The sequence below is a fragment of the Pristis pectinata genome, chromosome 6 (genome assembly GCF_009764475.1).
Source record: "Pristis pectinata isolate sPriPec2 chromosome 6, sPriPec2.1.pri, whole genome shotgun sequence".
NCBI lineage: Eukaryota > Metazoa > Chordata > Chondrichthyes > Rhinopristiformes > Pristidae > Pristis > Pristis pectinata.
In genome coordinates, this window is record NC_067410.1 from 115,151,003 (window position 1) to 115,295,181 (window position 144,179).

A 144,179-nucleotide genomic window follows, 5' to 3' on the forward strand; every position below is an offset into this window, starting at 1 on the left:
AAGTGCTGAGAGTATGATCCATCTCGGCCGCCTCCAGTGGTCCCAGCATGATAGATGCCAGTCTTCAGCCAATTCGATTCACTCCACGTGAGAACAAGTAATGGCTAAAGGAATTGGACACAGCAAAGGCTATGAGCTCGGGCAATATTCAGACAATAGTACTGAAGACTTGTGCTCCAGAACTTGCCGCATCCTTGGCCAAACTGTTCCAGTACAGGAACAGCACTGGCATCCACCCAACATTGTTGAAAATTGCCCAGGTATGACCTGGCCACAAGGAGCAGGATAAACCCCAACCCCGGCCAATTACTGCTCCATTAGTCTACTCTCCATCATCAGCAAAGTGACGGAAGGGAGCATTGATGGTGCTATCAAACGCACTTGCTTAGCAAAAACCTGCTCACAGTGGCTCAGTTTGGGTTCTGCCAAAGTCTCTCAGCTCCTGACCTCATTACAGCCTTAGTCCAAACATGGACAAAGGAACTGAACTCCAGAGGTGAAGTGAGGAGTAACTGCCTTTGACATCAAGGCAACATTTGATTGAGTATGGCATCAAGGAGCCATGGATAAACTGGAGTAAATGGGAATTAGGGGGAAACCCTCTGCTAGTTGGATTCATACCTAGATAAAGGGAGATGGTTGTAGTGGTTGGATGTCAATTATCTCAGCCACAGGACATCTCAGCAGGGCTTCCTCAGGGTAGTGTCCTCGGTCCAATCTGTTTCAGCTGTTTCATCACTGAAATCAGAAGTAGGGATGTTCACTGATGATCGCACAATGTTCAGCGCCATTTGTGACTCCTCAGATATGAAGCAGTCCATCTCCAAATGGTATTGGTATTGGTTTATTATTGTCACTTGTACTGAGGTACAGTGAAAAACCTGTCTTGCATACCATTCGTACAGATCAATTCATTACACAGTGCATTGAGGTAGTACAGGGTAAAAACAATAACAAAATACAGAGTAAAGTGTCACAGCTACAGAGGAAGTGCAGTGCAGGTGGCAGGTCATAACAACATAGACTGTGAGGTCAAGAGTCCATTTCATCGTATAAGGGAACTGTTCAATAGTCTTATCACAGTGGAATAGAAGCTGTCCTTGAGTCTGGTGGTATGTACCCTCAGGCTCCTATATCTTCTGCCTGATTGGCAAGGGGAGAAGAGAGAATGACCTGGGTGGGTGAGGTCTTTGATTATGTTGGCTGCTTCATCAAGGCAGAGAGAGATAAAGACAGTCTGGTTTCCGTAATGTGCTGGGCTGTGTCCATAACTCTCTGCTGTTTCTTGCGGTCCCAGGCAGAGCAGTTGCCATACCAAGCCATGATAGGATGCTTTCTATGGTGCATCGATAAAAGTTGGTGAGTGTCAAAGGGGACATGCCAAATTTTTTTGGCCTCCTGAGGAGTTGAGGCACTGGTGAGCTTTCTTGGCCATGGCATCTACATGGCTGGACCAAGATGGGCTATTGGTGATGTTCACTCCTAGGAATTTGAAGCTCTCAACTCTCTCGATCAGCACCACTGATATAGACAGGTGCATGAACACCACCCCCCTTCCTGAAGTCAATGACCAGCTCTTTTGTTTTGTTGACGTTGAGGGAAAGGTTGTTGTCATGACACCATGTCACTAAGCTTTCTACTGTATCTCCTTCCTGTACTCCGACTCATCGCTGTTTGAGATACGGCCCACTGCAATGGCATCATCTGCAAATATGTAGATGGAGTTAGAGCAGAAACTGGCCACACAGTCATAAGGAGTAGAGTAGGGGGCTGAGGACACAGACATGTGTTGAGAATAATCGTGCTGGAGGTGTGCTGCCTGGAGGAAGACAATATCCAGGCCGGGGCTGATAGATGGCAAGTAACATCCACCCTGCACAAATGCCAGGCAATAATGATATCCAACAAGAGAAAATCCAGCCATCACCCCTGATATTCAGTGACATTGCCTTCACTGAATCCCCCACTATTAATATCCTGGGGGTACCATTGACCAGAAACTGAACTGGAGTAGACACAATGTGGCTACAAGAGCAGGTCAGGGGTTGGGAATCCTGTGGTGATAACTCATCTCCTAACTCCCCAAAGCCTGTCAACAATCTACAAGGCTCATGCCAGGAGTGTGATGGAACACCCTCCACTTGCCTGGATGAGTGCAGCTTCAACAACACACAAGAACCTTGACACAATACAAGACATAGCAACCCGCTCGATAGGCACCCCATCCACAACTGTTCACTTCCTCCACCACCGATGCACAGTAGCAGCAGTTTGTACCATCTACAGGATGCACTGCAGCAACTCACTAAGACTCCTTAAACAGCACCTTCCAAAATCACCAGCTCTACCAGTTAGAAGGACAAGGGCAGCAAAAGAACATTGTTGTTCTTTTACTGTCACTGAGTCAAAATCTACCTAACAGCATTGTGGGTACACCCACACCTCAAGTACTGTGGTGGTTCAAGAAAGGCAGCTCACCACCACCTCTCAGGGGCAACTAGGGACCATTAAATGCTGGCTCAGCCTGCGAAGCTCACATCCCTTGAATGAATATCACAGAATTGCTGGTAAGCTGCAGTGCAAGCATTAGCCGAAGTTAACTGGCTAAACAATTCCCAGTGTGCAATCATGCAGGGAATAACCTGTGAGTGTTATGAAGACCAGTTATTTTCTTGGTAACTAATGGCAGAGAATATTGCTGTGCTTTGTGATATCACGAGGCTTCACTGTGATCTCACAGCAGATGCAAATTACAGATTCTGCCCCAACTGCCTAAGTTGGTGAACACCAAACCTCTTGCCTCGAAATGACTGATGAAGCTTGCATGAATGTGCAACCAGCTATTAGAATGCCCTTTGAAAAATGATTTCTAATATCAGATTCTGTCGTCATGAGGTAGGAGAACCCTGGGAACAAGACCAATGATATTGGGTGCTGGGTTAGGGATGAATGGGATGGGCTGGAGAAATGATTCAGCTGTGAGATCCATTCCGTCTGTCAATCCACTTACTCCAGAGGCAAGAAGGGCAGTGGTGGTGCGGTGCGTGTGTAGTAGTATTGTATTTCCATCTGCCCTTCCCATTGCCCTTTCCTCTTCCTCACTCCTTATCCCATCTCCCTCTTCTACCTCTCACTTTCCTCTTCCTCCATGCAACTTCCATCCCCACCCTATCTTGCCACTCTTCCCTACCCCTCCTCCTTATCTACAGAACAACAGAATGTTCACTATAGGGAAGGTGGACCTTTGGCCCATTTGGTCTGTACTAGCTCTATGTAAACCAGGTAGCCCCACTGCTCTGTGTTCTCCCCATACCCCTACATTCTTTCAGACACTTATCCACTCCCTTTGAACGTTACAAATGGAATCTGCTGCCACCACTCCTCCTGCAGTGCACCCTAGACCCTAACCCTAACCCCACTCTGGACTAAAAAATACTTCTTCATGTCACTTTTGGTTCTTTTGCCAATCACTTTCACTTGAAGCGTTATTTGTTTCTCTTTCTCTCTGTTTACAGATGATGCCCGATGAATATTTCCAGAATGTTGTGTTTCTCATTCATTGCTACTCTGTGTTTCCAGTTCCTTTATTGATCCACATATGCAACTGACGCTAATTCTGTTCTGGAGCTTTCCCCACCACAGATTCAAACGGAATGCCCTGTAGTTACTGAGTTTACTGTTGCACCCTTTTTTTGGCAAGGGTGTAAAATTTGCAATTTTTCAGTCCTCAGATACCACATCCTCTGGAATTTCCTCTGCCAGTGCCCTTAGAAACCTCATATGCATACATCTGGACCAGGTGACTTATCCATTTCAAGTGCTGCTCAGCTCTCTAGTACCTCATCTCTAACGATTTTAACCACACCAAGAATCTCAATTTATTTTTTTCTTTGCTGAGACTCCAGCAGCCTCTTCTTCCTTGGTAAAGACCGATATAAAGCACAGATCTAGAGTCATAGAGAGGGACAGCATGGAACAGGCCTTCAGAAATCATAGAACACAGAATATAGAACAATACACACAGGAACAGGCCCTTTGGCCCACGATGTTGTGCCAAAGTAATTAAACGAGTAATTAAACACCTAACTAAACTAATCCCTTCTGCCTACACAATGTCCATATCCCTCCGTTCCCTGAACATTCACAGGCACAACCTCTTAAACACCACTATTGTATCTGCCTCCACCACCACCCCTGCAGAACATTCCAGTCACACACCACTCTCTGTGTAAAAAACTTGCCCCACACATCTCCTTTGAACTTATCCCTTGAAGAGTTGAGTTCTCCATTGTCCCTGATCTATAGCTGTTGCACATCTCTATAATTTCCCTGCAAGTATCCTCACACTCATTGGTGGTCAGTGATAAGAGACCCAGCAGTGTAATCACACATCATCACTTCATAATTTTAAACAGATAGATCCTTCAAGGAGGTTTTCTCCCTCCCTCCCTCCGCATCAGTGGCACCACCTCTCTCTCATTTCTTACCTTCCCTATGTTTTCTGCACTCCTTGTATCCAGGGACACCTAGAGCCCATTCCTTCCGGGTCTAATTAATCACCATGGCATTAGAGTCCCTTCAGCTCACCTGCCTTATTTAACAAATGTTTACAAAGATGCACAATGCACCCGCCTTAAACCATCTAAAAACTTCCTACTGCTTGTTCTGCTTGTATTTATCTCTCCCAATCTTTTTTGGACCATTTTTTCCTCCTTCAGTACCCCCTTCCTGTGCCCTCTCCTGCCAATTAGTCTAAACACAGCACCAGGGATCATCCCGAGAATATTGACCCCAGTCCTGTTGTTCCAGCCTTGTTGATCCTACCTCTCCCAATTGGTCCCAATGCTCCAAGGAATCTAAATCCCTTCATTTCTCCAGCCACACATCTATCTGTGCTGCTTCTTATTTGTATACTCTCTGGTACATGGCATGGGGAGGAATCTGGAGAGCACTGCTTGAGATCCTGCTTTTTAATCTCCTCCTTACCTCCTTAAAACCTACCTGCAGGACTTCATCTTTTTTCTCTTTATATCAATGTGATTAGTTGATGCACGAGGAGAGGTTGATGCATGGGGGGTGGTTGATGCATTGGGAAGGTTGATGCATGGGGAGAGATTGATGCATTGGGGAGAGGTTGATGAATGGGGCGGGTTGATGCATGGGGGGTGGTTGATGCATTGGGAAGGTTGATGCATGGGGAGAGGTTGATGCATTGGGGAGGTTGATGAATGGGGCGGGTTGATGCATGGGGAGAGGTTGATGCATTGGGGAGAGGTTGATGCATTGGGGAGGTTGATGCATGGGGGTAGGTTGATGCATGGGGGTAGGTTGATGTATGGGGAGAGGTTGATGCAGTGGGGGAAGGTTGATGCATGGGGGTAGGTTGATTCGTGGGGAGAGGTTGATGCATTGGGGTGGCTGATGCATGGGGAGAGGTTGATGCATTGGGGAGAGATTGATGCATTGGGGAGAGGTTGATTCATGGGGAGAGGTTGATGCATTGGGGTGGTTGATGCATGGGGAGGTTGGTGCATTGGAAGAGGTTGATGCTTTGGGGTGGCTGATGCGTGGGGAGAGGTTGATGCATTGGGGAGAGGTTGATGCATGGGGGCGGTTGATGCATGGGGAGAGGTTGATGCATGGGGAGAAGTTGATGCATGGGGGAGGTTGATGCATGGGGAGAGGTTGATGCAGTGGGGGAAGGTTGATGCATGGGGAGAGGTTGATGCATTGGGGTGGTTGATTCGTGGGGAGGGGTTGATGCATTGGGGTGGTTGATGCATGGGGGAGGTTGGTACATTGGGAGAGGTTGATGCATTGGGGTGGCTGATGCATTGGGGAGAGGTTGATGCTTGGGGTGGTTGATGCATGGGGGAGGTTGGTGCATTGGGAGAGGTTGATGCATTGGGGTGGCTGATGCATGGGGAGAGGTTGATGCATTGGGCAGGTTGATGCATGGGGAGAGGTTGATGCATTGGGGTGGTTGATTCGTGGGGAGAGGTTGATGCATTGGGGTGGCTGATGCATGGGGAGAGGTTGATGCATTGGGGAGAGATTGATGCATTGGGGAGAGGTTGATGCATTGGGGTGGTTGATGCATGGGGGAGGTTGGTGCATTGGAAGAGGTTGATGCATTGGGGTGGCTGATGCGTGGGGAGAGGTTGATGCATTGGGGAGAGGTTGATGCATGGGGGAGGTTGATGCATGGGGAGAGGTTGATGCATGGGGAGAGGTTAATGCATTGGGGTGGTTGATTCGTGGGGAGAGGTTGATGCATTGGGGTGGCTGATGCATGGGGAGAGGTTGATGCATTGGGGAGAGATTGATGCATTGGGGAGAGGTTGATTCATGGGGAGAGGTTGATGCATTGGGGTGGTTGATGCATGGGGAGGTTGGTGCATTGGAAGAGGTTGATGCTTTGGGGTGGCTGATGCGTGGGGAGAGGTTGATGCATTGGGGAGAGGTTGATGCATGGGGGCGGTTGATGCATGGGGAGAGGTTGATGCATGGGGAGAAGTTGATGCATGGGGGAGGTTGATGCATGGGGAGAGGTTGATGCAGTGGGGGAAGGTTGATGCATGGGGAGAGGTTGATGCATTGGGGTGGTTGATTCGTGGGGAGAGGTTGATGCATTGGGGTGGCTGATGCATGGGGAGAGGTTGATGCATGGGGGAGGTTGATTCATGGGGAGGGGTTGATGCATTGGGGTGGTTGATGCATGGGGGAGGTTGGTGCATTGGGAGAGGTTGATGCATTGGGGTGGCTGATGCATTGGGGAGAGGTTGATGCTTGGGGTGGTTGATGCATGGGGGAGGTTGGTGCATTGGGAGAGGTTGATGCATTGGGGTGGCTGATGCATGGGGAGAGGTTGATGCATTGGGCAGGTTGATGCATGGGGAGAGGTTGATGCATTGGGGTGGTTGATTCGTGGGGAGAGGTTGATGCATTGGGGTGGCTGATGCATGGGGAGAGGTTGATGCATTGGGGAGAGATTGATGCATTGGGGAGAGGTTGATGCATTGGGGTGGTTGATGCATGGGGGAGGTTGGTGCATTGGAAGAGGTTGATGCATTGGGGTGGCTGATGCGTGGGGAGAGGTTGATGCATTGGGGAGAGGTTGATGCATGGGGGAGGTTGATGCATGGGGAGAGGTTGATGCATGGGGAGAGGTTGATGCATTGGGGTGGCTGATGCATGGGGAGAGGTTGATGCATGGGGGAGGTTGATTCATGGGGAGGGGTTGATGCATTGGGGTGGTTGATGCATGGGGGAGGTTGGTGCATTGGGAGAGGTTGATGCATTGGGGTGGCTGATGCATTGGGGAGAGGTTGATGCTTGGGGTGGTTGATGCATGGGGGAGGTTGGTGCATTGGGAGAGGTTGATGCATTGGGGTGGCTGATGCATGGGGAGAGGTTGATGCATTGGGGAGAGGTTGATGCATTGGGCAGGTTGATGCATGGGGAGAGGTTGATGCATGGGGAGAGGTTGATGCATGGGGAGAGGTTGAGCAGGTTGGAGTTTGGAAGAATGAGAGGCAAGTTTACCGGAACATGTAAGACAGTTTGACAGGTTGAATGTTGAGAGGGTACTTCCTGTAATTGGGATATATAGAACTACAGGACATAGTTTCAGAATGAGGGCTCATTTGTTTAAGACAGAGATAAAGAGAAATTTTTCACTCAGTTGTGAGAGGTGTGAGAGCCATGGCTTCTGCCCTCTTTCTTTCCAGTCCTGATGGTCTCGGTCTGAAATGTTGGATGTTCTTTTCCCTCCAAGATGCTGCCGGACCTGCTGAGTTCCTCCAGCATTTTGTGTGTTGCTTGAGGCAATTATTGATTATGTTTAAGGCAGAGATCTACAAATATTGGAACCACAAGGGAGTCTGGGGTCATGGAAAGAGCGTTGAGGCCAAGATTGAAACAGCAATGATCTTACTGGACAGCAGAGCAGGCTTGCGAGGCTGGGTGGCCTCCTCCTACTCCTTGTTGTTTATCTTCTAACAACATGGAGCATGACCTCAGGCTATTTGCCCTCCCCTTCCAGATTGTTCTGCAGTTGCTGGCACTGGGGAGGCTACATATCATCTTGAAATCATGTTTGCAACCACAGAAATATGTGTGTGTTCCTCTAACTATAAAATGTTGTATAATTATTGTTCTCTCAACATTTCTGCTCCCTCCCTGTACAACAGTGCAATGGCCTTGCCTCTGGCTGCACTCCTGAGGGAAACCCCCTCCCTGTCTGAAGACTGGTTAGAGCACAGGATGTCCTCAGGGGTCTCCTGATCTAGTGGTGTGTCTGGCAGTGACCCCGTCCCTCTATGCCTGCCCTGTCTTGAGCTGCAGGCTCACCCCCACTTGAATCGTACTGTCCACAAACACTCAGCCTCGTGGATGGATTGCAGTAATATCAGTTGTCGCTCAAGCTCCAAACTCCGGGGCTGGACTCTTCCTATACCTGCAGTGGCCCAGGGCATAAGAGGCGACCTGGAGATCCCACACGGCACAGGGCTGACACTCTACGGGTCTGACGTTCTGCCCTATATGTTTGTTTATTTGATTAACTCAACAAATAGAAAGAACATTTCTAAAATGTCACTACTGCAAGATTGCTTACTATCTTACCAACCCTGACACACTTCTTAAAAACTCCAACTCTTTGTTTAAATTAATTGCTTGTTTAAACCCACTGTCTCTCTGTTTCTCACAATGCTCTCGTCCCATTCACAGACTCCCTCCAGCCACTCTCCTCACTTCCCTCTTTCCTTCCCAGATTCCACTCCATTCCCACATTCCATCTCCCCTCTGATTCCCTGACCCTCTCTCCCTCAATCAGCTCTCCTCCCTCCCACCCACCTCCCTTCCCCTTCCCATCCCCACCCCTTCACCCTCCCCTACCCACACATTTCCCCCCTCCACTGAAGTCTCCATCTTACCCCTCACCCATTCCCCTACCTTCTTTCCCACACATTGCAATATCTATTTCTTCATCTCCACTCCCTCCACCCACCTTGCCCCTCTCTTCGCCACTTCCCCTCTTCCATTGCACTCAAATTCCTCTCTCCCCTCCATACCTTCCCAATATCTCACCTCACTCTTGCCCACTCTTTTTCATTGGTCTTCTGGATGGAGAGATCAGTAAGTTTGCAGATGACACCAAAACTGGTGGTATAGTGGACAGTGAAGAAAGTTATCTAAGGTTACGACAGGATCGAGATCAACGGGGAAAGTGGGCCAAGGAATGGCAGATGGAATTTAGCTCAGCCGAATGTGAAGTGATGAATTTTGGGAAGTTAAACCAGGTCAGGACTTACACAGTAAAAGACTGTTGTTGAACAGAGAGACCTGGGTGTACGACCCAGGGTGGCACAGTAGCGTAACACTATTACAATACCAGCGATTGGGGTTCGATTCCCATCACTGTCTGTAAGGAGTTTGTACATTCTCCCCATGTCTGTGTGGGTTTCCCCGGGTGCTCTGGTTTCCTCCTACATTCCAAAGACGTATGGGTAGGTTAACAATGGGTTTAAAAAAAATGGGTGGCGTGGACTCATTGGGCTGGGAAGACGTGTTACTGTGCTGTATAAATAAAGTTTTTTTTAAACTACATGGTTCCCTGAAAGTGGCAGCACAAGTGGAAGGCGTGATGTGGAAGGCGTGATGAGGAAGGCGTGATGAGGAAGGCGTGATGAGGAAGGCGTATAGTATACTTGCCTTCACGGGCTGAAGCACTGAGTATAAGAGCTGGAAAGTCATGTTACAGTTGTAGAAAACATTTGTTAGGCTGCACTTGGAGCATTGTGTGCAGTTCTGGTCACCATACTTCAGGAAGGATGTGACTAAGATGGAGAGGGAGCAGAAAAGGTTGACAAGGATGTTGGAGTTCCAAGGAGAGATTGAACAGGCTGAGTTTGTTTTCCCTGGAGCGAAGGAAGTGTGGAGGTGACATGTTAGAGCTATATAAAATTATGAAAGGCATAGACAGGACAGATAGCCAAGTTTGTTCCCCAAGGTGGGATTGTCCAGAACTAGAGGGTAAAGCTGTAAGGTGGGAGGGGGGGGGGGTGGGGAAGGATTAAAGAAGATCTAAGCAGTAAACTTTTCACACAGCGTTGTTGGTATCTGGAAGCAGGTGGAGGCAGGAACAGTAACATCTTTTAAGACGCAGCTGGAGATATACTTGAATAGAGTCATAGAGTTCTACAGCATGGAACCAGGCCCATTGGCCCAACTCATGCATGCCATCCAAAATTTCCATTTGCCTGCGTTTGGCCCATATCCCTCTAAACTTTTTCTATCCAAGTACTTGTCTACATGTCTTTTAAACGTTGTAATTGTACCCACCTCTACCACTTCCTCTGGCAGCTCGTTCCATAGGGTGGGGTCCAGGATTCAGCAGTGGATCCTGTGACTCAGGGTTGGGGTGTGTGCTCAGGTTGGAGCATTGGCCTTGGGGTTGGTGGGACAGTTGTAAAGGTACAAGACAGGAACAGGAGACTCATCGGCAACTCATAGAACATAGAACATTACAGCAACATACAGGCCCTTTGGCCCACGATATGGTGCTGACATTTTATCCTGCTCTAATATTTATCTAACCCTTCCCTCCCATATAGCCTTCCATTTCTCTATCATGCATGTGTCTATCTAAGAGTCTCTTAAATGTCCCTAATGTATCTGCCCCCAAAGCCTCTGCTGGCAGTGCGTCCCATGCACCCACCACTCTGTGTAAAAAAACTTACCCTGACATCCCCCTTATATATTCCTCCAATCACCTTAAAATTATGTCCTCTTGTGTTAGCCATTTTTGCCCTGGGAAAAAGTCTCTGACTGTCCACTCGATCTATGCCTCTTATCATCTTGTACAGCTCTATCAAGTCACCTCTCATCCCCCTTCTCTCCAAAGAGAAAAGCCCCAGCTCGCTCAACCTATCCTCATAAGACATGCTCTCTGATCCAGGCAGAATCCTGGTAAATCTCCTCTGCATCCTCTCCAAAGCTTTCAAGAGCTTCTTATAATGAGGTGACTAGAAATGAACACAATATTCCAAGTGTGGTCTAACCAGAGTTCTATAGAGCTGCAACATTACCTCGCGGATCTTGAACTCAATACCCCAACTAATGAAAGCCAACACATCATACGCCTTCTTAACAACCCTATCGATCTGCGCGGCAACCTTGAGGGATCTATGGATGTGGACCCCAAAGTCCCCGTTCCTCCACACTGCTAAGAGTCCTGCCCATTAACCTTGTATTCTGCCTTCAAATTTGATCTTCCAAGGTGTATCACTTCATACTTTCCCGGGTTGAACTCCATCTGCCATTTCTCAGCCCAGCTCTGCATCCTATCAATATCCTGTTGTAACTGTGATAAGATGATTGTATGGTTCCTTTATATGATGAGATGGACTCTTGACCTCACACTCTACCTTGTTGTAATCTTGCACCTTATTGTCTATCTGCACTGCACTTCCTCTGTAGCTGTGACACTTTGTACTGTCATTGTTTTTACCCGTACTACATCAATGCACTCTGTACTAACTCAATGTAACTGCAGTGTAATGAACTGATCTGTACGATCGGTATGCAAGACAAGTTTTTTACTGTACGTCAGTACAAATGACAATAATAAACCAATACCAGTTTGCCACCTTCCAATCATCTGGCACTACTCCTGTGGCCAGTGAGGTCGCAAAGATCGTCGCCAAAGGTGCAGCAATCTTGTCCCTCGTTTCCCGTAATAACTGGAGCCTGCTCACCATTCACTAAGGTCATGGCTGATCCAATTGTGGCCTCAACACCATTCTCTCACCCTCTCCCCATACCTATTGATTCCTTGGTGTTTAAAGCTTGGGAGGGTGGGCTCTGAAGATGTCAGGCCTAGATCTGGATTTCAGGTGAAAGTATCTGGGGTTCGGTGGGCAGGGGCTAGGACTCTCTCGACGGGATGTTGGTTGATAGAGGGCAGGGTCGGTGTGTTGCTGATGGGTGTGGGTGGTTTGGGGACAGTTCCAGGTTAGGTCTGGTGCAGGTTTGGGAGTTCAGGCAGGGTATGGGGATTGGGGTTCGGGATGGAGTCTGGGAGTTACTGGGGCAGGGCTCAGAGGCCGGGCGCTGTGGGAGATGGGGCTGGAACACCCGCACTGGTCAGGTGAGGGGGCTAGGGGGCTGGGGGGCTTGGGGGCTGGGGGCTTGGGGGCTTGGGGGCTGGGGGGCTGGGGGGCTGGGGGGCTGGGGGGCTGGGGGGCTGGGGGGCTGCGGGCTTGGGGGCTGATGGCCGGGTGGAGCGTGGGGTCGCGGGTAGCGAGGGTTAAGACGGGGAGGGGGCGGGCCTACGGCGGCGGGGGCGGGGATTGGCGGATCGCGGGGAGGGGGCGGGGCCTGGCGCACGGCTGGGGTGGTGATTGGGGGATCGCGGGAGGGGGCGGGGCCTGGAGCACGGCTGGGGTGGTGATTGGGGGATCGCGGGAGGGGGCGGGGCCTGGAGCACGGCTGGGGTGGTGATTGGGGGATCCCGGGAGGGGGCGGGGCCTGGAGCACGGCTGGGGTGGTGATTGGGGGATCGCGGGAGGGGGCGGGGCCTGGAGCACGGCTGGGGTGGTGATTGGGGGATCGCGGGAGGGGGCGGGGCCTGGCGCTCGGCGGGGAGCCTCAGACGCGACCGAATTTTATTTTCTGAGGAGCCGCCGAGCGAGGCCGAGGATGGGGTGAGAGCGGGTGGTGGGGGATCGTGCTGGCCTCGGGCCCCCTAGCCCCACACCGTCGCCGGGGCCGCAGGCGGAGGCCCGGGCCGGTGACAGAAAAAGTGCAGGGTTCAGTACATCGAATGTTGAGGCCGGAGGGGCGGTGCTGAGGGAGCGCCGCGCCGTGGGGGGGGGCGCGCTGAGGGAGCGCCTCACCGTGGTGGGGGGGCGGTGCTGAGGGAGCGCCGCGCCGTGGGGGGGGGCGGTGCTGAGGGAGCGCCGCGCCGTGGGGGGGGGCGGTGCTGAGGGAGCGCCGCGCCGTGGGGGGGGGCGGCTGAGGGAGCGCCTCACCGTGGTGGGGGGGCGGTGCTGAGGGAGCGCCTCACCGTGGGGGGGGCGGTGCTGAGGGAGCGCCTCACCGTGGGGGGCGGTGCTGAGGGAGCGCCGCGCCGTGGGGGGGGGCGGTGCTGAGGGAGCGCCGCGCCGTGGGAGGGTGGTGCTGAGGGAGCGCCGCGCCGTGGGTGGGGGGGGGCCGGTGCTGAGGGAGCGCCGCGCCGTGGGGGGGGCGGTGCTGAGGGAGCGCCGCGCCGTGGGGGGGTGGTGCTGAGGGAGCGCCGCGCCGTGAGGGGGGTGGTGCTGAGGGAGCATTGCACTGGGAGGGGCAGTACTGAGGAAGCACAGCACTGTGGGGCGGTGGTGCTGAGCGAGGGTCACACTGTGGGAGTGTGGTACTGAGGGAGCACTGCACTGGGAAGGGTGGTGAGGGGTAGTTTAACTGTGGGGGGGGCAGTGATGGTATTGAGGAAGCGTTGCACTGTCGGGCTTTTTCACATGAGAATTTTAAGGCTTTGTCTTTTGTGGGTTTACCTTTTGGAGAAGACCATGGAGATTTGGGTCATTACATTTCTCAATTGACAGTTCCAAAGTTACCTGGTAGTTTTGCAGTTTTTGGGAGTTTGCTGTATGTGTGCATTGGCTGCCCTGTTTCATGTACAGCAGTGATTACAGTTGTTTATTGGCTTTGAGATGTTCTCTGGTTATGAGAGTAATGCAAGCCACTCGAAATAATTTTTGACAGAGTATCTGAGGGGTGTGTGATAATTTGTGGTTCGGGTTCTGTGTCCAGTCTTCCTTGGAGTATGCACTTACCAGAACTAATTCTGAATTAATCTGTGGTTTATTTCTGGGTCAGGGTTTTGGGGAAATGTAGTTAAAGTTAGGAAATGAAGAATCTGTACCCTTTCTTCTCAAGCATGTGATCTTGTTGACTGGTGGAACAGGCTCAGTATGTGATTGGCCTCCTCTTGATCTATATCATGCTCTTATATAAATGTCATCGAGGAGTGTGCCTGTGACTTCTTGCGTACATTCGTGCTTTTGTTAAAATTTGATTGCTGCCAGGTGTGTTTTGATTTTCAAAAGTGGTGTTTGACTTCTTTCTAATCCTTACTCTACTTTGGCAGCTGCTTCTGGTTGTTTGTGCTGTGCCTCTTGCCTCCAAGTGGAGCAAATGTTACTGAGCTGGTTGGGATGTTTGGACAGATTCAGTCTCCCAATTATCCGGAGGGTTATCCGAGTGATACAGACATGACCTGGAACATCACGGTGCCCATCGGATTCAGAATCAAACTCTACTTCATGCATTTTGACCTTGAGCCCTCCTACCTCTGTGAATACGACTACGTGAAGGTAAGTTGGAAGCAGAATTATCTTGCCTTAGCCATTGGTTATGTTACATTCTTGATCCTAATGTCCAAGTGAACTGGGGAGCACAAACGGAGCTAAGATCTTTCATCCTTGGCAACATTTAAAAGCCATCTAGATAAGTACATGGATAGGAGAGATTTAGAGGGCAGATGGGACTAGCTCACTGGGCAACACAGTCGGCATGGATGATTTGGGCCGAAGGGCCTGTTTCTATGCTGTATGACTCTGTGACTCTATCCTGAAATAAAACAGAAGATGCTCAACAGGTCAGATAGCATCTGCAGAGAATTGAATGGTAATCGACCTGAACCGTTAGCTCTTTCTCTCACCACAGATGCTGCCTGACCTAGAACGTAGAACACTACAGCAAGGTACAGGCCCTTCTGCCCACAATGTTGTGCCGACATTTTATCCTGCTCTAAGATCTATCTAACCCTTCCCTCCCACATAGCCCCCTATTTTTCTATCATTCATGTGTCTATCTAAGAGTCTCTTAAATGTCCCTAATCTGTCTGCCCCCACAACCTCTGCCAACAGTGCATTCCACGCACCCACCACTCCCGTGTAAAAATTTACCTCTGACACCCCCCCATACCTTCCACCAATCACCTTAAAATTATGCCCCCTCGTGTTAGCCATTTTCACCTTGGGGGAAAAAGTATCTGACTGTTCACTCGATCTATGCCTCATCATCTTGTACACCTCTATCAGGTTACCTCTCATCCTTCTCTCCAAAGAGAAAAGCCCTAGCTCACTCAACCTATCCTGATAAGACATGCTCTCCAATCCAGACAACATCCTGGTAAATCTCCTCTGCACCCTCTATGAACCTTCCACGCCCTTCCTATAATGAGGCGACCAGAAATGAACACAATACTCCAACTGTGGTCTAACCAGAGCTCTATAGAGCTGCAACATCACCTTGCAGCTCTTGAAGTCAATACCCTGACTAATGAAGGCCAACACTCCATACGCCTTCTTAACAACCCTATCGACCTGCATGGCAACCTTGAGGGATCTATGGATGTGGACCCCAAGATCCCTCTGTTCCTCCACACTGCTAAGAGTCCTGCCATTAACCTTGTATTCTGCCTTCAAATTTGATCTCCCGAAGTGTATCACTTCACACTTATCTGGGTCAAACACCATCTGCCACTTCTCAGCCCAGCTCTGCATTCTATCAATATCCTGTTGTAATCTACAGCAACCTTCTACACTATCCACAACACCACCAACCTTTGTATCAGCGGCAAACTTACTAACCCACCCTTCCACATTACACAGCCCAGAAAATTATAGACCAGTGAGTCTTACCTCAGTAGTTGGTAAGCTGATGGAGAAGATCCTGAGAGTCAGGATTTATGAACGTTTGGAGAGGTATAATATGATTAGGAATAGTCAGCATGGCTTTGTCAAGGGCAGGTCCTGTCTTACGACCCTGATTGAATTTTTTGAGAATGTGACTAAGCACATCGATGAAGGGAGAGTAGTAGATGCAGTGTATATGGATTTCAGCAAGGCGTTTGATAAGGTACCCCATGCGAGGCTTATGGAGAAGGTGAGGAGACATGGGATCCAAAGGGACATTTCAATGTGGATCCAGAACTGGCTGGCCCATCGAAGGCAAAGAGTGGTTGTTGAAGGGTTGTATTCTGTGTGGAGGTCGGTGACCAGTGGTGTACCTCAGGGATCTGTACTGGGACCCTTACTCTTTGTGATTTTTATAAACGACCTGGATGAGGAAGTGGAGGGGTGGGTTAGTAAGTTTGCAGATGACATGAAGGTTGGGGGTGTTGTGGATAGTTTGGAGGGCTGTCAGAGGTTACAGAGGGACATAGATAGGATGCAGAGTTGGGCTGAGAAGTGGCAGATGCAGTTCAACCCAGATAAGTGTGAAGTGGTTCATTTTGGTAGGTCAAATGCGTTGGCAGAATATAGTATTAATGGTAGGACTCTAGGCAGGATGGAGGATCAGAGGGATCTTGGGGTCCAAGTCCATAGGACGCTTAAAGCGACTGTGCAGGTTGACTCTGTGGTTAAGAAGGCATATGGTGTATTGCCCTTCATCAATTGGGGAATTGAATTTAGGAGTTGAGAGGTATTGTTGCAGCTATATAGGTCCCTGGTCAGACCCCACTTGGAGTGTTGTGCTCAGTTCTGGTCGCCTCACTACAGGAAGGATGTGGAAGCCATAGAGAGGGTGCAGAGGAGATTTACAAGGATGCTGCCTAGAATGCGGAGCATGCCTTATGCAAGCAGGTTGAGGGAACTCGACCTTTTTTCCTTGGAGCGACGGAGGATAGAGGGGACCTGATAGAGGTGTATAAGATGATGAGAGGTATTATTCGGGTAGATAGAGGCTTTTCCCCAGGGCTGAATTGGTGGCCACAAGAGGACATAGGTTTAAGGTGCTGGGGAGTAGATATAGAGGAGATGTCAGGGGTAAGTTTTTTACTCAGAGTGGTGAGTGCGTGGAATGGGCTGCTGGCAACGGTGGTAGAGGTGGATACGATAGGGTCTTTCAAGAGACTGTTAGATAGGTACATGGAGCTGAGTAAAATAGAGGGCTATGGGTAAGCCTAGTAATATCTAGGGTAGGGACATGTTCGGCACAGCTTTGTGGGCTGAAGGGCCTAAATTGTGCTGTAGTTTTTCTATGTTCTAAGTCATTTATAAAAATCATAAAGAGCAGGGGTTCCAGAACAGATCCCTGTGGAACACCACTGGTTACCGACCTCCAGGCAGAATATGCTCCATCTACCACCACCCTCTGTCTTCTATGGGCCAGCCAATTCTGAATCCACTCAGCCAATTTTCCATGGATTCCATGCCTCCTGACTTTCTGAATGAGCCTTCCATGAGGAACCTTATCAAACACCTTACTAAAATCCATGTACACCACATCCATTGCTCTACCTTCATCAATGTGCTTTGTCACATCCTCAAAGATTTCAATCAGGGTCGTGAGGCACAGCCTGCCCCTCACAAAGCCATGCTGACTGTCCCTAATCAGCCTATACTTCTCTAAATGCCCATAAATCCTGTCTCTAAGAATCTTCTGCAGTAATTTGCCCACCACCGAAGTAAGACTGACTGGTCTGTAATGTCCCTACTCCCTTTCTTAAACAAAGGAACAACATTTGCCACTCTCCAATCATCTGGCACTACTCCTGTGGCCAGTGAGGACACAAAGATAATCGCCAAAAGCGCAGCAATCTCTTCCCTAGCTTCCTGTAACAACCTTGGATATATCCTGTCCGGCCCTGGTGACTTATCTATCCTAATGTTTTTCAATAGTTCTAGCACATCCTCTTTCCTCACGTCGACATGCCCTAGCTTATCAGTCTGTCGTACACCATCCTCACAAACATCGAGGTCTCTCTCACTAATGAATACTGAAGCAAAGTATTCATTAAGGATCTCCCCTACCTCTTCCAACTCCAGGCACATGTTTCCTCTCCTATCCCTAATTGGTCCTACACTCACTCTAGTCAACCTCTTATACCTTACATATGTGTAGAATGCCTTGGGGTTTTCCTTGATCCTACTGGCCAAAGAATTCTCATGCCCCCTTCTAGTTCTCCTCAGGCCATTCTTAAGCTCCCTCCTGGCTACCTTGTAACTCTCCAGAGCCCTGTCTGATCCATGCTTTCTAAACCTTAGGTAAGCTGCTTGCCTGTGGACAAGATATTCTAAATCTCGCACTCTACCATCCTTACCATGCCTCAATGGGACAAACCTATCCAGAGCCCCATGCAAGTATTCCTTAAGCAACCTCCACATTTCCGTAGTGCACTTCCCCAAGAACATCTGTTCCCAATTTACACTCCCAAGTTTGCCTAATAGCATCATAATTCCCTCTCCCCCAGTTAAATACTTTCCCATATCGTCTGCTCCTATCCCTCTCCAAGGCTATGGTAAAGGTCAAGGAGTTATGGTCGCTATCTGCAAAATGCTCTCCCATCGAGAGATCTGAAACCTGATCAGACTCATTGCCTAGTACCAGGTCTAGTATGACCTCTCCTCTGGTCGGCCTGTCCACATTGCTGTGTCAGGAATCCTTCCTGGACACACTGAACAAACTCTGCTCCATCTATCCCCTTTACACTAAGGAGGTGCCAATCAATATTAGGGAAGTTGAAATCACCCATGAAAACAACCCTGTTATTTTTGCACCTCTCCAAAATCTGCCTCCTGATCTGCTCCTCAGCGTCTCTGCAGCTATTGGGGAGGGGCCGGGGTGGAGTCTGTAGAATACTCCCAATAGAGTGATCACTCCCTTCCTGTTTCAGACTTCCACCCACACTGACTCAGTGGACGATTCCTCCAGGACGTCCTTTCTGCAACCATGATACTGTCCCTGATCAGCAAAGCCGCTCCCCCACCTCTTTTACCTCTGTCCTGGTCCCTTTTGAAACATCTAAAGCCTGGAATATCCAGCAGCCATTCCTGCCCTTGTGACAGCCAAGTCTCTGTAATAGCCACCGCGTCATAGAGCATGGGTCAGTACGTGGAACTATGTTCACCACCGTTGTTCCTGATACTTCTCGCATTAAAGTAGACATAGTTCAGCCCATCCAACTGACTGCAATTTTGCCCTTTTAACTGCCTATCCTTCCTCACAGTCTTTCTACACTCTGCATCTACTTGTACACTAAATAAACCAAGCTCTGACCTATCACTCTGGTTCCCATCCCCTGCCAAACTAGTTTAAACCCTCCCCAACAGTTTTAGCAAACCTGCCCGCAAGAATATTGGTCCCCCTCCAGTTCGGGTGTAACCTGTCCCTTTTGTACAGGTCATACCTTCCCCAGAAGAGATTCCAATGATCAACAAATCTGAAACCCTGCCCTCTGCACCAATTTCTCAGCCATGCATTCATCTGCCAAATCATCCCATTCTTACCCTCACAGGCACGTGGCACAGGCAGCAATCCAGAGATTACTACCCTTGAGGTCCTGCTTTTCAGCTTCCTACCTAGCTCCCTCTTTTCCCTCTTCAGGACCTCATCTCTTTTTCTACCTATGTAAGTGGTACCAATATGTACCACAACCTCTGGCTGTTCACCACCCCCCCCCCCTCAGAATGCTGTGGACCTGATCTGAGACATACCTGACCCTGGCACCAGGGAGGCAACATACCATCCGGGAGTCTCTTTCATGTCCACAGAATCTCCTGTCTACCACCCCCCTACCTCCCCACAATGGAATCCCCTATCACTACCACTCTCCTCTTCTGCCCCCTTCCCTTCTGCACCACACGACCAGGCTCAGTGCCAGAGACCTGGTCACTGCAGCTTTCCCCTGGTAGGTCCCCCCCCCCCCCAACAGTATCCAAAGTGGTATTCCTGATTTTTTTGAGTAATTCAAGCATTTGCTTTTTTTCTCAGATTTTCAGTAGCTAGAGTTTATTTGAAGCAAATACTGTTGGTGAGATCGTGGGGCTCAGCTGTGCAAAAGTGAGAGGAAGGCTATGGTGTTACGGTTCCATCAGTTATGGAGCAGATTGCTGTTTCTGTCCAGGATGAGCCATTGTCTACCTGGGTCATGAAAAAGTAACTGTGTTGTGGATAAAGGGGAATTGGTGGATGGACTATACAGTACTTCGATTTCCAGAAGTTCGTTGATCAGGTGCTGCATCAAAGGTTATTGCAGAAAGTAATTGGCATGGACAGAAGATTAACTGGTAAAATGACAGTGGGCATAATGGGTCTTTCTCTGGTTGGCAGGATGTAACAAGGTGTGGCACAGTGATCAGTGCTGGGGCCTTAACGTTTCACGTTTTGTATAAAGGACCTCTACCCTCTTCCCACCCATGTGATTTGCAAATTATTTCTGGCTACTCATCCTCCTGCACCACCTCACAGTAGCGTATGGACATGTAAATATATGAATTGGGAGTAGGAATAGGTCACTGGTCCCCTTGAACCTGTTCCACCATTTAATAGGATCATTGCTGATCTGATTAATCTAAACTGCCCATTTCCCTCTACTTTTTTTGCTTGTCAAGAATCCATCTATCTCCACCTTAAAAGTGTTCCAAGACTCTGGTCCTCCTACCTTTTTGAGGAAGAGTGTTCCAAAGATTTGCAACTGTGTGAGAGAAAAATAATTCCATTCATCTTGCCTTAAGTGGACTATCCCTTATTATTAGGTGACCCCTGATTCTAGATTCTCCATCAAAAGAAATCATCTTTTCCACATCCACCCTGCCAAGACCCCTCAGGATTCTGTATGTTTTTTGGCTTTGAGATGTTCTCTGGTTGTGAAAGTAATGCAAGCCACTCAAAATAATTTTTGAAAGAGTATCTGAGGGGTGTGGGATCATTTGTGATCTCTTCCTGTCGATGTCATGCTATCTTTGATTAATTGCTGCCATTCCAAATGTAGATTAACCATGTCCCTCAAAACTTTTTAAAGTAACTTCCTACCACTGTTCTGAAACTCACTGGCCTGTAACTATGTGACTTAACGCTGCTGCCCTTCTTTAATAAAGGTACTCACATTATTGTAATGTGCTTGACTTTGTACTGCTCAAGAGTTGAGAAGTGGGATTAATTGAAATTGCTCTTTTTTGGTGGAAGTGCACATTGTGGGCTAACTCACCTCTTGTCTGAAGTGTAGGTGAGCATTTTGGGTCCAGTGACCATAATGTCATTAGTTTCAAGTTGATTATGGATAAGGACAGGTCTGGTCCTCGGGTTAAGGTTCTAATTGGAGAAAGGCGAGTTTTGTGGAAATGAGAAAGGATCTAGGAAGAGTGGATTGGGATAAATTGTTTTCTGGCAAGGATATGCTCAGTAAGTGGAAGGCTATCAAGGGTGAAATTTTGAGAGTGCAGAGCTTAGGTGTTCCTGCCAGGATTAAAGGCAAAGTTAGGGAACCTTGGTTTTCAGGGGATATTGGCGATCTGGTTAAGAAAAAGAGAGAGGCGTATAGCAGGTATAGGCAACTAGGAACAAATGAGGTACTTGAAGAGTATAGAAAATGTAAGAAAATACTAAAAAAGGAAATCAGGAAGGCAAAAAGAAGACATGAGGTTGCTTTGGCAGATAATGTGAAGGTAAACCCGAAGGGTTTCTACAAGTATGTGAAGAGTAAAAGGATAGTAAGGGACAAAATTGGTCCCCTAGAAGATCAGAGTGGTTGTCTATGTGTGGAGCCTCAGGAGATGGGGGTGATCTTAAACAGTTTTTTTGCATCAGTATTTACTCAGGACTCTGGCATAGTAGATATGGAAGGAAGGGAAACAGGCAATAGTGTCATGGAACATATAGAGATTAAAAAGGAAGAGGTGCTTGCTGCTTTACAGTGAATAAAGGTAGATAAATCCCCCGGGCCTGATAAGATATTTCCTCGGACATTGAGAGAGACTAGTGTAGAAATTGCAGGGGCCCTGGCAGATAAATTTAAAACGTCCTTAGCCATGGGTGCGGTGCCGGAGGACTGGAGGGTAGCTCATGTAGTTCAGTTGTTTAAAAAAGGATCTAAAAGTAAACCAGGTAATTACAGGCCAGTGAGCCTGACATCAGTAGCAGGTAAATTATTGGAAGGTGTTCTGAGAGATCGGATATACAAGTATTTGGATAGCCAAGGGCTGATTAGGGATAGTCAGCATGGCTTTGTGCGTGGTAGATCGTGTTTAACGAATCTTGTAGAGTTTTTCGAGGAGGTTACCAAGAAAGTAGATGAAGGAAAGGCTGTGGGTGTTGTCTACATGGACTTTAGTAAGGCCTTTAACAAGGTCCCACATGGGAGGTTAGTTCAGAAGGTTCAGACACTAGGTATCCATGGAGAGGTTGTAAACTGGATTTGAAGTTGACTGTGTGGGAGAAGACAGAGAGTGGTAGTGGATGATTGTTTCTCAGACTGGAGGCCTATGACTAGTGGTGTGCTTCAGGGATTTGTGCTATGACCATTGTTGTTTGTTGTCTATATCAATGATCTAGATGATGTAGTAAATTGGATCAGCAAGTTTGCTGATGACACTAAGATTGGAGGCGTAGTGGACAGCGAGGAAGGCTTTCAAGGCTTGCAGAGGGATCTGAACCAACTGGAAGAATGGGCTGGAAAATGGCAGATGGAATTTAATGCAGACAAGTGTGGGGTGTTGCATTTTGGAAGGACAAATCAAGGTAGGACATACACAGTAAAAGGTAGGGCACTGAGGAGTGCAGAGGAACAAAGGAATCTGGGAGTTCAGATACATAATTCCCTGAAAGTGGTGTCGCAGGTAGACAGGGTTGTAAAGAAGGCATCTGGCATCCTGGCATTCTTAAATCAAAGTATTGAGTATAGGATTTGGGATGTTATGGTGAGGTTGTATAAGACATTGGTGAGGCCAAATTTGGAGTATTGTGTGCAGTTCTGGTCACCTAACTATAGGAAGGATATTTGTAAGTTTGAAAGAGTGCAGAGGAGATTTACTAGAATGTTGTCGGGTCTTCAGGAGTTGAGTTACAAGGAAAGACTGAACAGGTTAGGACTTTATTCCTTGGAGCGTAGAAGAATGAGGGGAGATTTGATAGAGGTTTACAAAATTGAGGGGTATAGACAGTTAATGCAAGTAGGCTCTTTCTGCCTAGATTAGGAGAGATAAGTACAAGAGGACATGGCTTTAGGGTGAAAGGGGAAAGGTTTAGGGGGAACATTAGGGGGAACTTCTTAACTCAGAGTGGTGGGAGTGTGGAACGAGCTGCCATCTGATGTAGTAAATGTGTGCTCACTCTTGAGTTTTAAGAATGAATTGGATAGATACATGGACGGGAGAGATCTGGAGGGTTATGGACTGGGTGCAGGTAAATGGGACTAGTGGAATAACGTTTCGGCACAGACTAGAAGGGCCAAATGGCCTATTTTCTGTGCTGTAGTGTTCTATGGTTCTAAAGTGTCACTAGGGTTAGCGCTAAGGTGTTTTTTAACAAATTCATCTGTGCTTTTCAATAAAATTGATGGCCTCATTAGTACCATCGACCTTAATGGGATTCTGTTTATTTTTCATAACAACATACAGATTAGGTGAAGTGCTAAGAGGAATGATCTTGCTCTCAGGTTGTGCGTTTCAGGACATCTTAAAACAGCTTACAACCTGCTATGTAAATACAGCTCCACCTAATACTGTCAGTGCAGGGCTAGCATGTCTGCCAGGAGCTAATTGTATAAATCATCCAGAACCACTCTGACTCTGCCCTGGAGGCTTAATATCCTGAATGTATTTATCAGAAAGTTACATATGTGATTGTGTAATTAGAAAGTCCTCCCAAGTATTGAGCTACCATAAATATTAGCGGTTGCAGATCTTGCTGTTTATCTTACTGTGGAATTCAGCTCTGTTCCCAGCTATTGAATAATGTGTACAAAAGCTCACAGTGGCAGCTGGAGTGGTCCATTTTCCAGCCACTGGTTTCAGTTGCAGCATGGTCAGACATGGTCTTCATTCCATCGTCTCACTGAACCAGAAGTGAGTCCACAGTCACTGGCTAACAATAAATCCCAATTGCACCCCACTGCCAGTCAAATGAAGGGTCACGACCCAAAATGTCAACTATCCATTTCCCTCCATAGATGCTGCTTGACCTGCTGAATTCCTCCAGCACTTTGTGTTGCTCCACCGCTTGTAGTGCACCTCCAGGCTCTCATTTCCCAGCTCCCTGTATCTAGAATGGGGACTGACATCAAACCTGGATCCTGTCTCCATCCAGCCTCCCCATTTACCAAACCTTCCTGCCACACATTCTCCCACCACTTTTTACCCACTGCTGGTCAAGACCCTCTGGGTGCCAACCCCCGTGTCCCATTGAGCTGTGATGTCTCCTTGGTGCCAGGATTGGGGCACTACTGCAGATGTGATGGGACATTGTGAGTTGGGTGTGAGGATTGCTCAGCATTGTGCAGTAGGTGTTTCGAGCATGGGAAGCAGATTGAGGAACTGAAGCTCGAGGGCCTGCTATAGATTTCTCTGTGCTGGTCACCTGGTGTAGTGTTGGATAAGAGGATTAAGGGCCCCTCAGGGGATCACATATGTCGTGGACGACACCAATACGATTTTGATATGAAGTATTGAGTGTTATGGTAGCGCACGTAATGACATATGTGTGTTTTCGAGGGTGTTAGTTTACGGTAATCTCTGAAGTTCTGTAGTTGGCTAGCTGATCCTTTCTGTATTGGATGTATATATTTGATATTTGTAGTCTTCTGTAGTGCTTTTAGCTAATAAACGTTTTATACAAAAATAATAAGGATTAAGCAGCAGTTTAAGAAGGTTCATGGGGAACCAAGCGAGGAAGATGCAAGTGAACTGAAGAACAGAATTTGGGAAGTAGATTGGTTTAATGAGAAATGGGCAACTGAAATATTTGAGAAAATAGAGTTTGAGTAAATGTTGAGGATAGTTTCTGTGAAAATGATAGCATCGTGGAGAGTAAATTTGAAAGTACAAAACACCTAACTTACTGGAGTAAGGAGAGGAGGAACAGCTTTAAATGGAAACCCAGATAAGCAATGGTGATTGTAATATTCAGTGTGGAAAATAAACCAGTGATGTCACAGGGACATCTTGATTTAATAACAGAAACTTGGCAGCAAACTGTGCAGGAATAGAAAATAAACATGTAGTGCCTCAGTAACACTTGCAGCGCCAACACAGAGGGACCCATCGTTGGAGTGGAGGATAGGGAGGGAGGGGCTCCATTATCGGAGGGGAGGGTAATAAAGGAGGGTTACACTGTTGGAAGGGAGGGTAATGAGGGAGGGAAGGTCACATTATTGGGGAGAAGGGTAATGAGGGGGCCCCACTGTCAGATGGGAGGGAATGAGGGAGGATGGGAGGGCGAGCCCCACTGTTGGGAGGGAGGGTAATGAGGGAGGGCATCTTTATTATCTCCACTTATTTCTGATCCCTTGTCCACTTCAACACTAATGGTATATATTTCTGCCTTGACATGACATCCCCTGCAAAAGGCCATGCTGACTGTCCTGAATAAATCCATGCTTTTCCAGAAGTGAGTAGATCCTATCCTTAAGAATCTCCTCCAATACCTTCCCTACCACTGCTGTAAGGTCCACCAGCATTTAATTTCATGGTTTGTGTCTATTGCCCTTCTTGAACAAAGGAACAACATTGACTATTCTCCAGTCCTCTGGGACCTTGCCTGTGGCTAAAGATGATACAAAGATCTCTATCAAGGTCCAGCAATCTCCTCTCTTGTCTCTCTCAATATCCTGGGATAGATTCCATCAGGCCCTGGGGATTTATCCACCTTAATGTTCTTCGAAAGACCTAACACCACCCCTCTTGATATCAGCATGCCCTAGAATATCAGCATACCTTCCTGATCTGGTCCTCATGTCAATCTCCTTGGTGAATACTAATGTGAAGTGCTTATTTAATACCTTGCCCACGCCCACCCCCCCCCCCCCCCCCCCCCCCCCCCCGCCCTTTCCTCTGGTGCCAGGCATAAATTCCCTTCTTTGTCCTTGATTTGGCCAACCCTCTCTTTCATTACCTGAAATGCCTTGGGAATTTCATGGCCCATTTCATGGCCCATTTCATCAGCCTTCCTGATTCCCTATTTAAATTTTCTTTTGCTTGCTTTGTATTCTTCAAGGGCCCTGTCCAATTTCAGCTTCCTAAATCTTGCATCTGCTTCCTTTTCCTTTTTGACTAAATTTGCAACATCTCTCATTGTCGAAGGTTCCCAGACCTTGCCATCCACATCCTCCTTCACAGGAACATGCTGGTCCTGAATTCTGACAATCTGGTCTTTAAATGACTTCCATATGTCAGATGTGGACTTGCCAAATAACAGCTGGTCCCAATCTATTCTCCCCAGCTCCTGCCTAATATTGTTGTAATTAACCTTTTCCACAATTTAGCACTTATTTCCCCCGCTAAACCCCCACCTCCCTGATGTCCAGTCTTATCCTGGACTTCCCTGGACTATCAAAAGACTTCCGGAGTTATGATTAATGTTGCCAAAATGCTCTCCCACTGAAACTCTGATCACCTGGCCATGCTCATTTCCCAATACAAGGACTATTATGGCCCCTTCCTTGGTTGGACTAACTACATACTGTGTCAAAAAACCCTTGGATGTACCTAACAAATTCTGCCCCAACTAAATCTCTGGTATTAAGGGAGTTCCAGTCAAAATTGGAGAAATTAAAGTCACCCAATATAACTACCCTGATCTTTCCACAATCTACCCACATATCTGTTTCTCTGTCTCCTGCTGGCTATTGTGAGGCCTATAACGTAATCCCATCATAGTGAGTGCCTTTCTTATTCCCGAACTCTTCTCCTATTGCCTCACTGGATGAGCCCTCCAGGACATCCTCTCGGTGCCACTGTGACATTCTCCTGATCAGTCGTGTAACTATTCTACCTCTTTTACACCTCTGTTGTGTCTGAAGCACTTGAATCCTGGAACGTTGAGCTATCAGTTCTGCCCTTCTTTCAACCATGTCTCTGTAATGGCTACAACATTGTAGTTCCATGTACTAATTCAGGCCCTAAGTTCATCTACCTAACCTGTAATACACTTCAGCCCATCAGTTGGGCTGATGGAACTCATTGGGCAAAGGGAAAGCATTTCATCACACTCCTGAATTGTACCTTGTAGAGTCAGGACGTTAGTTATTTGTTACAGGATACATTACCTCTGACTTGTCCTTGTAGCCACAGTATTTGTCTGGATGTTCTTGTTGAGTTTCTGGTTAAGGGTGACCCCAGGATGTTGTCAGTGGAGGACTCAGCATTGGTAATTTCGAATGGTTGTTTCTTTGATGGAAGTGGACATTGCCTGGTACCTTTGTGGGACAAACATTACATGCCAATTACTGGTCCATGCCTGAATATTGTCTAGGTCCTATTGCAAGCAGGCACAAGCTGCTTCATTTGCTGAATAGTTTTGAATGTAATTGAACTTTGCACAATCATTAGTGAACATTTCTACTTCTGACTTTATGATGGAAGAAAGGAAGGTCATTGATGAAGCAGCTGAAGGTGGTTGGGCCTAAGGTACTGCTCTGAGGAACTCCTGCTGTGATGTCCTGTGGTTGGGTATGTCTTTATCCAGTGGAGTGTTTTCCCCTTGATGTTTTTGCACAACATCTCATTCAAATCTCTGCTTCGATTTCCTCTGAGCTCACTGACCTAAACTGGCATCTGATTAAATTATGTCCAGATCTTAGAATTCTCACTGGTTTACCAGTCCCTCCTAATCTGGACCTTTTATCTCTGCAGTCATCTTAAACCCTAAAACCCTCATCACTGCAGTCTCTTTAATTCTAATCCTGAATGTAATTGCTTCATTCCTGGTGGTTGGGCCTTCACCTACTGACATCCAAAGCTGTGGATCTCCTTTGTTAAACTTCACTGCCTCTCTTTAAGATGCTTCTCTAACCATCTCTTTCACTGTTTTTTGGTAATATGTTGTAATTTCTTTTTTATTCCAGTATCATATTTTGTCTGTTAACACACCTTGGAACATTTTGATGTGTTATAATTGGTACGTAAATGTTTGATTATTCACTCAACTGGAATTCCCACCGCCATTCCTACAGCAGTGTTATGAAGTCTGAGAAATACTTCTGCAATTCCATCTTTTAGGAAAGCTGATCTACTGACAGTGGAACCATAAAAACATTGCAACACAGGAGGTTTATGCCACTTATTAAAGAGTTACGCAAACTACCGCACATTCCAGCACTTGTGAGTAACACCTGGAGGCAGTGCTTAGTATGATAGGGGTTTCTGCCTTCACCACCCTTTCAGACAGTGAGTTCCAGACGCCTACCAGCCTCTGCATGAAAATACTTCTAATCATCTTTCCTCCAATCCTTACTAATTTACAGCATTTTGACCCCCGTACTCAGGGAGACATTAACCTTCCTGCTAGTGTTTCGATGCCTGTCATAATTTCTCGCACCCCATAATATGGGTAAATGAGATTTATATAGATAGGTACAATGGACAGCATGGACATGGTGGATTGAAGGGCCTATAACTGTGCTGTACAACCATATGACTCTATGACAGTTGTGATGGAACACTGTCCAATTGCTTGGGTGAGCAGCTCCAATCACACTTGAAGTTCAACCATCCCAGACAAAGCAGTGCACTTGATTGTGATCCCATCCACAACCTAAACATTCATATCCTCCAGTGGCTGCAGTGTATAAAATGTCCTGCAGGTACTTGCCCAGACTACGTCAACAGCTCCTCCCAAGCCTACACCCTCTTCCCATCATGAAGAACAGAGCAGCAGGTGCATGGGAACACCACAGACTGCAAATTCCCCTCCAAGTCTCACACCGTCCTGATTTGGGAACTTCTCACCAGATCTCCCTCCCTGACAGCACTGTGGAATACCTTCTCCAAGAGGCCTGCTGTTCAATGTGCTGGTTCACCACCAACTTCTCAAGGGCAGTTGGAGATGGGCAATAAATGCTGACCTTACCCAGTGACATCCAGATCTCAAAAATGAATTAATACCAGATTCAAGGATTAGAGGACACAGATACAAAGTGGTGGATAAAAGATATGGGGGTGTGAAGAAAATCTTTTTGATGTGGAGAGTGAAATTCAGTGTGGAAAAACAGTATCATTAAGGGCTTTTGAAAGGAACTTGGATGGGGACTTTTTATGGAAAAGAATTGGCAGGGCTGGTGGGAAAGGTCAGGGGAATGAGCCTATGGAAATATTTTGCAGGAGCGGCTGTGGTCCCATATGTCCCCCTGCAGTGCAACAATGGCTCTAGGGTCTGCAGTGGGTTTTTATTTTCCTTAAGAGTTATAAAGTTACAGCTTGATGATAAGCAATGTGTTTTGCTTTCAGGTCACGTCTGGTGATATGCTGGAGACGTTCTGTGGCCGAGAGAGTACAGACACTGAAAAAATCCCAGGCCGAGACTCTGTCCTCTCCTCTGACAATACCATGACTGTCTTATTCAAGACAGATTTTTCCAATGAGGAGCGGTTCACTGGCTTTGAAGCTCACTATGCTGCCATTGGTTAGTGGTCTTAGTTTCCTTATCTGCACTCAAAACAAAGACTGAAAACCTTGTCAGTTTTGACACCATGTAGTGACTGTTGCACCAGAGTGATCAGCGTGATCTAAGGGAAAGGAAAAAGATGACAGGGACAAAAGCGATAAAGATTCCATATACGTTACCTGGGTATTCTGTTACTCAGGAACAAATTATCTCAGGCAATGACAAGTGATCGAGACAGCAAGGTTAGTGTACAATACTGGGGTACAGAGCTAGTGGGGACGTGTTTGTCCCTGTTTTACACTGGGGTACAGAACTAGTGCAAACATTTTCGTCTCGTACAACACTGGGGTACAGAACTAGTGGGAGCATGTTCAGCCCTGTATAGCACTGAGGTATGGTGCTGGTGGGTACATATCTTTCACATTATTAATAAGCTTGAGGATGACAAATGTTGGTGGTGGTGTGGATAGTGGTGTGGCTACATTAGGATGTAGATCAGATTGGGTGGAGTGTTGGCAGATGGAATTTAAGCCTAACAAATGCAAGTTGATATATTTTTGGGAAGTCAGATAGGGGTAGGATGTATACAGTAAATGGTAGGTGCAAAGGAATTCTGGGGCATCTTGATTTCTTGTCCATAATTCCCTGAAAGTGGCGACACAGGGTGGTGGAGACATGTGGCTGCATGCCTTCATATGTTGGGATAGAATGTTACAACTTTGCAAAACGTTGGTTAGACCACACTTGGATGATTGAGTGACTGGAGTGGAAGACTTTAGGTACCGGGAGAGAGTGAATAGATTGGGTTTGTTTTCCCTTGAGCTAAAGAGGCTGATGGGTGACCTGATAGAAGCTTATAAAATTATAAGGGACATTGATGAAGTAGATAGTCGGAATCTTTTGCATGGGAGGACTATCAAAGACAAGAAGGCATAGGTAAGGTGAAAGGAAAGAGTTTTAAAGGGAATTTGAGGAGTATGTTTTTGAGAGCGATTGGAATGTACTGCTAGAGGAGGTGATATCAGGTACAATCACTATTTAGGCAGGCAGTTAAATAGAGATGGTCTATAAGGATAGGCCAATGGGATTAGTGTAGATGGGCAAATAACACAGTCACACTCAGCCCTGCTTCTGTATAATTAAGGTATACCTGGAATGGTTTATTGGGAATGACCTGAAGATCCAGGAGGTAATTAAATGCAAGCAGAGTGTTTATCAATTGGCAACTCCACCATGTATCAAGGGAAAACAACAGCTCTACAGATGTAGATACAAGAGACTGCAGATGCTGGAATCTGGAGCAACACACAAAGCACTGGAGGAGCTCAGCAGGTCAGGCAGTGTCTGTGGAGGGAAATGGACAATCGACTTTTCCAGTCAAGACCCCTCATCTGGACTGAAAGGGTGGAGATAGGCAGTATAAAAAGGTGGTGGGAAGGGTGGAGCAAGAGCCGGCATGTCACCTTCTCTTCACCTTTTTATATCGGCTATCTCCCTTCTATTTTTCAGTCCAGATGAAGGGCTTCGACTCAAAAGATTGACTGTCAAATTCCCTCCACAGATGCTGCCTGACCTGCTGAGTTCCTCCAGTGCTTTGTGTGTAGCTCTACAGATGTGCCCAGTCCAGAGGAGAACTCTTCAAGGATAGAGAAACGGTCACTACCTGCTGGAAGAAGCTACCTACCTGTTGTGCAGCTGTGTGCCTCCTGCCCCACCTACAGAAGAGACGGTGGGTCCCTCACTGGCCTGTCCTAAGATAAGATATCTTTGTTAGTCACATGTACATCGAAACACAAAGTGAAATGCATCTTTTGCGTAGAGTGTTCTGGGGGTAGCCCGCAAGTGTCGCCACGCTTCCAGCGCCAACATAACATGCCACAACTTCCTAACCCGTACGTCTTTGGAATGTGGGAGGAAACTGGAACACCTGGAGGAAACTCATGCAGACACGGGGAGGAAGTACAAAGTCCTTACAGACAGCGGCCAGAATTGAACCCGGGTCGCTGGCACTGTAAAACTTTACACTAGCCACTACACTACCATGTCTGCCCTGTGAGGGACACAATATTGGAGTGGAAACAACTCTAAGGGACTGCCAGGTGGATACAGGTCTGTCTCTGCAAAACACTTGAGTATAATATCGATGTGTACAGGTGGGGTAAGGTCTGTTTGTGACTGGTCTGTCACTGTATAACTGGGTACTTGACTAGTGGGTACTAGTATAGGATTGTATAGAGTAACAGGTTTGTCATAGTATAATGCCAAAATAATACTGGTGGGCATAGGTCTGTGACAAGAACAAAAGGGAAAAGGAGCAGGAATAGGCTACTCTGCCCCTTAAAGCTTTTCCAACCATTCAATATGACTTGTGGAATAGTTTCATCAATTGTTGGGTATCCTACAGGTTGGCACGTCTGCTCTTTTGTTATTGTGGTGTAAATGTGAAGGAACCTGTCCCTCTGCAGCACTGTGGAACAGTATTGGTTGGAACAGATCTGTCACAATATAAAGGAAAACCAGGATGTGGATTACTTGGAGGAACAAACGTGCCTTGCATGGCAAGTAGAACTTTATTTTAAGCTGGGTACTGGTCCTTCACAACCTAACTATAGTGCAGTACTTGTGAGAACAGTTCTTTAAGTGTGTAAGACCTGAGTCAGTATTGATGAGTAAAGTCTTGTTTCTGTTTGGCACCTGGAATATGGGAGTGGTAGGGACAGGTCAGTCACGTGTGCCACTGGGATAATGAACTGGTGTTGTACAAGGCTTTTTTTTTAAACTTATTTGCTCTCACTGTGTGAGTGTTGCTGGCTACACGAGGACTTATTGTCCAAACCTAATTTCCACTGAACTGAGGAGGCAGTTAAGAATCAGTAATGTTGGTGGGTCTAGAATCACACACAGGCCAGGTTGGGTAAGGACGATAGACTTCCTCTCCCAAAGGATATTAGGGAATCAGATAGCCTTTTACAAAGATCCAGTAGTTGATGGTTGCATTGGTTTATTATTATTATTGTCACTTGTACCAAGGTACAGTGAAAAACTTGTCTTACAAACTGATCTTACAGGTCAATTCATTACACAGTGCAGTTACATCAAGTTAGTACAGAGTGCATTGATGTAGTACAGGTAAAATAAAACACAATAACAGTACAGAGTAACGTGTTACAGCTACAGAGAAAGTGCAGTGCAATAAGGTGCAAGGTCACAACAAGGTAGGTCATGAGGTCAGAGTCCATCTCATTGTATAAGGGAACTGCTCAATAGCCTTATCACTGTGGGGTAGAAGCTGTCCTTAAGTCTGGTGGTGTGTGCCCTCAGGCTCCTGTATCTTCTACCCGATGGAAGAGTAGAGAAGAGAGAATGTCCTGGGTAGGTGAAGTCTTTGATTATGCTGGCTGCTACACCAAGGCAACGAGAGGTAAAGAGTCCAAGGAGGGGAGACTGGTGTCCGTAATGCGCTGGGCTGTGTCCACAACTCTCTGCAGCTTCTTGCGGTCTTGGGCAGGGCAGTTGCCATACCAAGCCGTGATACATCCTGGTAGGATGCTTTCTATGGTGCATCGGTAAAAGTTGGTGAGAGTCAAAGGGGACAAACCAAATTTCTTTAGCCTCCTGAGGAAGTAGAGGCGCTGGTGAGATTTCTTGGCCATGGCATCCACGTGGTTTGTCCATTACTGAAGCTCAGGTTAATTCCAGATTTATTTAATGACTTGAGTTTAAATTCTCCAGCAGTCTTGATGGAATTTGAATCCATATTTTGGAACAGTTGTCCAGAATAAAGCTGTTGGTCCAATGATGAACTTTGACACTACTGTACCCATGACAGACTACTTTACTTCAACTTTTGATGATATAAAAACTGGCGGAGTTGTGGATAATAGCCTATTCCTGTTCCTATTTCTTATGTTTCTTATCTGGAAAGGCTGGTTATCTGAAATTATTTAATTCAGCATTGAGGTTGGAGATCTGAACATGCCTGGTTGCAAGTTGAGATCCTGCTCCTTAGGCTTACTTTGGGCTTCACTGGAACACTGTAGAAGGTCAGAGTGGGGTGCAGATTTAAGTAGCAAACAACAGGAAGCTCAGGTTACTCTTGCAAACTGAATGGAGTTGTTCTGCAAAGCAGTCACCCATTCTGCATTGGTTTCTCTTATATAAAGGAGACCAGATCAGGAGCACTGAATGCAGTACACTAGACTAGAAGTTGTACAAGAGAATCTCAGCCTCACCTGGAAGGAGTGATTGAACCTCCTGGATAGTGAGAAAGGGAAGTGGAAAAGGACAAGTGCTTCTTCATCTGGACTTCCATGGGAAGGTACCGCAGGAAGTTGAGTGGTGTTGGTGAAGATAGAAGAGTGAACAGACTCTTGGGAATGCTGAAAGTGGATGGGTAGTGAAGAATCCAAAATACTTGGGAGGTGGGTGAGGAAACTGTTTTCACTCACGTGGTGGGTGTCTGGAACTTGCTGCCTGAAAGTGATGAAAGCAGAGACCCTCACCACATATTAAACCAAACACCTGGTTGAGATGTAAATAACCATAAGCTACAAACACGGGCCTGGGAGGGGGGGATTTTGGTCAGGTGGGACACAATGGGTCTGAATGATGTCATGGAGTTGGATGATTCTTTGCAATTTTATTTGCAGATGTCGATGAGTGTGTGGAGAAATTGGATGAATCTTTGGCCTGTGACCATTTTTGTCACAATTACATCGGTGGATTTTACTGTTCTTGTAGATTTAGCTACATCCTTCATTCAGATAATCGGACCTGCAAAGGTATTGTCACACTCACACTTGCACTGCACACTAGCCTGTGTAAAGACATATTCCCACTCACTAATTGATTGGCCCATGTAATGATATTCGCACCTAGTCTGCATACGGTCTCAGGTACACTCCCCACTCACCTAGTCTCTGCACAGTCGCACTCAAGTGTAAAAAAAAAAGAAAGAAAGAATATGCTTACTTGGGCAGTGTAAAGTCACCATTGCGCACACACTGGCCTGTACATGGTTATGTAAAAGCCATGATTCGGTCATGACCAGAAGTTCTCACAATGCTCCAATTGTGGTCCAATCATTGTTTTGTAATGTTGCAACATGACATTTCAACTTTTATGTTCTCTGCCCTGGCATATGAAGGCAAGCATGTCAATGCCGCCTTCACTACTGTCTGTGGTGTCACTTTCAGAAAACTAGGGACTTGAAACCCAAGGTCCCTCTGTTCATCAGCATTCCCTAACCCTACATGTAACTGTACGTGTTCTCCCCCAATTCGACTTCCCAAATGCATCATCTTGCAATTAAATTCCATCTACCAATGCTCCACCCCTTTCCATTTGATCTACATCCTGCTGTATCCTTATACTATCTTCCTTGCCATTCACCAACTTTCGTATCATCTGCAGACTTACTAATCATATCTCCTACATTCACATCCTAGTCATATATATCACAAACAACAAGATTCCGAGCACAGATTCCTGCAGTACACCATTAGTCACACACTTCCGGCTTGCCTTGGATCCGATGTGCTTTAACCTTCTGGGCCAATCTACCATGGAAGACCTTATCAAATGCTTATTAAAGTCCATATAGATAAGATATACCACCTTCCTTCATCAGTCTTAATTAACTCCTCAAAAAGCTTATTAAAATTTAGTGAGGCAGGATTTTCCCTGCACAAAGGTATGTTGCCTATCATACCTCTCCAAATGTACCTAAATCCTATCCTCTGTAAGACAGATGAGATGTATTCATTTAGGGTCTTGCCCACTTCACCTGCCTGCTCGTATAGATTACTCCTTTGGTCCCGATGAGGACCCACTCTTTTCTTGGCTACTCTGTTGCTCCTGATATTCTTAAAATGGCACTCTGGCCTTCATCAGGCAGAGCATTGAGTATAGAAGTTTGGAAGTTATGTTGCAGTTGAACAAGACATTGGTGAAGTCACATCTAGAATATTGTGTACAGTTTTGGTTACCAAGTTATAGGAAAGACATCATTAAGCTGGACTTGAGGGCCTGAATTATGGAGAGAGTTGGGCAGGCTAGGACTTTCTTTCCTCGGAGCACAAGAGACTGAGGAATGATCATAAAGAGGTGTATAAAATGATGAAGGGCATAGGGTGAATGTTCAGTCTTTTTCCCAGAGGAAGGGAATCAAAAGCTAGAGGGCATGGGTTTAAGGTGAGGGGAAAAGATTTAAATAGGTCTTGCCAAGGATATATAATGGCCCACTTTTGTCCTCCTTTCTTTAAGTTGGATTCATTGAGTTACACAGCAGGGTAACAGGCCCTTCAGCCCAACTGATTGATGTCAAGCGTGTCCTTCCTGAGCTAGTTCCACTTGTCTGTGTTTAAACCATATCCCTCTAAGCCTTTCCTATCTATGTATTTGTCCAAGTGTCTTAAACATTGTGATTGTGCCAGCCTCTACCACTTCTTCTGGCAGCTTGTTCCATATACCTAGCACTTACACCTCAAACACAGCACAGCAAACTTGACAATAGCCACTTTCACAGTGGCTGCTCTGCTATAGCTCAACTGTTGTTAAGTCCCTCTCTGATCTGCTCGCTAGGCCTGTCTGGACCGAAAAGTTCTCTAATTATTCCAAGAAAGTGTCTGGTCTTTGGCATTAACATTTTCTAGTTCAGTTCCTCCAGCCCTTGAATCCACTGAAGTCCAAAAATCTGTCTTGAAAGTACAAGTTCCACAGCTCTATAGCGTAAAGAACTTCAGATATTCACAACTCTTTAAGAGAATAAACTTCTCATTTCCATCTTAATGGTTGACCACTCATCCTGAGAATGTGCCCTCTAATTCCAGACTCGCCCACTAAAGGAAACATACTCACATTATCCACCCTGTAAAGCCCTTCAGAATCTTTCGTGTTCCAATATTATCACCACTCATTCTTTTAAATTCCAAAGCATTTGGGCCTGATTTTCGTACTTGCCTTATAGGACAATGTGCTCATCCCAAGGATTAATCTTGTGAATGTTCTCTGAACTTCTTGCAGTGCAAGTATATACCTCCTGATGAAGGGGGTTTATTGCTCTCTATAGATGTTGCCTGACCCACTAAGTTCCTCCAGCATTTTGTATGTGTTGCTTCAGATTCCAGCACCTGTAGAATCTCTTGTCTCCATACCTCCTTAAGTAAGGAGACCAAAACTCCAAGTGTTGTCACACCATAGCCTTTTACAGTGTCAGCAATACTTCCCTTTTGCACTCCATCTCAACTACATAGAGTACAGCACAGGAACAGACCCTTTGGCCCACGATGTCTGTGCTGAGCACTATGCCAAATTAAACTAAATCTGTTCTGTCTACACATGTTCCACGTCCCTCCATTCCCTGCATATTTATGTGCACATCTAAATGCCTCTTGAAAGTAAAGGCCAATCTATTGGTATTGGTTTATTATTGTCGCTTGCACTGATGTACAGTGAAAAGCTTGTCTTACAAACCAATCGTACAGGTCAATTCATTACACAGTGCAGTTACATTGAGTCAGTACAGAGTGCGTTGATGTAGTACAGGTAAACAATAACAGCTACAGAGTAAAGTGTCACAGCTACAGAGAAAGTGCAGTGCAATAAGATGCGAGGTCACAACAAGGTAGATCGTGAAGTCATAGTCCATCTCATTGTATAAGGGAACTGTTCAATAGTCTTATCACAGTGGGGTAGAAGCTGTCCTTAAGTCTGGTGATACTATCATATCTTTTTCCACCACTTTCCCTGTCAGCCCATTCCAGGCACCTACCACTCTGTTTAAAAACAAAACAACTTCCCTGCACATAAACTTCCCTCCTCTCACCTTAAATACATGTCCTCTTGAAAGTAAAGGCCAACTTTCCAATTGCCATCTTAATTATTCACTTTACCTGATCTTTTCTGAACACCAGCATTTAATAGTCTCACACCATTTAAATAATTCCTCTGGTTTCTGATATCAAAGACAACTAACTATTGGCTTTTGTTTCCCACCAGTTGAGTGTAGCGACAACGTATTCACAGAAAGATCAGGAATAGTCACGAGCCCAGACTATCCCAATCCATACCCCAAGAGCTCAGACTGTTTGTACCGCATTGAACTGGAAGATGGATTTCTCATCACGTTGGAGTTTGTTGATGTCTTTGATCTAGAAGACCACCCAGATGTGCTGTGCCCTTATGACTATCTGAAGGTGAGCACCGAAATGTGTGTGTTGGAACGTGTTACGTGTTAGAAGGGCATCATCAGTGACCTAAAGAAGGCCCATTGATTGGCATGAACTTTGTCAAATTAATGCAGGATTGAACGTGTAGAGTAACCACAAGTGCCTACATTTGACATTCAATGACAATAACTTCACTGGGACCACTCCCACAAATTTGACCAGAAACGTTACTGGACCAGCCACATAAGATGTCAGTTAGGTTGTAGTACTTAGCTACTGTGGATAGTTGTGATCACCATAGTAGAGAAAATATGTGCAGGCATGAGAGGATACCAAGGAAATGTACAAGGATGCTCCTGGGGCTGAAAGATTATAGTTAGGAGGAAAGACTTTTGCTGGAACAACACACAAGGAGCTGGAGGAACTTGGCGGGTCAGACAGCTGAGTTCCTCCAGCTCCTTTGTGTGTTGCTTCAACTTTCCAGCATCTGCAGTCTCTTGTGTCTCTATGTTGCTGGAGTTGTTTTCATGGAAAATGGGAGAATTATAAACTGTATAAAATCATAAGAAATGTAGATCTTGTACGATAAGCCTCCCAACAGTCAGTGGGAATTAGAAGACCAGATATGTAGGCAAATCACAGTAGGGTGTAAAAAGAATAGGGTTGTAATAGTGGGGATTTTAACTTTCCCAATATTGACTGGGATTTTCAGTGTAAGGAACTTGGATGGGGTTGAATTCATAAAATGTATTCGAGGGGTTTACAATGCAGTATGTAGGGCCCTTCTAGGGAAGGGGCTGTACTCGACCTTGTCTTAAGGAATGAGGATGGGAAAGTGGCAGATTGTCTGTGGAGGAACCCTTTGGAAACAGTGATCGTAGCTCAGGATGTTTCAAGGTAGTCCTGGAAAAAGTTAATCGTCTTAATTACCCTGAAAAATTCTCAAATTGGGGGAGGGCTGATTTCAAATCTACTTTTCCCCCTCTCACCTTAAAGCTATGCTCTCTAGTATTTGGCATTTCAACTCTGGGGGGGAAACATCCTCTATCTACCCTATCTATGCCTCTCATAATTTTTATATACTTCTACAGCTGCTACATAACTTGCCAACTTTTATACTCTGTGCCCTGACTGATGAATGCAAGTATGCCATATGCTGCCTTTACCATCCTATCCACTTGTGTTCAGGGAGGTGGTGCAAGCTTTCAGTGGAAACTTTCTCAGCAGGTGGAAATTGCAGGTGTTGCTAAATGAGTGAAGATCAAATGGAATGTCAAACTGCTTGCATCCTCCTGCCACTCTCAATATTGTTGAGATTGTAGCATCTCCTCTGAGGGAAGCTGGAAGGGTCATTACTGAGGCCCAGCACTGTCCATGCCTATCATCCTACTAAACAAAGAACATGCCCAGAATCAGGCCCAAATTCTCACTGGACTCTGATGCAGTCTGGTGATGTCATGGGAATGGTGGGGACACTAATGACATCTTGTGATTAACAACTGGATTTTAAGACTCATTGGGAGGAATGCATATCAGTTTTGTTAAACCCAAATGACGTGGAACTTAGAATGGTTGCTGTGTGATTATACACAAGCTCAGTTTGGGAGGTGTGCAAAGAACTGCAATGAACATCATTTTGCTGTGTTTTCTCCAGACTTGTTTCTTTTGTTTCCAATGAATCAATAATTTTCTGGTTTTTAGCCCAGCTGGGATTTCCAGTTTTTGTTTTGTTCTCTGCTGCAGATTAAAGCCGGAATGAAGGAGTTTGGCCCTTTCTGTGGTGATAAGAGTCCTGGAAAGATTGTGACAAACAGCAGCAGTGTCCAGGTTCTCTTTCACACCGATGATTCAGGAGATAACCGCGGCTGGAAATTTGCCTTCACGTCAGTTGGTGGGTTTGCTGCTGGCAGCCAGTTCACTTTGTTCGAAACGTTTTCCCCCTCTTGTATTGTGTAATCACCCGTCAGTATCTCCTGCTCCACGCATCTTACAGCTGACTGTCCCTCACCTGTCATTCTATAAAAGATACCTGGATAACTGCTTGAAGAGCCATAACCTGGACCAAGAGCTGGGAAGTGGGAGTAATCCAAGTAGCTCCATCTTTGGCCAACATTACCACAATTGCCCAAGTGGCCTGCCTCTTTGTTGTAAATGTTTTTCCAATTTTTCCTGTTGGTGTGGGCCAAAAGGTCAACACAGTTTTCAGTCCTTAGCATCTGAGTCAAGTGCATTCTGATTTTCCACTAAACATCCCCAAGTGTGACCAGTTATTAGAACTGGGAAAGAACCCAGTTCCTTTTCTGAGGGTGTAAATGCTTTTATCTGCCTACCCAATATAAACAGCTAACTAGGCCAAGGACACTGTTCAAGGCTTTCCTAATCTGTGCAGTTCAGACCCACGTCACTGGCCCAGGTTACTCAGGCTATATCTGTCTGCACACGAGTATGTGTTTGTGAGACCAATGCCGCACAAGTTGCACTCTGTGCAGTGTAAGCAGTGCCCTAGCTTTGATAACACCCTGAGACAGATGGATGGATCCTTGTGGCACTCTTTGTTGGGTGCACAGCTCTTTGAGGGGGTAGTGAGGGCTCTGGCAGATATTAGTACATTCCCAGTTAATTTCTACATGGCCTCAGGTGCAAGGCACCACTCTGCTGGCTAACAGACCAGAGAGATTAATGGCATTCCCAAGGTTTAGATTTGAAGCCCAACTGCAAGCAGCTGAAGCTTGGAAAAGATTCTATCACACCAGGCCAGTCAGTTGCACAGCCAAGGCCTCCACTGATCTAGTGGGTGTTCTTTTCACTTCCCTGGAGCTACCACAGGTTCCATGCACTGGGCAATAGATCACTTGGGAGTTGTGGATTATTTCTTGGCCGGGTTCTGAGTGGTGAACTACTTCAATCCTCCTACCTATTGACATGTTCCCAGTGACTGTCGTACTTCAACCTAAACTGTTGTCCTTGTTACAGTTATCTCTAGTTCCTCAGTTCATCCTTGTCTCCTGGTTACTTGTGTTGCACTTGGTTCTTCTGATTTAATTGTTTACTATCCTCTCTTCCGTCTCCTCCATTGAATAACTGAGGACCAAGTCAGGCTCTGCAATTGTCTAATCCACTCTTACTTTTCACACCTTGTTCCATCAGCCATCTCTTCAATCAACTCTTGTCTTCTGAGTTTTTGTTAGCCACTATTTAGTTGTTGTGCCTTGGCATGTCTGTTTCATGAAATATTCTACAAGGAATTCAAAATGTTGATGAATCACAAGCAAAAATACTACAGCAGCAGGAAATCTGAAATAGAGAAATCTTGGGGTACCGGATAATATTGATGAGTTAGTAAAATGGGCAGAACAATGGTAGATGGAATTTAATCCTGGTAACTGAGAGATGATGAATTAGGACATGCAGTGACTGATAGGGCTGAGGGAGTAATTGAGGAACAGAGGGACCTTGGTGTACATCCGTGGATCCCTGAAGGTGGCAGCACAGGTAGGTGAGGTGTTTAAGAAGGCATACAGGATACTTGCCTTCATTAGCCCGCAAAAAAAAGTATGAGATTATGGTTAGGCCACAGCTGGAGTATTGTGGGCAGTTCTGGTCATAACGCTATAAGAAGGATGTGACTGCACTTGAGAGGGTACAGAGGAGATTCAGCAGGATGTTGCCTGGGATGCAGTGTTTCAGTTATAAGGAGAGTCTATAGGCTGGGGTTGTTTTCCCTAAAAGGGAGGAAGCTGAGGGGGAACCTGATTCGGGTACTCAGATGTGAGGTGCAATAGGGTAGATATGAAGAAACTTTCCCCATAGCAGAGGTGTTTAAAACCAAAGGATATAGGCTTAGGGTGAGGGGTAGAAACTGAAGGGCATCTGAGGAAGATGTTTTTTCACCTAGAGGTTGGTTGGAATTGATGAAACAGTAAATGACCAATGATGATTCAGGGTAAACAAATTCAGTAGTAATTAACCGGAATGGAGATGTTCCACATTGTTGGGTGGATGCCAGTGTTAAAACTACTGGTACAGCTTGGCCATATTTTCACAGGCAGAATGTGCAAACTGCCACAGACAGCATTGACTGTCAGGATTAAACCCCGGTCACTGGAGCGATGAGGTAGAACTGTAGCTCCTATACCACCATACACCCCTTTTTGTTGATAACTTTGTTATTATGGGTGATATTGTTGCTGTTCTTGTCAATGCCTGTGGTATTGTGAATGATGTTGAAGCTGTTGATGCATGAGGTAGTGGATGATATTGATGTTTTCATGTCAATGCATGTGGATTTGTGAATGCTTTTGATGTTTGTGATAATGTGGATGAAACTGGTGCTGTTCTTGTTGATGCTTGTCATACCGTGGATGAAATGAATGTTGTTGTATTTGCGTGTTGCTTAGATGTTGATAATAATGGAGGTAATGTCATCGCTGCTGATGTCAGTGACACTGATGTTAATAATTTAGGGAAACACCCAGGGAAATTCCTCCCTAACGTTGAAGGGAAATAAAGGAACTCCAGGAGATCACAGTGACTGGGCGATTAATCTTCAGTTACCATTGCATGAACTCGTCCAGCTTCCCTTTGATTGTTTGCAAGGAAACTGCATTAATGGCATGAGCCAGAACTTATTCCATGGATTAACAGGCTGGCAACATTTAGTACCTTTATAACAACTAACTTTGTTCAACAGTTGTGTTACATGTAGTCGTTGTGTCCCCTGATCCTTCTGAATCTACTTAGTTCCTAATGAGGAGATTCACTAGGATGTTGCCTGGACTGGAGGACATTAGTTATGGGAAGAAATTGGGCAGGCTGGAGTGAAGTGAAGGAGGTTGAGAGGTGATCTGATTAAAGTGTACAAGTTTATGAGAGGTGTAGATAGTCAAAATCTCTTGCCCAGTGTCGGGGTATCAAAAATAAAAAGGTATAGGTTTAAGACGAGGAAAGAATTTCAAAGGAGATTTGAGGGGAAAGATTTTTTGCACAGAGTGGTTGATATCTGGAACTTGTTGCTGGAGGAGTTGGTGGAATCACATACAGGCAACCTCGTGTTACGGCAGTTCAGGTAACAGAAATTCGCCCTCAAGGAATTCGCAAATCACTACCAAAATCTGGGATATGGAATAAAAATTTGTGGAAAAAAGTAAATACAAAATTTATTATTTTTCAACTCATTTCGACACGTGCAGGTAACATGGCTTTGTGTTACAAAAAATATTTCTGTGGACTGTTTTCTAGGAATACAAGCTCCCACATAATGCAGGGCTTATAATTACTAATTTAGAGACATTTGGGACTCTAAGGACCATCTCTAAGGAGCAAATCTCTTTTATGATATATAGTAATTAGAATTGGCTCACCACATCCATGCTGACTTTTCTTCCCATCTACACTAATCCCATTAGGTCCATATCCTACTCTCCCTTGCTTGCTTAAGTGCCTGTCTGAATGTCTCTGAAATATAGTGATTGTATCCAATTCCATTATCTCCTTTGGAGGCGAGTTCCAGTTATCAACTACTTCTGTGCAAAAAAAAACTTTACCCTCAAGTCCCCTTAAATCTCTTTCCTCTCTCCTTAAGCCTATGCCCTCTTGTTTTTGACATCCCAGAAAAAGTCTCTGACTATCTACCCTATTACTATCCCTTATAATTTTATACACCTCTATCGGGTCACCCCTCCTTCACTTCAGGGAAAGCAAACAAAGCTGATCCAATTTCTCCCTATAACTAAAGTCCTCTAATCCTGGTGAATCTCCTCTGCACTCTTTCCAGCACAACCACACCCTTTCTAAAGTGGTGACTAGAACTGCACACAAGTGCAACATAACGCCCCAACTTTTATACTTAATGCCCTGACCCATGATGACAAGCAAGGCATATGCACCCTTCACCACCCTGTCTACCTGTGTTGTCAGTTTCAGGGAGCGATGAACTTGAACCCCAAGGTTGCTCTGTTCATCAACATTCCTTAGTGCCCTACCATATACTGTATATATCCTACCCCTATTTGACTTTCCAAAATGCATCATCTTGCACTTCTCAGGATTACATTCCATCTGCCAACTTTCCATCTGATCTATATGCTGCTGTAGCCTTAGACAACCTTCTTTGCTTTCTACAGCATCACTAACTTTCGTGTCATCTACCGACTTACTAATCATACCTCGCTACATTCACATCCAAGTTTTTAACATCTAACACGAACAACAAGCACTGATCCCTGTGGTACACCACTGTCACAGACTTCTAGTCAGAAAAGCATGCATCTACCACTACCCTCTGCCTCTTATCACCAAGCCAATTTTGAATACCTTTAGCCAGCTGGCCTTGGGTACCATGTTTCTTAGCCTTCTGGATCATTTTACAATGTAGGAACTTGTCAGATGCCTTAGTGAAGGTAAGATATATATATAGACAACATTTACCACCTTGCCTTTATCAACCTTAGTTACTTCCTCAAAAAATTTATTCACACTGAGGCAGGATTTCTCCTGACTATCCCTGATCAGCCCCTTCATTTTCAAATGTACATAAATCCTAGTCCTTGGGATTTTCTCCAATAATTTCCCTACCACTGATATAAGGCTCACCAGCCTGTAGTTACCTGGCTTATCTCTGCTGCCTTTCTTAAATTTGTAACAACTATAGCTATCTTCCAGTTTTCTGGTGCCTCACCTATGGCTAACAAAGTTGGAAAGATCTCCATCAGGGCCCCAGCTATCTCTTCCCTTGCTTCCCCTAACAACCTGGGACAACTCTTATCTGGCCCTGGGGATTTATCAATTCGTACACATCCCATAATATCTAATATCTCCTCCTCAATACTGACCTGCTCTAGATTATCCACATACCCTTTCCTGAATTCACTATCTTCCACGTCCTTCTCCTTTTGAATATAGATATGAAATTATTCGTTTAGGACCTCACCCACATTGCCTGGCTCCAAATATAGATCACCCCTTTGGTCCCTAAGGGCACCCACTCTTTCCCTGACTACTCGCTTGTTACCGATGTAGAATGTCTTGGGATTCTCCTTAATCTTGCTTGCCAAAGATATCTCATGTCTCCTTTTCATCCTCCTGATTTTTCTCCTACACTATATTCCTCGAGAATCCCTTGATCTCAGTTGCCTTTACCTGCCATGTGCTTCCTTATTTTTCCCTGATCAAATCTTCAATATCTTTCAAGGTTCCCTAATTTTGCCGTCTTTACCTTTCATCCTTACCTAAACATGCTGGCCCAGAACTCTTACTACCTCTCTAAAAAGGCCTCCCACTTGTCAGCCGTTGTTTTACCCCCAAACATCTGCTCCCAGTGTTCTTTTACTAGGAGACACAAGAGACAGCAGATGCTGGAATATGGCAAAAAAACAAAGTGCTGGACTAACTCAGCAGGTTGATCAGCATCTGTGAGGAATTGGTTCCAGATGCAAGGTCTTGACCCAAAACATTGACAATTCCTTTTCTCCCACAGCTGCTGCCTAACCTGCTGAATTACTCCAGCAGATTGTTTGTTGCTGTACTTTTACCAGGGCCTCTCTTATGCTATTGAAACCAGCCTTCCCCAAATTCAAGACTTAACGTGAGGACCAACCTTATCCCTTTCCAGCATTACGCACTCTCAAATCTATGCCATTTTTAAATTAAAGCCCCGGTTCTCTAAGACTGTCCTTGTAACTGAATCTCTGAAGCTTTTAAGACTGGCATCAATTTATTGGCTACCAGCTCCAGGGATTCTGGGCCCCTTGGTATGTTTGGAGACTAAATCTTGATAGTGTGGTAGATATAGCCTAATAAGTGTGTTGCACAGGGACAGAATGAGTGCTTTAAAGTTTTGTAAATGACAACGCATTCTCGTGGTCAGTGGTCATAGCCCTTCAATGAATCATGGATTGTAAAACCTAGATTGCAACAATTGTATGTAACACTACAGTTATCAATATTAAATATATCTCTTAGATATAATATGTATATTATATAAGTGTGGAATGGAGCCACTGTTTATTCCCTATTACATATGGATCCAATCCACCTAGACCAGGGTTTTAAACTCTGTAAATTTGATTAGTTTGGCAATTGCCTTTCTCTTTCTGGTCTTAAATGACTTTATCAAAAATATTTCTGATAATTTATACATGACTTTTAATATTTCCCATTACAGTTCTTGCTTTTTATTCTGGATTGCCTTCCCTCTCATTCCTTTTTTTTGTTTTGAGCTTTGTTCCCATCTGTTACTTCTCCATCGGCACTGATGTAATCAGCATGTTGCCCAGTTGCTTTATTTCTTAATGAACTTCTTCTGTATAAATAAAGGCACAGAGACAATGGCAGTGAAGAAATGAGTGAAATTCAATCAAATTGGGAAAAATATTAAGAGTAAGGAAAGATTCATGAATCTGGCAGGGCCTTGTCAGCCAGTTGTCTGGGAATCAGTACTTTTGGTGGAAAGTTAACAGGTCTATTTTAATTAGAGGGTGAAAGTAGTTGTTAACTAGCACAGTGCTAATACCCAAACCCGTTTGAGAATCTATATTTAGAACATAGTTTTAACCGTAATTGTTACTACCTCAATATGAATTTAGAGAATTTAATCCAGTCACCTAATTAAGCACAATTTTCATGGACCATATATGTAGGTAACACATACCCACTTCCACTGAAGGTGTAGAGTGCATTGGGTGGCAAAAAGTTTTGCACTGCCAGGTGGCTCTGGGGCCAGGGACAGAGAAAGTGGGCATTGGATGACCTGGAGGAGATTGTTCAGAGAGGAAAGCCATGTTAAACCGTCCCACCTCTAATTCATTTAAAGCCGAGTGAGCACAAGGAAATCCAATCACTCCTTTTAGGAACAAGTTGGCCTCGAACTCTCACTATTTCATTTTGGAATGACTCCCATTAGTCACATAGTCTTGCCTGTAAGCAGCTACCCCCAATCCACTTTTGCCAGATGCTGTCTTAGCATGTTGAAGTTGGCTTTTGCCAAATTCAGAACCATAATTTCAGATTCATTCTTGTCCTTCTCCGTAACAACCTTAACATTTGCAGCATTATGGTCACTATCTCTGAAAAGTTCTCCCATTGACACAGTATCAGCTGTCTGGTTACAATCCAGTGCTGCCCCTTCCCTAGTAGGACTATCTAATACCTCAATTTTCTTGTGGACACACTTTAAAAATTCCATCCTCCACACTAAGGCAATCCCGGTTAATATTGAAACTCCTACTACTGTATCCTTTTATGCTTGCACTTCTTTGTGGGTTGATTGCATGTAAGCTTCTCTGTGTCCCATTGTTTGTTTGAAGGCCTGTAGTACACACCAGCAGTGATTGCCCCCTTTATGTTAAGCTCTACAATTATGGCTTCATATGAAGAGTCCTCTAGGATATCCTTCCTTCCAACTGCAGTCATGGACTCCTTGATTAATATTGCAATGCCACTTCCTCTTTTATATTCCACCACCCCCACCCCCCCTCCAACCCATCCCTATCATACAGGAAGATTCTATACCCTAGAATGTTGAGTCACCAATCCTGCCCTCCTTCAAACCATGTCTCTGTGAGAGCAACAATATTGTGTTCCCATGTGCTAATTGACACCCTCAGTTTGTCTGGCTCACTAGTCAAAGCCCTTGCATAAAAGTTTTCCTTTTGTATTTTGGCTTTTCTTCATCCTCTTCTGTGGTGCTCCATGTCTCATGGTCCTGCCAAATTTTCAGCTACACTTTCACCTGACCTTTCTCTTCCTGTGCTCCCCTTCTTTCCCACCCCACCCCCCAGCATATAGCACCAGATTTAATCCAGAAATTAAAACTTTAAGAGGCCTGGGTACCCAGCTTCCTAAATTAAAGTTGCAGAACACAGAAGAATTCAACTCCTCAGACTTCAACTCCTCTTCTCTGCCAGTTCCTCATAGCCCTCAATTTCCAATCTTTCAAAATGTATCTACATCTTTAATTACTTCCAATGATCTAGCCTCCACAACTCTGCAGGAGGTGGAATTCAGCAGACTTTATATTTATCCTGGAGGTTAACCTTTTGTATATACACTACACTGACTCTGAAGCAAGCATATTTCTCCTTGGATATAGAATCCTGCATGTAGGTCTCGCCAAAGCCCTGTAATATTTTAATGAGACTTCCTTACTTCTGCACTCCAACCCCTTGCTGTACCATTTGGTATTGGTTTATTATTGTCACTTATACTGAGGTACAGTGAAAAGCTTGTCTTACAAACTGATCGTACAGGTCAATTCATTACACAGTGCAGTTACATTGAGTTAGTACAGTGTGCATTGATGTAGTACAGGTAAAAAACAATAACAGTACAGAGTAAATTGTCACAGCTACAGAGAAAGTGCAGTGCAATAAGGTGCAAGGTCACAACAAGGTAGATCGTGTGGTCATCGTCCATCTCATTGTATGACCAAGATGGCGCCGGAGCGTGGCGACACATTGCAAACTGCTCTCTACAGATTTGCCTTCTGATCTGCCTCTAGGAGAGCAGTCCTTCCAGTCATGTACCCCTCACCATGTAGCATGGAATCAAAGAGCAAGGAAACGGGCCCTTTGACCCATCATCCAAGCACCCATTTTATTCTCCATTTCCCAACAACTCACCCCAAATTCTACCTACATGCCAAGGGAAATTTACAGGTGCCAACTAACCTGTCAACCTGCACTTCAGGATGTTCAAGCTATCAACAAATTTGGAAACTTCAGCCATATCATTGATGTAGATTATGAATAGCTGGCACCAGTCACTGAGCCCACTAGTACACCTCTGGTCACAGCCTGCGAACTAGGGAAGGGTCTGTTTATTCCCATTCCATTATTTCTGTCCAATAACCAATTCTCTTTCCAAGTCAATATATTACCCCTGATTACCCCTTGGGCAACTGCTCTGCCCAAGACCGCAAGAAGCTGCAGAGAGTTGTGGACACAGCCCAGTGCGTCATGTACACCAGCCTCCCTTCCTTGGACTCTGTCTTTACCTCTCGTTGTCTTGGTGTAGCAGCCAGCATAATCAAAGACCCACCCACCCGGGACATTCTCTCTTCTCTTCCATCAGGTAGGAGATGCAGGAGCCTGAGGGCACATACCACCAGACTTAAGACACCACCTACCCCACTGTGATAAGACTATTGAACGGTTCCCTTATACAATGAGATGGACTATGACCACACGATCTACCTTGTTGTGACCTTGCACCTTATTGCATTGCACTTTCTCTGTAGCTGTGACACTTTACTCTGTACTGTTATTGTTTTTACCTGTACTACATCAATGTACTTTGTACTAACTAAATGTAACTGCACTGTGTAATGAATTGACCTGTATGATCGGTTTGTAAGACAAGCTTTTCACTGTACCTCAGTAAAAGTGACAATAATAAACCAATACCAATTGCATGTGCTCAAACCTTATTTACCAATCTCCTGTGTGGGACTTTATTGCAGGTCATAGTCATACAGCACAGTGGCAGACCCTTCAGCCCATTATGTTCATTGCCACTCCTTGTACCCACTTGCACTAATCTCATTTACCCACATTAGATCTGTAACCGTCTATGCTATGGCAATTTAGTCCAGATGAAGGGTCTCAACCCGAAACGTCAACTGTCCATTTCCCTTTATAGGTACTGCCTGACCTACTGAGTTCCTCCAGCATCTTGTGTGTTGCTCCAGGTTCCAACATCTGTAGTCTCTTGTCTCCAGGTACTTGTCTAAATGCTTCTTAAGTGTCGTGAGCCTATCTACCTCCACCACCTCTTTAGGCAGCACATTGTAGACTCCAATCACCATATGTATGAAAAAATTCCCCTTCAGATCCCGCCTAAATCTCCTCCCTCTCACCTGAAACCTATGTCTTAGACACATTAATCATGGGAATTTCTTTTTTGCTATCTGCCTTCGCTATCCCCCTCATTATTTTGTGCACCTCTTTCAGGTTGCTCCTCAGCCTCCTTCACTCCACTGTAAATAAACTAAGTCTATCCTGTCTCTCCTTATAACTACAACACTCCATCCAATCTAGACAACATCCTGATGAATCTCCTCTGCACCCTGTCCAGTGTAATCACATCTTCCCTACAGTGTGGTGACCAGAACTGCACAATTGAAAGCCATTTAAAAATCCAAATACACCATATCCATGGTTTCCCCATATCTATTCTACTAGTCACATCCTCAATCATCTCCAGTAGATTAATCAAATGTTGTTTTCCTTCCTGTTCAGAATTTTCCCTCACTGATTTTGGGCTGACAGGTTGGTAGCTCCCTGATTTCTCTCCCTCTCTTAAATAGTGGGGTCACATTTGCTACCCTCCTATCCAAAGGAACAAATCCAAATGAACCCTTAAAGATGATAACAGTGCATCAACCATCTCTGAAACTACCTCCTTCTTCAGAACTCTGGGATGTAGATAATCAAGTCCTGGGGATTCAGCATCTGTCAAGCCCTACTCTGGTACTTGTTTTTGCTAATTGTTCCTTAAATTTCTCATTGTTGTCTGATCCTTGGTTCACTAATAAATCCAGCAGATTTTGTGTGATTGTTTAACTCCTCTACTACTTCTCCATTCTCCATAATAAATTCTCCTGAGTCCATAAGGAGCCCACATTGCTCTCACTAGTCTTTTCCTCATTGCATGCCCATAAAAGCTCTTGAGTGGGGGCAACAAGCAATCTGCTGAAGAACTCAGTGGGTCGAGCAGCATCTGTGGGAGGAAAGGAATTGTTGACATCTCAGTTTGAAACCCTGCATCAGGACTGTCAGATACTGCTTGACCCGCTGAGTTCTTCCAGTGTGTTGTTCTAGATTCCAGCATCTGCAGTCTGTGTCTCCAAAGCTCTTCAGTATATGTTTTTTTTTTCAGATTTCTCACCTGTCACATTCTATTTTGCCTTTCCTTCTCGTGTCTCTAGTTACCTGAGTATTGTCTCCCAAAATTATGTTCTGAAAGAAATGAATCTGAGAGAATTTCATTATAGGAAATTGCTGTTTTGTTTACAACTAGTGATATAAAATGCTATTAACTCAGCATTACTTTTCCAGCATTTTCTGCATCATTATGCCTGGTTGGTAATGATCACTGTTGCCTTGATGTTTCATCTTTTACTAACTTCTCTCATCTACACTGGTTCATCTTCCATTGCTGGATCCAGCAGTGAATCTCTTTTATTGGAAATCTACTTGTATACTAGGTACACACAGTAATCACCCTATCAGTAACTGAACCTCAACCTGAATCACCATTATTAATGATTACTTCAGTCTGTGAGCAGTCAACTGGTTGCTCATTTAATGGAAATTCTGGCTATAAATTGCACAGGATGGAACCTTATTTAGTGACCTTTTATGTAGTATTATGCTGTTTTTGGTATTTATGTTGAAGATTTTTATAGTGATAAAATGATACTAATTCTGCTGTTCATAATATTATTGATATTGACACTGAAGGTAGTGATATCAATGATGAAGCTGAAAATTATGTATTGACAGTTTGAGATATCACTTATGAAATAATTGACAACTCTGATTAAATTTTTTGATTAGGTAAATTTGGTTACCGATGTGTCTATTGTTCTTTCTATTTATACCTATGGGACAGAAGGAGGGCATTGGCCTAATGAATCAATGCTGGAGGAAGGATCTATTTAGAGTAATCCTCTTCTCAGCTGCTTGTATCCTTGTGGGTTACAGCACCTCAGCATACAGGAGCCTTTTAAATGTGGTGTGAATTTTAGGCAGTGAGTTCCAGATCCCCACCATTCTTTGGGTGAAAATATTTTTCTAAACAACTTGCTAATCTTTCACCAATTATTTTTAACCTTTGACTCCTAGAAATTGACTTCCTTGCCAAGGTCCTTCCTGTTCACTTTGTCCAGGCCACTCATAATTTAATACACCTCAATTAAATTCAGCCTTGGTCTCTTTGGGTGCACAATGGTGCAGATAGTAGAGCTGATGCTTGCAGCACCAGAAACCAGAGATCAATCCTGATCTCTGTGCTGTCTGTGTGGAGTTTGAGTATTCTCCCTGTAACTGCATGGCTTTCCTCCAGGTGCTCTGGTTTCCTCCCACATCCCAAAGAGGTACGGATCAGTAGGTTAACTGGCCGCTGTCAGTTGCCCAAGTGTATAGGTAAGTTGTAGAGTTGGGGGAGTCGATAAGAAGGTGTGAGGAATAAAAACTGGGATTAATATAAAGGGGTGGTTGATGGTCAGCACAGACTCGGGCTGAAGGGCCTTTCCATGCTGTACCTCTCCGACCAGTTTCATCTGACTCCCCTGTGCCTCCTGACCGTGCACTCCAGGTCCCAACCACTGGCCATGACTTCTTTGTTTGCCCTGCAAACCTTCCTGTCGTGGATATCGCTTCTCAGTACCTACAGGTCATGACCTTAAATATCTCTATCAGCCCACTTCTAACCCCTTCTGCTCTAAACCTTCAGTCTCTCCACTTCACTGAAGTCCCCCATTCCTCCACATGGGTAAATCTCTTCCTTGCCCTCTCTATAGCCTTTACCTTTATCTTGGAATACTGCAGTGTTTTTTTTAAAAGGCTCATCATGATCTGCTCTTGTACTGTACGCTTCTGTGCATAAAGCCCAGGATCCTGTCGATTTTTTTTTTTTTCTAACCACTTTCTCAACAAGCCCAACTGCTTTTGATGAACAGATCTGTGATTTTAGTTCCCTTTTAGAATCCTTATATTGTCTCTTCTCATTCTTCCAACGCTTCTTATTTCTTAGCGTGAAGGTTCATCTGCCACATGCCTACCCATTCCACCAACTTGTCCAAATCTCCTTGAAATCTTTTGCTATTCAGCTTACCATAGAACCATACAGCACAAAACAGGCCCTTCGGCCCACCATGTTGTGCCGTCCATCAGACCACCCTCACACTACCTAACCCCTTCGTCCCGCATATCCCTCTATCTCACATTCCTCCATATGCCTATCCAACAAGCTCTTGAACCTGTTCAATGTATCTGCCTCCACCACCACCCCAGGCAGTGCATTCCATGCACCAACCACTCTCTGGGTGAAAAACCTCCCTCTGACATCTCCCCTGAACCTCCCACCCATAACCTTAAAGCCATGACCTCTCGTCTTGAGCATTGGTGCCCTGGGAAGGAGGCGCTGACTGTCTACTCTATCTATTCCTCTCAATATTTTATATACCTCTATCATGTCTCCTCTCATCCTCCTCCTTTCCAGTGAATAAAGCCCTAGCACCTTAAGCCTCTCCTCATATTCAATACTCTCCAATCCAGGCAGCATCCTGGTAAAACTCCTCTGCACACTCTCCAATGCCTCCACATCCTTCCTATAATGAGGTGACCAGAACTGAACACAGTACTCTAAGTGTGGCCTAACTAGAGTTTTGTAAAGCTGCATCATCACCTCGCAGCTCTTAAACTCAATCCCGCGATTTATGAAAGCCAACATCCAATTGGCCTTCTTAATTGCTCTTTCCACCTGTGAGGCAACTTTCAATGAACTGTGAATATGAACCCCCAGATCCCCCTGCTCCTCCACACTGCCAAGTACCTTGCCGTTTACCCTGTACTCTGCCCTGGAGTTTGTCCTTCCAAAGTGTACCACCTCACACTTCTCCGGATTGAACTCCATCTGCCACTTGTCAGCCCAGCTCTGCATCCTATCAATATCACTCTGTAAGCTCCAACAGCCCTCCACACTATCCACAACACTGCCTATCTTAGTGTCATCTGCAAACCTACTAACCCAGCCCTCCACCCCCTCATCTAAGTCATCTATAAATATCACAAAAAGTAGAGGTCCCAGAACCGATCCCTGCGGGACACCACTAGTCACTGCCTTCCAATCCGAGAGCACTCAATCCACCACAACCCTCTGCTTTCTACATGCAAGCCAATTCCTAATCCACACAGCCAAGCTTCCTTGGATCCCTTGGCCTCTGACCTTCTGAAGAAGCCTACCATGAGGAACCTTATCAAATGCCTTACTAAAATCCATGTAAACCACATCCACCACACTGCCCTCATCAATCTTCCTGGTCACCTCCTCAAAGAACTCTATCAGGCTTGTGAGGCAAGATCTTCCCTTCACAAAGCCATGCTGGCTGTCCCTAATCAGTCCATGATTCTCAAGGTGTTCATAAATCCTATCCCTTAGAATCCTTTCTAACAGCTTACCCACCACAGACGTGAGACTCACCGGTCTATAATTCCCTGGCCTATCCCTATTACCTTTTTTGAACAAGGGGACAACATTCACAATCCTCCAATCCTCCGGCACCACCCCCGTAGACAACGAGGACTCAAAGATCCTTACCAGCGGTTCAGCAATCTCCTCCCTAGCCTCTCGAAGCAGCCTGGGGAAAATCCCGTCAGGCCCCAGAGATTTATCTGTCTTAATATTATTTAACAACTTCAACACATCCTGTCTCTTGATATCAACAACCTCGAGAACATTACCCCTACCAGCACTCCCTTCCGCATCATCAAGACCCCTCTCCCTGGTGAATACCGAAGAGAAGTACTAATTGAGAACTTCTCCCACTTCCGCCGCCTCCAGGCAAATTCTCCCACCTTTGTCCTTAATCGGACCTACCTTCACCCTAGCCATCCCCCTACCCTTCACACGTACTTGAAAAAGGCCTTGGGATTTTCCTTAACCCTACTAGCCAAAGTCTTTTCATGTCCCCTTCTAGCTCTCCTCAGCCCTTTCTTAAGTTCCTTCCTCGCTACCCTATATTCCCCACGGGCCCTGTCTGAACCTTGCTGCTTATACCTCACGTATGCTACCTTCTTCTCCCTAACAAGTCGTTCCACCTCTCTCGTCACCCACGGTTCCTTCACCCTGCCATTCCTTGTCTGCCTCACCGGGACATATTTATCCCTAACATCCTGCATAAGATCCCTGAACATCGACCACATCTCCATGGTACATTTTCCTTCAAAAAGGACATCCCAATTTACACTCCCAAGTTCTCTCCTTATAGCCTCGTAGTTAGCCCTTCCCCAATTGAACAACCTCTTGTCCTCTCTGCACCTGTTCCTGTCCATGACAATTTTAAAGGTTATGGAGCAATGATCACTGTCCCCCAAATGCTCACCCACCAATAGATCCTTCACCTGTCCCGGTTCATTTCCTAAAACTAGATCTAACATGGCATTCCCTCTAGTCAGCCTGTCAACATACTGTGTCAGGAATCCCTCCTGGACACATTTAACAAATTCCGTCCCATCTAAACCTTTGGCACTAAGCAGGTTCTATATTTGGGAAGTTGAAGTCTCCCATTATAACAACCCTGTTATTTCTGCTTCTCTCCAAACACTGCCTGCAATCTGCTCCTCTATATCTCTACTGCTACCGGGGGGCCTATAGAATACTCCTAGTAGAGTAACTGCTCCTTTCTTGTTCCTTAATTCCACCCATACGGACTCTAGAGATGATCCTTCTACAACATCCATCTTTTCCACAGCCGTAACAGTGTCCCTGACCAGTATCGCCACCCCTCCCCCTCTTCCCCCTTCCCTATCCCTCTTAAAACACCGAAAACCAGGAATATTCAATATCCACTCCTCTCCTGACGTTAGCCATGATATCATAGTCCCCCCATACTTATCCAAGCCCTCAGTTCATCCCCCTTATTCCTGACACTTCTTGCATTTAAGTAAACACACTTCAGTCCATCTACCTTACTATTTTTATAGCCTGTATTCTGCTTCTCCTTCCCCAAAGCCTCTCTACCTGTTTGATCTAACTTTTCCCCATTCCCTTCTTCCTCTGACCTACTCCTCCGGTTCCCTTCCCCCTCACAAACTAGTTTAAACCCTCCTGAACCACCCTAGCAAATCCCGCCGCAAGGATATTGGCCCCCTTCTTGTTCGGGTGTAACCCATCCTCTCTGTACAGGTCCCACCTTCCCGAGAAGAGATCCCAATGGTCCAGAAATCTAAAACCCTCCCTCCTGCACCAGCTTCTCAGCCACGCATTTATCTGCCACCTCCTCCTATTCCTACCTTCACTATCACATGGCACTGGCAGCCTTCCCGAGATTGCTACCCTTGAGGTCCTGTTCCTCAATTTTCTGCCCAGCTCCCTGAACTCACTCTTCAGGACCTCATCCCCCTTCCTACCTATGTCGTTGGTGCCAATATGGACCACAACAACTGGCTGCTCTCCCTCCCACTCAAGAATGCTGTGGACCCGATCAGTGACATCCCAGACCCTGGCACCTGGGAGGCAACATACCATCCGGGATTCATGCTCACTACCACAGAACCTCCTGTCTGTTTCCCTGACTATCGAGTCCCCTATTACTACCGCATGTCTCTTTCCCACCCTTCCCTTCTGAGCAGCAGTACCAGTCCCAGTGCCAGAGACCTGGTAACTGCAGCTAGGCCCCTGCAGGTCATCCTCCTCAACAGCTTCCAAGGCAGAATATTTGTTACTGAGGGGAACAGCCTCTGTCTGCCTGCCTGCCTGACTTCTTCTTCCTCTTCCCTCCCCTGACAGTCACCATTCTATCTGCCTCCTGAACCTCAGATGTACCTACCCTAAGGGGGGTGACTGTCACCTGATGCACTGTGTCTACATAACTCTCTCCCTTCCTTATGCTGCGCAGTGTTTGTAGCTGCGACTCCAGCTCATCAACTCTGAGCCGAAGTTCGTCCAGCCTCAAGCACTTACTACAGATGTGGCCATCTTGGACCGCAGCAAGGTCCACGAGTTCCCACATCAAACAGCTGCAGCATATGACCATGTCCTCCATCTGACTACCTTTCTTTTTTCCCTAGTTAGTCCCACCTACAAATCTATAATGAACAAAAGGTAAACCTTGCCTTTACTTACTTACCAGCTACTTACCCTCCTTGGCCCTTCACGCTGAAGCCCCTCGAGCCGAAGCCCAGAACACTCTGCTGCCACTCACTCCGCTGCCTGCTCTATAGGCTGTTTGCTTTTTAAGCTGCCTGCGCTGCGCCTGCGCAGTCCAGCCCCCACTCGACTACTTAGAAAAAACTTATAAAAAAAATCTAAACCTTACACTAAAAACCCTAACAAAAACTAACCCTTACACCCAAAAACCCTAATAAAAGTGATAAACAGATTACAGCTTACTCCATCTCCCAAGTTTTGTGTCATTACAAAAGCAGCAACCCCAGTAGAGCCTGTCTCCGCCCCCCCCCCCCCCATAAATGTAATTATGCAGTCCTAGCAACAACTTAAACTTCCTCTGCATTAGGGTTAGGGTGTACCAAATGCACTCTCTCACACTGCCATATCCTTTCTGTAGTGAAGGAGATCCAGCACAAGCCAATAACCATGATGTGCTTGGATTCTTGAGTGCTATTAGGAAATTTAGTGGTTGAAACATAAAGACCTAGGCCCCCTGAGAACAAAGAAAAGAGAGCTTATCAAGCATGAGGAGGGACTGTACCCACTGAAAGAGTATTTCAAAGATCTCAACCAAGACTCTGCTACATCCTGAAATCTATTCCCTAGTGTGTTATCATGGTCAGTCTCGGCATCTCACCCAGTTGAAAAGGCCATCTGATAAACAACAAGACCTCTAGTATCAATGGAATCCCTGCAGAAATACTGAAACCTGTTAGGTACTTCTAGTGCAAGTTCACAGCCATATCTGCTGCTGAGATTGAACTCTTTGCATTCTTATCACAGGGAAGATCATCCCAAATGTTCTTCTCAACTGTCTCCTCCCAAAAGGCAGAAAAGCTCCTTTTAGAGTTACTGTGTGGATTCCCCCCATCAAGCGATACAATGGATCTGATTCTCACTGCACAATAAATCCAAGAAATACTGCAGCCACCAGAACCAAACACCATTTTAATCAAAAATAAAAGGAAGTATGTGGTAAGGTTTAGGAAGTTGAAATCGAACAGGGTCCTTGAATATAAAGGAAGCAGGAAAGAAAAAAAGAGGAAATCAGGAGGGCTAAAAGAGGCCATGTCCTTGTCCTTAATGAGAAGGGTTAAAGAGAATGCCAAAGCATTTCATGCATAAATTATAAACGAAGATAACTAGTGGGTAGGACTACTCAAGGAAAAAGGAGAGACACTGTGTCTGGATTCAGAGGAACTGGGTGAGGTACTAAATGAGTACTTCAAGTGTTGGTATTCACCAAGGAGAAGGACATGAAGGATAATGAGATCAGGGCATGTTGATATCAAGAAGGTGGTGGTGTTGGGGCTCTTGAAGAACATTAAGTCCCCAGAGCCTGATGGGATCTACCCTAGGTTATTGAGAGAGGCAAGAGAGGAGATTGCTGTGGTCTTGACAGAGATCTTTTAACCACAGGCAAAGTCCCAGAGGACTGGAGAATTGTCTGTTGCATAATAAATGCAATGGACAAACCAGGAAATGATAGGCTGGTGAGCCTTACTTCAGTGGTTGGGAAATTATTGGAGAAAATTCTTAGGGATAGGACCTAATGTCAGCCAAAAAAGCATAGACGTCATGGATAGTCAGCATAGCTTGGTGCAGGGGAGGTAATATTTTACAAACTTGAGTTTTTTGAGGAAGTGACGACGATGATTGATGAGGGTAGGACAGTGGATGTTGTCTATGTGAACTTTAGTAAAGCTTTTGACAAGGCTCCCAATAACTACAAGCCGATGAGTCTTACATCAGCGGTAGGGAAATTACTGGAAAAAATCCTACATGATAGGATTTGTGTACATTTGGAAGGGCAGGAGCTGGGTAGGGATAGTCAGCATAGCTTTGTGTGGGGGAATCTGGTCTCACTAATTTGAGTTTTTTAAGGAGGTAACTAAGAAAATTCAGAGTGGTAGGCATTGTCTATATAAACTTCAGTAAGCCATTTGACAAGGTCCTGCACAGTAGGCTGTCAGGAAAGTTGAGACGCATGGGATCCAAGGCGAGCTGGCAAATTGGATCCAAATTTGGTTTGATGATAGGAGACAAGGTGGTGGTGGAAGGATGCATTTCTGATTGGAGGTCTGTGAACAGTGCTGTACTGCAGGGACCGGTGCTGGGACCCTTGTTTGTGATATCATTAACGACGGATGTGAGTGTAGGAGATGTGTCATCTGCAAGCCTAATGATCATAAAAGTTGATCGCATTGTAGATAGTGAGGAAGGCTGTCTGAAGCTACAGCAGGATGTAGATCAGATGGAAAGTTGGGTGGAGCATTGGCAGATGGGATTTAATCCCGATTAGTGCAGGGTGATGCATTTTGGGAGTCAAGTAGGAGTGGGACGTGTACAATAAGTGGCAGAGCATGCAGGAATGTTGTTGAACCAGTAGGACTTCAGGGTTCAAGTCCATTGTTCCCAGAAAGCAGCAACGCAGATAGGGTGGTGAAGAAGACATTTGGTGTGCTTGCCTTCATAGTTCAGGGCACAGAATATAAAAGTTGGAATGTTTAACTTGTTAGACCACTCGGAGTATTTTACACATTTCTGGTTGCCACACTACACCAAGGATGTGATTGTGCTGGAGACCATAAGACATAGGAGCGGAATTAGGCCATTCGGCCCATTGAGTCTACACCATTCGATCATGGCTGATTTATTTTTCCCTCTCAACCCCATTCTCCTGCCTTCTCTCCATAGCCTTTGATGCCCAAGAACCTATCCACCTCCACTTTAGAGGCAATTCACCAGGATTTTGCCTGGATTGAGGAGAGATTGAATAGACTGGGTTTGTTTTCCCTGAAGTAAAGGAGGCAGAATTGTACAGCATAGGTCTGTTTCTCTGCCGTACAGTTCTCTGATTGTATGAGTTAACAGTTCAGGTTGAAACAGAGAAAGAAAGTAGTTTTCAGTAACAGAGAAGGTGGGGGAGGGATGGATAGAGCAGAGGGAACACCTTTGATGGGGTGACACCAGATGAGTTAATCAGATTATGTCTTTGTCTGTGTTAAGTGTTGCTAATAGCAGAGCTGTGGGACGTGTCCAGCAGGACAGGCTGTACTGATGAAGAGAGGAAAACAGAGCCAAAGGTCACAGAGGAATGGCAGATAGAAATGGCCAGTTCTGATATGGACAGTAAGAGCGAGTTAGCTATTTGATATTGATTCTGGAAGAATGCAGTGTTCCCAGATGGAAGATGAGGTGTTGTTCCTTAGGTTTGTGTTGGCCCTGATTGTAGCAATGTCAAAGATAGAAAGGTAAGGGTGAGAATGTGATAGAGAATTAAAGTGGCAGGCAATAGAGAGGTCAGGGCTCTCCTGTAGAATGAGCACCAGTGCTCTGCAAAGCAATTACCCAATCTGTGTTGGATTTCTCCAATGTAGAGGAGACCACGTTGTGAACTAAATGCAGTACACAAGCATGGAAGAAGTTGGAAGTGAATTGCTACTTCATCTGGGCAAACTGTTGGGATTTTTGGATGATGGGAAGAGGTGAAAGGACCAGTGTTGCATCTTCTGTGATTGCATGGGAAAGTGACAAAGGATGGGGAGTGGTTGGCGGAAATGGAAGAGAGGGATCCCTTTGAAATACGGGATACGTCCTCTTCCCTGCATTTTATGGGAGCTGGCAGAAATGGTGAAGGATGATCCACTGAATGGGGAGGTTGGTGGGGTGGAATGTAAGGACCAGGGGAACTCTGCTCTGAATCTGTCCAGGACTGTGGGTGAGAGCAGAGGTGCAGAAAACATGAGATGTAGTCAAGGGCTCCTTCCACTATAGTAGCTACAGTTTTTTCTGATTTAGACAAATCAAACAACAACCTGACATGGTCAGACTCTCAGAAATGATATCTGTTGACAATGTGCTAGACTCTTTCCCCCTCAGTCCATGGGTGCATCCTGACCCACCAGCAGCACATATCTACTGGGGTCACAGTAGATGGTATACAGACAGAGAGGGCCCTCAATATTGATTTCAATCTCATGGGCAGGAAAATCTCATCCTACCTCAGCTGATTATATCACTGCTTCTCTGTGTTTGCTTCAGGTAGTGAACTAACAGGAGGGATAAATCCATTTGGCCTCACCTTCACTAGTCTGCCTGTAGGAAATGCATCTGTCTGGGTCAGCATGGTGGGAAGGAAGTCCCCACCATCCTGTGGGGAGACAATCCTGTCTTCGTGCTGAAGACACATTCCAACTTGCTGTGTGCCACTACAATCATGCTAAATGCGATAGACAAAATATCAGGCTCAAAATGGGGCCATCTGTAGCAATGGGAATGTACACCTCTGCAATCTGTAACGTGGCCTGGTATATCTCTCTCCCTCCCATTGCTGTCAGCCCCTGGTTCAATGAGTGCAAAAGGGTATGCCAGGAGCAGCACCATGAAGACCTAAAAATTGAGGTGCCAACCTAGTGGAGCTGCAACTAAGGACTACATCATATTGCTAAAAAGAAAAATAGCATGCGCTCAACAGATCAGATCGAAGCTCTGCTGCCCTACCACATCTAGTCATTCACATTGATGGGCCATTAAACAGCCAACAGGAGGAGAAGGTTCCCATCCCACCAACAACAGAGCCCAGTATGCAAGTCCTAGAAGCAAGGTCCTACAGCATTCATAGCCATGTTTATCTGGAAGTGCTGAATAGATGATGTGTCTTGGTTTCCTCCTGAGAACCCTACCATAACAGAACCAGTCTCCAGCCAATTTGATTCACTCCATTTGATATCAAGAAACAGTTGAGAGCACTGGATGTAGCAAAGGCTGTGAGATCAGACATCCCAGATGTAGTACTAACGACCCACACTACAAGACTAGATGTGCCTCCGGGCAAGATGTTGCAGTGCAGTTACAACATTGGCATCTACCTGATAATGTGGAAAATTGTCCAGGTATATCCTGTTCAGAAAAAGCAGGATAAATCCTTTCCTGCTAATTACTGCCCAATCAGTCCACTCTGAATCATCATCAAAGTGATGGAAGCACTGTCATCAACAGTGCTAGTACGTGGCACTTGCTGACCAGTAACTTGCTCACTGATACCTAGTCTGGGTTTCACCAGGACCATTCAGCTCCAGACGTCATCACAGCTTTGGTCCAAACATGGATCAAAGAGCTAAATTTTAGAGATGAAGTGAGAGTGGCTGCTGTTCATGTCAAGGCACTAAGTTGTGGCACCAAGGGCTCCTGGTAATACATAGAACAGTACAGCACAGGACAGGCCCTTCGACCCACAATGTTGTGCTGACATAGCTAATCCCTTCTACCTTAAGAAATCCCATATCCCTCCATTGTCCTCTCATTCATGTGCCCATCCAAGCCCCTCTTAAAATTGCCAATGAATTTGCCTCCACCACCCTATCGGGCAACGCATTCCAGGCATCCACATGCCCCTGATGTCTGTTCTGATCCTCCCCCCTCACCTTAAATGCATGACCTCTGGTATTGGATCACTCAATAATGAGAAAACGATATTGCTTGTCCAATACTGAATCAATGGGCATTAAGGGGGAACTCTTTAATGGTTGGAGTCATACCTTGCACAAAGGAAAATGTCTGTGATTGTCTCCCAGTCTGAGTTCCTCAGACCATGTCTTGGACCCTGCCATCTGCAGCTGCTTCACCAGCGACCTTCCTTCTATTGTAAGGTGAGAAGTGCTGGATATTCTGACCTCCAGAGCTGTCTGTGTTTCCTCTGGTTTCCTCCCATATCCCAAATTGTGGCTATTTGTTAGGTGAATTGGCTGCTCTAATTTATCCCACGTTTATGTGGATGGTAGGAGAACTGGGGTGGTGTTAATGGACGTATGAGAGAATAGATGATACAGGGAATAGAGAATACAGGGAAATAGATGAGGAAATGGGATTGGTGGGATGGTTCAGAGCTGGAATGGACTTGATAGACTGAATAACCTCTTTCTATACTGTGAGATAATATAAATAATAAAATATGAAAAATAATAAAATAATGAAACAAATGAATGCTATGGCTACAGGTGTGGGCCAGGGGCAGGGTACCCTGTGGTGAGTGATATACATCCTGCTGCCATCAACAAGACACGTCAGGAGTGTGACAGAATACTCTGCACTTGCCCGGATGAGTCCAGCTCCAACCTTTCTTCAAGAAATTTGCCATCATCCAGGTCAAAGCAGCCCATCAGTCACCTTAAACATCCATTCCCTCCACCACCAGTAAACTGTGGCTGAGTGTGAACTAGCTACAAAATGCACTGTAGTTACTTACCCAGGCTATTCTGTTAGCACTTCTCAATCCACACTTACCTTCAAGGTAGGAGGCAGGAGGTGCAGGGGAACATCACCAGCCACGGGTTGGACACTGCCCTAGAGGTATTGCCTTTCCTTCATTGCTGCTCGGTCTTTAATCCCAGAACCAGTTTGCAACAGCATCATGGGAGCACCTTCACTTGAATAACTGCAGAGGTTCAAGGAAGTGACTTTCACCATCTTCTCAACGGCAATGAGCTATGGGCAATAAATTCAGGCCAAAAAATGAATCAATAAAAAATTTAAAAAATATATAGGTCCTGTTAAGGGCAGCATTTCCTTCCCTGAAGGACATTGTCATGTGTCTTTATGACATTCCAGTAACTTCATGGTGGCCAATACTGATAGTAGATCTTTTATTACAGATTTGTTTGGTGATCTGAGTTTGAGTTCCCTGTCTGCTTTGATGGGATTAAAACTTAGTTTTCCAGATCATTCTTCCTAGTCTCTAAGTTACCAGTTGAGTAACAAAATGACTAAATGCTTCCCTTATGTGTTGTCTGAACCTATGCAGTGCCTAAATTAAGACTGTAGTAAAGGGATGGCTGCTTTCCTGGAAGAACTATTCGGCCCTTCTAGTCTGTGCAGAAACTTTATTCCACTGGTCCCATTGACCTGCACCCAGTCCATAACCCTTCAGACCTCTCCCATCCATGTATCTATCCAATTTATTCTTAAAACTCAAGAGTGAGCCCGCACTTACCACATCAGATGGCAGCTCGTTCCACACTCCCACCAGTTTCTGAGTGAAGAAGTTCCCCATAATGTTCCCCCTAAATCTTTCCCCTTTCACCCTAAAGCCATGTCCTCTCGTACTTATCTCTGCTAATCTAGGTGGAAAGAGCCTACTCACATTAACTCTGTCTATACCCCTCATAATTTTGTAAACCTCTATCAAATCTCCCCTCATTCTTCTGCACTCCAAAGAATAAAGTCCTAACCTATTCAATCTTTCCCTGTAACTCAACTCCTGAAGACCCAGCAATATTCTACCAAATCTTCTCTGCACTCTTTCAATCTTATTGATATCCTTCCTATAGTTAGGTGACCAGAACTGCACACAATACTCCAAATTTGGCCTCACCAATGTCTTATACAACCTCACCGTAACATCCCAACTCCTATACTCAATACTTTGCCCATGTTGCTGTAATTCAGAGGAAGTCCATGCCTTGACAATTCCATTCCAAAGCCCATCACAGTCACACTGTGGATAAATTAATTTATAATGCCAGGGAGTACTCAAAGGAAGAGAAGGCATGCTACAGAACAGAGGGCACCTGGAGAGAGCTAAGAAAGGCTCCGCACTGGGAAGCAGTAATGGAAAAGATTACGTTCCTTGGGATTGGAGACTGAAAAGGTTCTTGTGCTGGGGGATGAGATGAGGAGAAATCTCATGGGTTACAATTCAATATATCTTTGTATTTGTGCAGGCAATCCTTGTCCTGTCGTCCAGCCACCCCTCAATGGCAAAGTTGAACCTCTCCTGGAGCATTATTCATTCAAAGATCAAGTCCAGATTCGATGCAACGCTGGATTTAAATTTGTGAAGGTATTTTGTATCAAAGTTTATTTCCACTTCAAAATTAGTAAATTGGCTTATTATTGTCACATGTACCGAGGTACAGTGAAAAAACTTTGTTTTGCATGCTGTCCATATGATCATTTCATTACAACAGTTCATTGAGGTAGTGCAAGAGAAAACAGTAACAATACAACTTTTCTGTGTTGATCACCAATTTTATTGCTTTATTTTTGCAGTTTTTATAGTTTAAGAAGCATATATAAAAACCTGACATAATGTAATCCGTTTTCTGAGACTGAGACGGGTTGGAGGTCCAATGTCAGCGACAAGTGAAGCTGGAAATTCAGCCCTCATGTCTCCACTCAGCTTCATGCTGTGATACCAACACTTCAAAGTGAAGCAAGGGAAGGATTATATTTCCCCTACCTCCCCCAGTCTACCAGTGATTCCTCCATCATAGAACATAGAATAGAACATAGAAAAACTACAGCACAATTCAGGCCCTTTGGCCCTCGAAGCTGTGCCGAACATGTCCCTACCCTAGAAATTACTAGGCTTACCCAAGGCCTCAGCTCCATGTACCTATCTAACAGTCTCTTGAAAGCCCCTATCGTATCCGCCTCCACCACTGTTTCCGGCAGCCCATTCCATGCACTCACCACTCTCTGAGTAAAAAACTTACCCCTGACATCTCCTCTATATCTACTCTGCAGCGCCTTAAACCTATGTCCTCTTGTGGCCACCATTGCAGCCCTGGGGAAAAGCCTCTGACTATCTACCCTATCAATACCTCTCATCATCTTATACACCTCTATCAGGTCCCCCTTCATCCTCCGTCTCTCCAAGGAGAAAAGGCCGAGTTCCCTCAACCTGCTTTCATAAGGCATGCTCTGCGTTCCAGGCAGCATCCTTGTAAATCTCCACTGCACCCTCTCTATGGCTTCCACATCTTTCCTGTAGTGAGGCGACCAGAACTGAGCACAATACTCCAAGTGGGGTCTGACCAGGGACCTATATAGCTGCAACAATACCTCTCAACTCCTAAATTCAATTCCCCGATTGATGAAGGACAATACACCATATGCCTTCTTAACCACAGAGTCAACCTGCACAGCCGCTTTGAGCGTCCTATGGACTCGGACCCCAAGATCCCTCTGATCCTCCACACTGCCAAGAGTCCTACCATTAATACTATATTCCGCCAACATATTTGACCTACCAAAATGAACCACTTCACACTTACCTGGGTCGAACTGCATCTGCCACTTCTCAGCCCAACTCTGCATCCTATCTATGTCTCCCTCTGTAACCTCTGACAGCCTCCAAACTATCCACAACACCCCCAACCTTCATGTCATCTGCAAACTTACTAACCCACCCATCCACTTCCTCATCCAGGTAGTTTGTAAAAATCACAAAGAGTAAGGGTCCCAGTACAGATCCCTGAGGTACACCACTGGTCACCGACCTCCACTCAGAATACGACCCTTCAACAACCACTCTTTGCCTTGTGTGGGCCAGCCAGTTCTGGATCCACACTGCAATGTCCCCTTGGATCCCATGTCTCCTCACCTTCTCCATAAGCCTCGCATGGGGTACCTTATCAAACGCCCTGCTGAAATCCATGTACACTATATCTACTGCTCTCCCTTCATCGATGTGCTTAGTCACATCCTCAAAAATTCAATCAGGCTCGTAAGACAGGACCTGCCCTTGACAAAGCCATGTTGACTATTCCTAATCATATTATACCTCCAAATGTTCATAAATCCTGTCTCTCAGGATCTTCTCCATTAGCTTACCAACCAGTGAGGTAAGACTCACCGGTCTATAATTCCCTGGGCTATCCCTACTCCCCTTCCTGTTGAGAAACAACTCAACATTCCAGGGTATAGAATCTTCAGGCACGACAGGGGCAAATGGAAGAGAGGTGGTAATGCTATGTAGATTAAGCAGTCCATTACTGCAGTAATGAGGGCGGACCTCACCTAGAAGGCTCTTAAAATAGACCTTGTGGGTAGAGCTGGCAGTAGCCACTCGTAGGTAGGTCGAACAGTATGCAAGACAAGTTTTTCACTGTACATCGGTACAAGTGACAGTAATAAACCAATACCAATACCCAGCAGGTAGGCGATGTCCTAATGTGAAATAATGAGAGTTCAGGGCTAAGGTCAGGTCACGTTACATTGCTTCCACTGTCCTTTGAGGAACAAGAGTTCCAAAAACAGAAGCCTCAGAGAAAGATGTTTGCCTCATCTGTCTTAAATAAATGATCTTTTATTTTTATCAATAACCCCTGGTTTAGGTTCCCCCATAAGAGGAAACTTCCTCTCCACATCCACTTTGAGAAGACCCCTCAGGATCTTGTACATTTCAATCATATCCTTTCTCCCTGTTCTAAACTCCAGTGGACACAAGCCTAGTCTGTCCAACCATCCCTCCTAAGACAACCCACCCATTCCAGGTATTAGTCTTGTAATGCAAAAACAGAAATTGTTGGAAATAATCAATAGGTCAGGCCACATCTGTGGGAAGAGAAACAGAGTTAATGTTTCAGGTCAAAGACCCTTCATCAGAGCTGGAAAGGGATGAAAGGAAGTTGCAAAGCTTCAGAGAGGGTGGCTGAGGGGGGAATGTCTCGTGGACCTCCTCTGACATTTAATGTCCCTCTTTGATTAAGGAAGTCAGCACTTGCAGTCCTCCAGATCCAGTTTCACCAATGTCCTACATAACTGAAGCAAAATCTTCCTACTTTTGTATTCAATTCCCCTAGCAATAAACAATAGCATTTTATTAGCTTTCCTAATTATTTGCTGTATCGGGAAACCAGCCTTTAGTAAATAATGCAGCAGGACAAATTCTTCTGCACCTCAGAGCATCTCACCATTTAGATTATAATTTTTCCCACATTGTTCTCCATTTTCCAGATCTTTGACCACTCAGTTAAACTATTGACGTCCTTTTGTCCTTTCACAATCTACTTTTCTCCCTGCCCTTCTCATCAGCAACTTCAGCAATCATGCCTTCATCCATTTCGTCTGTTGAAAATAGCTGAGACCCCAGCACTGATCTGTGTGGCATTCCACTCGTTATACCTGACCAACCAGAAAAAGGCCTAATTGTGCCTACTCCGTTTCTGGTTGGCCAGCTATGTCAATATATCGCCTCCTTCACCACAAGCTTTTAGTTTCCACGAAACCTTTGATGTGGCACCTTATCAAATGCCTTCCAGAAACCTAAATAAATGACATCTACTGGTTGCACATTATCCACAGCACACATAACTTCTTCAAAGAATTCCAATAAATTGGTCAAATGTGACGTCCCTTTCACAAAACCATGCTGACTTTTCCTGATCACCTTGACTTTTTAGAACACAGAACAGTACAGCTTAGGAACAGGCCCTTCAGCCAACCATGTCTGCACTGACCATGATGCCGATAACTAATCCCATTTGCCTACAACTCTATTTCCTGCCTATTCATGTGTCTGTCTAAATGCCTCTTAAATCCCACTTTGCTATTTATTAATAGCTAACCCATTCTAATCCTGGGAGAATTTGACAGGGTGGTTTAGAGGAAACTTTACTTTGAACTTAATATGCTGCTCTGTCCTGGGAATCTTAGACAGGGCAGTGCAAGGAAAGCTTTATTTTGAAGACATAAGAGACTGCAGATGCTGGAATCTGGACCAACGAACAATCAGCTGGAGGAACTCAGCGGGTTGGGTAACATCTGTGGGTGAAAGGAATGGTTGAAGTTCCGAGTTGAGAACCTGCATCAGTTCATTCTGCATCTGATCCATATCAAGCTCCCACAAATAGCAGGATGATGGTTAGCAGATAATATGTTTTAGATTCACTCAACGGGTTACTTGGTCATTGGCAGCAATAGATTGTCCTTCTCCTTGACCCAACGCTCCACACAGGAAAGCTGCCAGTGCTGCTTCTCCTGTGCATTGGCAGTTTACTTTTGGCAGGAGAGCCCGTCTCTTTCACCTTTGTTTTGATGGCCTTTGTTTGGCCTTTATTTCAGGGTGGTGACGAGGTAGAAGCCTATCAGATTGAATGCCTGAAATCGGGGACATGGAGCAGTGGAATTCCTACCTGTAAAGGTAAGTCATGAGCTCAGGATATTACTGTAAATATCCTAAAACAGGCACTTCCAATTACAAAGTGATAATTGGCTTTCAAAAAGCAAACCACTTGCTGGAGGTCTGAAATATACACAAGGAGCACTGGAAGCACTGTACAGGTCAGGCAGCGTCCAGGGAGAGATAAACAGTCACCATTTCAGGTCGATGACCTTTGCACTAACAGAGAAAAGTTAGAAATGAAATATGTTTCACATTGCAGAGAAGGAGAGGGGAAAGGGTGGAGGGAGCAATGGGGGGGGTCTGTATTAGGGAGAATGTGGATGGTGACTTCAGAAGTAGATTCATGGTGGAAGGGACATGTAGGGCAAGGAAGGAGGGAGGGGGAGCCACCACTTAATTCCCTCTAAAGCAGAGGGGCATGGCCTGTTCACAGCAGGTCAGAATGAATGATTTCTGTGGACTCATTTTAACCACACGTAACGAGATAAGCATGTTTTTAATTGTATCCTGCCATGGACCCAATTAGCCAAAAGATCTCCGAGCATGCGTAATAAATCAATGTGAATGAAGATGCAGATGCTGGAGTTTATTAACAGAATGGTTTTTGTTCAGATGTAAACCATTAACTGTTTCTGCTCTTAAAATTCAGTATCACTAGTGTTCTTCAATGTGTGACAGCATAATTTTCTTGAAATGATTTTACAGCCCTCATGAGCATTGGAGGATCAACAACAGTCCATATTGGGGTCAAATATATTGAGCACACAAAGATAGGTGGGAAACTAACGGATATGTAAGTATTTAGATAGACAGGACCTGATTAGGGATAGTCAACATGGCTTTGCGTGTGGCAGGTCACGTCTGACCAATCTGAGAGTTTTTCGAGGAGGTTACCAACAAGGATGCTGCCTGGGATGCGGAGCATGCCTTATGAAAGCAGGTTGAGGGAACTCGGCCTTTTCTCCTTGGAGCGACGGAGGATGAGGGGGGACCTGATAGAGGTATATAAGAAGATGAGAGGCATTGATTGGGTAGATAGTCAGAGGCTTTTCCCCAGGGCTGAAATGGTTGCCACAAGAGGACACAGGTTTAAGGTGCTGGGGAGTAGGTATAGAGGAGATGTCGGGGTAAGTTTTTTACTCAGAGAGTGGTGAGTGCGTGGAATGGGCTGCCGGCAATGGTGGTGGAAGCGGATACGACAGGGTCTTTTAAGAGACTGTTGGATAGATACATGGAGCTTAGAAAAATAGAGGGCTACGGGTAAGCCTAGTAATTTCTAAGGTAGGGATATGTTCGGCACAGCTTTGTGGGCCGAAGGGCCTGAATTGTGCTGTAGCTTTTCTATGTTTCTATGTAAGGTCGATGAGGGAAAGGCAGCGGACATTGCCTACATGGACTTCAGCAAGGCCTTTGACAAAGTGCTGCATGGGCAGCTGCTCCGGAAGGTTAAGTTGCTTGGCATTCAGGATGAAGTAGTCAACTGGATTCAAAGTTGGCTTAGTGGAAGAAGCCAGAGAGTGGTAGTAGATGGTTGTCTCTCTGACTGGAGGCCTGTGACTAGTGGTGTGCCACAGGGATTAGTGCTGGGTCTGTTGTTGTTTATCATCTATATTAATAATTTAGATGATAATGTGGTAAACCGGATTAGCAAATTTTCGGATGACACCAAGATTGAGGTCATAGTAGACAGTGAGGAAGGCTATCAAAGCTTGCGGTGTGACCTTGACCAGCTAGGTAAATGGGCTGAAGAATGGCTGATGGGATTGAATGCAGAAAAGTGGGTGTTGCACTTTGGAAAGAAACCAGGGTAAGACTTGTACAGTGAATGGTGTGCGGTAGAACAAAGGGACCTGTTGTAGCTGTTTGATGTGGGAACTCGTGGACCTTGCTGCGGTCCAAAATGGCCACATCTGCAGTAAGTGCTTGAGGATGGATGAACTTCGGCTCAGAGTTGATGAGCTGGAGTCGCAGCTACAAACACTGCGCAGCATAAGGGAGGGAGAGAGTTATGTAGACATGGTCCATCATGTGACAGTCACCCCCCTGAGAGCAGGTACATCTGAGGTTCAGGAGGCAGATAGAATGATGACTGTCAGCGGAGGGAAGAGAAAGAAGAAGTCAGGCAGGCAGACAGAGCAGGGAATCTCGGAGGCTGTTCCCCTCGGTAACAAGTTTTCTGCCTTGGAAGCTGTTGAGGGGGATGACCTGCAGGGGCCTAGCTGCAGTTACCAGGTCTCTGGCACTGGGACTGGTACTGCTGCTCAGAAGGGAAGGGTGGGAAAGAGACATGCGGTAGTGATAGGGGACTCGATAGTCAGGGAAACAGACAGGAGGTTCTGTGGCAGTGAGCATGAATCCCGGATGGTATGTTGCCTCCCAGGTGCCAGGGTCCGGGATGTCACTGATCGGGTCCACAGCATTCTTGAGCAGGAGGGAGAGCAGCCAGAAGTTGTGGTCCATGTTGGCACCAACGACATAGGTAGGAAGGGGGGATGAGGTCCTGAAGAGTGAGTTCAGGGAGCTAGGCAGAAAATTGAGGAACAGGACCTCAAGGGTAGCAATCTCGGGATTGCTGCCAGTGCCACGCGATAGTGAAGGCAGGAATAGGAGGAGGTGGCAGATAAATGCGTGGCTGAGAAGCTGGTGCAGGAGGGAGGGTTTTAGATTTCTGGATCATTGGGATCTCTTCTCGGGAAGGTGGGACCTGTACAGAGAGGACGGGTTACACCTGAACCAGAAGGGGGCCAATATCCTTGCGGCGAGATTTGCTGGGGTGGTTCGGGAGGGTTTAAACTAGTTTGTGAGGGGGAAGGGAACCGGAGGAGTAGGTCAGAGGAAGAAGGGGATGGGGAAAAGTTAGATCAAACAGGTAGAGAGGCTTTGGGGAAGGAGAAGCAGAATACAGGCTATAAAAGTAGTAAGGTAGATGGACTGAAGTGTGTTTACTTAAATGCAAGAAGTGTCAGGAACCAGGGGGATGAACTGAGGGCTTGGATAAGTATGGGGGACTATGATATCGTGGCTATTACTGAGACGTGGCTGACGTCAGGAGAGGAGCGGATATTGAATATTCCTGGTTTTTGGTGTTTTAAGAGGGATAGGGAAGGGGGGAGAAGAGGGGGAGGGGTGGCGATACTGGTCAGGGACACTTTTACGGCTGTGGAAAGGATGGATGTTGTAGAAGGATCGTCTCTAGAGTCCGTATGGGTGGAATTAAGGAACAAGAAAGGAGCAGTTACTCTACTAGGAGTATTCTATAGGCCCCCCGGTAGCAGTAGAGATATAGAGGAGCAGATTGGCAGGCAGTGTTTGGAGAGAAGCAAAAATAACAGGGTTGTTATAATGGGAGACTTCAACTTCCCAAATATAGACTGGAATCTGCTTAGTGCCAAAGGTTTAGATGGGACGGAATTTGTTAAATATGTCCAGGAGGGATTCCTGACGCAGTATGTTGACAGGCTGACTAGAGGGAATGCCATGTTAGATCTAGTTTTAGGAAATGAACCGGGACAGGTGAAGGATCTATTGGTGGGTGAGCATTTGGGGGACAGTGACCATTGCTCCATAACCTTTAAAATTGTCATGGACAGGGACAGGTGTAGAGAGGACAAGAGGATTTTTAATTGGGGAAGGGCGAACTATGAGGCTATAAGGAGAGAACTTGGGAGTGTAAATTGGGATGTCCTTTTTGAAGGAAAATGTACCATGGAGATGTGGTCGATGTTCAGGGATCTTATGCAGGATGTTAGGGATAAATATGACCCGGTGAGGCAGAGAAGGAATGGCAGGGTGAAGGAACCGTGGGTGACGAGAGAGGTGGAACGACTTGTTAGGGAGAAGAAGGTAGCGTACATGAGGTATAAGCAGCAAGGTTCAGTCAGGGCCCGTGAGGAATATAGGGTAGCGAGGAAGGAACTTAAGAAAGGGCTGAGGAGAGCTACAAGGGGACATGAAAAGGTGTTGGCTAGTAGGTTAAGGAAAATCCCAAGGTCTTTTTCAAGTACGTGTGAAGGGTAGGGGGATGGCTAGGGTAAAGGTAGGTCCGATTAAGGACAAAGGTGGGAGAATTTGCCTGGAGGCGGCGGAAGTGGGAGAAGTTCTCAATGAGTACTTCTCTTCGGTATTCACCGAGGAGAGGGGTATTGATGACGCGGAAGGGAGTGCTGGTAGGGGTAATGTTCTCGAGGTTGTAGATATCAAGAGAGAGGATGTGTTGAAGTTGTTAAATAATATTAAGACAGATAAATCTGCGGGGCCTGACGAGATTTTCCCCAGGCTGCTTCGAGAGGCTAGGGAGGAGATTGTTGAACCGCTGGTAAGGATCTTTGGGTCCTCGTTGTCCACGGGGATGGTGCCAGAGGATTGGAGGGTTGCGAATGTTGTCCCCTTGTTCAAAAAAGGTAATAGGGATAGGCCAGGGAATTATAGACCGGTGAGTCTCACGTTTGTGGTGGGTAAGCTGTTAGAAAGGATTCTAAGGGATGGGATTTATGAACACCTAGAGAATCATGGACAGATTAGGGACAGCCAGCATGGCTTTGTGAAGGGAAGATCTTGCCTCACAAGCCTGATAGAGTTCTTTGAGGAGGTGACCAGGAAGATTGATGAGGGCAGTAAGGTGGATGTGGTTTACATGGATTTTAGTTTGATAAAGTTCCTCATGGTAGGCTTCTTCAGAAGGTCAGAGGCCAAGGGATCCAAGGAAGCTTGGCTGTGTGGATTAGGAACTGGCTTGCATGTAGAAAGCAGAGGGTTGCGGTGGAAGGAGTGCCCTCGGATTGGAAGGCAGTGACTAGTGTGTCCCGCAGGGATCGGTTCTGGGACCTCTACTTTTTGTGATATTTATAGATGACTTAGATGAGGGGGTGGAGGGCTGGGTTAGTAAGTTTGCGGACGACACTAAGATCGGCGGTGTTGTGGATAGTGTGGAGGGCTGTTGGAGCTTACAGAGGGATATTGATAGGATGCAGAGCTGGGCTGACAAGTGGCAGATGGAGTTCAATCCGGAGAAGTGTGAGGTGGTACACTTTGGAAGGACAAACTCCAGGGCAGAGTACAGGGTAAATGGCAAGGTACTTGGCAGTGTGGAGGAGCAGAGGGATCTGGGGGTTCATATTCACAGTTCATTGAAAGTTGCCTCACAGGTGGAAGGAGCAGTTAAGAAGGCCTATGGGATGTTGGCTTTCATAAATCGTGGGATTGAGTTTAAGAGCTGCGAAGTGATGATGCAGCTTTACAAAACTCTAGTTAGGCCACACTTAGAGTACTGTGTTCAGTTCTGGTTGCCTCATTATAGGAAGGATGTGGAGGCGTTGGAGAGGGTGCAGAGGAGATTTACCAGGATGCTGCCTGGATTGGAGAGTATTGAATATGAGGAGAGGCTTAAGGTGCTAGGGCTTTATTCACTGGAAAGGAGGAGGATGAGAGGAGACATGATAGAGGTATATAAAGTATTGAGAGGAATAGATAGAGTAGACAGTCAGCGCCTCCTTCCCAGGGCACCAATGCTCAAGATGAGAGGGCATGGCTTTAAGGTTATGGGTGGGAGGTTCAGGGGAGATGTCAGAGAGAGGTTTTTCACCCAGAGAGTGGTTGGTGCATGGAATGCACTGTCTGGGGTGGTGGTGGAGGCAGATACATTGGACAGATTCAAGAGCTTGGGGGATGGGGGGATATGCGGGAGGAAGGGGTTAGGTAGTGTGAGGGTGGTTTGATGGATGGCACAACATGGTGGGCCGAAGGGCCTGTTTTGTGCCTTATTGTTCTATGGGAATACAGATCTATAATTCCTTGAAAGTGGCGTCATAGGTAGATAGGGTCATAAAGAGAGCTTTAGGTACTTTGGCCTTCATAAATCAGGGCATTGAGTACAAGAGCTGGGATGTTATGTTGAAGTTGTACAAGATGTTAGTGAGGCTGAATTTAGAGTATTGTGTGCAATTCTGGTCACCTATCCACAGGAAAGATATCAATAAGCTTGAAAGAGTGCAGAGAAAATTTACACGGATGTTGCCGGGACTTGAGGACCTGAGTTACAGGGATAGGTTGAATAGGTTAGGACTTTATTCCCTGGAGCACAGGAGAATGAGGGGAGATCTTATGGAGGTATACAAAATTATGAGAGGTATAGATAGGGTGAATGCATGCAGGCTCTTTTCCCTCGGGTTGGGTGAGACTAGAGGTCATAGGTTTATGGTGAAAGGTGAAATATTTAAGGGGAATCTGAGGGGGAACTACTTCACTCAGAGGGTGGTGCGAGTGTGGGACGAGCTGCCAGCGGAAGTGGTGGATGCGTGTTCAATTGTAACATTTAAGAGAAATTTTGATAGGTACATGGATGGGAGGGGTTTGGAGGGATATGGTCCGGGTGCAGGTAGATGCGATTAGGCAGAAGGTCAGGTTGGCATAGACTAAATGGGCTGAAGGGCCTGTTTCTGTGCTGTAGTACTCTATGTGAGGAGGACACAAAGTCTGCAAAGTGATATTGATTGATTAAGTGGTGGGCAGAATTAGAAGGCGGGGATATTTCTTTTACTTCATGTTCAGGATCTGGCATCACCAGCAAGGCCAGCATTTAGTGCCCACCTGTAGTTACCCATGGGAAGGGGATGGTGAGTCATTTCCTTGAGCTGGTGCAGTTTTGGAGAGGAGGTTCCAGGATTTGGAGTATAGGAGTTGGGATGTTATGGTGGGGTTGTATAAGACATTGGTGAGGCCAAATTTGGAGTATTGTGTGCAGTTCTGGTCGCCTAACTATAGGAAGTATATTTGTAAGATTGAAAGAGTGCAGAGGAGATTTACTAGAATTTTGCCGGGTCTTCAGGAGTTGAGTTACAGGGAAAGATTGAACAGGTTAAGACTTTATTCCTTGGAGTGCAGAAGAATGAGGGGAGATTTGATAGAGGTTTTCAAAATTATGAGGGGTATAGACAGAGTTAATGCGAGTAGGCTCTTTCCGCCTAGATTAGCAGAGATAAGTACGAGAGGACATGGCTTTAGGGTGAAAAGGAAAAGAGGGGGAACATTAGGGAGAACTTCTTAACTCAAAGAGTGGTGGGAGTATGGAACGGGCTGCCATCTGATATAGTAAATGCGTGCTCACTCTTGAGTTTTAAGAATAAATTGGATAGATACATGGACGGGAGAGGTCTGGAGGGTTATGGACTGGGTGCAGGTAAGTGGGACTAGCGGAATACCGTTTTGGCATAGACTAGAAGGGCCGAATGGCCTGTTTTCTGTGCCGTAGTGTTCTCTGGTTCTACTTAGGCCCAGTGATAATGAATTCTGGCGAGATATTTCCAAATCAGGATCCTGTGCATCTTGGAGGGAACATGGTGATGGTCTTCCTATGTACCTTTGTCGTTCCTCCTCAGTGGTGGAGGTTGTAGGTTTGCAAGTTGTTGTTGAGGAGCCTAGGTGACTAACTGTTGTACATTTGTTTAGATGGCACACAAAGGAACTATTGTGCCCTGCTGGTGGAGGGAATGAATGTTTAGGATTGTGGATGGGGTGCTAATCAAACAAGCTGCTTTGTCCTGAATGGTTTTGAGCTTATTGAGAATTGTTGCAGGCAAGTGGAGAGTATTTCATCACAGTTCTGTCTGCCTTTTGCCTTGTAGATGGTGGAAAGGCATTGAGGTGTCAGGAGGTGAATCGCTCCCCTCTGACCTGCACCTGTAGTCATGATATTTATCAGGCTGGTCCAGCTGAGTTTCTGTCACTGGTGAACCCCAGAAAGTTGATGCTGGAGGATTAGATGATGGAAATGCCATCGAAGGTCAAGGGTCATGGTTACATTCTCTCGAGTTGGAAACATCTTTCCTTGTCATTACAGTGTGCATGTGACTTGCCTCATCAGCTCATGCCTGACTGTCGTCTCAGCCTTGCCGCATGCAGGCATGGGCTGCTTCATTTGCTGAAGGGCTGTGACTGGAATTGGCATTAAGAGGACTGGAAATTTGTCACTAAAAAGCTGATGAATGAGAACAGCTGAAAGAGGAAGCAAAAATAATGCTGGATCTAAGCCGGCACCTTTTCCCCAGGGGACATCAGTTTAAGGTCAGAGGAGGAATGTTCAGGGGAGATGTCAGAGGTGGGTCTTTTACACAGAAAGTGGTAAGTGCCTGGAACACACTGCTGGGGGTGGTGGTAGAGGCTGATACAATTGGGACATTTAAAAGACTCTTTGATAGGCACATGGATGTAAGAAAAATGGAGGGTTGTGGTCTGTGTAGGAGGGAAGGGTTAGATTGATCAAGGAGGAGGTGTTTATATAGGGCTGGTACTGTGCTGTACTGTTCTACGGTCCAACTATGAGACAAAACATAAAACTGAGGGAAGTCTGAAATAGAATGCTGGAAAGGCTCAGTGGATCAGGCAGCATCTGTAGAAGGAGAAACATTTCAAGTTGAAGACCCTTTGTTTTTGTTTCAGATTTCCAGCATCTGCAATTGTATTTAACTTGCATGTTACAATGAATGGCTGTTTACGCTGTGAAAGGGAGAGATTTAGTTCCGATAGCGGAAGAATTGGTGAGGCCACATTTGGAATATTATACTGGTATTATTGTCACTGGTACTGAGTTATAGTGAAAAACTTGCATACCGTTCGTACAGATCAATTCATTACACAGTGCATTGAGGTAGTACAGGGTAAAAACAATAACAGAATACAGAGTAGAGTGTCACAGTGCAGGTACAAGTGCAGTGCAGGTAGACAATAAGCTGCAAGGTCATAACAAGGTAGATTGTGAGGTCAAGACTCCATCTCATCATATAAAGGAACCATTCTATAGTCTTATAACAGCGGAATAGAAGCTGTCCTTGAGCCTGATGGTATGGGCCCTCAGTATCCTGTATCTTCTGCCTGATGGGAGAGCAGGGAAGAGAAAATGTCCTGGGTGGCTGGGTCTTTGATTATGCTGGCTGCTTTACCAAGGCAGCGAGAGGTATAGACAGAGTCCATGGATGGGAGGCTGGTTTCCATGATGTGCTGGGCTGTGTCCACAGCTCTCTGCAGTTTCTTGTAGTCCCAGGTAGAGCAGTTGCCGTACCAAGCCATGATACATCCAGATAGGATGCTTTCTATGTTGCATTGATAAAAATTGGTGAGTGTCAAAGGGGACATGTCAAATTTCTTTAGCCTCCTGAGGGAGTAGAGGAGTTGGTGAGCTTTCTTGGCCATGGCGTCTACGTGGTTGGACCAGGACAGACTATTGGTGTGTTTACTTGTAGGAACTTGAAGCTCTCAACCCTCTCAATCTCAGCACCATTGATGTAGACAGGTACATGTACACCACCCCCTTCCTGAAGTCAATGACCAGCTCTTTTGTTTTATTGACATTGAGGGAAAGGTTGTTGTCATGCCACCATGTCACTAAGTTCTCTATCTCCTTCCTGTACTCCGACTCATCGTTACTTGAGATACAGCCCACTACGGTGGTATCATCCTCAAATTTGTAGATGGAGTTAGAGCAGAATCTGGCCACACAGTCATGAGTAGATAGGAAGTTGAGTAGATAGGAAGTAGAGTAGAGGGCTGAGGATGCAGCCTTGTTGGGGACCACTGTTGAGAATAATCGCGCTGGAGGTGTTGCTGCCTATCCTCACTGATTGCAGCCTGCTGGTCAGAAGGTCAAGGATTCAGTTGCAGAGGGAAGTGTTGAGTCGCAGGTCTTGGAGTTTGGTGAAGAGTTTGCTTGGAATTATGGTATTGAAAGCGGAGCTGTAGTCAATAAACAATAGTCTAACATGGGTGTCTTTACTGTCCAGGTGCTCCAGAGATGTATGTAGGGCGAGAGAGATGGTGTCCACTGTAGACCTGTTCCAGCATTCACAGTGTTCACCCTGCTCTAGGAAAGATGCCACTAATCTGGCAAGAGTTCAGAGGAGATTTACAAGGATGTTGCCGGGACACAAGGGACTGAGTTATGTTGAGCAGGTTGGGACTTTTTCATTGGAGTGTAGGAGAATGAGGGGTGATCTTATGGAGATTTATAAACATGAGGGGCGTAGATAGGGTGAATGGGCACAGTCTTTTTTTACCAGGGTTGGGGAATCAAGAACAAGAGGGCATAGGTTTAAGATGAGAGGGGAAAGCTTTAATAGGAACCTGAGGGGCAACTTCTTCACCCAGAGAGTGGTCAGTATGTGGAATGAGCTGCCAGAGGAAGTGGTTGAGGCAGGTACATTAACAACATTTAAAAGATACTTGGACAGCACATGGATTGGAAAGATTTAGTGGGATCTGGTCACCTCACTATAGGAAGATGTCGAGGCTTTAGAGAGGGTGCAGAGGAGGTTTACTAGGATGCTGCCTGGATTAGAGGGCATGTGCTATCAGGAGAGGCTGGACAAACTTGGGCTCTTTTCTCTGCAGTGGCGGAGGCTTAGGGGTGATCTGTTGGAAGTGTATAAAATTATGAGGGGCATAGATAGGGTGGACAAGCAATATCTTTTTCCAATTATTGAGTGATCCAATACCAGAGGGCATGCATTTAAGGTGAGGGGGGTAGGTTCAGAACAGACGTGAGGGGTACGTTTTTTACTCAGGGAGTGGTGGATGCCTGGAATGCATTGCCTGATAGGGTGGTGGAGGCAAATTCATTGGGGGCTTTTAAGAGGGGCTTGGATGGGTACGTGGATGAGAGGAAAATAGAGGGTTGTGGGCATTCTGTTGGTAGGAGGGATTAGCTATATTGGTGCAACATAGTGGGCCGAAGGGCCTGTTCTGTGCTGTACTGTTCTGTGTTCTAAATGGGACTAGCTTAGATGGGAATCTTGGTCGGCATGGGCCAGTTGGTCTGAAGGGCCTGTTCCCATGCTGTGTGACTCTATAATGCTAAGTGAATCTCCAACTCACCATTTGTGGCCATTTCAAAGGCAGCAGGCTGAGCTGTAATGGTCTATCTAAAAGGCTGGATATCCCTCTGTTGTTCATGCTCCCAATGGGTCTTAGCTGCTGCCTGACATTTGAGATCCTGGTGATGTCTCTGAAGACCAGTTTGCTGCACCCACCGTAGCAGAGTTCAGTTTTGGAAGCGTGCTTACTTGACCTCCACAGCTGAATAGCTTGTTACTCCTTGGTCCTGTTTACTTTGGAAGATGGTTTTTGAGGTGAGGACCTGAGGAGGGGTGTCCTTGTGGAGAGGAGAATATGAGAGAGGGTTTGTGGGGTTAGGATTGTGACTGCAATGCTTCGGAGGCAGTTAGACAGGCACACACAGAGGCAGGGAATGGAGGGATATGGATCACTTGCGGCCAGATGAGATTAGTTTAGATTGGCATCATGGTCAGCACAGACGCTGTGGGCTGAAGGGCCTGTTCTTGTGCTGTACTGTTCTATGACTGGGGAGGGGTGTAGAAAGCACAATAATTTGAGGTCACACTGAAGAGGGCTCCATGTGACACTGTGATTACCTGAGATGTACTGCATGTATTTAATGCAGGGTTCTTTATGTCCAGTTATAGACTGCGGAAATCCACGGGCACTGGAGGATGGATCCATCACGTTCCATTCAAAGGACAACCTCACACTGTTTGGGAGTCAGATTGATTATTCGTGCCATGCCTTGTTTTACCGGATGGAGCCAGAACTGAACAGTAAGTAGACCTGTTACTAGTTGGATGGTGCGATGTGTGCCTAGAGCATTGACGGAACGGGCATTGTGTGGCCAATAATTCCTCTGGTAGTTCAAACTTCAAGCACTTTCTTCCTGTAAATTATTTTCTATTTTATGTGAATCAGAGTTGCTCCTGGGCAGAAGCAAGTCACTGGCTTATTGAGTATGTTCACCACATGGTATTGACCTGGGAGTGTGGGATTAGATTGGTGAGATGTTAAAGGGTGTACAGAGTGAGGGGACAGTAAAAACAGATTGGGCTGGATATTAATTTGTGTTGGAATAAATATAAAACTCAAAATTACATTGCTACTTACTTGACATTAAAATATTGTTGTGATTCACCTTAATACAGTCTGTGAAGCTTGCATAAAGACTTGATCTACGCCGGAGAGGGTACAGAGGAAACTCACCAGGATGTTGCCTGTGATGGAGCAGTTCAGATATGAGGAGAGACTGGATAGGCTGGATTTGTATTTCTTGAAGCAGAGGAGGCTGAGGGGGGTCCAGTTGATATAAAGTAGACAGTAGGAAACTTGTCCTCAAAGCAGAGGTGTCAAAAACAAGAGGGGATAACTTTAGAGTAAGGGATAAGAGGTTTTGTGGGAAGTCATGTCTGACAAATCTTTTGGAGTTATTTGAGGAGATAACCAGGAGGGTAGATGAGGGTAGGGCAGTGGATGTTGTCTATATGGACTTAAGCAAGGCCTTTGACAAGGTCCCTCATGGAGGCTAGTCTGGAAGGTTAGATCGCATGGGATCCAGGGGCAGATAGTGGCTTGGATTCATAATTGGCCCAGTGGTAGGAAGCAGAGGGTGGTGGTCGAGGGTTGTTTCTCAGACTGGAGGCCTGTGTCTAGTGGTGTGCCACAGGGTTAGTGCTGGGATCTTTGCTGTTTGTAATTTGTATAAACGATTTGGATATGAATGTATAAAGCATGGTTAGTAAGTTTGCAGATGATACTAAAATAGGTGGTGTTGTAGATAGTGTAGAAGGTTATGAAAAATTACAGGGGGATCTTGATCAGCTGGGTATGTGGGCTGAGGATTGGCAAATGGCTTTCAATCCAGATAAATGTGAGTTATTGTATTCTGGGAGATCAAACCAGGGTAGGACTTGTACAGCGAATGGTAGGGCTCTGGGGATTGTTATGGAACAGAGGGACCTAGGAGTGCAAGTGCATAGTTTGCTGAAAGCAGCATCACAGGTAGATAGAGTGGTGAAGAAGGTATTTGGCATCCTGGCCTTTATCAGTCAGGGCACTGAGTATAGGAGTAGGGAAGTTATGTTGCAGTTATAAGACGCTGGCGTGGCCACACTTGGAGTATTGTGTACAGTTTTGGTCACCCTGTTATTGGAAAGATGTTATTAAACTGGAAAAGGTGCAGAAAAGATTTTAGCAGGATGTTGCCTGGACTTGGGGGCCTGAGTTACAAGGAGAGGTTGTGTAGATTAGGACTTTATTCCCTGGAACGTAAGAGATTGAGGAGTGACCTGATAGAGGTATACAAGATCATGGGGGCATAAGCAGGGTGAAAGCACATAGTCTTTTTTCCCAGGGAGGGGATGCTAAAAACTAGATGGCACAGGTTTAAGATCAGAGGTTTGAGATTTAAAAGGGACATCAGGGGCAGCTTCTTCATGCAAAGGGTTGTGCGTATTTGGAATGAGCTGCCAGAAATAGTGGTTGAGGCGGGCACATTAGCAACATTTAAAAGCCATCGAGATAAGTACATGGATAGGAGAGGTTTAGAGGGCTATGGGCCAAACGCAGGCAGATGGGACTGGCTTGCTGGGCAACACAGTCGACATGGATGAGTTGGGCCAAAGGGCCTGTTTCTGTGTTCTCTGACCTAATGACAGTGACACTGCCCTCCAAGGCGCGTTTGAGGTCACAGGAGATCAGATGTAATAGTGAGGGCAAAGAAGCATTTGAATGTCCGCACTTTAATAGAGGAGTTTTGGGGAGAATTCGAGCTGATACGGTAGTGTAGCAGTTAGCGTTACACTATTACAGCAGCAGCGACCCGGGTTCAATTCTAGCAGCTGTCTGTAAGGAGTTTGTACATTCCCACCGTGTCTGTGTGGGTTTCCTCCGGGTGCTCCAGTTTCCTCCCACATTCCAAAAGACGTACAGGTTAGGAAGTTGTGGGCATGCTATGTTGGCGCCGGAAGTGTGGCGACACTTGCGGGCTGCCCCCAGAATACTCTACGCAAAAGGTGCATTTCACTGTGTGTTTCAATGTACATGTGACTAATAAAGATATCAAAAAAGAATGGATCAAAAAAGGATGAAAATCTTAAAGTAGACAAATTTTACGTGGTGGACTGCTGTTCTCATTTGGAGGAGTTTTATGCTGGAAAAATATGCAAGGAGAAGACAAATCCTGGCAAGAAATGAGGAAGCAACTTTCCCAAAGTCACTCATTCTCTTCAACATTTGTAAATTCGCTCAACTCCAGGTGACTCCTGTTTTCAGTAACACAGCCTCGTTTGTTGCAGTGATGTGTGACTGAATTTCATGTGGGCAATGTTTTACTCTGTAAATCGAATGGTATTCCTCTATCTCCTGTTTTTGTACCATTTTCTATCTTGTTCTGGCTAATTTGAATACTATGTTTTGCTCCAGGTACGTACACGTGTATGGAGAACAGCTTTTGGGTAAACGATGAACTGGGTACAGATCTCCCTACCTGTCATCCAGGTAAGGCTGCTCCTGGGGAATGTTTGTTTTAACTTGATTGGACATCTTTTGCTCTTGACTGCCCTATGTCAGGCTAATGGTAAACAAACAATGTATGAAATATTTAATATTGTGAGTCGTGTCCTACCCCTCAATGTGCAATCACAGATGGAATTCAGGGCCTGAACTGTGCGGTTAGAAGCTCTGTTTGTAAAGTCATAGTCATAGAGTCATGAACAACAAACAAATGCTGGAGGAACTCAGCAGGTCAGGCAGCATCTGTGGAGGGAAATGGACAGTTGATGATTCCTGTCGAGACCCTTCATCTAGACTGTAAGATAGAGGGGAGGTAGCCAGTGTAAAAAAAAGGTGAGGGGAAGGGGCGGAGCAAGAGCTGGCAGGTGATGGGTGGATCCAGGTGAGGAGGGGTGATAGGCAGATGGAGGAGGGGAGAGTGGGAATGGTCACAGAGGCTGGGAGGTGATGGGTGGAGGTGACAAAAGCTGCAGATGGTGGAATCTGAAGGGAGAGGAAGTGGAGCGTGGAATCAAACAGGGAGGGGAGGGCAGATGGGAACAGTGGGGGGACGGGACCCAGTGGAAGGAGTGACTGGGTGGTCTGCAGATTTCATGCAATCTGTACTTCCATATCTCACCATCTTACTGCCAACATTAACCTGTCCTTCCCAAGGTGCCCAGAAATAAGCACTGGGAGACCAAGTTCATTCATCTGAAACATTCCTTCCTCACTCTTGAGATAAAGGCCAGCATTCTATTAACTTTTTGATCATATTGTGTACATGTCCCTAACTTTTAATGATTTGTTGTGTGTACACCCAAGTCTCTGTGGTCCTGTACAGTTCTTGCATTCTCACCATTAAGTAAACACTCTATCACCTGTCATTCTTCCTGCAAATGGACCTCACACTTGCCCAAGTTAGGATCAATCTGCTATTATCTTGCCCACTCACTCAATCAATATTCCTGCTTCTATCTGGACTGCGTGCTAGTGCTTCTAATTCTGGATCTATTCCTTCTCCTTGCTGTTCCTCCATTCACATAAAACATTGATTTCCAAGGATCATGGAATGACCAATCCCATTAGTCCAAATTGCCACCCTCTGTCTCCCTGCTCTGTCTCCTGTTTCGCAAGTCCCATCTATTCTTCTCATTTCTGCTTAAGATTTCTTGTATGAAACTTCATTAATTGCTTCGTAAAAGCTCATATAGACAATATGTATTGACCTCTGACCTGGCATGTTTTAATCACACACACATTTACTCTGTCCAGGTTCACTGGATTATTTGGGTTTGAAGAAGTAATTGCTTTGGGAGTGTATAGAACAGTAAATGTGGTGGAAGTGTGATGGAGGTGAATCTGATATTCCACAGGGAAGGGATGAAATGCTCAGCCAAGAAGTTTGGAGGGAGTGAAGGAAGCGGATGAGGGAGTGAAGCTGACTGCATTCACTTTATTCTCATGTTCCAGAGGTGCGATGGCGAAAGCCCAGGGCAGATCAGTTAACGTCTCAGAGTTGATTTATGCCAGTGGTTTGGCAGCACCCACGTGTCGATGCATCCCGAGATCCAGTCCTTAACCCCTACTGGGCTGGCAGTGGGCATGAGCCGATCGGTCTAAGGAGAGTGGGATCTGCTGCATTGATTTCAGTTGGTTCCCATATCGATCATCTGCTACTTAGAAACATTGTTTTGAGATGGTTTCAGAACAGGTTGGACACTGGAATTCTGAATTCCCAGTGGCTTTCCCTCCTCACATAACACCAAAGTCATGTAATATCGGGGCTCCTTTTGCCAGACTAGAATGAGGAAATGAACCATCTTCTGACTATTGAAAGAACTGGGAGCACAAAACAAACTGCTGGAGAAATTCAGCAGGTCAGGTAGCACCTGTGAAGGCAGAGGGATAGTCGACATTTGGGGTTGAGATCCTGCATCAGTCCTTAATTAAATGAAAATCAAGTAATGTTTCAGGTTGGAGACCATTTATCAGAACTGGGAAGGAGAGAAAAGTTAGTTTGAAGCTGCAGGGATGGTGGAGGAGGGATAGATTGGACACGGGATATTTCTAACAGGGTGAGGCCAGGGTTGCCATGAAGGTAAGTTATAGATGTCATCAGGTTTATAGGAGCAGAGAGAGAGAATCTGAACAAGTGAGCATAGGGTAACCTGGCCTCACTCTATCAGAAATTCCCCTTGTTTTATCCACCTCTCTCTCACTTCTCTCCAACTTAAAACAAATTTGTTTTCTCTCTTTCTCAGTTCCAATGAAGAGTCTTCAACCTGAAACATTAACTCCATTTCTTTATTGATAGTTGTTGCCTGACCTGCTGAGCGTTTCCAGACATTCCATTATTACACAGTTTAGGTAACTTCTCTGTACCAAGTTGATGGGAATGCTCAAAAACACTCTGCATATCCATTATGAAAGTCAACAGAGACAATGTATGTAGGAAAACTGGGAAACGGCAGGAGTTTGTCTGCTCTTCTTGTGCCTGCTTAATCCCTCAGTGTAAAGTATTTGTTGGATTCTTCACCACAGGAGGTTTTGGTTTCAAAGTAGCAATGCGCTTTAATCACTCATGATATAACATCACAGCTGCTGCACCACAGAATATGTTTAACTGCTTCCATGCTTCCAGACCCAGCTGCCAGCTGCTATCGTGCTTTTCATGAATTAAAATCAAACACATGAAATTGATGGCATCAAGCTTGCATTCCATACCTTGCCGCTCTCTATTCCCCAACCCCAAGCAGCACACATCTCCAGAAAAAACCCTCTCACCAGTTTATGTGAATTTATTGTTCTTTATAAATGGCCTCTTGTTGTTGAGTGGTTTTTCTTCCAATCTTGTGGAACTTGTTTCTTCAAAACTCCTGTAACAGTTGCCCACTGTGGTTCCATCTCTTAATGACCATTTCTTGTAATTTCATTTCTGAATATCTAGCCATTTCACAGATATGTTTGAACTTTGTACTAGTTATAGTTTAAAATTTATAAAATGTATTGTTTACCAAAATATTTCTTCCTCCACCTTCATTCCACAGTGTCATTAAGCTGGACTCTGACCCTATTGCAATCTACTACTGATATTGTGACCAGTTCCTCACTGGTCTTTGCCTCAAGTCATTGGGCAGTTTCTGCCTCTATAATGCCATAGAGCCCTTCAGCCCAATTCCATCCGTGCTGACCAAGTTGCCTACCTGAGCTAGTCCCATTTGCCTGCGTTTGGCCCATATCCCTCTAAATCTTTCTACTCCATGAACCTGTCTGAATGTCTTTTGAACATTGTAATTGTACCTCCTCTACCACTTCCTCTGGCAGCTCGTTCCATACAGCCACCACCCTCTGTGTTGAAAAGGTTTTCCCCTGGGTCCCCTCTCACCTTAAACCTATTCCCTCTAGCTTTAGACCCCCCTACCCTGGAGAAAAGAACTGTGACCGTTCACCTTATTTATGTCTCTCATAATTTTATATACATCTGTAAGGTCACCCCTCAGTTTCCTACACTCCAGGGAATAAATCCCCAGCCTGTTTAGCCTCTCCTTATAACTAAAGCCTATCAGGCCAAGCAATATCCTTGTGAATCTTTTTTGCACCCTCTCCAGCCTAGGAACATAGAACAGTACACCACAGAACAGGCCCTTCAACCCACAATGTTGTGCTGACATAGCTAATCCCTCCTACCTACAGAATGCCCATATCCCTCCATTTTCCTCTCATTCATGTGCCCATCCAAGCCCCTCTTAAAAGCCCCCAATGAATTTGCCTCTACCACCCTATCAGGCAACGCATTCCAGGCATCCACCACTCTCTGAGTAAAAAACGTACCCCTCATGTCTGTTCTGAACCTACCCCCTCTCACCCTAAATGCATGCCCTCTGGTATTGGATCGCTCAATAATGGCTAAAAGATATTGCTTGTCCACCCCTCATAATTTTATACACTTCCAACAGAACACACCTCAGCCTCTGCCACTGCAGAGAAAAGAGCCCAAGTTTGTCCAGCCTCTCCTGATAGCACATGCCCTAAGGACATCATTCCTATAGCTGGGCAACCAGAATTGTACACAATGCTCCAAGAGAGGTCTCATCAACATCTTCTACAGCTATAACATGACATCCCAACTCTTGCACTCAATTCCCTGACCAATGAAGGCAAGCATGTCAAATGCCTTATTCACCAACCTGTAACTCTACTTTAAAGGAATTATGTACTTGTACCCCTAGGTCTCTCTGTTCTACAATGCTCTCCAGAGCCCTGTCATTTACTGTGCAAGTGCTGCCCTGGTTTAACTTCTCAAAATACAACACTTCGTGCTTGTTGGAGTTAAATTCCATCTGCCATTCTTTGGTCCATTTTCCCAGTTGATTTAGATCCTGTCGTAATCTTAGACAAACTTCTTCACTGTCCACGACACCACCAATTTTGGTGTCATCTGCAAACATACTAGCCATGCCAACTACATTCTCATTCTCATTCTGATTCAAATCACAACCTAATTCTGATTCAAATCATTAATATAGATGAAAAACGATGGACGACCCAGCACTGATCCCTGCAGTACACCACATCACAGGCCTCCAATCTGAAAAACAACCCCCCACTACCACCCTCTGACGCTTACCACCAAGTCAATTTTGTAGCCAATTGGCTAGCCCTCTGGATCCCACGTGATCTAACCTTCCATACCAGCTTACCACGCGGGACCTTGTCAAAGGCCATATTAAAGTCCATGTAGACAATGTCCACTGCCCTGCCCTCATCAATCCTCTTGGTCACCTCTTCAAAAATAGTCAATCGAACTCGTGATACGTGATTTCCCACACAAAGCCCTGCTAAGTGTCCCTAACCAGTCCTTGCTTTTCCAAATGCTGGTAGATTCTGTGTCTCAGAATCCCCTCCAGTAACTTGCCCATCACTAATATTAGGCTCACCAGCCAGTAATTCCCTGGTTTGTTCTTGCAGCCCTTCTCAAATAAAGGCATATTAGCCACCCTCAAGTTTTCCATACCTCATCCACGGCTAAGTTTAGGTGCAACCCGTCCCTTTTGTACAGGTCAACTCTGCCCCAAAAGAGATCCCAATGGCCCAAGAATCTGAACCCCTCCTTCCTGCACCAGTTCTTTAGCCACACCTTCATCTGCCCTGTCCTCCTATTCCTACCCTCGCTATCCTCTGGCACCAAGAGCAATCTAGAGATGACAACTCTTGAGGTCCTGCCTTTTAACTTTCTGCCTAACTCCCTATCTTCACTCTGCAGGACCTCATTCATCCTTTTTAATACCTATGTAGTTGGTAGCAATGTGTACAATAACCTCCAGGTGCGCATGCGCACCCTTGAGCATGTTCTGCAACCACTCGGAGACATCCTTGACCCCGGCACCTGGGAATCAACACATCATCCTGGAGTCTCAATTGGAGCCACAGAATCTCCTGTCTGCCCCCCTCATTATCGAGTCTCCTACACTACAGCTCTCCTTGTCTACACCCTCCCCTGCTGCACAACAGAGGCAGTGGTGTCACAGACCTGGCTGCTGCTGCTGCAGTATTCAAAACAATGTACTTGTAGGTGAGGGGAATTACTGGAAGGGATCCTGCACACTCTGCCTATCCCCTCTACCTTTCCTGATGGTCACCCAACTACCTGCCACCTGCACATTAGATGTGACCACTTCACTAAAGCTCCTGTCTATTGATAGTATCACGGATGCTCCTGAGCGAGTCCAACTGCAGATCCAGCTGCTTAATGCTGTCCATCAGGATCTGCAGCCAGATAAACCTCCCACTGGTATAGTCACCAGGGACACTGAAGTTTCCCTGATCTCCCACATCCTGCAGGAGGACCATACAACTGCCATCTCACAACGACCAAGACTACAGAGGAAATTAAAAGATCTTGCCTGTCTGTTCAGCATTCTCGCCAAAACCTCTTGAGACAAAGCCTCGGCACTTATGCCTCAAGCACAACACTGCAATCTCGACAACAGCCACCCTCACAATGGCCACTCCTTTTTTGCACATTGTTGTTCTTGATTAGCCTTGTTCTCCAATCCCCCTTCCAATTTCCCTATGGAAATTGAGATCAGCAATAATTAACTCCCATTCCTACTCATTCTGATGTTTAGTAGAGATAGCCACACTAATATCCTGTGTAACCAGCACGTTAATTGTTCCAGCTTAACCACATTAATATTTTCTTTATTGTTAACCAGTTATATATTATCTCTAATATAACCAGCCTAATATCCTGTGCAATATTTACCCAGCATTTGTTTATAGTGTATTACCAGCACTAATGTCCTATGCCTGGTATAGTTGGTGCTTATGTCCAGCAGTAAGTTTACTTTGCGCATGTGTCCTATGGCTAGTTTGACCAGCACGTGCAACCTATTCACTCCCGACTTCATTCTGTTCACCGACAAGTTTAAAAGGAGAGCAAAGTTTCTCATTATTATTTGTGGTTTTGAAAAATTGGAATGGAGAGAGTGACTGAATACAGAAGGACCAACAGCAGTGTAATCGGTGTCTGACTAACACATGGACACAACCTGTTGGTCATCTTGTGCCTTTGTTATTTAACTGGGCTGCTGACCTGTTTTTATTTGTCACTGATAGTCTGTGGGAAGCCCGTCCGACCCTTGCCTTCTCTCAACAAACGGATTATTGGAGGGTTGACCGCCCGTCCAGGCTCCTTCCCCTGGCAGTTACTGATGGTGGTGGAGGATATGACCCGAGTCCCAAAGGACAAGTGGTTTGGGAGTGGGGCCTTGCTTTCCAGAAGGTGGGTATTGACAGCAGCCCACGTGTTGCGGTCTCAGAGACGTGACAACTCCATCACTCTGGTACCCAGTGAATATGTCACCATCTATCTGGGGCTGCACAATGTCCATCAAAAGGAAGATGCTGTGAAGAGAACGGTGGAAAAAATCATTATTCACAAAGCCTTTGATCCCAGGACTTACAACAATGACATTGCTTTGGTAAAGATGAAGGAGAAGGTGTCTATGAATGATTTTGTGATGCCCTTGTGTTTACCCAGCCTTAAGGAAACAGAAGGACCACTGCCAAACACTCTAGGGGTGGTGGCTGGGTGGGGCATCACCAACCCTAACCTGACAATTGATGATGGCCTTGGAAGTGATCAGGCAACACTCTCAGATATCCTGCAGTATGTGAAGCTGCCAGTCACACTTCAGGCAGAGTGTAGGAGCAGCTATGAGTCACGTTCCGACACCTACAATGTGACAGATAACATGTTCTGTGCTGGCTACTATGAAGGTGGGAGAGACACGTGTCTGGGGGACAGCGGAGGGGCATTCATTACCTTTGAGCCAACCACCCAAAGCTGGGTAGCTCAAGGTCTGGTGTCCTGGGGTGGCCCGAAAAATGTGGCAGCAAACGTGTCTATGGGGTTTACACAAAGGTTTCCAAATATACCAAGTGGCTAATGGAGAAAATGAGCAATTCCTCTGAATGATGGCTGGTGCCAGAGTGTAAACAACACTGGGGGGAAATGTTGAATAACCTTCCCAAAAGATTCTGCACACAGGTCTGGGTACTGAGGGATACTCAGCCAGGGTTAGGGCTTTGAATATAAAAACAAGGAAGTCATGCAAAATCAAGTCACTGGTTAGGCTTCAGCTAGAGCATAGTGTCCAGTTCTGGACACCAGGAGGAATGTCAAGGCCTTAGAGAAGGTACAAAGGAAAGTAAGTAGAATTATATCAAGGATATTGGAGTGAATTATGTGCAGGGACTGGGGAAAGCAAGACTGATCTTATTGGAGAATAGCCTTGAGTAGGAGCAAGGTATTCAAAACTGAGGGATTCCAACCAAGCAACTGGGGTGGGATTGTCTTCTCTACTGCTGGTGGAATAGTCTGAGTAATTCACAAATGAAGAGGAGTGTGGAGAAACTTCTTCACATAGAGTGGTGTTGTGATCTGCAATAGATCGTCAGAAAAGGGGAGTGGAATCAGATTCCACAGGAAGTTTCAGCAGGAAGAGACGTTGTTGAGGAGACATGATCAGTAGGTTGGGGAGAAGGTTGGGGTGCGTGACATTTGGACAGCTCTTTCACACTAGCATAGATACAATGGGCTGAATGGCCTTCTGCTGCAGTGTGGGATTCAGTGGTTCCAGGATGGGTTCTTGGTACGAGTTCATGATGCCCGGGAGAAGGAAATCAGTCCGTGCCTGTCTTGGTCCATTGTGATTCCAGATGAACAACAATATTGTTGACTAAACTGAGCATTGTATTGTGTAGAGCTGTGATCACTATACTTAAGCAAGATGCGTCTGCACTGGAAGCAGTGCAGAGAATGTTCATTGGCTTGTTGCTTGGGATTAAGGAGTTGATTTATGAAGGGAGGTTGAGCAGGTTGGGCCTGTATTCATTGTTTTAGAAAAACAAGAGGTGATCTTATTGAAACAAGAGGATCTAAAGGAGACTGAAAGGGTGGATGCTTTCTCTAGTGGGGGATATCCAAAACAGGGGGGCATAGTTTTAGAATAAGGAGTCACACATTTCAAATTGGACGAATTTCTTCTCTTAGACTTGTGGATCTCTGGAATCCTCTCCCTCAGAGAGCTGTGGAGGTAGAGTCATATATATTCAGTGTGGAGATTATCAGACATTTGAACTACGAGGAAGTCACAGGGTATGGTTTTGGTTTACCAAGATACGGTGAAAAGCTTTTGTTTGTGTGCTTACAGACACATGCCATACATAAATACATCAAGATAGTATATAGGAAAACAGTGCAGAATATAGTGTAGCAGCTACAGAGAAAGTGCAGTGCAGGTAAACAAATAAAGTGCAAGGGCCACAATGAGGTAGATTGGGTGATCAAGAGTTCATCTTTTAGCATGTAAGAGGTCCATTTCAAGAGTCTGATGTCAGCAGGATAGAAATTGTCCTTAAGACTGGTGGTTTGTGCTCTCAAGCTTTTTGTATCTCCCGCTCAACAGGAGTCGGGGGGTGGGGGGTGGAGAAGAGAGAATGACTGGGATGGAAGGGGTCATTCATTATATTGGCCGCTTTCCCAAGGCAGCGTGGTGTAGGTGAGTCAATGGAGGGGAGGCTGGTTTGTGTGATGACTGGTCTGTCTAAAGGGAGAGACCAGGAAAGTGGTGCTGAGGCCAAGATTGGATCAGCCATGATTATATTGAATGATGAAGCAAGTTCGAGGGGTTGATTGTCCTACTCCTGCTCCTGGTTCTTATGTTCTCATGAAGCCCTAGCACATCACTCCTTTCAAGAGCAATTCAAGATGGGAACTAAATGTTGACCTTGCCAACAACACCCAGGAATAAAAGCATGAAAAAAAAACATAATTTGACATAATATGTACAGCACCAAAACACCCACTCAGCCCTATTGGTGAGCACCAGTGTTGTAATCATACAAGTCTGTTCTCGTATTAAGAAATCCCTCTAATCTTATCTCCCTTGTGTGCTTATCCAACTGCATCTGAAATGTATCATTGCTGGTCGCCTCAAGAACTGTTTACCATTATGCTTCACATTCTCATTGCCCTCTGTATGTTATGCAATTCAGTTTAAATAAAGGTTCACTTGCAACATAAACCTCTCCACCACACACAAAATGCTGGAAAAACTCAGCAGGTCAGGCAGCATCTATGGAGGGAAATGATCAGTCGATGTTTTGGGCCGAGACCCTTCATCAGGACTTCATCGTCTTCACTACCACGGTCTGCCTTCTATGACCAAGCCAATTTTGAATCTAATGGACCAAGTCACCTGGATCCCACGTGTCTTTATCTTCTGGATCAGCCTAAAAATTCCATGTTGTCAACATCCACTGACTCACCCTCAATCATCTTCGTCATCTCCTCAAAAAAAGAACTCAAGTTTGTAAGACGCGACTTCCCCGCAGAAAGCCATACTGACTGTCCCTAATGAGTCCATGCTTTTCCAAATGTGAATAAATGCTATCCCTAGGAATCCTCTCCAATAGCTTCCTTACCACTGATGGAAGGCTCACTGGCCTGTAATTTCTTAGATTTCCCTTTTTAAATAAAGGAAGAGGATTGGCTACTTCCCAGTCCTCTGGGAACTCAACTATGGCTAGTGAGGATACAAAGATCTCTGTCAAGGCCCCAACAATCTCCTCGCTTGCCTCAATAACCTGGATAGATCCCATCAGACCCTGGGGACTTGATTTATCCACCTCCTCCTCCTTGATATCAATATGCCTTAGAATATTACCATGCCCTACACTGATCTCACTCTCCCCTATGTCCTTCTCCTGTGAATACTGATTTAAAGTATTTAATTCTTCACCCACATTCTCTGACTCGAGGCATAAATTTCCTCCTTTGTCCTCGAGTGGTCCTACCTTCCCCCCAGTGACACTCTTGTTTTTAATGTATGTATAAAATGCCTTGAGATTATTCACCAAGGTCATTTCATGGCCCCTTTTGGCCCTCCTGATCCCCTGTTTGATTTCTTTCCTGCTTTCTTTATATTCTATAAGGGCTCTGTCTGATTTCGGCTTCCTAACCCTTACCTATGCTTTCTTTTGACTAAATTTACAACATCTCTCATTTCCTTTCCTTGCATCCTACATGCCTGTGATGCTGCTGCAAGCAAGTTTTTCATTGTACCTCTACCTCACCGTACTTGTGTATAACAATAAACTCAACTAGACTTCTTCTGCACAGTAACTTGTTGGCCCCTGAATTAGCTGATCTTTGAATGACTCCTGCATTTCAGACGTGGACTTGCCCAATAATAGCTGCTCCCAACATACTCTTCCTAGCTCCTGCCTAACCACGTGGTAGTTTGCCTTCCCCCAGTTTAGCACTTTCCCCCCGAGGTCCAGACTTATCCATAACTATCTTAAAACTTAAGGAGTTTGTGATCAGTTTTCCCAAAATACTCTCCACTGAAACTTAATCACCTGACCAGGCTCATTTCCCAGTACAAGGTCTAGTATGGTTGGACTATCTACATAATGTTTCAAGAAATCCTCTTGGATGTACCTAACAAATTCTGCCCCATCTAAGCCTCTTGCACTAAGGATGTCCCAGCCAATACAAGGGAAGTTAAAGTCAGCCACTATGACAACCCTGTTGCTTTTGCATCTTTCTTTAACCTGCCCACATATCTGCTCCTCTGTCTCTCATTGGCTATTGGGAGGCCTTTTGTATAACCCCATCATAATGATAGCACCTAATATAGAACAGTACGGCACAGGAACAGGCCCTTCAGCCCACGATGTTTGTGCAAAACATGATGCTGAATTAAACCAAATCCCTTCTGTCTGCACATGATCCATATCCCTCCATTCCCTGCATATTCATGTGTCTATCGAACAGCCTCTTAAATCTCTCTATTGTATCTGCTTCCACCACTACGCCTGCCAACCAGTTCGAGGCACCTGCCACTCTCTGTAAAAAAAAACTTGCCCCACACATCTCCTTTAAACTTTCCTCCTCTCACCTTAAATGCATGTCCCCTAGTATTAGACATTTCTACGTTGAGAAAAAGGTTCTGACTGTCTACCCTATCTATGCTTCTCATGATTTTATAAACTTTTACCAGGTCTCCCCTCAGCCTCCGACAGAGGCTGGGGGGAGACCTCTCCTTATAGCCTTTTATTGTGAGAGAAACAAGGGACTACAGATGCTGGAATATCTAGATGAAACACTCGATGATGCTGGAGGAACTCAGCAGGACAGTCAGCATCTGTGGACCAAAACAGGCATCTTATAGTCTTTTATTGCCTTTTAATCCAGGCAGCATCCTGGTGAACCTCTTCTGCACCATCTCAAAAGCCTCCACATCCTTCCTGTAATGCAGTGACCAGAACCACACACAATACTACAATTGTGGTCTAACCAAACTTTTATAATAGCTGCACCATGACTTCCTTACTCTTATACTCAATGCCCCAGCCAATGAAGGTACGACTTCTTACCACCCTATCCACTTGCATTGTCACTTTTGGGAGCTATGGACTTGGGACCTATGATCCCTCTGTACATCAACGCTGTTCAGGGTCCTGCCATTAACTGTATACTTTCCCCTTACATTTGACCTCCCAAAGTGCAACAGCTCACACTTGTCCAGATTAAACTCCATCTGCCATTTCCCCATCCATATATGTAACTGATCTATATTCTGCTGTATCCTTTGATTGTCCTCAACACTGTCCACAACTCCACCAATCTTTGTGTCATCTACTAACCCATCCATCCAAGTTTTCATCCAAGTCATTTATATACTTCAGAAACAACAGAGTTCCCAGCACCAATCCCTGCAGAACACCACTGGTCACAGACTTCCAGCCGGAATAACACCCTTCCACCACTACCCTCTGTCTTCTATGGGCAAGATTCTATGAATCCAAACTGCTAAGTCACCATGGATCATCTTCCTTATTTTTGAGTCCTACCCATATTGGATGAGCCCTCCAGGATGTCCTCTCTAGGTGCAGCTGTGACATTCTCCCTAATCGGTAATACAACTCCCCCATTTCTTCTACATCTCCCTCTATCACATTGGAATCATTGAAACCCTGGAACGTTGATCTGCCAGTTCCGCCCTTCTCTGAACCAAGTCTCTGTACTGGCCACAACATCCTAGTTCCACATACCAATCCAGGCTCTAGGTTCATCTGTCTTACCCATAGTACTGGAACTAACCATACTTCAGCCCATCAGTCCCACTGTGTTCATTAACCTGGCCTTGCCTGTCCCTATCAGACTACTTGACCTAATCTCTACCTTTCCCTCAATCCTTCCATTTACTGACCCTCTAGTTCCCACCTCCCACACTAGTTTAAACCCTCCTGAGTGGCATTGACAAACCTCTCTGCATGGATATTGGTTCCCCTCCAGTTTAGGTGCAACCCGTCCTACTTGTACAGGTCCCACGTGTTCTGGAAGAGAGCCCAATGATCCATGTACCTGAAACCCTCCCTCCTGCACCATTTCCTTCAACAGTACCATGTTCCTATTCCCTTACTGGCATGTTGTGGGGAGTAATCCTGAGATTACAACTCCAGGTGTCCTGTTTTTAACTTTCTACCCAATTCCCTAAATACTCTTTTCAGGTCCTCATCTCATTTCCTGCCCATGTGGTTAGTACCAATATGGACCATGACCTCTGGCTGCTCACTCTCCCCTTTCACAAAGTCCTATGCCTGCTCAGAGACATCATTGACCTGGAGTCTCACTCACAGTCACAGAAACACACCTGTGGCCCTGACAATGAGGGTCCCCTATCACTACTGCTCACCTAGGCTTTGCCCTACCCTGTTGTTCAACAGAGCCAATTGTGGTGCCACTGATCTGACTGCTGCTGTCATTTCCCCCTGAGAGGCCATCCTCCCCAACAGTATCCAAAGTGGTGTACTTGTTAAAGTGGGGGATAGCCACAGGGGACTCCTACACTCCCTGCCTGCCCCTCCGGTCAGTCACCCATTTATTTGGCTGGACCTGTGGAGTGACCACCTCCCTGATACTCCTATCTGAAACACTTTCTGCCTCCTGTGTGCTCCTTAGTGAGTCCAACTTCCCTGCCAATTGATCCATGCAGTCTGAGAGGAGCTGCAGCTGGATACTTCCTGCAAATGTAGTCATCAGGGACACTCGACTTCTCCCTGATCTTACACATCTGGCAGGAGAAGCGTACTGCTCCACTCACTACTATTACTGCCCCTTTAACAAACCAGCAGACTTAAGAATAAGGAAAATTCTTGCCTTGCCATATTGCTGCTCACTCTTCTCACTGAAGCCTGGTGTTTACCAAAGCCGGCACTTTGACCTACCAGCAGCACTTCATCCTCAAAGCAGCTCTTCTCAAAATGGCTGCACTGCTGGATGTGCCTAACTTTCATTTGCTCTAAGTTTGTTGGAAAGAAAATCATCAGCTGCTCACCTGTAACAGACATTTTAAACTATCTGACTCTTACCTCAAACCCTCTGACTGATTCCCTAACCTTCTCCACTCCCCCAGAACCCTGCTCCTCTCCCCATGACCCAACTCCTCCACAGTGACACAGCTTGTGAAGACAGGCCTGTGAGGGTAATGTACAACCCCTTGGGCCTTCTACTGGATGTTGAACTGATAGGAAGAATACCAAGTGTCTGTTGGTCCACCTCCTCTTTAATGCACCATTACTGGCATTGTTCACTTTCTGTTTCGGAAACTTGATTGACATTTTACGGAGTATCCAAGAGGTTTGATGTTGTCAGTGTGGTTGCTTTAAAATGGACTTTGAAAAGTCTTTTGATGAGTACCAAATAATAAACCCGTTTGCAGAGTTGAAACCCGTGGCAACAAGGATATAAAGCTGGCTGAGGAGCAGAAAGCAGAGCAGTTGTGAATGGGAGGGCAGGTTGCAGTGGGTTGGTGTTAATACAACATAGAACACTATGGATAGTACAGGCCCTTTGGCCCACAATGTTGTGCTGACCCTTTAGCCTACTTTAAGATCAATCTAACTATTCCCTCCCACATACGCCTCCATTTTTATATCATCCATGTTTCTATCTAAGAGTTTCTTAAATGTCCCCAATGTATCTGCCTCTACCAGCACCCCTGGCAGCGCATTCCACATACCCGCCACTCTCTATAAAAAACTTACCTCTGACATCCCCCACCCGATACTTTCCACCAATCACATTAAAATTAAAGGTCTCTGACTGTCCTCTCGATCTATGCCTCTTATCATCTTGTACACCTCCATCAGGTCACCTCTCATCCTTCTTCGCTCCAAAGAGAAAAGTCCTAGCTCACTCAACCTATCCTCATAAGACATGCTCTCCAATCCAGGCAGCATCCTGGTAAATCTCCTCTGCACCCTCTCTAAAGCTTCCACATCCTCCCTATAGTGAGTTCACCAGAACTGAATACAGTATTGTAAGTGTGGTCTAACCAGGGCTTTACAGAGCTGCAACATTACTTTGTGACTCTTGAACTCAAGCCCCCAACTAATGAAGGCCAACGTGCCATACGCCTTCTTAACAACCCCATCAACTTGCGCAGCAACTTTGAGGGATCTATGAACTTGGACTCCAAGATCCCTGTTCCTCTACACTGCTAAGAATCCTGCCGTTAACCCTGTATTCTGCCATCAAATTCGAACTCCCAAAGTGAATCACTTCACACTTCTCCGGGTTGAACTCCATCAGCCACTTCTCAGCCCCAGTCTGCATTCTATCAATGTCCCGTTGCAACCCTCGACAATCTTCTACACTATCCACAACCTCACCAATCTTTGCTTCATCTACAAACTTACTAACTCACTGGTCAACGACCTCCAGGCAGAATACGCTCCATCTACAAACACCCTCTGCCTTCTACGGCAAGCCAATTCTGAATCCACACAGCCAAATTTCCATGGATCCCATGTCTCCCAACCTTCTGAATGAGCCTATCATGGAGGACCTTATCAAATGCCTTACTAAAGCCTAAATGCACTACATTCACTGTTTTACCCTCAGTGTGTTTTGTCACATCAATTCAATCAGGCTTGTGAGGCATGACCTAGAACATAGAACAATTACAGCACAATTCAGGCCTTTTGGCCCACAAAGCTGTGCTGAACATGTCCCTACCCTAGAAATTACTAGGCTTACCCATAGCCCTCTATTTTACTCAGCTCCACGTACCTATCTAACAGTCTCTTGAAAGACCCTCTCGTATCAGCCTCCACCACCATTTCCGGCAGCCCATTCCACGCACTCACCACTCTCTGAGTAAAAAAAACTTACCCCTGACATCTCCTCTATATCTACTCCCCAGCACCTTAAACCTGTGTCCTCTTGTGGCCACCAATTCAGCCCTGGGGAAAAGCCTCTGACTATCTACCCTATCGATACCTTTCATCATCTTATACACCTCTGTCAGGTCCCCCCTCATCCTCTGTCTCTCCAAGGAGAAAAGGCCGAGTTCCCTCAACCTGCTTTCATAAGGCAGGCTCCGCATCCCAGGCAGCATCCTTGTAAATCTCCTCTGCACCCTCTCTATGGCTTCCACATCTTTCCTGTAGTGAGGCAACCAGAACTGAGCACAGTACTCCAAGTGGGGTCTGACCAGGGTCCTATATAGCTGCAACAATACCTCCCAGCTCCTAAATTCAATTCCCTGATTGATGAAGGACAATACACCGTATGCCTTCTTAACCACAGAGTCAACCTGCGCCACCACTTTGAGCGTCCTATGGACTCGGACCCCAAGATCCCTCTGATCCTCTACCTGCTCCTCACAAAGCCATGCTGACTGTCCCTAATCAGACTATGCTTCTCCAAATGCTCATAAATCCTGTCTCTAAGAATCTTTTCCAATAATTTGTCCACCACTGAAGTAAGACTCACTGGTCTATAATTCCCAGGGTTATCCCTACTCCCTTTCTTGAACAAAGGAATAATATTCGCCACCCTCCAATCATCTGGCACTATTCCTGTGGCCAGTGAGGATGCAAAGATCATCGCCAAGGGCTCCAATATCTCTTCCCTCACTTCCCGTAGTATCCTGGGATGTATCCCGTCCGGCCCTGGGGACTTATCTATCCTAATGATTTTCAAAAGTTCCAGCACTTCTCCTTCTTAACATTGACATGTTCCAGCGTATCAGCCTGTTTTACGCTGTCCTCACAAACGTCAAGGTCTCTCTCACAGCTGAATACTGAAGCAAGTTATTCATTAAGGTCCTCCCTTACCTCCTCCAACTCCAGGCACATGTTTACTCCTCTATCCCTAATTGGTCCTACTCTCACTCTAGTCATTCTCCTGTTCTTCACATATGAGTAAAACATAGAACACTACAGCACAGTACAGGCCCTTTGGCCCACAATGTTGTGCTGACATGTTATCCTGCTCTTAGATCTATCTAACCCTTCCCTCCCACATCGCACCCCCCCCCCCGACTTCTCTATCATTTGTATGTCTATCTAAGAGTCTCTTAAATGTCCCTAATGTATCTGCCCCCACAACCTCTGCAGGCAGTGCGTTCCATGCACCCACCACTCTGTGTAAAAAACTTAACTCTGACATCCCCCTTATACCTTCCTCCAATCACCTTAAAATTATGTCCCCTCGTGTTAGCTATTAGCACCCTGGGAAAAAGTCTCTGACTGTCACACTCGATCTATGCCTCATATCATCTTGTACACGTCTACCAAGTCACCTCTCATCATCCTTTTCTCCAAAGAGAAAAGCCCGAGCTCACTCAACCTATTCCTCACCTTGGGGTTTTCCTTAATCCTACTCGCCAAGGCCTTCTCATGTCCCTTTCTAGCTCTTACCATTCTTAAGCTCCTTCCTGGCTACCTTGTAACTCTCTAGAGCTCTGTCTGATTCTTGCTTCCTGAACCTTAAGTGAGCTTCTTTCTTCCTCTTCAGTAGATGTCTACGTCTCGTGTCCCACGGTTCCTTCACTCTACCATCCTTACCCTGCCTCAATGGGACAAACCTACCAGAGCCCCATGCAAGTATTCCTTAAACAACCTCCACATTTCCGCTCTGCACTTTCCGAAGAACATCTGTTCCCAATTTACATTCCCAAGTTCCTGCCTAAAAGCATCATAATTTCCCCTCCCCCAATTAAATACTTTCCCACAGTGAATGCTCCTGTCCCTCTGCGAAGAAAGGGTAAAGGTCAGGAAGTTGTGGTCACTGTCTCCGAAATGCTTACCCACCAAGAGATCTGACACCTGACCAGGTTTATTGCCTAGTGCCAGGTCCAGAATGGCCTCTCCTTTAGTCGGCCTGGAATCCTTCTGGACACGCCTAACAAATTCTACCCCATCCAAGCCTTTTGTGCTAACCAGGTGCCAATCAATATTAGGGAAGTTGAAATCACCAATGACAACAACCCTGTTATTTTTTTGTACCTTCCCAAAATCTGCCTCCCAATCTGTTCTTCAGTGTCTCTGTTGCTTTCGGGGCTGGGGGGGGGGGTGCGGGTGTCCATAGAAGACTCCCAGTAGAGTGATTGCTCCCTTCCTGTTCTCGACCTCCACCCACACTGACTCAGTAGACGATCCCTCCAGGATGCCTTCCCTTTCTGGAGCTGTGATACCATCCCTGATTAGCAATGCCACTCCCCCACCTCTTTTACCTCCCTCCCTGTCCCTTTTGAAACATCGAAGCCCCAGAATATCCAGCAGCCATTCCTGCCCTTGTGACAGCCAAGTCTCTGTAAGGGCCACAACATCGTAGTTCCATGTATTGACCCACGCTCTAAGTTCATCAGCCTTGTTCCTGATACTTCTTGCACTAAAGTAGACACACTTCAACCCATCCAACTGACTGCAATTTTGCCCTATCAACTGCGTATCCTTCCTCACAGTCTCTCTATATGCTGCATCAACCTGTACACCATCTGTCCCATCCTCTGACCTGTCACTCGAGTTCCCATCCCCCTGTCAAACTAGTTTAAACCCTCCACACCAGCTCCAGCAAACCTGCCCGCAAGGATATTGGTCCCCCTCCAGTTTAGGTGTAACCCATCTCTTTTGTGCAGGTCATACCTTCCCCAGAAGAGATCCCAATGATCCACAATCTAAAATCCTGCCCCTGCACTAATTCCTCAGCCATACATTCATCCATCAATCATCCTATTCTTACCCTCACTGGCACGTGGCACAGGCAGCAATCCAGAGGTTACTACCTTTGAGGTCCTGGTTTTCAACTTCCTACCTGGTTCCCCATATTAACTTTTCAGAACCTCATCCTTTTTCCTACCTACGTCGTTGGTACCCATGTGTACCACAACTTCTGGCTGCTCACCACCGGCACCCGCGCCCCCCCCCCCCCAAGAATGCTGTGGACTTGATCTGAGACATCCCTGACCCTGGCACCTGAGAGGCAACGTACCATCCTGGAGTCTCTCTTATGTCCACAGAATCTCCTGTCTGCTCACCTAACTGTAGAGTCCCCAATCACTACCGGTCTCCTCCTTCCTTCCCTTCCCTTCTGAGCCACAGAGCCAGATTCAGTGCCCACAGCCTGACCGCTACGGCTTTCCCTGCTAGGTCGCCCCCTCCACCAGTATCCAAAGTGGTATTTCTGTTACTGAGGGGAACGGCCACAGGGGTACTCTACACAACCTTCCTATTCTCCATCCTTCTCCTGACAGTCACCCAGCTACGGGCTACCCCCAGAACACTACACAAAAAAAGATGTATTTCACTGTGTGTTTCGATGTACATGTGACTAACAAAGGTATCATCTCTCCTGCAGCTATGGTGTGGCTACCTTCCTGTAGCTTTTATCTATCACCTCCTCATTCTCCCGTATGAGTCAAAGGTCATCCAGCTACATGTCCAGTTCCGTAACACGGTCTGTGAGGAGCAGCAACTGGATGCACCTCCCACAGATGTAGCTGTCAGGGAGACTTAAGATCTCTCAGATCTCCCACATCTGGCAGGAAGAACACACCACTGACCCTGGATCCTTTGTCATTACTTTAGATGGGCACTAGAGACCAAGAGTCCTGCTTCTCGTTCCAAGTCACGGCCCTCGCTACCTGGAAAATAAAAGATGCAACATGCCAACTTTTATGCTCAGTGCCCTAACCAATGAAGACAAGCATGCTGTACACCTTTTTTTACCACCCTATCTACATGTTGCCACTTTCAGGGAGCTATGGACTTGCACCCTATGATCCCTCTGTACATCAGTGCTTCTAAGGGTCCTGCTGTTTACTGTATACATTCCTCTTGCATTTGACCTGCCAAATTGCAGCACCTCACACTTGTTCAAATTAAACTCCATATGACATTTCTCCAAATTTCCAACTGATCTACTGTATATCCTGCTGAATCTCTCCTTGTAACTAAAGCCCCCCGCATTCCAGGTAACATCCTGGTGAATCTCTTCTGTGTTCCTTCTACCCCTACCTATTCCTTTTTACAGTGTAGTTACCAGAAGTGTATCCAATATTCCATGTCTGGCCTAACCTATGTCTTGTACAGCTGCAACATGATATCCCAGTTGTTATATTCAGTGCCTCAGCCCATGAAGGAAGCATGCAAAATACCTTCTTCACTAACCTTTCCACCTGTGTCACCACTTTCAGCCAGCTATGAACTTGCACCCCAAGTCCTCTGTACATCAACACTTCTAATGTCTCTGCCATTTACTCTATATGTCCGGCCTATATTAGACAACCCAAAATTCATTATCTCACATCTGTCTGGATTAAATTCCATCTGCCACTGCTCTGCCCAGCTTTCCAGCTGATCTATGTCCCTCTGTATCCTTCTACAACTTTCTTCGGTATCTACAACTGCACCAATTTTTGTGTCATGTAGAAACAGGTCAAACCAGAGACATTCTCATCCAAGTCATATCTGAAAACAACAAAGGTTCCAGCATCGATCCCTGCTCCTCAGCTCTGTATACTAGCTACTTTCTGTCTGGATGAAGGGTCTCAACCAGAAACATCAAATGTCCATTTCCCTCTACAGATACTGCCTAACCTGCTGAGTTCCTCCAGCAGCTCACATTTTGCTCCAGACTCCAGTATCTGCAGTCTCTTGTCTTTCCATTGATATGAGTACTTTCTGATAAATCCCCTCTTCACTATCCATAGAGATTTCACACTAAGAATTGGACATAACACTCCAGCTGGGGCATAATCAATGTTACTGAATGAATAGCATAAAATGCAGTCTTTTGTAGTTTAATGTTTCTATTTATAAACTCCTTAATGTTTCTTTTTATAAACTTAAGGATTTAACTTTCTTTTTAACAAATTTCTCCACTTTCCTGCCACCTTTTGTGTTTGCAACTCCAGATGTGTTTCTCACCCCCTTTAAAATGCCTCCACCAAACAGAGATTACTTTTCCATTCTTCCAGTTATAATGCATCAATTTACAGATCCATTAGCTGTGTGCCTACTCTATCTCATCAGCCTGTGCTCCTCTCTGCAGTCTGTCTCCATCCAAGCTGGGCAACTTCTGTACTTGGAGTGCCGTCAACCCCTCTTCATATCAGTTTTTATTCTATCCTATAACTGCACTTGCTCTCCCTTTGGTGTGACAGTGGCATTGTCCTCTTCTCCAGTGAAGGTGTACAAATCCTCATTCAGTGCCTCAGCCATGTCCACAGTCTCCACATGATCTTCTTTTACAAGCATTCTTGACCCAAACTTTGTGAAGCTATTTCTACTGTATGTGGAGAGAAGATTGTATTGTTCTCTTCAATGCTACCTGCTGATGGAAAGGATCTGTTTCCTGGGTGGTTTCAGGAAAATATTATTTACTGGGTGAAAAAAGAGCCCAGACCGTTCAGCTCCATCCCACCCAGGGAGACCTGGGTCCTCTGATACTACAGCTGCTGGTCACCACAGAGATCAGTCTCTGCCAATGTGTCACAGACTCTGACCCAAGACCAGGAAACCTCAGGGTGGAGAGCACTGGAACCTGAGCCCACTGCTCACCAGTCCTCAGTGATCCTGCTGTATTCCTGCATCATGCCATAACTTATACAAGGAAATAAGAGCAGGAGTAGGCCACCAAGACCCACAGGCCTGCTCCTCCATTCAATAAGATCGTGGCTGATCTATGCTGGCTTCAGCTTCTCTTCTGTGCCAATTCTCCATAATCCTCAATTTTTCAAATATTTATCTATCTCAAGTATATCTAATGATCTGGCCTCCACCACCCTCGGGGGCAAAGAATTCCAGGGATTCAGTACTCTATGCAAGAAGAAATTTCTAGTACCTCGATATTAAGTGGCTGCCCCCCCCCCTTAATTTGCAGCTGTGCCCCCTTGTGGTGACTCTCCCACTAGTGAAAACATCTCAACATCTACCTTGTCAGTTCCCCTTAGGATCTTGTAATTTTGAATATGGTCACCCCTCATTCTTCCAGACCCAAACTGTCTATTCTTTCTTGATAGGACAACCCTATCCTTACCCTTGGACCCCAAGATGTCCATTGAACTAAATCCAGTTTGTATTTCAATGGATCAGCCTTTCCGTTTCTGAAACTGCTCCTAGGAGCCAGGACCAAACACTCACCTTGAAACACCCCTGCCCAGAATGATCATCCTGAAATGTCCTTCCTCAGTGTGACCAGTACCTGAAACACTGCTCCCTGGACAAAGCACTCCCTGAGGTCTGCTTCTCAGACTAACCACTGCCTGAAGATAAGATATCTTTATTAGTCACATGTACATCAAAACACACAGTGAAATGCATCTTTTGTGTAGAGTGTTCTGGGGACAGCTCGCAAGTTTCGTCACGCTTCCGGCGCCAACATAGCACGCCCACAACTTCCTAACCCGTACATCTTTAAAATGTGGGAGGAAACAGGAGCACCCGGAGGAAACCCACGCCGACACGGGAACGTACAAACTCCTTACAGACAGTGGGTGGAAGTGAACCCGGGTCACTGGCGCTGTAATTGCGTTACGCTAACCGCGACACGACCATGCCTTCCCCACTGGGGAACAATGTTCCCCAGGCTGATCATCTCTGAAACACTGTTCCTCACATTAGCCATTTGAAATATTCCTCCAGACCTGACCCCTCTCTGAAATACTGTTCATTACACATACCAAAACTTGAAACACTGTTCCCCAGACTAACCACTGCTTGACATGCCTTTCTACACACTGAACATGCCCTGAAATACTCATTGCTCAAACGTCCACCCCATCAAACTCTATTTCCTAGACTGATTAATCCCTGATAAACTGTTCCCACACTGATGAGGAGCTAATTAAACAGAAATGTAAGACAGTCCTGCATTGGAAACAGTTCTACAGGCATCTGAAGGCACAGGACCAGCAGAAAACCTGGGACCAAGTGAAGAGGTGTTGGATGGAGAGAGCACAGGAGGGCTCAGTAACTGCCTCACAGATGTGACGTGTGCATGTTCTTCAGAACTGTGAAAGCTATCTACAGTTCAAACACCTCCCTGAGAACAAAGAATGGGGGTGACCTCATTGGGACAGAGAGGCAGTCAGTGCAATGAGGTCTCCACAACCACATGTCTTGTTCTCAACATGAATGCCCTTGACCCCACCCTATAGCAGACTATTCAGGCCAACTGTATGGCCACTCCTGACTGACAGGAAGTTAAGAAGTCATATCCCAACTGAAAAACCGAGGCCTTGGAGATGTCAGCAGGCCACAGTGGGTAGAGCTGCTGCTTCACTGTGCCACAGACCCGGGTTCAATCCTGACCTTGGGTGCTGACTGTGTGGAATTTGCATGTTCTCCTTGCGACTGTGTGGATTTCTTCTGAGTGCTCCAGTTTCCTCCCACATCCCAAAGTGTGGGTTGATAGGTTAGCTGGGAGCTGTAAATTTCCCCTTAGTGTGTAGGTGAGGGGTAGAATTTGGGGAAAGTGATGAGAATGTGCGGAGAATAAAAAATGGCATTAGTGGAGTATTAGTGTAGACGGGTGGTTGATGGTCAGCACAGACTCTGTGGGCTGAAGGGTCTGTTTCCATCCTGTTTCTTTACGGCTATGATTTGTGTTAAAATCCTCAAGTTCAGTGAACAGACTCAGTCACAAATCCACAGCCTTGCTACCCAAACCAGGGAAGAAGATATTGCAGGAGATATTCGAGACACCCTAATGGTGAACTATTCAAGAAAGAGATGTCTGAGTGTGGTAACTACAGAGGATATTCTCTGCTGCCTGCCAGAGGGACAGTCATCAGCACAGTCCCCATTGCCTTCTCCCTCAATCACGGTTCCCCTGACTGACCACTCCATGAAACACTGAAGCACAGGAACAGGCCCCTAGGCTCAAAATATCTGTGCCAACCATGATGCCAATTCAGACTACACATGGTTTGTATCACTCTGTGCCCTGCCTGTCCATGTGCCTGTCTAAAAGCCTCTCAAACATTGCAATCATATCTGCTTCCACCACCACCCCTGGCAGCATGTTCCAGGCACCCACCACTCTCTGTGTAAACAAAAAACTTGCCTTGTAAGTGTCCTTTCCCCCTCTCACCTTGAACCTATGCCCTCATGATTTGACATTCCCACCTTGGGTAGAAGACTATCTACACGATCTATGCCTCTCATAATTTTATATACTTCTGTGAGGTCGCTCTTCAGCCGCTGGCATTCCACAGAAAATCCAAGTTTGTCCCTGCAGCCTTCTTTACCACCATGGTAGCGTAGTGGTTAGCATAATGCTTTACAGCGCCAGCGACCCGGGTTCAAATCCGGCCACTGTCTGTAAGGAGTTTGTACGTTCTCCCTGTGCCTGTGTGGGTTTCCTCCGGGTGCTCCAGTTTCCTCCCACATTCCAAAAACGTACGGGTTAGGAAGTTATGGGCATGCTATGTTGGCGCCAGAAGCGTGGCGACGCTTGCGAGCTGTCCCCCAAAATCACTATGCGCAAAAGATGTATTTCATTTTGTGTTTCGATGTACATGTGACTAATAAAGATCTTATCTTATCTTATCCATTTGTGTTTCCACTTTCAGGGAGCTATGGACTTGGACCTCAAGGTCCCTCTGTTCATCAGTGCCCCTAAGGGTCGTGCCATTTACTGTATACATTCCTCTTACATTTGATCTCCCTAACACAACCTCTCACTCTTGTCCTGATTAAACTCCATCTGCCAATTCTCGGCCCACATTTCCAACTGAAACCTTTGACAACCTTCACCATCCACAAGTGGTTATCACGCCTGCTTTACACACAGAAGGTCCTGGGTTCGAACCCCAGTGGAACCACATGCTCTTTTTTTCTCTGTAGCTGTGACACTTTACTCTGTACTGTTACTGTTTTACCTGTACTACACCAATGCACTTTGTACTAACCCAATGTAACTGCACTGTGTAATGAATTGACCTGTACAATCAGTTTGTAAGACAAACCTCGGTACAAGTGACAATAGCAAACCAATACCAATACCAATACAACTCCACCATTTTTCATGTTGTCTGCAAACTTACCAATCAGCCCACTTACATTTTAGTCCAAATCATTTATACATGAAACAAATAACAGGGGCTCCAGTACTGATCTCTGTGGAACACCTGGCTCCCCGAAAGTGATCTTGGTAGATAAGGTATACAGCATGCTTGCCTTGAATGGTTGGGGAGTTGAGTATAAACCTCAGGAAGTCATGTTGCAGGTGTATAAAACTTTGGTCAAGCCACATTTGGAGTATTGTGTGCAGTTTTGGTCACTACATTATAGGAAGGATAGACCATAAGACCATAAGACAAAGGAGCAGAAGTTGGCCATTTGGCCCATCGAGTCTGCTCCCCCATTCTATCATGAACTGATCCATTCTCCCATTTAGCCCCACTCCCCCGCCTTCTCACCATAACCTTTGATGCCCGGTCTACTCAGATACCTATCAATCTCTGCCTTAAATACACCCAATGACTTTGCCTCCACAGCCGCCCGTGGCAACAAATTCCACAGATTCACCACTCTCTGGCTAAAGAAATTTCTCTGCATCTCTGTTCTGAATGGGCGCCCTTCAATCCTGAAGCCGTGCCCTCTTCTACTAGACTCCCCTACCATGGGAAACAACTTTGCCACATCTACTCTGTCCAGGCCTTTTAACATTTGACATGTTTCTATGAGGTCCCCCCCTCATTCTTCTGAACTCCAAGGAGTACAGCCCAAGAGCCGTCAAACGTTCCTCATATGTTAATCCTCTCATTCCTGGAATCATTCTAGTGAATCTTCTCTGAACCCTCTCCAACATCAGCACATCCTTTCTTAAATAAGGAGCCCAAAACTGCACACAGTACTCCAAATGAGGTCTTACCAATGCCTTATAGAGCCTCAACATCACATCCCTGCTTTTATATTCTATTCCTCTAGAAATGAATGCCAACTTTGCATTCGCCTTCTTCACCACCGACTCAACCTGGAGGTTAACTTTTAGGGTATCCTGCATGAGGACTCCCAAGTCCATTTGCATCTCTGAATTTTGAATTTTCTCCCCATTTAAATAATAGTCTGCCTGTTTATCTCTTCTACCAAAGTGCATGACCATACACTTTCCAACGTTGTATTTCATTTGCCACTTCTTTGCCCATTCTCCTAGTCTATCCAAGTCTCTCTGGAGACTCTCCATTTCCTCAACACTACCCGCTCCTCCACCTATCTTTGAATCATCGGTAAACTTAGCCACAAAGCAATTTATTCCATAATCTAAATCGTTGATTTACATCATAAAAAGAAGCGGCCCCAACACGGACCCCTGCAGAACACCACTGGTAACCGGCAGCCAACCAGAATGCAATCCCTTTATTCCCACTCTCTGTTTCATGCCAATCAGCCAATGCTGTATCCATGCTCGTAACTTTCCAGTAATTCCATGGGCTCTTGTTTAGCAGCCTCATGTGCGGCACCTTGTCAAAGGCCTTCTGAAAATCTAAATACACAGCATCCACTGCATCTCCTTTGTCTAGCCTGCTTGTAATTTCCTCAAAAATTTGCAATATTGGTATTGGTATTGGTTTATTATTGTTACTTGTACCGAGGTACAGTGTAAAACTTGTCTTGCAATCCAATCATGCAAGTCAATTCATTACACAATGCAGTTACATTGAGTTAGTACAGAGTGCATTGAGGTAGTACAGGTAAAAACAATAACAGTACAGACAGAGTAAAGTGTAACAGAATGAAGTGCAGTGCAATAAGGTGCAAGGTCACAACAAGGTAGATCGTGAGGTCAGAGTCCATCTCATTGTATAAGGGAACCATTTAATAGTCTTATCACAGTGGGGTAGAAGCTGTCCTTAAGTCTGGTGGTACGTGCCTTCAGGCTCCTATATCTTCGACCCGATGGAAACCGTGATACATCCAGATAGGATGCTAGATAGGTTTGTCAGGCAGGATTTTCCTTTAAGAAAACCATGCTGAGGCAGAATCTATTGATTCTTAAAAGATCATTACTAAAGCGTCTGCAATCTCTATAGCTACTTCCTTCAGAACACAAGGGTGCATTTCATCTGGTCCGGGAGATTTATCTACCCTTAGACCATTCAGCTTCCTGAGTACCTTCTCTGTTGTAATTGTAACTGCACACACTTCTCTTCCCTGACACCCCTGAGTGTCTGGTATACTGCTGATGTCTTCATCAGTGAAGACTGATGCAAGATACTCATTCAGTTCCTCTGCCATCTCCTTGTCTCCCATTACAATTTCTCCAGCATTGTTTTCTATCAGTCCTATATCTACTCTCGCCTGTCTTTTACACTTTATATACTTGAAAAAGCTTTTAGTATCCTCTTTGATATTATTTGCTTGCTTTCTTTCATAGTTCATCTTTTCCTTCCTCATGACCTTAGTTGCCTTTTTTAAGTTTTTAAAAGCTTCCCAATCCTTATCTTCCCACGAATTTTTGCTTCTTGTATGCCCTCTCCTTTGCTTTTACTTTGGCTTTGACTTCTCTTGTCAGCCACGGTTGTGTCCTTTTTCCATTCGAAAATTTCTTCTTTTTTGGAATATATCTGTCTTGCACTTTCCTCACCTCGCAGAAACTCCAGCCATTTCTGCTCTGCCTTCCTTCCCGTTAGTGTCCCTTTCCAGTCAACTTTGGCCTATTCTTCTCTCATGCTGCTGTAATTTCCTTTACTCCACTGAATTACCAACACATCGGATTTTGGCTTCTCCTTCTCAAATTTCAAAGTGAACTCAATCATGTTGTGATCACTGCCTCCTGAGGGTTCCTTCACCTTTAAGCTCTCTAATCACCTCTGGTTCATTACACAATACCCAATCCAGTACAGCTGACCCCCTAATGGGCTCAACAACAAGCTGTTCTAAAAAGCCATCTCGTAGACATTCTACAAATTCTCTCTTGAGATCCAGTACCAACCTGATTTTCCCAATCCACTCGCATGTTAAAATTCCCCACAATTATCATAACATTGCCCTTCTGACAAGCCTTTTCTATCTCCTGTTGTAATTGTAGTCCACATCACGGCAGCTGTTTGGAGGCCTGTATATAACGGCCATTAGGGTCCTTTTACCCTTGCGATTTCTTAACTCAACCCATGAAGATTCTACACCTTCCGATCCCTACGTCACCTCTTTCTAAAGATTTAATATTATTTCTTACCAGCAAAGCCAACCACCCCCTCTGCCTACCTGCCTATCCTTCCGATACACCATGTATCCTTGGACGTTCAGCTCCCAAATACATCCATCCTTTAGCCACGTCTCAGTGATGGCCACAACATCATACCTGCCAGTCTGTAGCTGTATTTCAAGATCATCCACCTTATTTCTTATGCTGCGTGCATTTAAGTATAATACTTTAAGGCCAGTATTTGGTACGTTTGGCTTTGATTGCACTGCAACTCTATTGCACTGCAACTCATCCCACTGGTTGCAAATTTGCCCCATCACCTGCCTGTCCTTCCTGTCCTCTTTACTGCACACTACCTTTGACTTATTAGTGTTTTCCCCTTCCTCAGCCCTATCACTCCGGTTCCCATCAGCCCGCCAAATTAGTTTAAACCCTCCCTACCAGCTCTATTAAACCTGCCCGCTAGGATATTGGTCCCCTTCGGGTTCAGGTGTAACCCATCCTTTTTGTACAAGTCGTACTTCCCCCAGAAGAGATCCCAATGATCCAAGAATCTGAAGCCCTGCCCCGTGCACCAGTCACTCAGCCACGCATTCATCTGCCTGATCCTGCTATTCTTGCCGTCGCTAGCACGTGGCACAGGCAGCAATCCTGAGATTACTACCCTGGAGGCCCTTCTTCTCAGCTTCCTTCCTAACTCCCTGTACTCTCTCTTCAGGACCTCCTCCCTATTTCTACCTATGTCATTGGTACCAACATGTAACAAGACTTCTGGCTGCTCGCCCTCTCCCTTCAGAATACTCTGGACCCGATCCGAGACATCCCGTACCCTGGCACCTGGGAGGCAACACACCATATGGGTGTCTCTGTCAGGCCCATAGAATCTCCTGTCCGTTCCCCTCACATGGAATCCCCTGTGACTACCGCATTCCTCTTCTCCCCTTCTGCCCTTCTGCACCACAGAGCCAGGCTCAGCGCCAGAGACCCGGTCACCGTGGCTATCCTCTGTCAGATCATCCCCCACAACAGCATCTAAAATGATATACTGATTGCTGCGGGGGATGGCCACAGGTGTACTCTCCACTATCTGGGCATTTCCCTTCCCTCTCCTGACAGTCACATGTGGAGGCTTTGGAGAGGGTGGAGAAGACGTTCATCAGGATGTTGCCTGGACTCAGTATTAGCTATAAGGAGAGGTTGGACAAACTTGGGTGTTTTCTCTGGAGCATCGGAGGCTGAGAGGAGATCTGACAGAAGTTTATAAAATTATGAGAGGCATAGATAGAGTCTTTTCCCCAGGGTAGAAACATCAAATACTATAGGGCATAGACTTAAGGTGAGAGGAGAAAAGAGTAAAGGAGATTTACATGGCAAATTTTTTTATAAAACACAGAAAGTGGTAGGTGCCTGTAATTTGCTGCTAGTGGGGGTGGTAGAAACAGATACAATAGCAACATTTAAGAGACATTCAGACATGTTTAAGAGGCGTTTAGACAGGCACATGAACCGGCAGGAGATGGACAGATACAGACCATATGCAGGCAGATGGGATTAGTTTCAACTGGCATCACGGCCAGCACAGACATTGTGGACCAAATGGTTTGTTGCTATGCTATACTGTTCTATGTTAGAGTTCTAGAGCACTACAGCACAGAAACAGGCCATTCAGCCCATCTAGTCCAAGACAGACTGTTTTTCTGCCTAGTCCCATCTACCTGCACCCAGACCATATCCCTCCATACCTTTCTCATTCATGTACCTGTCCAAACTTCTCTTAATTGTTACAGTTGAAACCACATCCACTACTTCTGCTGGCAGCTTGTTCCACACTTGCACCACTCTCTGAGTGAAGAAGTTTCCCTTCAGATTCCCCTTAAATATTTCACCTTTCACCCTAAACCTATGTCCTCTAGTTCTAGTCTCACCCAACCTGAGGGGAAAAAAGCTTGCATGCACTCACCCTATCTATACCCCTCATAATCTTGTATACCTCTATAACATCACCCCTTATTCTCCTGCGCTCCAGGGAAAAAAGTCCTATCCTATAGACAATAGACAATAGACAATAGGAGCAGAAGTAGACCATGCGGCCCTTCGAGTCTGCACCGCCATTTTGAGATCATGGCTGATCCTCAACAATCAATATCCTGTTCCTGCCTTGTCCCCATATCCCTTGATTCCCCTATCTATAAGAAACCTATCTAGCTCCTTCTTGAAAGTGCCCAGAGAATTGGCCTCCACTGCCCTCTGAGGCAGTGCATTCCACAAATTCACAACCCTCTGGGAGAAGTTTTTCCTCACCTCTGTCCTAAATGGCCTAGCCCTTATTCTTAAATCATGCCCCCTGGTCCTGGACTTCCCCAACATCTGGAACATATTTCCTGTCTCTATCTTGTCCAATCCCTTAATAATCCTGTATGTTTCAATCAGATCCCCTCTCAATCTTCTCAATTCCAGCGTGTACAATCCCAGTCTCTCCAACCTCTCAGCATAAGACAGTCCCGACATCCCCGGAATTAACCTCGTAAACATACGCTGCACGCCCTCTATAGCCAGGATATCCTTCCCTAAACCTGGAGACCAAAACTGTACACAATACTCCAGGAGTGGTCTCACCAGGGCCCTGTACAAATGCAAAAGAATCTCTTTGCTTTTGTACTCAATTCCCCTTGTAATACAGGCCAACATTCCATTAGCCTTCATCACTGCCTGCTGCACTTGCTCATTCACTTTCAGTGACTGATGAACAAGGACTCCTAGATCCCTTTGTATTTCCCCCTTACCTAACTCCACACCATTCAGATAATAATCTGCCTTCCTGTTCCTGCTCCCAAAGTGGATAACCTCACACTTATCCACATTAAACTTCATCTGCCAAGTATCTGCCCACTTACCCAACCTATCCAAATCACCTTGAATTCTCCTAACTTCCTCTACACATGTTGCACTGCCACCCAACTTTGTATCATCAGCAAACTTGCTAATGTTATTCACAATGCCTTCACCTAAATCATCAACATAGATCGTAAACAGCTGTGGTCCCAGCACCGAGCCCTGTGGCACCCCACTAGTCACGGCCCGCCATTCTGAGAAACATCCATTCACCCCTACCCTTTGTTTCCTATCCGCCAACCAGTTTTCTATCCATGTTAATACCCGCCCCCCAATTCCATGAGCCCTAATTTTACCCACCAACCTGTGGGTAAAACCTACAGGTTTTTAACCCTATAACTCAGGTCCTAGCAACTTCCTTGTAAATTTTCTCTGCACTCTTTCAAGCTTATTGATATCTTTCCTCTAGGGAGGTGACCAGAACTGCCCACAATACTCTAAATTCAGCCTCACCAATGTCTTATACAACTTGAACATAACATCCCAACTTCGGTGCTCAGTGCCCTGATTTTATGAAGGCCAATGTGCTCTCTTTACGACCCTATCTACCTGTGATGCCACTTAAGGATATATGGATCTGTATTCCCAGGTCTCTTTGTTCTACCACACACCTCAGTGCCCTACCATTCTCTGTGTAAGTCTTACCCTGGTTTGTCCTCCCATAGTGCACACCTCACATTTCTCTGCACTAAATTCCATCAGCCATTTTTCAGCCCATTTTCCCGCCCATTTTCCCAGCTGGTCCAGATCACTTTGCAAGCTTTGATAGCCTTCATCACTGTCCACTATGCCCTCAACCTTGGTGTCATCCGTAAATTTGCTAATCCAGTTTACCACATTATCATCTAAATCATTAATATGGATGATAAACAATGGACCCAGAATGATCCCTGCGGCACACCACTAGTCACAGGCCTCCCATCAGAGACAACCATCTACTACCACTCTCTGGCTTCTCCCACGAAGCTAACATTGAGTCCAGTTGACTACTTCATCCTGAATGCCAAGCGACTTAACCTTCTGGAGCAGCCTCCCATGCCGGACTTTGTCAAAGGCCTCGTTAAAGTACATGTAGGCAACATCCGCCGCCTTCCCTTCATAAACTGTCCTGGTAACCTCCTTGAAAAACTATTTGATTGGTTAGACATGACCTGCCACGCACAAAGGTATGTTGACTATCCCTAATCAGGTCCTGTCTATCCAAATACTTATATATCCTGTCCCTTAGAATACCTTCCAGTAATTTACCCACAGCTGATGTCAGGCTCAACGGCCTATAATTTCCTGGCTTATTCTTTAGAGCCTTTCTCAAACAATGGAAAAACATTAGCTATCCTCCAGTCCTCCAGCACCTCAACCGTGGCGAAGGACATTTTAAATATTCCTGCTAGGGCCCCTGCAATTTCTGCACTAGCCTCCCACAAGGTCCGAGGGGACACCTCGTCAGGCCCTGGGGATTCATCCACCCAAATTTGCCTCAAGACAGTCAGCACTTCCTCTTCTGTAATCTGGATATGGTCCATGTCATCACTACAGGTATGACCTGTACAAAGAGGACGGGTTGCACTTGAATCCTGGGGGACCAATATCCCGGCGGGGAGGTTTGCTAAGGCTACTGGAGGGAGTTTAAACTAGATTTGTTGGGGGGTGGGATCTGAATTGGAGAGACTGGGGAAGGGGTGTTTGGCTCTCAAATAGAGAAAGCTAATAGTAGGTACGAGAGGGAGGAGAGGCAGGTGATAGAGAAGGGATGTACTCAGACCTGTTTGAGATGTGTCTATTTTAATGCAAGGAGTATAGTGAACAAGGCGGATGAGCTTAGAGCTTGGATATGTACTTGGAGCTACGATGTGGTGGCTATTACAGAGACTTGGATGGCTCAGGGACTGGAATAGTTGCTTCAAGTGCCGGGTTTTAGATGTTTCAGAAAGGACAGGGAGGGAGGTAAAGAGGTGGGTGAGTGGCACTGTTGATCAGAGATAGTGTCACGGCTGCAGAAAAGGTGGACGTCATGGAGGGACTGTCTAAGGAGTCTCTGTGGGTGGAGGTTAGGAACAGGAAAGAGTCAATAACTTTACTCTGTGTTTTTTATAGGCCACCCAATAGTAACAGGGATATTGAGGAGCAGATAGGGAAGCAGATCCTAGAAAGGTGTGAGAATAACAAGACAGTTGTTGTGATGAGAGATTTTAATTTCCCAAACATCGATTGGCATCTCCAGACAGTGAGGGGTTTGGATGGGGTGGAGTTTGTTAAGTGTGTTTCAGAAGGATTCTTGACACAATATGTAGATAGGCCTACAAGAGGAGAGGCTGTGCTTGATTTGGTATTGGGAAATGAACCTGGTCAGGTGTCAGATCTCTGTGGGTGAGCATTTTGGTGATAGTGATCATAATTCTATCTCCTTTACGATAGCACTGGAGAGAGATAGGAACAGACAGACTAGAAAGGCGTTTACTTGGAGTAAAGGGAATTATGAGGCACTCAGGCAGGAAATTGGAAGATTAAATTGGGAACAGATGTTCTCAGGGAAAAGTACGGAAGAAATGTGGCAAATATTCAGGGGATATTTGTGTGGAGTTCTGCATAGGCATGTTCCAATGAGACAGGAGAGTCACAAGAGGATACAGGAACCGTGGTGTACAAAAGCTATAATAAATCTAGTCAAAAGGAAAAGAAAAGCTTACAACAGATACAGAGAGCTAGGTAGTGTTAGAGATCTGGAAGAGTATAAGGCTAACAGGAAGGAGCTTAAGAAGGAAATTAGGAGAGCCAGGATGGGACATGAGAAGGCCTTGACAGGCAGGATTAAGGAAAACCCCAAGGCATTCTACAAGTATGTGAAGAGCAAGAGGATAAGATGTGAAAGAATAGGGCCGATCAAGTGCAGCAGCAGGAAAGTATGTATGGATCTGGAAGAAATAGTGGAGGTATTTAATGAATACTTTACATCAGTATTCACTATGGAAAAAGATCTGGGGGATTGTAGTGAGGACTTGCAGCGGGCTGAAAATCTTGAGCATGTAGATATTAGGAAAGAGGAGGTGCTGGAACTTTTGGAAAGCATCAAGTTGGATAAGTTGCCGGGACCGGCTGGGATGTACCCCAGGCTGCTGTGGTAGGCGAGGGAGGAGATTGCGGAGCCTTTGACAATGATCTTTGCATCATCGATGGAGACGGGAGAGGTTCCAGAAGACTGGAGGGTTGCAGATGTTGTTCCCTTATTCAAGAAAGGGAGTAGAGATAGCCCAGGAAATTATAGACCGGTGAGTCTTACATCAGTGGTTGGTAAGCTGATGGAGAAGATCCTGAGAAGGCAGGATTTATGAACATTTGGAGAGGTGTAATATGATTAGGAATAGTCAGTATGGCTTTGTTAAGGGCAGGTCCTGCCTTACGAGCCTGATTGAATTTTTTGAGGATGTGACTAAACATGTCGATGAAGGGAGAGCAGTAGATGTAGTGTATATGGATTTCAGCAAGGCATTTGATAAGCTACACCAGGCAAGGCTTATTGAGAAAGTAAGGAGGCATGGGATCCAAGGGGACATTGCAATGTGGATCCAGAACTGGCTGGCTCACAGAAGGCAAAGAGTAGTTGAACGGTCGTATTCTGCATGGAGGTCGGTGACCAGTGGTGTACCTCAGGGATCTGTTCTGGGACCCTTACTCTTTGTGATTTTTATTAACGACCTGGATGAGGAAGTGGAGGGGTGGGTTAGTAAGTTTGCAGATGACACAAAGGTTGGATGTGTTGTGGGCATTATAGAGGGCTGTTAGAGGTTACAGAGGAACATAGATAGGATGCAAAGTTGGGCTGAGAAGTGGCAGATGCAGTTCAACCCAGATAAGTGTGAAGTGGTTCATTTTGGTAGGTCAAATATGTTGGCAGAATATAGTATTAATGGTAGGACTCTTGGCAGTGTGGAGGATCAGAGGGATCTTAGGGTCCGAGTCCATAGGACACTCAAAGCGGCTGCGCAGGTTGACTCTGTGGTTAAGAAGGCATACGGTGTATTGTCCTTCATCAGTCGTGAAACTCAATTTAGGAGCCCGAAGGTATTGTTGCAGCTATATAGGATCCTGGTCAGACCCCACTTGGAGTACTGTGCTCAGTTCTGGTCACCTCACTACAGGAAGGATGTGGAAGTCATAGAGTGTGCAAAGATAAACAAGGATGCTGCCTGGAATGCGGAGCATGCCTTATGAAAGCAGGTTGAGGGAACTCGACCTTTTCTCCTTGGAGCGCAGGAGGATGAGGGGGGACCTGATAGAGGCATATAAGATGATGAGAGGCATTGATCGAGTAGATAGTCAGAGGCTTTTCCCCAGGGCTGAAATGGTTGCCACAAGAGGACATAGGTTTAAGGTGCTGGGGGGTAGGTATAGAGGAGATGTCAGGGGTAAGTTTTTTACTCAGAGAGTGGTGAGTGTGTGGAATGGGCTGCCGGCAACGGCGGTGGAGGCGGATACGATAGGGTCTTTTAAGAGACTGTTGGATAGGTACATGGAGATGAGAAAAATAGAGGGCTATGGGTAAGCCTAGTAATTTCTAGGGTACGGACATGTTCGACACAGCTTTGTGGGCCGAAGGGCTGAATTTTCTATGTTTCTACTCTTTTTCCTCAGTTCTATAGACTCTGTGTCTGTCTCCAGAGTAAACACAGATGCAAAAAGTCCATTTAAAATCTCGCCCATCTCTTTCGGTTCCATGCATAGATGACCACGCTGATCTTCAAGAGGTCCAATTTTGTCCCTTGCTATCCTTTTGCTCTTAATAGAAACCCTTTGGATTCTCTTTCACCTTGTCTGCCAGAGCAACCTCCTCTTTTAGCCCTCCTGATTTCTCTCTCAAGTGTTCTCTTGCATTTCTTATACTCTTCAAGCACCTCATTTGATCCTAACTGCCTATACCCGATATGCGCCACCTTCTTTGTCTTTACCAGATCCTGAATATCCCTCAATAACCAAGGTTCCCTAAGCCTGTTAGCCTTGCCTTTTATCCTAACAGATTCTGTACTCTCAATATTTCACTCTTGGCCTCCCACTTACTAAGCATCTCTTTGCTGGAGAACAACCTATCCCAATCCACGCCTGCCAGATCCCTTTTGATGCATCAAAATTGGCCTTCCTCCAGTTTAGAATCATAACCCTAGGACCCATCCTATCTTTCTCCATTATTATCTTGAAACTAATAGAATTATGATCACCAGATCGAAAGTGTTCCCCCACACTCACTTCTGTCACCTACCCTGTCTCGTTCCCTAAGCGGAGATCCAGTATCACATTTTCTCTAGTTGGGACCTCTACATATTGATTAAAGAAACTTCCCTGAACACATTTTACAAACTCTGTCCCATCCAATCCCTTTACAATATGAGAGTTCCAGTCAATATGTGGAAAGTTAAAATCACCTACCATCACAACCTTATTTTTCTTGCAATTGTCTGCTATCTCTCTACAAAGTTGCTCCTCTAAATCACACTAACTATTGGGAGATCTATAATATAGTCCCATTAACGTGGTCGTCCCTTTTTTGTTCCTCAGTTCCACCCAAATGGCCTTGGTAGTCAAGCGCTCCAGTTTGTCCTTCCTGAGCACTGCTGTGACATTTTCCCTGATGAGTAATGCCACCCCTCCCCCTTTAGTACCTCCCCCTCTATCCTGTCTAAAACAACAGAACCATGGAACATTGAGCTGCGAGCCTTGCCCCTCCTGCAACCAAGTCTCACTGTTGTAGATGGATCCGTGCTCTAAGTTCGCCTGCCTTACCTACAATACTCCTTGCATTGAAATAGACACAACTCGGAACATCAGTCCCACCACGCTCAACCTTTCGGTTTGCATCTTTGCTTGTAGTCAACATCTACTTTCCCCACAGCCTGTCCAATTGCTGCCCTGCCACTTTGGTTCCCCCCCCCCCAGCAACTGCAGTTTAAACCCGCCCCTCTCCCCTCAGAGCAGCACTAGCAAACCTTCCCACTAGGATATTGGTCCCCCTCCAGTTTAAGTGCAAACCATCCCATTTGTACAGGTCCCACCTGCTCTGGAAGAGAGCTCAATGATCTAAAAATCTGAAGCCCTCCCTCCTGCACCACCTCCTTAGCCACATGTTAAACTGCAGTATCTTCCTATTTCTTGCCTCGCTAGCACTTGGCATGGGTAGCAGTCCTGAGATCACCACCCTGGGGGTCCTGTCTTTTAACTTAGCACCTAACTCCCTGAATTCGCTTTGCAGGACCTCATCACTTTTCTTGCCTATGTCATCGATACCAACGTGCACCACGACCTCTGGCTGCTCACCCTCCCCTTAAGAATGCTATGGACTCGATTCAAGACATCTTTGACCCTGGCACATAGGAGGCAACATACCATCCGAGAGTCTCATTCTTATCCACAGAACCTCCTGTCTGCTTCCCTAACCATCACTACCACTTGCCTCTTCTCCCCCCTTCTCTTCTGAGCCAAAGAGCCAGACTCAGTGCCCAAGACCTGACCGCTGTGGATTTCCCCTGATAGATCATTTCCACCCCCCCCCAGCAGTATCTATAACAATATACTTGTTATTGAGGGGAACGGCCACAGGGGTATGCTGCACTGATTGTCTATTCCCTTTCTCTATCCTGACAGTAACCCAGTTGCCTGCCTCCTGCAATGTAGGTGTGACTGCTTCCCTGTAACTCCTGTCTATCAACCCCTCAGTCTCCCGAATGATCCAAAAGTCATCCAGCTCCAGTTCCCTAACATGCTCTGTAAGGAGCTGCAGCTGGATGCACTTCTCACAGATGCAGTCATCAGGGACATTGGTGGTCTCCCCAACTTCCCACATCATGCAAGAGGAGCACACCACTGCACTGGGTGTCGAGCCAGAGCCAGAGCTCCCCACTCTTACACTGGCCCTCTCACACAATAGCCACTCCACTTTAGCTACCTGCCTTTTATTGGCTGTTGCCATGCCCTTAGGCAATCAGAAACAACTTCTAAAAAAACCTGCTGGCTGCTCCCCTCTGCTGCTCTGGCTGATGGAACTGCAAAGAAACAGATCCCAACTGAAAAACAATTTTTAAAAAAGCTGCTGGCTACTCCCCTCTGTGTTCTAAGACTGAACACTCAATGAACAGTTCCTCTGAGTAACCACTCCCAAAATACTCTTCCCTGGACTGACTGTTCCCTGGGTAGCATGATTAGTAGTTTTGCAGATGACACTAAAATTGGTGGTGTAGAGGGCAGTGAAGAGGGTTGTCTAAGGTTACAACAGGATCTAGATCAACTGGAATAGTGGATTAAGGATTGGCAGATGAAATTTAACTCAGACAAGTGTGAAACATACACAGTAAATGGTAGGGCCATGGAGAGTGATCTCAGGGTACAGGTACATAGTTCCCTGAAAGTGGCGACACAGGGTGGAGAAGGCGGCTTTTGGCATGCTTGGCTTCGCTGGTCAAGGCACTGGTATTGGTATTGGTATTGGTTTATTATTGTCACTTGTACCAAGGTACAGTGAAAAACTTGTCTTACAAACCGATCTTACAGGTCAATTCATTACACAGTACGGTTACATCAAATTAGTACAGAGTGCATTGATGTAGTACAGGTAAAAAAAATAACAGTACAGAGTAAAGTGTCACAGCTACAGAGAAAGTGCAGTGCAGTAAGGTGCAAGGTCACAACAAGGTAGATCGTGAGGTCATAGGTCATAGTCCATTTCATTGTATAAGGGAACCGTTCAATAGTCTTATCACAGTGGGGTAGAAGCTGTCCTTAAGTCTGGTGTTACGTGCCCTCAGGCACCTGTATCTTCTACCCGATGGAAGAGTAGAGAAGAGAGAATGTTCCAGGTGGGTGGGGTCTTTGATTATGCTGGCTGCTTCACCAAGACAACGAGAGGTAAAGACAGAGTCCAAGGAGGGGAGACTGGTGTCCATGATGCGCTGGGCTGTGTCCACAACTCTCTGCAGCTTCTTGTGGTCTTGGGCAGAGCAGTTGCCATACCAAGCCATGATACATCGTGATAGGATGCTTTCTATGGTGCATCAGTAAAAGTTGGTGAGAGTCAAAGGGGACAAACCAAATTTCTTGAGCCTCCTGAGGAAGTAGAGGCGCTGGTGAGCTTTCTTGGCCGTGGCATCCATGTGGTTTGTCCAGGACAGGTTGTTGGTGATGTTCACTCCCAGGAACTTGAAGGTCTCAACCCTCTCGACGTCAGCACCATTGATGTAGACACCACCCCCTTTCCTGAAGTCAATGACCAGCTCTTTAGTTTTGTTGACATTGAGGGGAAGGTTGTTGTCATGACACCATTCCACTAAGCTCTCTATCTCCTTCCTGTACTCTGATTCATTACTGTTTGAGATACAGCCTACAACGGTGGTATCATCTGCAAACTTGTAGATGGAGTTAGAGCGGAATCTGGCCACACAGTCGTGAGTGTATAGGGAGTAGAGTAGAGGGCTGAGGACGCAGCCTTGAGGTGCACCAGTGTTGAGAATAATCGTGCCGGAGGAATTGCTGCCTATCCTCACTGATTGCGGTCTGTTTGTTAGAAAGTCAAGGATCCAGTTACAGATGGAGGTGTTGAGTCCTAGGTCTCAGAGTTTGGTGACAAGCTTGCTTGGTACTATTGTATTGAAGGCAGAGCTGTAGTCAATAAACAATAGTCTAACGTAAGTGTCCTTACTGTCCAGATGCTCCAGAGCTGAGTGAAGGGCCAGGGAGATGGCGTCCGCTGTAGACCTGTTTCGGCGATAGGCGAATTGCAATGGGTCCAGGTTGTCTGGGAGGCTGGAGTTGATGAGTGCCATGACCAACCTCTCAAAGCACTTCATCTTGGTGGATGTCAGAGTCACTGGTCGGTAGTCATTGAGGCATGTTACCTTGCTTTTCTTTGGTATGGGATGATAGTGGTCTTCTTAAAACAGGAGGGAACCTGAGATTGAAGCAGGGAGAGGTTGAATATGTCTGCAAATACTCCTGCCAGCTGATCAGCACAAGATCTGAGCACGCGGCCCGGGACACATCTGGGCTAGGTGCCTTCCTCGTGTTCACTCTTCGGAAGACTGATCTTACGTCCTCCACTGTGATCACAGGTTCGGCTGCGTTGGTGGCTGTCAGAGTGGATGGTGACAATCCACTTCCTTTTTGTTCAAAACATGCATAGAATGCGTTGTTCATCAGGAAGGGATGCGCTGTTGTTAGCTATGCAGCCTGACTTCGTCTTGTAGCCTGTTATGGCATGTAAGCCCTGCCATAACTGGCGGCTGGTCAGGGACTCTATTTTGAGTTGGTATTGCCTCTTGGCATCCCTGATAGCTTTACGAAGGTCATACCTCGCTTTCTTGTACAGATCAGGATTACAGATTTGTGTGCAGCGTACAGAGTACTCTTGAGTACAAGAGCTGGGATGTCATGTTACAGCTGTACAAGACATTGGTGAGACCATACTTGGAGGATTGTGTGCAGTTGTGGTTGCCACACTATCGGAAGGATGTGATTATGTTCTCCAACTGACTACTCCCTGTAACACTGTAGAATCTCTTTGGAACTGTGGCCAAATAGAGAGAGAAGGACTTTCCACCTGAAACTTGAACTCTTTCTCTTTCCACAGATGCTTCCTGCCCTACTGTGTGTTCCAACATATTATCTGTCTTTATTCTTGTACATGTTGTGTCAGCTGTGGGCAGGTCTCTAAACCAAAAGGTCAGAGGTTGAAATCTGATGCAGAGACTAGACTGACAATCCAGGTCAGTATTAATATCCAGGACTGTACTGAAGGATTATGCTGAAACAGTTCAGCCTTGTCAGAAGTGCAGCTTTAAAGGAGAACAGAAGTATCAGGAGGGCAAAGCAAAAGGAGTGCTGCACTGTTGGTGCTGCTGTATTGAGAGTGCTGCATTCTCAGGGGTGCAGTACTGAAGGGACCTGCACAGTCAGAGGTACAGTACTGAGCGGTTCTGCACTGAGTCATTCAACTGTAACTCTTTCAAAGAAAAGCTGGGAGCAATTGCTTTGTTCCTGGGGCCAATATTTATCCCTAAAATAACACCTACTTAAGAAAAGATTTTTGGGTCATTAAGTGGGAGCTTTCTGATCATTAATCAGGTGACACGTTTCCTATATTACAACAGTGAATGCACTTCATTGGTATTTCACTGGATGAGAAGTGTTTGGGGGAGTCCAATGAGGAACAATATGTGCCTGTCCGCATGATTAGTGAATTAGGACGTCACAGAGTCATAGAGCACTACAGCAAAGAAACAGGCCCTTCAGCCCATCTAGTCCATGCTGACCTGATCTGCCTAGTCCCATCTACCTGCACCCGAACCATATCTCTCTAAACCCCTCCCACCTACTTGCACCTCTAAACTTCTCTTAAATGTTGCAATTGAACCCACCTCTACCACTTCCCCTGGCAGCTCATTCCACACTCGCACCACCCTCTGAGTGGAGAAATTCCCCCTGAGATTCCCCTTATATGCATAGGACATAGAACAGTACAGCAAAGAACAGCCCCTTCAGCCCACAATGTTGTGCCAACATAGCTATTTGCTCCTACCTACAGAATGCCCATATCCTGCTATTTTCCTCTCATTCATGTGCCCATCCAAGCCCTTGTTAAAAGCCCCCAATGAATTTGCCTCCACTACTCTATCTGGCAACGCATTCCAGGCATCCACCACTCTCTCAGTAAAAAACGTACCCCTCACGTCTGTTCTGAACCTACCCCCTCTCACCTTAAATGCATGCCCTCCGGTATTGGATCACTCAACAATGGGAAAAAGATATTGCTTGTCCACCCTGTCTATGCCCCTCATAATTTTATACACTTCCAACAGATCACCCTCAGCCTCCGCCACCAGAGAGAAGAGACCAAATTTGTCCAGCCTCTCCTGATAGCACATGCCCTCTAATCCAGGAAACATTCTGGTAAACCTCCTCTGCACCGTCTCTAAAGCCTCGCCATCCTTCCTATAGAGAGGTGACCAGAATTGTACACAATACTCTAAATGCAACCTAACCAAAGTTCTATAGAGATGCACCATAACTTCTTGACTCCTATACTCAATACCCCAATTAATAAATGCAAGCATTCCATAAGCCTTCTTAACCACCCTGTCTACCTGTGTAGCCACTTTCAATGAGCCATGGACTCTCTGCTCTTCAACACTGTTAAGGGTCTTGCCTTAAGAGTGTACTGCCTCTTGACATTAGTCCTACCAAGATGCAACACCTCAATTTATCCAGGTTAAACTCCATCTGCCATTTCTCTGCCCACACCTGCAGCTGATCTATATCACGCTGTATCCGTCGCCAATCTTCTACACTATTCACAACTCCACCAATCTTGGTATTGTCTGCAAACTTACTAACCCACCCATCAACATACTCATCCAGGTCATTTATGCACATCACAGACAGCAGAGGTCCCAGCACAGATCCCTCTGGAACACCACTACTCACAAGCATTCAGCCTGAATAAGTCATTCAACCACCACCCTTTGTCTTCTGCAGGCAAGCCAGTTCTGGATCCACACAGCCAATTCTCCACTGACCCCATGCATTCGAACTTTCTTGATTAACCGATTATGTGGGACCTTGTCAAATGCTTTACTGAAGTCCATATAGATGACATTCACAGCTCTACCTTCATCAATCTCTCTCGTCACCCTGTCAAAAAACTCAACCAGGTTAGGGTTAGTAAGACACGACCTGCCCCGCACAAAGCCATGCTGGCTTTCCCTAATCAAGCCCTTGGATTCCAGATGCTCATATATCCTATCTCTAAGAATTTTCTCCAGCAATTTCCCTGCAACTGATGTGAGACTCACCGGTCTTTAGTTACCCGGATTTTCCCTTTTCCTTTCTTAAAAAGGAGGAACAACATTAGCCACTCGCCAGTCATCCAGGACCTCAGCCGTGGTCAAAGAGGACACAAAGATTCTGGTCAAGGCCCCAGAGGTTTCCTATCTCACCTACCTCAGTAACCTGGGGTGTATCCCATCAGGCCCCAGGGACTTATCCACCTTAATACTGTTTAGGAGCTCTAACACTACCTTCTCATTGACCTCTAAATGCCATAACATCTTTCCACCCTCAGTTACAATTTCTGCGTCCTGCATGTCCCTTTCCTGGGTAAATACTGAAGAGAAATACTCATTCAGATCCTCACCCACATCCTCTGCATCCAAACATAGATTCCCTTCTTTATCCTTAAGTGGTCCTACCCTTTTCCTCATCATCCTCTTATTCCGGACGTAGGTATAGAATATCTTTGGATTCTCCTTAATCCTAATTGCTAAGGACTTTTCATGGCCCCTCCTGGCTTTCCTAATTCCTTTCTTGAGTTCACTTCTAGCTTCTCTATAGTCCTCACATACTCTGTCTGATCCTAACTTCCGAAGTCCTTTGTCTTCTTGACTAAGTTCATTACTTCTCTGGACATCCAAGGTTCCCTTATTTTCCCATTCATGAACTTCCTTCTAATAGGGACATACCTCTCCTGTACTCTGTGTATTTGATCCTTAAACACTTCCCACATGTTCAACGTGGACTTGCCAGCAAAAAAGGTGTTCCCAGTTTAGTCTACCTAGTTCCTGCCTTATGCCTTCATAATTAGCCCTGCTCTAATTTAAAATGCTCCCGCTAGCTCCATACCTATCCTTATCTATAGCTATCCTAAACGTTAATGATCTGTGGTCACTGTTCCCCAATTTCTCACCCACTGATAGGTGAGTCACCTGGCCAGGCTCATTACCCAACACCAGGTCCAGAATAGCCTCTCCCCTTGTTGGACTGTCAACATATTGATTTAAGAACCCTTCCTGGATACACCTAACAAATTCTGCCCCATCTAACCCCCTTGCACTAAAAAGGTCCCAATTTACATCAGGGAAGTTGAAATCCCCCATGACCACAACCCTGTAATGTTTACACATTTCCCTAATCTGTTTGCATATCCATTCCTCAATGTCCTGGTGGCTATTGGAAGGTCTATAGTACACCCCCAAAAGAGTGATTGCACCCTTCCTATTCCTGAGTTCTGCCCATATGGACTCTGAATCAGAGCTCTCCATGATGTCTCCCCGGAGTGCAGCTGATATATTATCTCTAATTAGTATTGCAACTCCTCCCCCTCCTTTACCCCCTTCTCTATTCTTCCTAAAACTTTAAACCCTGGTACATCGATCACCCATTCCTGTCCCTCCCTCAACCAAGTCTCTATAATGGCATCAACATTATAGTTCCTTGTGCTGATCCATGCCCTAAGTTCATCACACTTGCCCATAATACTCCAAGCGTTAAAATACAAACACTTCAAACCATTCGTTCCATCACATTGTTATCAGGAATCTGTCTAATACTACATTCCCTGACATCAGCCCTCCTGCCCACCTACTGACCTGTCCTTCCGGGTCCCATATTTCACCTTTCACCCTAAACCTATGTCCTCTTGTTCTAGTCTCACCCAGCCTTAGGGAAAAAAGCCTGCAAGCATTCACCTTATCTATACCCCTCATAATTTTGTATACCTCTATAAGATCTCCCCTCATTCTTCTGCACTCCAGAGAACAAAGTCCTAACCTATTCAACCTTTCCCTATAACTCAGATACTCAAGTCCTGGCAACATACTTGTAAATTTTCTCTGCACCCTTTCAAACTTATTGATATCTTTCCTGTAAGTAGGTGACCAGAACTGCACACAATACTGCAAATTTGGCCTCACCAACATCTTCTACAGCTTCATGCTTTTTTACTCTGTCAATGCTGAACTATCACAAGTGTTTAGCAGTGCAAATAGAAAGCCAACAAACCACAGGCACCAGATGAGTGGCAGGAAATTGCAAGTAGTCAGTGCAGGGCACATTGCTGCAGGAGTAGTCAGTGTGTCAAACAACACTTCAGGGAGCGATCAGCCAGAGGCAGAATGTTTAGGAAGGGGTCAGTCTCAGGAAACTTATTTCAGTGAGTATTCAGACTACTGAATGATATTTCAGGGAGTGGTCAGCCAGAATATTGAAAATGTTGATTGTGATTTACATCAGGGTCCTGTGCTTCTTGCAGGACCCTTTCTGATTGTGCTCAGCCTCAGTGCCTGACTCGCCACGTGCTGAACTCAGTCAACAACTCGTGGCACTAACCGGCAGGAAGGACCCCTCAGCAGAACTAGTTAAAGGGATCATCCAGAACTCACAGGTTAGTTGCTGGTTTGTCATTTCAGGTGCTGGTTAATTTCTGGGAGGTTCTAAGTTTGATTTCCAATTTCAGAAAGTTGACATTCTGTAAGCGGAGAGAGAATGGGTTGGTTCTAGTGTGGGTGTCAGGGGCAGCCTTTGGTAATGGAGGAAGAGGACAGGCAGAGGGGTGGTGAGGACAGGAGGGAAAGGGAAAGGAAGGATATACAGAAGATGGCCAGACCTGGTACCTCTAACTTCCATCATATGTGAGGCTCCTTCCTCGTCCTGTGAGGTCCATAGGTGAGATGGTACATGCCAGGCTGAGACCACAGAGTGCCCCTCTCTCTCCACCAACTGAGGCAGCTCACCTTGACCAGGGAGGGATGATCAGGGAGAATGATTCATGAAAACCTGGACTTGTGCCGAGCCTGTGGGCTCTGGGAAAAGTTGGGAGGGAAACGGGGTCTTTTGTGTGACAAAACACTACAGAGAGCCAGTGTAGCATAGCCAGTGCATCATGGATTCTCACCTGACCCAGAGCAATGTCAGTTCTCATTTCTAGCCAGCCCAGGAGGAACTTCCCTCTGTGAGGTGGAGCAGCTCAGACTCACTGTCGGAGCCGGTGTAATGAACATTCACCTTTGGAATAACTGTAGTCTAGATTCACTTTTGAAGCCAGAGTAATGTAAATTTATCTTCTTGCCAGTACAGCATAGACTGATCCTTGGAGCCAGTGGGGTAAAGGTTCGCCATTAGAAAGACTCTGACAAAATATACCCTCTCTATGCCTCTCATAATTTTATAAACTTCAGTCAGGTCACTCCTCAGCCTTTGACACTACAGAGAAAACAATCCAAGTTTGTCCAACGTCTCCTTATAGCTAATACTCTCTAATCCCGGCAACATCCTGGTGAAACTCTTCTATGCCCTCTCCAAAGCCTCCACATCCTTCCTGTAATGTGGTGACTAGAACTGCGCACAGTACTCCAAATGTGGCTTCACCAACTTCTTTTCATTACTGAATTGTGTGCAAAAATATAACTTTTAAACAGTTTGGTTGGTTAGTGGAAAGTTGAACCTTGCTATTAACAAGCAGCTGAATTTGCAGATATCTCTGCTGAACTGTGTTACATTTTCTATTTCCTGATAATGAGCGACTTTATGTTTGTGTCTACAATTTAGATGTAAGTTCATTCCTCATTTGTGGCATGAAGCACTTAACGTTGATCTGCACAACCTTTCCATTTCTGTAACACCTACTCACAATCATATGGTGCATCCTCTCCTCACAAAACATAGTGTGCCCTCTACTTTAACACCCCCTAGCACTAACAAGATGCATATGTCTAACCATTGGCCTCAGACAGGAATTGACTGTGTTGGAACATAAAAAACAGAAGAAGGCGTAGGTCATTTGACCTTCAAGGTCGTAGAGATTTCCAGTTGTCCGCATGATGGACACCTCAAACCTTTGTCCTTGTAACTAGTCTGTGGGAACCTTGCCTGGAATGGGCCTTCAGACAGTAGAGTATATTTCTTCGCGATGTTAATAATCCTGTGACTTGTATCTTGTATGTTCGTCCTTCAGTCTTAACGTACCATTATTCGCAATTCATTATTAATGTTTGATGGTTTTTTTGTACAACATTTTAGTGTGTGGAAAGCCCCGAATAAGGAGATCATCAATCCAGCCCAAAATAGCACAGGGCAGAGTGGTGCCAAAGGGATCCTCCCCCTGGATTGCAATGTTATCCAAGAATGGGATCCCATTCTGTGGTGGCTCCTTGATTGGTGAGTGAAACTAAGATTGTTTTTCAACGTGGAAGGAAAAAAAAAATTGCAGATGATGGAAAGTTGAAATAAAAATAAAAAATGCAGGAAGCATCAAGTGTTTTGACGATATGGAAACATGGCTGCAGTGTGACTAGACAAGGTGCTCAATATAGAACATAGAACAGTACAGCACAATACAAGCCCTTCGGCCCACAATGTTGTGCCGACCTTTAAACCTCGTCTAAGACTATCTAACACCTTCCTCCCACATATCCCTCTATTTTAAATTCCTCCATATGCTTATCTAGTAATCTCTTGAATTTGACCAATGTACCTGCCTCCACCACCTCCCCAGGCAGTGCATTCCATGCACCGACCACTCTCTGGGTAAAGAACCTCCCTCTGATATCTCCCTTGAACTTCCCACCCATTACTTTAAAGCCATGCTCTCTTGTATTGAGCATTGGTGCCCTGGGAAGGAGGCACTGGCTGTCCACTCTGTCTATTCCTCTTAATATTGTGTACACCTCTATCATGTCTCCCCTCATCCTCCTTCTCTCCAAAGAGTAGAGCCCTAGCTCCCTCAGTGTCTCCTCATAATGCATACTCTCTAAACTAGGCAGCATCCTGGTAAATCTCTTCTGCACCCTTTCCAACATTTCCATGTCCTTCCTATAATGAAGCGACCAGAACTGAACACAATACTCCAAGTGTGGTCTAACCAGAGTTTTATAGAGCTGCATCATTACCTCGCGGCTCTTAAACTCAATCCCTCAACTTATGAAAGCTAACACCCACTATAAGCTTTCTTAACTACCCTATCCACCTGTGAGGCAACTTTCAGAGATCTGTGGATATAAACCCCCAGATCCCTCTGCTCCTTCACACTACCAAGAATTCTGCCATTAACTTTGTACTCTGCCTTGGAGTTTGTCCTTCCAAAGTGTACCATCTCATACTTCTCCAGATTGAACTCCATCTGCCACTAGGTTTTACACTAGAACAGGCCAAAGGGGTAAGGAGGTGGGGCTGTTCATCAAGGAACCTACCAGAGCAGTGCTGAGACGTAGTGTTAATCAGCACCGAAATGGGCCCTCAGGCCCAACAGGTCCATGCTGACCATGATTACCATCTAAGCCAGTCCCATTTACCCACGTTTGGCCCATATTCCTCAAAACCTTTCCTATCTATCTAAACCTTTCCTACCTAAACTCTAGTTTTAAACTCCACTGCCCCAAAGAGATGTGACCATCCATCTTATCTATAGCCCACATGATTTTATAAACCTCTGTAAGGTCATATCACTTCACTCCAGGGAAAACAGACCCAGCCTACCCAGTCTCTTCTCATAACTCAAGCCCTCCAGTGCCAAACCCAGCAATATTCTTGTGCATCTTTCTGTACTTTCTTCAGCTTAATCGCATATTTCCTATAGCAGGGTGACCAGAACTGCACACAATATGCCAAGTGCGATCTCATCAATACCTTGAACAGATGTAACAAAACGTCCCAACTCTAGAACTCAATGCCCCATCCAATGAAGGCAAGAGTGCTAAACGCCTTCTTCACCACCCAGTCTGCCTGTGTCTCCAGGTTTGTGGATGACACAAAGCTGGGTGGGAGGGTGAGCCTTGAGGAGTTTGCAGGGAATCATTCAGGTCCGTTTGGACAGGTTGAAGGGGTGAGCAGTTACACTGATGATGCAGTATAATGTGAGGTTATCCACTTTGGAAGCAATAGTAGGAAAGAAGTTTATTATCTGAACAGATTAGGAAAGAGGGCAGTGATACCTGGGTGTCCTTGTACACTAATCAGTGACAATAAGCAGGCAGATGTTGAAGGTGGTAAGACTGTGAATAGTATGTTGGTCTTCACAGCTAGAGGTTCTGATTCTAGAAGCAGGGATGTCTTACTGTGATTGTACAGAGCCTTGGTGAGACCTAGACTGGAGTATATTAGCTATAAGGAGAGGTTGGACAAACTTGGATTGATTTCTCTGGAGCATCAGAGGCTGAGGAAAGTCCTGATAGAGGTATATAAAATTATAAGAAGCATAGATAGGGTAAACAATCAGGGTTTCCAGGGTTGAAATGTCAGATACTAGGGGGCATAGGTTTAAAGTGCGAAGATGAAAGTTTAAGGGAGGTTTGCAAGGCAAATATTCTTACACAGAGGGTGGAAAGTGCCTGGAATGTGCTTCCAGGGGAGGTGGTGGAAGCAGATACAATAATAATGTTTAAGAGGCATTTAGACAGACACATGTACATGCAGATAATAGAGGGATGTAGCTCATGTGCAGACAGATAGGATTAGCTTAAATTGGCATCATGGTCGAGGCAGACATTGTGGGCCGAAGGGCCTTTTCCTGTGCTGTACTGTTCTGTGGTCGATGTTCTACGTATCTAGTTTTGGTCTCCTTCTCTGAGAAAGGAGGGAGTTCAGTGAAGGTTCACCAGACTGATTCCTGGGAAGGCAGGACTGATGTATGAAGAGAGATAAGAATGATTGGGTTTATATTCACAGTTTTGAAGAATGAGAGGAGACCTAATTGAAACTTATAAAATCCTGGTGGGAGGGGACAGTGTTAATGTACAAAACATCCTGGGTGTCCTTGTACACATCAGTGAAAGACAACATGCAAGTACAACAAGCAAAGAGGAAGGCAAGTGGTGTGTTTGCCTTTATTACAACAGCGAGGAAACCTTATTTCAATAGTATAGGGCCTTGACGAAACTGCACCTGAAATATTGTGTATGATTTTAGTCTCCTTGCCCAAGGAAGGATGTACTTACCATCTAGGGAGTGGATGGAAATTGATTAGACTGGTACCAGGGTTGGCAGATTTGTTGTACGAGGAGACTGAATGAACTGGAACTGTATTCCCTTGAGTTAGCAAGAAGGAAAATAAATATTGTTGAAGCAAATTCTCACAGGGAATGACAGACTTATGTGGGAAGAACATTTTCCCTGGTCAGGGAGTCTAGAACCAGGGGTCATGATCTCAGAAAAAGTGATGTCTTCGCTCAGAGAGTGGTGAATCTTTGGAATTCTCTGTCCCAGAGTGCTGTGGAGGCCCTGTCATTGAGATCATTCAAAATTCAGGTTGTTATATTTCTGAATATTTAAAGAATAAAAGGATATGGGGATAGTGCAGGAAAATACCACTGAGGGAGGAGGTCGATACAATCTTGATGTATGGCAGATCAGACAGAAGGAGCAAGTGGCCTCCTTCTGCTCCTGTTTCTCATGTTACATGACACTCATTGAACATGATTACCATATAAACCCTGGTACATGCAGCTTTAATTTCCTGAATTATACCATGTCCTGTTAGAGGTAAGGATAGAAGATGGCTGACTGGCAGAAGGCAGAGAGTAGGGATAAAGTGGTCCTTTTTAGGACAGCTGCCAGTGACTAGTGGAGTCCTACAGGGTCAGTGTTGGGACCACAACGTTTCACTTTATACATTAATGATCTGGATGAAGGAACTGATACCATTATGGTCAAGTTTGCAGACAATACCAAAATAGGTGGAGGAGCAGGTAATATCGTGGAGGCAGGGAGTCTGCAGAGGGACTTGGACAGGTTGGGAGAGTGAGCAAAGAAGTGGCAGATGGAATTCAGTGCTGAGAAGTGTGCGGTTATGCACTTTGGTAGGAAAAATAAAGGTGTAGACTATTTTCTAAGTGGGGAGAGAATTCAGAAATCGGAGATGTAAGGGGACCTAGAAGTCCTAGTTCAGGATTCCCTTAAGGTTAACTTGCAGGTTTAGTCAGTAGTAAAGAAGGCAAATGCAATGTTAGCATTCATTTCGAGAGGACTAGAATATAAAAGCAAGGATGTACTGCTGAGATATTATAAGGCGTTGGTCAGACTGCATTTGGATAATTGTGAGTAATTTTGGACCCAGTAATTTAAGGAAGGATGTGCTGGCATTGGAAAGGGTCCAGAGGAGGTTCACAAGATTGATCCCAGGCATGAAAGACTTAACGTATGAGGAGAGTTTGATGTCTCTGGGCCTGTACTCGATGGAGTTCAGAGGATGAGGGGGGATCTCATTGAAACCTACCGGGTACTGAAAGGCCTGGATAGAGTGGACGTGAAGAGGATGTTTCCATCAGGAGGAGCGTCTAGGATCCAAGGGCGCAGCCTCAGAATAAAGGGATGTCCCTTTAACACTGTGAGGAGAAATCTCTTCATCCAGAGAGTGGTGAATCTGTGGAATTCATTGCCACAGAGGCCTGTGGAAACTAAGTCATTGGGTGTATTTAAGGCAGAGATTGACAGGTTCTTGATTGGTGAGGGGGTTAAGGGTTATGGGGAGAAGGTGGGAGAATGAGGTTGAAAAAAAAATTAGCCATGATTGAATAGTGGAGAGACTCGATGGGCTGAGTGGCCTAATTGTGCTCCTATATCTTATGGTCACGTGGTCTTACCATTACAGTTTGGGGTGCAGTTCACAACTCCCACACGTTTTCTGCCTTCTGCTCCAGCTTGGCTCCACAATCTAAGAACATTTCTTGACTTTCTCAGCGAAGACCCTTCCTCTCTGCTACCTTTATTTCCATTCTTTATATCAAGGCCATCATGTCTATTGGACATAGAACAGTATAACACAGGAACAGGCCCTTCAGCCCACCATGTCTGTGCTGACCATGATGCCAGTCTAATCCCATTTGTCTGCACATGGTCCCTCTCTCTCTGTTCCCTGTCTGATCATGCATCTGTCTAAATGCCTCTTAAATGTTGCTATTGTATCTGCTTCCACTGTCTCCCCTGGCAGCTCGTTCTGGGCACCTACCACTCTCTGTATGTAAAAACTTGCCTGGTAAATCCCCTTTAAACTTTCCCCTCTCATCTTAAACCTATGGCCTCGAGTCCCAGAGTTATACAGCACAGAAATAGGCCCTTTGGCCCAGCCTGTCCACGCTGACCATGATGTCTCCGTGAGTTAGTCCCGTTTGCCTGTGTTTGACCCATATGCCTTTAAACCTTTCCTATCCATGTACCTGCATCATAATTGTATGCTACCACCATCACAGACTTTATCAGCATGTGTGTTGAGGACTGTGTACCGAAGAGGACAATACGGGTGTTCCCAAACAGGAAACCATGGATAAACCGGGAGATCCACTCTTTACTGAAGGAGAGGACTGCTGCACACAAATCTGGCGATCCTGATCTGTGCAAGAAATCGAGATATGACCTTTGGAAAGCTATCAGGAACACTAAGAGGCAATAGCGACTCAAAATAAGAGTCCCAGATCAGTCGTCAGTTATGGCAGGGCTTACGTGCCATAACAGGCTACAAGACGAAGTCGGGCTGCATAGTTAACAACAGTGCATCCCTTCCTGATGAGCTTAATGCATTCTATGCGTGTTTTGAACAGAAGGGAAGTGGATTGCCACCACCGACCCTGATAGCCTGGTCATTGACTTCAGGAAAGGGGGCGGTGTACATGCACCTGTCTACATCAATGGTGCTGAGGTCAAGAGGATTGAGAGCTTCAAGTTCCTGGGTGTGAACATCACCAACAGCCTGTCCTGGTCAAATCACGTAGATGCCACAGCCAAGAAAGCTCACCAGCACCTCTACTTCCTCAGGAGGCTAAAGAAATTTAGTTTGTCGCCTTTGATTCTCACCAACTTTTACCGATGCAGCATAGAAAGCATCCTATCTGGATGTATCACGGCTTGGTAGGCAACTGCTCTGCCCAGAACACAAGAAACTGCAGAGAGTTGTGGACACAGCTCAGCGCATCACGGACACCAGCCTCCCCTCCTTGGAGAAGTTTTTACCTCTCGTTGTCTTGGTGAAGCAGCCAGCATAATCAAAGACCCCACCCACCCGGGACATTCTCTCTTCTCTCCTCTTCCATCGGGTAGAAGATCCAGGAGCCTGAGGGCACGTACCACCAGACTTAAGGACAGCTTCTACCCCACTGTGATAAGACTATTGAACGGTTCCCTTATACAGTGAGATGGACTATGACCTCACGATCTACCTTGTTGTGACCTTGAACCTTATTGCACTGCACTTTCTCTGTAGCTGTGACACTTTACTCTGTACTGTTACTGTTTTTACCTGTACTATATCAATGCACTTTGTACTAACTGAATGTAACTGCACTGTGTAATGAATTGACCGTACGATGGGTTTGTAAGACAAGTTTTTCACTGTACCTCGGTACAAGTGACAATAATAAACCAATACCAATAGCCTCCAATGCAACTGAACCCATGGTCACCGTTGAGGACCTAAGCTCAGTCTTCCGGAGAGTGAACACGAGGAAAGCACCTGGCCCAGATGGTGTCCCTGGCCGTGTGCTCAGATCTTGTGCTGATCAGCTGGCAGAAGTATTTGCGGACATATTTAACCTCTCCCTGCTTCAATCTCAGGTTCCCAGCTGTTTTAATAAGACAAGTTTTTCACTGTACCTCGGTACAAGTGACAATAATAAACCAATACCAATACCGCTTCTATCACTTCCTCTGGCAGTTCATTCCACAAACCGACCACCCTCTGTGAACATGTTGCCCCTCAGGTCCCCTTTGAATCTTTCCCCTATCACCTTAAAACTATGTTCTCTAGTTTTAGACTCGCCTACCCTGGGAAAAAGACTGTGACCACCCCCTTATCGATGCCCCTCATGATTTTATAAACCCCTCAGCCTCCTTCGCTCCAGGGAAAACAATCCCAGCCTATCCAGTCTCTCCTTATAACTCAAGCCCTCCAGTCCCGGTAACATCCTCGTGAATCTTTTTTGCACCCTTTCCAGCTTAATGACATCCTTCCTATAGCTGGGTGACCAGAACTGCACACAATAGTCCAAGTGTGGTCTCACATGATGTCCCAACTCCTATATTCAAGGCCCTGATTATTGAAGGCAAGCATGCCAAGTGCCTTCTTCATCACCCTGTATACCTGTATCTCCACTTTAAGGGAACTATGTCAACCACTGGTTCAACCACTGCCTAGATTTTCACCCTGAAAACACAAGAGACTGCAAATATTGGAATCTGGGGCAATGCAGAAAACGCTGGAGGAACTCAATGGGTCAGGCAGCATCTATGGAGGGAAATAGACAGTCAACGTTGGTCTCGACCTGCTGAGTTCCTCTCGGGTTTTGTATGTAGATTTTCACCCTGCCCAGCTTCCCTCCACCTGGTTTCTGCTGCCTAATTTATACACCCCCACCTCACCCACACCCATTTTCTGATCCACAGCATCACTGGAGATTTGCGGGCAGCCTTGTACTCAGCCGATGTTGTGGGGTGTGGACCAGTTTTGTTCTCTGCTGCCAAGAGCAAGAGCAGCAGCTTGTTGTTTTTGTGCTTACAGAAAGGTAAACAATTCAGTGAGTGTTTACAACTAATCCAAGCTTTTCACTTGTGCTACAGGAAAGGAATGGATTATAACTGCCGCACACTGCCTCCATCTTCCATATGACCCAGACAACCCAGAGCTCAGCAGCAATCATCTCATCAACATCACATCATTTAAAATCATCTTAGGTCAGTATCTGGCTTCTGCAAATGACTATACTGCACAAGGCAGTTCTGTCACTCCCACGGGCACTGGGGTCAAGGTTCTGGTGACTGACCAGAGTTAGAGGGTGGGGAAGAGGTGAGAGATCCCAGCCAGAGCTCTCACTGAGAAGTGTCTAATAGAACAGAGCACAGCTCTGACCCCCACCACACCACAACACACTCACTCCTTCACCCCCATCAGCCTTGCCCCCATCACTGACTGTTCTACAAACCCTTCCAGTCCAATTCCTCACTCCCACACCCTTTAACACCCCACCCATCTCTCTCAGGGTAAAAGTCCTGAAGGTATCTCCACATGTGGTAACATGTTCAAATGATAATCGCTTATGTACAAACCTAGATGTTATAAACAGGCAGATCCATGCTGGAAGGCATCGAAACTATGGTCCATCCTGAGCTTTCATGTTATATATTCACATACTCTCACTTATGCTGCACACACACACACCGCACACACACACACACACACACACACACACACACACACACACACCATGCACACACCCATCCCTCCAACAACACACACCCCTCCAAGAACACACACTCAACAAACATACACACACACACCCAATAAAAGTACACACCCAACAACACACACGATATGTACAAACACACACAACAAATGTACAAACACACACCAACACACACACACACACCAATGCACACAGACCTCCAATAACACACACCCAACAAACGTACACACACACCAACACATACACCAACACACATACACCCAACAATACACACTCACACACAAACACAGCAGATACACACACACACACACACACACACACACACACACACACACACACACACACACACACACACACACACACACACACACACAGCACTCACTAATGCTCAGTTTGGGTTCTGCCTGAAATGCTCAGCTCCAGATCTCATCAAAGCCTTGATCCAACATGCAGCAAAGAGCTGAATGCCAGTGATGAGGTGAGGTGAGAGTGACCGAGCCCTGGTATAAATTAATTCATTGGGCTTTGGGAAAAATACTCCAATAGTTGGAGTCATGAGAACATAAGAAACAGAATCAGGAGAAGGCCATTCAGCCCCTTGTGCCTGCTTCACTGTTCAATAAGATCATCGCCGATCTGTTACCTTGGTCCTGCACAAATCACATTCCCCTTAATATCCCAAAATTCTCAAAATGTCTTAATCTCTGTCCTGAATATGTTCAGTATCTGAGGCTCCACTCCCTTCTTGCAGAGAATTCCAAAGATTCACCAGACTCCCGAGTGAAGAAATTTCTTCTATCTCAGTCCTGATGGCTGACATTTTGAAACTGTGACCCTAGTCTGATCAGCCCAGCCAGGAGAATGATTACCTCTGCATATACCCCTGTAAATTTATTAGAGAATTTTATGTTTCAGTAAGGTCATCTCTCATGCTTCTGACTCCATACAGTATAGGCCTAATCTGCTTAATCTCTCCTCATACAACAAACCCACATCCCTGGAATTGATCTGGTGAACCTTTACTGAACTCCCTCCATGCCCTTAGGGAGATCAGAACTGTGCACTGTATTCCATAGATGTGCTCACCAGGATCCTATGTCATTGGAGCAAGACATCTTTTGTACTCAAATAGTCTTGCAATAAAGGCCAATATACGATTTGTTTTTACAAATGTCTGTTGAACCGACATGTTAACTTTCTATGATCCATGTTGGTGCTCAGGAGCACTCCCTCTGAACAACACCTTTCAATCTTTCATCATTTAAAAAGTATTCTACTTTTATTTTTTTCTTTCATGGTGGTTAGCCACACATTTTGCCATATTCCATTTGTTATGTCAGTTTCTATTTACTCAGCCCATCTTTATCTCCTTAAAGTATCTCAGCATCCCCCTCACAGCCCATACTGTTGCCAATACTTGTGTCATTAGCAAACCTGGCTGTATTACACTTGATCTCCTCATCCATATCAATGATTTTAATCCCTGCAGTACTGCCAGGATATCACCTTCAATATCGTGTACTCTAATTTTGTTTAATAATTTCTTGTGGCACATTATCAAAGGCCTTTTCAATGTTTAAATACACCACTTTGCCCTTGACATCTAGTTAACATCTCAAAAAATTCCAATTGGTTTGTCAAGCATAGATTCCTTTTTGTAAATTCATGTTGACTCTGTCCAGTCCTATCATTCATTATTTTCCATATGCCATTTCCCGAGTAATATGCTCCAACATTTTCTTGTGCTAAGCTAACTGGTGTACTGTTTCCCATTTTCTCTCTGCTTCCTTTGTAAATACTGCAGTTACATCTGCCAACTTCTAATCCATTCAAAATTCAGCAAATGGCTACCAGTATACACATGAATCAACAGCCAGTTCCTCAAAACCGTACGATGCAAGTCAGCAGAGCCTGGGAACTTAACATGTTTCGGTCCCATTAATTACTAGAGTAAGAGCACTACAGCACAGAAACAGGCCCTTTGGCCCATCTAGCCTATGCTGAACTGATCTTCTGCCTGGTCCCATCTACCTACACCCGGACCATATCCTTCGAAACCCCTCCTATCCATGTACCTATCCAAACCTCTCTTAAATGTTGCAATTGAACCTGCATCCACCACTTTCACTGAGAGCTTGTTCCACACTCACATCACCCTCTGAGTGAATAAGTTCCTCCTCAGATTCCCCTTAAATATTTCACCTTTCATCCTAAACCTATGAATTCTAGTTCTAATCTCACCCAAACTTAGGGGAAAATGCCTGTGCGCACTCACCCTATCTGTGCCCTTCATAATCTTGTATATTTCTATAAGGTCTCCCCTCATTCTCCTGGACTCCAGGAAATAAAGTCCTAACCTATACAACCTTTCCCTATAGTGAGTTTCACCTTGCAGAGTTGGGAGTTGGAGCGAGATTTGGAGCAGGAGCTTTGAAAAGAGGTGAGACTCTGTGTGTGTGTTTGTAAGTTTCACCTTGCAAGAGTCTAATCAGGGCACATTTGCACATTGTTACCAGTTGATTGGCTGATTAACAGCAGCAAATAAAGGGGAGGTAGATATAAGCAGAGCAGCCATTTTGGAAGTGGTTCAGTGTTAGAGTGGGGACTGAGGCTTTGGTGAGAAGAGGTGAAGGTAAGTCTCTGGTAAGTTCCTTTCTTCGAGTTTTCCTTTAGTGCCAGGTTAGAGTAGTTAAAAATGGCTCCAGGGTCAGGGGTGTGTTCATTGTATGAGATCTGGGAGTTCTGGGAGACGTCCAGTCTCCCTGATAGCTACATCTGCACGAGGTGCATCCAGCTGCAGCTCCTTACAGACCGTGTTAGGGAACTGGAACTGGAGCTGCAGCTGGATGACCTTCAGCTCCCACGGGAGAATGAGGAGTTCATAGATAAGAGCTACAGGGAGGCAGTCACTCCTAAACTGGAGGAGGCAGGTGGTTGGGTGACTGTCAGGAGAAGGACAGAGAATAGATAAGATATGTTTATTAATCACATATACATCGAAACACAGTGAAATACATCTTTTTGCATAGTGTTCTGGGGGCAGTCCGCAAGTGTCGCCGTGCTTCTGGCGCCAACATAACATGCCTACAACTTCCTAACCTGTACGTCTTTGGAATGTGGGAGGAAACCAGAGCACCTGGAGGAAACCCACACAGACATGGGGAGAACGTACAAACTCCTTACAGACAGCGGCTGGAATTGAACCTGGATCGCTGGCGCTGTAAAGTGTTACACTAACCGCTACACTACTGTGCCTGCCCCACTACTGTGCGGAGTATCCCTGTGGCAGTTCCCCTCAATAACAGGTGTACTGCTTTGGATACTGTTGGGGGGGGGAACGAGCTACCAGGGGAAAGCCTTAGTGACCAGGTCTCTGGCACTGAGCCTGGTTGTGTGGCACAGAAGGGAAGGAGCGAGAAGAGGAGAGTGGTAGTGATAAGGGATTCCATAGTAAGGGAGACAGACAGGAGATTCTGTGGATGTGAAAGAGACTCCCAGATAGTATGTTGCCTCCCAGGTGCCAGGGTCAGGGATGTCTTGAATCAGATCCACAGCATTCTGAAGGGGGAGGGTGAACAGCCAGAAGTCATGGTACATATTGGTACCAATGATATAGGTAGGAAAAGAGATGAGGTCCTGAAGCGGGAATACAGGGAGCTAGGTAGGAAGCTGAAAAGCAGGACCTGAATAGCAGTAAACTTGAGATTGCTGCCTGTGTCACGTGCCAGTGAGGGTAAGAATAATATGATTTGGCAGACAAATGCATGGCTGAGGAGTTTGTGCAGAGGGCAGGGTTTCAGATTTGTTGATCATTGGGATCTCTTCTGGGGAAGGTACAACCTGTACAAAAGGGACAGGTTACACCTGAACTAGAGGGGGATCAATATTCTTGCGGGCAGGTTTGCTAGAACTGTTGGGAAGGTTATGAACTAGTTTGACGGGGGGATGAGAACCAGAATGATAGGTCAGAGGTTGGTGCATTTGGTGTGCAAGTAGATGCAGAGTGTAGAGAGACTGTGAGGAAGGATAGGCAGTTGAAAGGGCAAAATTGCAGTCAGTTGGATGGGCTGAAGTGTGTCTACTTTAATGCGAGAAGTATCAGAAACAAGTGTGATAAACTTCAAGCGTGGGTCTGTACGTGGAACACTGACGTTGTGGCTATTACAAAGACTTGGCTGTCACAAGGGCAGGAATGGCTGCTGGATATTCCAGGGTTTAGATGTTTTGAAAGGGACGGGTGGAGGCAAGAGGTGGGAGAGAGGCTTTGCTGATCAAGGACAGTGTCACAGCTGTCGAAAGGGACATCCTGGGGGGATCGTCTACTGAGTCAGTGTGGGTGGAAGTCAGAAACAGGAAGGGAGCGATCACTCTATTGGGAGTATTTTGCAGACCCCCCCCCCCCCCCCCCCCCCCCCCTCCAATAGCAGCAGAGACGCTGAGGAGCAGATTGGGAGGCAGATTTTGGAGAGGTGCAAAAATAACAGGGTTATTGTCATGGGTGATTTCAACTTCCCTAATATTGATTGGCACCTCCTTAGTGTAAAGGGGATAGATGGAGCAGAGTTTGTTACATGTGTCCAGGAAGGATTCCTGACACTATGTGGACAGGCTGTCTAGAGGAGAGGCCATACTGGACCTGGTACTAGGCAATGAGCCTGATCAGGTTTCAGATCTCTCAGTGGGAGAGCATTTTGACCAGAACTACTTGACCCTTACTGTAGACTTGGATAGGAGCAGGGGGACTTAAGATGCTATTAGGCAGGAACATGGGAGTGTAAATTGTGAACAGATGTTCTTGGGGAAGTGCACAGTGGAAATGTGGAGGTTGTTTAGGGAGTACTTCAATGGGGTTCTGGATAGGTTTGTCCCATTTAGGCAGGGTAAGGATGGTAGAGTGAAGGCACCGTGGTTGATAAGAGATGTAGAATTTCTTAAAACCATAGAACACTACAACACAAAAAGCAGGCCACTCAACTCTTCCAGTCTGTGCTGAAACTTTATTCTGCTAGTCCCATTGACCTGCACCCAGTCCATAACCTTACAGACCTCTTCCGTCCATGTATCTATCCAATTTATTCTTAAAATTTAAGAGTGAGCCTGCATTTACCATGTCAGATGGCAGCCTGTTCCACACTCCCACTACTCTGAGTGAAGACGTTCCCCCTAAACCTCCCCCTTTCACCCTAAACCCATGTCCTCTCGTACTTATCTCTCCTAATCTAGGTGGAAAGAGCCTACTCGCATTAACTCTGTCTATACCCCTCATAATTTTGTAAACCTCTATCAAATCTCCCCTCATTCTTCTGCGTTCCAAGGAATAAAAATCCTAACCCGTTCAGTCTTTCCCTGTAACTCAACTCCTGAAGACCTGGTAACATTCTAGTAAATCTCCAATGCACTCTTTCAATCTTACAAATATCCTTCCTATAGTTAGGTGACCAGAACTGCACACAATACTCCAAATTTGGCCTCACCAATGTCTCATAGAACCTCACCATAACATCCCAACTCCTATACTCAATACTTTGATTTAAGAATGCCAGGATGCCAAAAGCCGCCTTTACAACCCTGTCTACCTGCGACACCACTTTCAAGGAATTATGTATCTGAACTCCCAGATCCCTTTGTTCTTCTGCACTCCTCAGTGTCCTACCATTTACTGTGTATGTCCTACCTTAATTTGTCCTTCCAAAATGCAACACCTCACACTTGTCTGCATTAAATTCCATCTGCTATTTTCCGGCCCATTTTTCCAGTTGATCCAGATCCCTCTGCAAGCTTTGAAAGCCTTCCTCACTGCCCACAATGCCTCCAATCGTAGTATTATCAGCAAACTTGCTGATCCAATTTACCACATTATCATCTAGATCATTGATATAGATGACAAACAACAATGGTCCCAGCACAGATCCCTGAGGCACACCACTAGTCACAGACCTCCAGTTTGAGAAACAATCATCCACTACCACTCTGTCTTCTCCTACACAATCAATTTCGAACCCAGTTTACAACCTCTCCATGGATACCTAGTGACTGAACCTTCTGAACTAACCTCCCATGTGCGACCTTGTCAAAGGCCTTACTAAAGTCAACGTAGACAACATCCACAGCCTTACTATCTTTTTACTCTTAATTCTTGTAGAAACCCTTTGGGTTTACTTTCACATTATCTGCCAAAGCAACCTCATGTCTTTTTGCCTTCCTGATTTCCTTCTGTAGTATTTTCTTCCACTTTCTGTACTCTTCAAGTACCTCATTTGTTCTTAGTTGCCTATACCTACTATACACCTCTTTTTCTTAACCAGATCACCAAAGTTTCCTATGCTTGTTAACTTTGCCTTTAATTCTGGCAGGAACATGCAAACTCTGCACTCTCAAAATTTCGTCTTTGAAGGCCTTCCACTTGCTGAACACATCCTTGCCAGAAAACAACTTATCCCAATCCACTCTTCCTAGATCCTGTCTCATTTCCACAAAATTGGCCTTTCTCCAATTTAGAACCTCAACTTGAGGACCAGATCTATCCTTATTCATAATTAACTTGAAACTAATGACATTATGGTCACTGGACCCAAAATGTTCACCTATACATACTTCTGTCACCTGACCTGTCTGGTTCCCTAATAGGAGATCAA

The 144,179-nt window shown here is 45.6% G+C and overlaps 1 protein-coding gene across 1 annotated transcript; it reads left to right on the forward strand.

Moving 5' to 3' along the window:
• Positions 1-12,632: 12,632 nt before the first annotated feature.
• Positions 12,633-92,166, forward strand: LOC127571373 (mannan-binding lectin serine protease 1-like). The gene is given in 12 exon segments (XM_052017688.1): positions 12,633-12,707; positions 14,147-14,372; positions 29,226-29,400; positions 34,032-34,163; positions 37,381-37,577; positions 39,294-39,441; positions 64,160-64,278; positions 68,286-68,364; positions 79,809-79,946; positions 82,597-82,671; positions 89,287-90,047; positions 90,050-92,166. Coding segments are annotated over 12 exon segments (2,154 nt in total). The 5' UTR covers positions 12,633-12,702; the 3' UTR covers positions 90,149-92,166.
• Positions 92,167-144,179: the final 52,013 nt, after the last annotated feature.